Source organism: Xenopus laevis, chromosome 8L (genome assembly GCF_017654675.1).
Source record: "Xenopus laevis strain J_2021 chromosome 8L, Xenopus_laevis_v10.1, whole genome shotgun sequence".
NCBI classification, from domain to species: domain Eukaryota; kingdom Metazoa; phylum Chordata; class Amphibia; order Anura; family Pipidae; genus Xenopus; species Xenopus laevis.
The window spans coordinates 88,238,014-88,359,909 of record NC_054385.1 but is presented as its reverse complement, the minus strand read 5'-3'; the positions used below and the strand labels follow the sequence as shown (position 1 = coordinate 88,359,909).

Sequence of the window (121,896 nt, the reverse complement as noted above, 5' to 3'; positions counted from 1 at the left end):
GCAAAGGCTGTCTTGTTCTTGGGGTCACTGAGCCCAGCAGACAAAACTCAGCTTTATTGCCATACTTATTTTTAATATGTATCTTTCTATTTAGGACTTCTGCTAGTCACCTGTTATTCAAACTTCTGCTTGGTTGCTAGGGCAATTAAAGGACAAGGAAACTGTAATACACAGGGAAGAGACAGAAGATACACTACTGTGGTCCTAGATAACTAAAGGGGCCACTGAGAACTGAATCTCCGTTAATACAAATCCAAATTCCGTGGATATACATTAGTGGTGCTCTATCTGGGAACTATACTGCTCCACAGTTCCTTATACATCTCAATGAGAACTGACAGAAGCAGTGATGTAACTAGAGAGGAAGCAGACCCTGCGACGGTGGGGGGTACTAATGCTTCCTTTGCAGGGGGGCTTGCTTGTTGAATTGAATGATTTTTTGCATGTTGTGGGTCACCTACAATTTCTGCTGGGGTGGGGGGTAGGGGCATCCATAGTTGCTTCACTGGACAGAAGTTTAGAGTGCGGCACTATTACATTCCCCCACAGCAGAATGATTTTTTAGCCAATAGAAGAACTGTCCTGCAGTGAAAGTTTAGTTGTTATTATTATTGTATTGTTAATTACTATAATTATATTAACAGTGGTTGCCTAACAGACTGGTACCCTTCAGTTAAATTACAGTTTCATTGTCTTTTACAGCGTAACAGTTTAAATTCCATGCCTGAAAAATGGAAATATATTTAAAACCACTAAAAAGAAAAATGATGGCTAATTGCAATTGCATTAAACCCTAATATTTTGTGTACCATACAAAAATGTTAATTTTAATGTGTATTGCCCCTTTAGATAGTACACAGAGGCAGATATATACCCCTGTTTTGGAGTTTTCAGTATATTGGATACCCAGATATTAGACCCCACACCTGCATTGCAACGTACACGGGGATAAACTCTTTTTAGTGTAATAATGGAAGGGAGCCAGTCACTAACAAGCCTGGAGAAGTGAACGAGCTGGAGGTTTTGGCAGTTGAAGTGGGAAGGCGGCTTGAAACAATGCAGTTTTTCTACTGTAATGAAGGAACTTTCTGCTTGTGGAAGTCACCAGAGGACAGATAAAAGGAAGGTGTGTGGGGTACATGTGCACAATCATGCAGAAGGAGTGGTTCAACTGTCTCAGCACAAAGCAGACATCCTCCATAGCCTTGCCTCCCTTCCCTCCCCAGACAATTCCATTGATCCCTGTCATTCACCAGCAGTTTGGATAGAGACCCAGATTCATTATATTTACATTGGATTAGAACGCTCTCATAAAAAGTTATCTGGTTCTGATGAACCTAAGTATGTATTACATAATAATTATGTCTTCCCTACAGCTCATGTCAATTATATATATATTTAAATATTACCTTGCTAAATGTAACCCAGAAGCCACCAAGCCTGCCCACATTGCCCACCATTACCCAGAATTTCATTTCTGTGTCCCCCACAAGGAGTAAGCAGAGCCCTTTCCCACATCCCCATCAATATTTGGCTGTAGCCAGAGCCAGAACCTTTGCTGCGTTCTGACGCGCCCCCTATTGGACACACGGAGCAGTGGCAGCGACAGAAGTTGGAGCAAGGAGAGAAGCGCACACAAGTTATCAGGGCAATCAGTGCAACACACAGACAGTCGCCTTTATGTGGTCATGTTTTTAATCGTAAAAAATCCTTTATATAAAAGTCTGCTTACAAAAATCACATAAATAAATCTACTGGACTGGAGGAGCCCGACACCGGAGCCTGCAGGTAGTTTGAGGAAGGGGGTTGATGTCGGACACGAGTTTTTGGCCGTGAGACCATTTCAAAATCGGTCGTCATTTGCAAACACCTGCAGAGTCGGAGTGGGTGGCTCCAGTCACACGCACCTTGTACTCCCGCCCCACTTCACACAGCGGCTTAGTCGCACACACAGCTGGGGACAGACAGACAGCCACTGTAGCTTATTATTCTCGCAATGACATCTGAGCCGCGACCCTCCGGCATTTGTTCAATGGCAACTCCCTGATGAGTCGGGGGGACTGAACGTGTTGGAAGTTGCGATTGAGCCCGAGGTGCGCAGATGGGATGCCTTTGCCTTGTTGCAGTTTACTACTATTTGTCGCACTGGGATTTATAGAAAGGAGTCGTTTGGTCGCACTTTTTGTGCACTTTCAGTCACTTCACCTAACAGGTTCCACCTGCCTCTATAATAATGACAATAATAATAACAATAGTAATAATACTGCTGCTGCTGCTGCTGGTGGTGGTTATTGTGTCCCGTTGCCTCGGTGCTGCTGCTGCTGCTGATGACAATTACACTTGAATGACCACTTGGCCGCTGCCCTTGGTCCCCATCAAGCCCTGCTGGTACTGCTCCAGCCACATCCTCAGTTCAGAGATCTTGTAGCCCTCCGGCCCCCGACCCCCCTGGTACACCACTTTGCCCTCCAGGACGATGTAAAGTCTCTCAAAGTAGGCACCGTAGGCGGCGTTGGAGGAGTTGTCCATGGTGTCCACCACCACCCGGCAGCCGGGCGCCCCTTGGAGCATGAGCTGAGCCGCGGCCAGGCGGTCCTGCAGGCACTGGTGCTGGGGGATTTGGTAGGAGGCGTCGGTGCTGAGCCAGCCGTCTGACGGGTGCGCTTCTTCTATGTACACCAGCAGGAAATCCGCGATGCCAACGTGCTGGGCTGCCAGGCGGCGATAGGCTTGCAGGCGAGCCATGAACGGGGGTCAGGTGCAGCTGCCGAAATTGACAACCAGCGGTCTCTTGCCCTGGGAGAAGTCCAGGATCTTGCACAGCCTGCGCCCTTCCAGCATCACCACCTCCGTGTTGGGCGCCGAGCAGCCCAGGTGCGCCGACTTGAAGTAGTCCAGCTTCTGCCCGTGCCACACGGCTCGCAGCGACTCCACGGTGCACATTCGGTTGGAGTCGGACACGCACAGCGGGGGGTCTTCGTGCTCGGCGGTGCTCTCCTCCCTGGCGGTCAGCAGGACCCTCCTCCTGATACACTGGAAATCCAGCAGCCACAGCATCAGCGCCGTGAGCAGGAAGCGGGGCAGCAGCAGGCAGCAGGCGGCCACCTGTTTCACAAGTTTACCGGTGTGGGGTCCCGCGCAGTGCAACATGGTGCTCAGCCCTCACCCCCTCCGGCCCGACTATTGTGCACCGATTTAGGGGGCTCCCGGGCTCATCTGAGATCCTGCTTCTCCCTTTCCCCCCATTTTATAGGCACACATTTAAATGAAAAAGATGACTCCACCTCCGGACTGTACCGCCTCTCTGTACTACAGCCCCGGGATTACCTAGCGCTGACCTACAGCCACATCACGGCAAGCGCAATTCATGGGCAAATCCCACTGTCCCTCTGCCCTTCCTCCTCTCGGCTGTCTGCTGGGCATCTGCCAGGTGCTGCCACCCTCTGCAATCAACTCACCCACCGCACCCACTGCTTCTACCCACTGGCTCCCACCTACCTGCCCTATGTACTGACACACACTGACACACACACTGACACACACACACACACTGACACACAGGTAGATGTGCAACAGCGACAGACAGACAACGGACAGACAAACTCATACTATACCTGCGGATACATTGATGACACATAGCTGACAGATAGAGAGACACATGAAGGATTTAGGACAGACAGCAATGAGCCCCAGACAGATGAGCTGTGACATTATAGAGATGTGTCATTATAAAGATGTGACGTTATAGAGCTGTGACATTAGATATGTGACACCCAGGGGCTTATTACAAGGGGCTCTGTCCCCTCCAGCTGAACCGGCACTTACACTTGTACAACTGGAGACAACTCCGATTATTCCTTGCGATCATGTAACACTGCAGTTCTCTCTCTCCCATTTTTATTCATTCTATCACTCTCTCCTTAAACCCCACCAGTCCCTTCCGTCGCTCATTAGCGCTAAATTCGTTTAATAAACCAATACCGGCTGATTATTTGGAAGGAAACGGGCAACTTTTATTTGGTGGCGACAGAAAGACGCTGCGCCGCGTTTGCTTTTTCTTCTTCAGTCGCCGATAGCAACAGACAGCGCTGCGCCCGAATCCCTGCTGCAATCACAGGTTACATAACGTGCGATAAAAGCTGGCGCTACTACAACTTGTCCCGCTCGTTATCTCTGCATTTCTTTTGCACAAGTGCTGCCAAGCACGTCTGCCAGTGCGTCCTTATCGGCCGGCCTTGGGGTGTTTGGGAAGGAAATAATATGTTGCACAAGGATCGATACACAGTTCCGTGCTCGGTGCCATGGATTTCTGGCAGCTGCGAAGCCCTTGGTACTACTGACCGCAGGGCGCGTCCCCTGGAAGTGTCACTCGCTATGCGAATATTACCTGTTGCACTAAACATTGGCTTCGGTGTAATAGCCGCTATGGCCGCTAGAGGTGGCTGTTGGCCGGTTTTATTGCACAGCTCCCTGTTACTAGGCTAACCTATACTAATACTGGGGAGAAGCAGCAGCAGGGTTAAACCCCATCCCCCTTAACTTATAATGACGTGGATTTGTCCTGCTGTGGATAGCTTTTGTATATTGCAGAAAGCATAAAAATATTTTCCACTCCTTATCAGTACTAAGGTTTAATATTTATTTAGATTGTAAGCTCCATGGGACAGAAACCTCCCTCCTCTTGGCTCCTAACACTCAGAACTTAATCTTGAATGTATTCATTTATAGTTTGTCATTGAATTGTCTCTCTTCTGTTCTAGTAAAGCATTGTTTTAATGTACAGTATTGGTGGATGGGTTGGCCAATGCAAGACACATGCGGGCGGCAGGCTGAAGGTTTTAAAAGTATTATACCTCTTGGCAGCATCGGACTGGCCCATTGGTACTTCTAACCATTTGGTCTATTTCATGGTTATTACCTATTTCTGTCTGGGAACAAAGAGGCTAAACAGATAGAATACTAGATAATAGTACAAGTATGGGATCCATTATCCTTAAACCCGTTATCCAGAAAGCTCCAATTACAAAAAGGCCGTCTCCCATAGACTCTGTTATAATCAAATAATCCAAATTTTAAAAAACTATTCCCCTTTTCTACGTAATAATAAAACAGTAGCCTGTCCTTGATCCAAACAAAGATATAATTAATCCTTATTGAAAGCAAAACAATCGTATTGGTTCAATTTAGTGTTGAAATGATTTTCTAGTAGACTTAAGGTTTGAAGACCCAAATTACAGAAAGAAACGTTTTTCTGTAAAACCCCAGGCCCTGAGCATTCTGGACAACAGATCCCATACCTGTATATAAAGAAAAGAGACTTGGGGAATAAAGAGGTTCAGTGAGAAGAGGAAAAATAGTTTGGAGATTGGGCCCCTGGTGTCCCAGTCCTACACTGCCTCTTGGTGACATCACTGCACATATCCCATTCCTTTCAGTGATGTCACCAGGCGTATTTCCCCCCCCCCCGGATGTTTCCACCTAATTTCAATCTTTGGCATCACCTATGCAAACTTGGTTAGAATTGGGGATTGGTCATGATGTGCAGGTCAGGAAATTACCAGGCTGAGATCACTAATGTATAATTCTATACTATACTATATAAGTAAAAATATACACATATATACATCTGCTTTTTAACATTTTTTACAGCAGTTGAGAGCAGAATATGTTCTTTTCCCTTTCTGTTACTAATTGGACTAGCAATACCCCATCTTTCTCTATAATTGTACACATGAGAGGCGGCAGTGATCCCTCTTCCAGTAAGATTCATTTAACCTGTCTCCTTAGCCAAAATGATTTGAGGACTGCCCCCCCCCTCTCTTGCCACCCGGCTGCCAAACCCCTAACATTTTTAGGTTGTATTGTTGGAGAGCTGGCATCATTTTCAACTTAGCAGCAATCAATATTGTTCAAATCTCAGTGCTGTGTTCAGAAGCTGGATGCAGGCAGTCAAATTCTTGGGCAATTAAGGCAGCAGATTGCCATCTGTCAGAAGGACGGGAGGCGGTCAGTACTCTGCTGTAACCCTATTAGGCTTGGACTCAGTACAAGGGTAAAGGTTCACTGCCCATGAAATGCTGGTGCAGTGCACATTGATATAGGGCAGCTAACACTATACATGAAAATATCTGCAGCCTCCTGGCCAAATCTATTGTTAATGAGGCTCTTTCCTATAAAGAAACATTTCTTCATTCTTTATACTTTTTATAATATTCCGTAATAGCCTTCTCTGTAAGAAGCCAGTCACCTTTGTGTTTGGAAAAGCTGAATTTCTTCTATGTACTCTATGCCTACCATGACGCACTGTTTGTTTAAAGTGCTGCAGAATATATCAGCACTATATAAACAAAGGGTAATAAATAAAACAAGGGCACTGGTTATTAGTTTACTGTTTTATTAACGTTCAGACACCTAAAAGAAACATCCAGCATATAAACAAGGGTTTTGCCTTAAACAATGCAAGGGCACAAAAAAAGTGGAGCAAACTGGCAGCGACATAAAACTATAAATTACCCATTCCAACTTGTACTTTCTTCATTTGCTGCTCACAATCAGATGCCTCAGCAGGTGGTGTCTAATTTATTCCAACATAATATTTTACATAAAGCTGTGATTTCTCAGGCACAGTGAGAGTTCACAATATCATTTCCATCCCAGAGGCAAGTAAAACTAATACAGGTGTCAGACATGGTTCTCAGCTGTACAGGCAAGATGTTTGTCAGAAATGCTGTCTCCCTTCTTAGCCTTTAGTCCAATGCACTATGAATGTTTAGTCTCTGAAATATCTGGGTATCTTGGTATATATATATATATATATATATATATATATATATATATATATATATGATCATTTACAAAAACACTTGACTCTTTATGTAGTAACCCATGTAGTATACGGTATATATGCCTTTTGGAGTAACAAGAGGCACTCCTCCTCCAAAAGAACCCTCAAAGGGGCCAAGAGTGCCAGAACTGCAACCCCCTTCCTAAGAACAACCCCCTCCCCTGCCAGGTAATTGTGCTGCAATTTAAAGAAGAAGAGTAGTGCCCCCACAAGTAGTAGTGCAGCACAATTACAGCATAATTACAGCATAAATTACACAATACTATAAAGGAAGCAGACTCAGCAGTCCAGGCCCCCCACAACCCTGGGGTCTGCTTCATCTATAGTTATGCCACTGCATACAGGCAGGTAAATTGACTCCTGAAAAACCCAAGTAAACTTAAAAAAAGGGGAGAACTCACCGGATTTGAAACCACCATAGGAAACACACACTCCGTGCTGCAACGTGTGACATGCTTCTTCAATCAATAGAGAATATAAATCACAGAGCACTGGAGACATTGTTTTCAGTCTAAAATATTCCTTTTATTACAAAAGTTAAAATTATATCTGACACAGAAACTTTAAAGAGCACCATTTGCTTTACGTGTTTCATGGCTTCCTCAGAAGCTTGTGTGAATGTGACAGGGGACTTAGACTAAGCTCCACTGGGTTAGACATTAGACTGGAAGCTCCACTGTGGCAGGACTGAAATTAATGAGGTATAGTTTTCTGTAAAGTGCTATGTAAACATGCCATCACTACATAAATAGACAATAATAATTGCTTGCTATAGGTTATTATTATGGAATAAAATCACACAATTTTTCTGAATTATGCCTACAGACTTGAGAAAGAGGGCAGAGACAATATAAAAAGGCTCTCATATGAGAATAAAAGCACATAAACTAGGTATTTCCTATGTAAACCATCCAGCTTGTATTGAATGACTGCACATAATATTTGGTTGTTGATGTCATTTTGGGAGTTGCCGTTTAACAACATCATGAAGGTTAGGCTGTATTAAGGGCTTCATGGACCTGGAACTGAAGATTATAGTGGTCCTATTCTCCAGAAGCTTTTACTGAAATATGATCTCTGTGGCAGGGATACGAAGCCTAATGTAACTGTAGAGGAAGCAGCACCTTATTAATTAATATAGGTGCTAAACTGCACCAATGCAGTTACCCATAGCAACCAATCTTTCCTTTATTTTTGTAACTTGTAGAAGACTCATCCCATAGTGTAATCTGGGGGCTCAGTATGAGCAAGAGTGGCCCCATACTGCTCTAGGTCAGCTGATGACCTCTTTCAAGTGTAAGATGGGAAAGGCTGGTTGGTTCTTTATTGTGTCTGATCATTGCTGTCGCAATTTCACCAGACTGCATACGTCCTGAAAAACAAACACAAACACAGACTTAATGATAAAGCAGCAGAAAGTATTTAACAAGATGTGAGGAGCCAGGGGCCCAGGCTCCCCATCTGGGACACAGGCAGGCCAATAACTTGACAAATAGGAACATGTTATTAAAGCACAAGCAGGGTTAACAAGACAGGGTTAACAAGGCAGGGTAGGTACTTTCAAAGAGTTAACAGGCAGGCAAATGGCAGGTAAAAGTCCAAGGAAAGGCACCAGAAGGGTCAAACAGGTAAAGTGACCAGCAGCAGGATGACCAAGCGAAATGGCAGTGCCATTAGCATAAGTGGGCCTTTAAATTAATGATTTTCATGGCACAAGATAAGGACACTGTCATAACTCACACCCAGAGCTGGACTGGCTTTCGGGTCTGGGCACAAAGGTACTGACATCACTCAACTGATGTGACATCACTGGATAATCACAGTGTGAACATGTTAGGGATGCACCAAATCCACTATTTTAGGTTTCGGCCGAATCCCGAATCCTTTGTGAAAGATTCGGCAATCGGCAGAATAACGAACCAAACCAAAATTCAAGTTTGCATATGTAAATACGGTAAAGAAAGAGGGAAAGAGAACCGCAACGCGCGGTTAAAACTTTTTTTGACTGTCTTGTTTGTGTGATGAAAAGTCGTAGAATTTTTTGGATTTGGTTCAGCCAGGCACTAGGATTCAGTGAATCTAAATCCTGCTAAAAAAGGCTGAATCCCGAACCGAATCTAGGATTCGGTGCATCCCTAGAATATGTCAATAACATATAACATATGTGTGAATATGCACTTTAAAATCTGCTCCATGTGCTTGTGCCCGGGCTGATGCATTGGTTCCAGGTGCAGATACAGTAGTGCCCTGGTTTGATGATTCTTGGCCTGCATTTATCTGCTAGCTGAGATCAGCCCAGTGTGGCTATAGCCTAAGCCAAAGCTGCCGACCAATCAGAACTGCAGGTCTATGGCTCCAAGTGCAGATCATAAAATAAACATAGATACGGGAAACAGTGTTAGCTTCAGAGATCCGGATGTTGCATGGTACAACCAGCGCAGCTATATGATTAGAAGCATTGTAGTAACATGGAGACAATTCATGTTATTGTTATTTTCTTTCATATACATTTCTTTCAGGTTGTAGCAATTTGTAGGCCCTGGTCACACAGAGTGTTTTGTAGGCAGGCAGAGAGAAGTGCATCCGTATAGCTGCACTGGCAGGCACAGCTTTGGTCTGAGTGCAGGTACACGGAGAGGAGCAGAGATCAGTCCAATAAATGCAAAAGCAGGCAGTTTGTTGCTTATTTCCCTTCTGTGTAGCTGCACTCAGGTCGAAGCTTTGCCTTCCAGTGCAGCTATACCAGGGGTGTCCAACCTGCGGCCCAAGGGATGGATTTGAATGCGGCCCAGCTTGAAATGCTCAGTTCCTGAGAAAAAGTCATAATAATATAATAATAAGTCTATTTATTATCCAGGTGTCCCATATTCCAGCATATAGCTCCATCTGGTTATCCAACTGGTATTGTAGTTCTTTGCTGTTTATTTTCTTTACTTTTACAAATCAAAAGTGTTTGTGTATCTCATGTGTGGTCCCAGACAATTATTCTTTTTCCAATGTGGCCCAGGGAAGCCAAAAGGTTAGACAGCCCTGAGCTATACAGAGCTTTGGAAAAGAGCAGATGTACTTCTCTCTGCCTGCCTACAAAACGCAGGTCAAGAGAAGCAAAGCCAATGCACAATGCAGTGTGATCAGGGCCTTATTGTTGCCGGTCTTTGAAATGGGTATTTGTTGTAGTCATAATCCCCTTTAAATCTTGCTGGTCTAGCAGTAAAAACCTTGAACTGAACATGCCGTGGGATAAGTTGCTTGCATTTGTTAATGTGATCAGTCAAATAACAAGTAAATTATAGAGAAGTACAGTTTGTGCTTATGACACTTATTTAGCCAATCAATAAATGTGTCTGACGTTTCCATTGCGTTGAAGGCACACTCACTCTGGATAAAATGATCATTGTTCTGAAGGAGCCGTGACATTGTGGTTGTTAAGAGAAACCTCAATAGAAGAATGTTTTGTTTCCCATAATCTACTTCCTAAGAGAGGCCATATTCTTGCATTCACAAATAAACTTTCATGCCCTAAATTAGACAGGCTATAAAAGGGTATTCATATTGTTTTGCTTTTATGTGCAACTCTAAAATATATATGTCGTAATCTTGCCTACATTTCTGTTATTATACTCCAAAGTTTACAGTTGCCAACTGCGCAGCTACTGTCATGGCATCCAGAGTATTCCGAAGAGATTGAGGGTCCTGGAGCAATCGATCTATATTGATGAAAACGTCAATCAATTCCAATTTCCTTATTTTAACTATAAAGTACAAATTGTCTTTTTTTAACCTTTATTAGCTCCCCTTCCCCCTCTTGTAATCAGGAGAGTTTGATAAGATAATGCAGATAATGAACTTTGTATAAGGAAGCTCCTCCTCTCAGTTCTCTCACTATTGCTTGGAATAACTAAGAAATTTGGAAAATTCTGCAGTACATAAACTGTACATATTTCTTAATTAAAACAATATCCAGAAAATATATTTAACATGCCTTATTTATTGAACTATAGGGGTATTTTATTCCCTTTTAACTTCACTGTCCCCTCCAGCAAACAGAATGGAATATTATGGTAGAACTGCATTCCCCTGGCTTAAATATTATTTTCATAGTATGACTAATAGTTCCTGGTAGATACATGTACTGTGCATTCTTCACAATCACCTGGAAAATGAACAGCAACAGTATATGAAGCACTGCAAATACAGAGGAGTGCAAAACTGAACTAAACTCTATAAGCTTAGATCCCAAATAGAAATGGAAGTAGTACACCTGTGATTTTCCAGGGTTTACATTTATTTAATTGGAATATATAATTATATCATTTAAAAGGAAAAAAACCCGAAAACCATTGGACTAAGTGCCTTTCTGTGCCATTATAGTGTAGAAGCATAGAACTTATCTCAAAAGTTCAATATTTTGTTATTTTATTTTTAAGAATAACCCTCCTTCTGGACAGACATTGCCTCCACTGCAGCAGGCAGCTTCTGGAATCACATTCATGTACATTTACAGCTTTTTCTTATTTACAGAAAACCCTACAGCTCGGTAGATTGCTTTCTACACGTCAGCAAAATGTTCTGTTTCATTTCCAAAGACTGGAGTCTGCACCATCTTTCTTTGGTCTGCTGGGGTCCCTCAAAGCGTATATTTAAACATTGCTTCCCAGCATCATTTCTATAGCTCACATACCATTAAATGCTTCTGCAAATGAGTTTGGAGCTTGTACTTATTTTTGAGCTCTATGAAGCAGAGCGTCCAGATATATAACAAGGCTTTTATGAGCTTCTGCTAGCTCCGAGGGCATTAAAGCTTTAGTATTTGCATTTTAATAGTGCTCTTTTATTGACATATTCAGTGATGTTCTATAGTTTAAGTCTATTTTCTTTACATTTGCTCTTCAATCATTCCTTTAATCTGACCATGTGCAGACTGATTTCTCTGCAATCCAATTGCCTGGCCCATGGCTTGATAATTTGGTTAATGATTTGGCCAAACAATCCGGCCATATGTATCTCAGTGTCAGCTGATGAACTCCACATAAAGGTGCAGGTAGACTGCACTTTCACTTCTGACAGATGGACTTTGAGATGGGACTGCAAAATGGCCTATCACAACTGTCTGTCTAGGGCCCAAATCAGTGAGTGATGGTTGGGCAATCTGACCACTAATTTCAAAACTGTCAGCTATATTGCTCTCAATACAGATAGCTTAAGTTTCCAATCTCTGCTTTTTAATACTCCTGTTGTATTAAAGGCAAATGAGGTTGGCGGTGGTCTGTACAATTCAAGTTAAATATAGTGTTCAGCTTCCATATAGTTGCTCTGTGCTTGCAACTCCACTGTGTCAGTAAACGAAAACAAAAAATGGAAGGAGAAGACTTTTTATTCCAGGTTCTGTTAACCACAACCCTTTGTCAGCTGTGAAGGCAAAACAATCCTATTGGGTTAATTTAATGTTTAAAAGAGAACTTAAGCCTAACTAAATAAATAGGCTAAGAATATTGCACATTGTATTTTGGGCTTTTGTACCAGCCCAAGGCAACCACAGCTCTTTAGCAGGGAAGATATGTACCTCCAAAGATTCCATAGTAACTGCAATCTTCTTTTCTGCCTATTCACTGCACATGCTCTGTGTGGATGTCAGTTACTGAGCTTAGGGATTGACTCACAATATACTGTATAAATAGGATAGAAATGTCACAATATAAGGCTGATTAGTAATTAATACAGATACTTGCGAGTTAACTCAGAAACTAGTGCAATTAGCATCATAGTTTAATAATCAGCCCTGTAGCATCAGCTTATATTATAGAAAAACCTAATTTGCTTGTAAAAGATTAGTTTCTCAACAGCTACTCAGAGCCCACTAAGCAAGATGGTGACCCCCTGTGACAAGTTTGAATTCCTGGATCATTACTGTATTGAGAAGCTGAAACTTTAGGCTGGCACAATAAACTCAGTATATAAAATATGGCATTTCTAACTATATTCCTTTTTAGGGTTTAGTTCTCCTTTAAATAATTTTTTAGTAGCCGTAAGGTATGGAAATCAAATTTACCAACAAGAAGAGAAATATAAATAAATAAAAAGAACTTAAGAGAAGTCACAGTAAGAAAAAGAGAAAGAAAAGGGGTAAAAGAGTGTAAGAAGACAGTAGGTAAGGGGAGAAAATGATTTCCTTGCCAGATATTAGCTATTTGGAAAGTATGTGTTACCTTTCTTAGTCGACTGGCTTTTATGTTTGAAAATGACTATATACTTGTTTAATAAGACAATTTGCCTTTCCAGGTCTGCTATATTTGGTGGGTGATTTTCTGTACTTTATTTGAAAGAGAATGTGGAAGCACTGTTTTCTCATAGGATACGTTTGAATTTGTTCACTTCTTGCCGACAACATCACCTCCTGGATCGCTATATCTAGGAGTCCGGTATCTTTAATAACTCTTAATAACAGCTTTATTCAGGCAAGTGTGCAATTCTAACGCGTTTTGTGCCTACATGCTTGGCATTTCATCAGAGATCTTGATTATGTGCCTGAATAAAGCCAAGTTGTTATTAAATATACCAGACACCTAGATATAATTTGATCAGCACATCGAAGCGATCCAGGAGGCGATGCAGTTTTGCCACCAATTAGGATTAATTATATCTTGTTTTGGATCAAGTACTAGTACTGTTTCATTATTACATAGAATAAAATAGAGTCTATGGGAGACACCATTCCGTAATTCAGAGCTTCTTGATAGCGGGTTTCCGCATAACTGATCCCATACCCGTACTATGATACTATCCATACAAACTTGGATGCAGCATTTCTTGAACACAAATGCAGCTTGTAAAGTTATCAGAGTTTTTACAGACAGTAACAATGGTTAGTGCTTGATAAGTTGGTACCAGTAGCTTCCAAATGCAAGTAATACAGAAAATGAATTTAGCGAACTTCTTAAAAATGAGGATCTTTGTTTACAAATTATATTAAATGACTATAAACACCATAAAGTCAATATATATATACCAATGTATATATTTTTAATTCTAAAGTTTGTATCTATTTTGATCAAGCAACTTCAAGTAAACCATTTTATTTGCAATAAATGTCTATTTTTTTATGAGAGTTTTCATTCTGTAGTTCTGTAGATAGTCATGAGTAGCATTTGACCCTTAGTTGTTGGCATGGTTAAATACTAAAACCACTGTATTCTGCACATCATATTAGTTTTCAGCCATGTAAGAGCCATTGCTGACCAGGAAAATTGTCACCTGGAAATACTTTCCTCTAACATTTGGATTGGTGCATGTAAAACACCTTACTTGCGGTGATCTGGTTTAACTGCAGGAAAATGCGAAACAAGGCATTTTCCCACAATTTAGTCTGATTGCCCTTTCTAATATGTTTTAAATGCAGTGGTCTGAATTTCCAGATTTGTTGCCCTTGTCCACCATTACTTTTATTTCAAACATTATTTTATTACTTTTATTGAAACAAATATTTCACCTTTCAATTGTTAAATATATTTTTTTTTAAGAGTTGGGGCAACACATTTGTTTCTTGGTAGCCAATAGTGAAATTTGGCCAACCATTGTGGGTTAGGGTTGGGTGCAGGTCAGACTGGTACACTCCTCCACTGCTCCTGAAGATTCCATCTTGGAACCAAAGGCGCGCGCAAAAGTAGAGCACAGAGCGAGATCAGACGGGTACTCGTTGTGTGTGGGTCCTACAATGACAATATTTTGCAGGTTAGGGTCAGATGCGAGGTTAAGGTTTTTCAGTTTGGGGTCGGGTGAAGGTTGAGTTTTTCCTGATCCACATATCACTAGTAGCTATGAATTTTGTTTCAGTAGGCCAGAAGCAATAATCTTATACTTGTTCTTAATAATGACAAAATGTACAAACAATTTCTTAGAACTAGCTGAAGAAGTCAGATTGAGGCAACTGCTCCCTCTTGCCCCCTTTTGTGGACATTATTGACAGCTACAATTTTTGTGATGAGTTTATAACAGGTATAAATTAACAGGTTTTAATAAAAAAGAGAATTTGGGTTTCATATTTCATTTGAAAAGGACTTTCATCATACATCTTTTTATGTCTGGGGGACAGGTCCACTTTAATGTGGGTACAAACACTTTGCTATTCAAAAAATGACTTGGTTCTCTGCATCAAATACATCAAGAGAAGACAGGTTACATCAAACGTGCTGAAACATTAAGATCTATATTTGTTATTGCACTGAATGCAATAAAATAGGTGCCCTAAACTGTCGTTTAAATTGCTGACGGGTAAGTTGAGGAAAACCACAATAATAAAGAGGTTTGAGGCTCTTGGTTACTGTTCTGGATAAATATCCAGAGGAAGTGGTCTTCATGGTTTTACTAAGTAGCAGATATCCTAGGGCAGAACCATATAAGTGTTTCCACATAGTGGTCTGATTTTCCAAATTACCACATGTACATGGCTTAGAGTTTCATACAAAGAATTTAATGTAGCCTTAGAGTAGTTTGGGGTGGGGGGCATAGAAATTCTTTGTGAGCTGTATCTGGTCCCAGAAGGCAGCAGACCTCAGACTGCCCTCTTCTCTTGCATGCAAATATGAAAGGCCGATCCCATTCCCCCTCAATTTTTTTCAAGCGTTTCTTTTTTTCTATATAGACACCTGAGTCTTGCCCTTAATTGCCTATATGGAAATATGGCTTTGTTAAGGAGTTGAGAGGTAACATACTTTTTCTTCCCTACACAGGGTTTCATAACTTTATCCCCAAGGACCCTACTTCAAAACCCAGAGAGACTGAGCATGTGCTTGTGCGTGTATGTGAATGCATTCGATTATTATTGACTCAAACACATGAGAGATGGACAAAATAGAGATTATTATATTGAAACATACATTGCTGCCAGGCAGGCTATAACGCTGAAATCCTTAAAGTTCCAGAATGGTCTGTTCTATCATCAGGCAGTCTCTGGCTACTGTGGATTTTCAACACGAATGGTGTGTCAGCTTTCAGAAGCAAGCATTTTTTTGTACTGATAGTCAAACTGAGTGTGACGTTTTGTAAGGTTTGGAGAGTCTTTCCAGATTAGTGTGCGGCATCTGGATTAACTCTAAAGTCTATACATTCACTCAATGGTTTTCTTGGCAACTTGATTCAAAATACATTATTTTAATGAATGTAGACTGACATTTTGGAACACCGAAAATGTGTTTCCTTCAGGATTTAATAATTTATAAACCTTAATTTCCCGGGAAGCCCATTGAAGCGGTTTTTCCTCCTTGACCTCAGAACTCCCATCTCGTATCTCTTGTGTGTTATATTTGGTTCATTGTCAAGGTTCATTGCATATAAAAATAGACTTCTTTGGCTTTTGTTACAGAAATTTTTTTTTTACAGTGCTAAGTTATACAAGTAAGGATACGCATGTAAGTTGTTTCTGGCTCCAAAACCTGACTATTTTTTTTTAAAGACTGTAATAAATTGTTTTGGCATGCCAAATAATAATGTAGGCTCTTAATCTTGGGCAACTGTAGATGGAAGTAATGGTCTTTAAAAATAGTTTTCATATTTCAATTAGAAGGAATGCAACAGCAGCTCACCAGTCTGCTCTGAATATTAACATTATACTTTTAACATAGTAGATATGATGAGATGGGTAAACATATTTAAAAAAAATGATGGTACAGGAGGAATCACCATTTGGTCCCCTTGCAAAGATTCCTTTTCTTATAACATCCCAAGAAGGTTTTATTGTCTTCTTCTCTCTTTGGCCATGGTCTTCTATACGATCTCTGGTGGATGTGAGCCTTCTTTGTAGACTCCTTTTGATAAGTAAGAGAAATAGACTGTGGGTTTCTTGAGAATAGCCAAGCTAAGGGTGTGCACTTTGATACCTTCTCAGACCCCATAGTTGTGCTATGCAGCCCATCCTGTCTCCAAGGTTCAGTGAAGAATATAAAGCTAATTCCATCGAATACCTGGGGAATCTTAAACTGCTGAAAAGTACAGACAACATAGACAGACAATGGATGCAATAGACAATGATTATGGAATAGGCTTTACTTCTCATTTAAATTGTGGTACAATTTAGGATTGACAGTTATAGATTCTAAATATATTACTTGTTTTTTTGGTTTAAAAGTTGACTGAAGGAATATGTAATTGCTTATTGGATACCAACAAATAGATTAAATGCTACACAAAAAGATAATTTTCATGTTCCACGCAGAGAACAGACTCATCATTAAAGCGATACCGACATGTTCCTATAAAAATTATTGGAATGTGTCAGTATCAAGTAGTTGCTGCACCCGGAATATTTTCCCTGAAAGCCACCCCCAACCACGCGAACCTGCTTTGACCAGACCCTCCGACACTGCTAAAAGACCTTTTGTGCAGTTTCAGTGACTAATGAAAACAGTACTTCAGCCTATGGAAGGATTGCTCCACCCCCAGGCCAGCGTCACGGAAGCAATGCAGAAGATCCGTTAGTAGTGTGAGTGGGTCGGCTGCGCAAAGGTTCGCAAGGCTGGGGGTGGCTTTAAGGGAAAATATTCCAAGTGCTGCAACTACTTGATACTGACACAGTCCTATGATTTTTATAGGAATGTATCAGTATCGCTTTAAATTACATTTTGCTTAGCCAACTGGATACTGTTGTATTGTGATGATTGTCTTTTTCTGCAGGTCATTATTTGATGATGCCAGTCAGTTCTGGGAATAAGTATGATGACTGTTACATTGGCTGTTTGGACATAGAAACTGTTGTCTTATTGTAGTTCATATTTAAGAGGTGAAACTCAGTATATAGGTGAATGGGCCAGACAAAATAAAGGAATAGCTGTAGGAAACGTGCATGTATGAGTAGTATGTGTGATCTTGTAAGGACTGCATCTCGGCACTACTTGCTTCTTCAGCGCCGCCGGCAAGATGGTGGTGCCCAGAGGATGCACATGGCACGTCGTTATGTTCTGACGACAATGCGTCAAAACATGCAGCTTCAACACGCAACATCAGCTCGTAACGCGTGATGTAATCACTCTCATTTTGTCGTGAAAATGTGATGGCGAAGCATAGTTGTGCACAATCATAAATACTATTCCTTGGATTGACATTTTTACAGTGGGTTAATATCGCTACTCCTTTGGCCTATTGTTATAAAACAGTTGGATTGGTATTGGTAATGGAGGACAGGCTTAGAGTTTGTTTAAAAGTCTGTTTAAAGGCTTAGTGTGACATTTGCATGTGGTTTATGTAGTGAATACAAAACTTTTGTACTGGTTGTTCAAGCCCAAGGCATTGAAAAAGCAGAATGTGTCGGATATTGTACAATAGGTTATGAATATTAATATACTCTGGGTGAGATCTCATGAGGAAGAAATGAAAAAATATTTTAAGCTAATTTGATTTTAATTTGAGATTTGATTTTGAGTTTTATTTTTTTACTGGAGTAGCAAAAAAAAGCTTTAGTTGATTGACTGATGGACAGTGTCTTTTTCCTCTAGTGTCTTCTATTGTGGGGACCCTTAAGACTTTAGTTTCTTTATGTATAGATGGACGAATGTTTTGTTACCCTTGACAGTCAACATTCTTATCTCTTTAAATTGTTCATTTACATTTACTTAGTTATGTATGAGTGCCTTGGAGCATGTGTAGTCATCGGTTGTAGTTTCCCTAATAGGTATTAAACGTTGGAATTCTGTATTTGGTCATCGTTTGGTCCATTACTATTGTGGCCTATGTGGCCTGTTTTGTAAGATCCAACATTTTTCTACAGATTCTGATAAATGAGGTATTTCTTGAAGCCTTATCATCCACATATTGCAGTTCCTTGTAGTAGTGTTGCAAGAAATATATCAGACCTGCAGATTTAAGATCAGCTGGTTTGTCATCTTTGGATGTAATGAGGGCTAATGGAAAGCCCACTGTGCATAGACCTATGTATATGTGTCAGTAGTCCAGATATTATGTGCAGCACTCTTTCTTTTATATCTATTTGCCACATCTAACATTTGTTGTTGCATTTTATAACATTCCTGCGCTTGTGCCGTCCTGGTTTGCTTCAAATACCAGTACTAAGTCTGCTGAACTCATCTGAGGACCAGCTAAAAACTTTGTTTTACCCTATCAAGATTGTATTTGCTTGGGACTTCTAATGTATGTTTTCTGATTTAGCAGCAAAAATGTTTTGTGAGATGGGATCCTAACACATTAGGGTTGAGACCTTGGGGACCTCCAATCTATGGACTTATGGTATTGCATTGTGAGTTGCTAGTGCCTGGTTATTTGTGTTGGATACCTGCCCCCTTGCTGTCTTTGCTTCCCAGAGCTACAATAGATAATTTTGCCCAGTTACATTTTTTGAATAATTTGGCCAACCACGTTGCATAAGGACAAGTTTAATCTTCAATCTCAGATCCCCATGGCTCATTCTTACTGTTTCATTGACAAACATCAGATCCATCTGAGATGGGGGTCTGCTCTGGGATTGTCCAATATAACCCCTCTCTCAAGAAGGGAAACTTGTGTGAATTGGCATCATGCTTTATATAACATTATACATTGTTTTCTGGTACAATAAACACATTTTATTCTATCAGCGTTATAATGCATTAGGTACAGTTTTATGTGCAATTTGCCATGTTTGTATTACCCACAGTGTCTCCTATTTTTCAGCTAGGATAAGTATTTCAGCTACACAATGCAACATGGAGAGGGCTTTCTGTTGGCAATCAGGGGCATATAATCTTGCATGTCATTTCACAGGAAGGTTAATTTACAATTGAAGCACATAGTAGAAAGTGCAATTTCGTTCACATTAAGTTATGTTTGAAGCAATTTAGGCATGACGTGGCAATACATGGGCATTCCCAGAAACATGTACAAGTTGCAGCTTGCAACAAATATTTTGAGTGGGGATAACGTCTCATCTGAAATGCAAATGCATATGGAGTTAATTACGCCATTAGTGTTGGATTCACCTAGTACAAGTCAGGAGCACCTAATGATGCAACTCACAGTTGGAACACAGGAATGACCGGCAAAATCCAAGCTGGTGATAATTTCAGGTCCTGTTGTACTGTATACACAGAAACAGGTCTGGACTGGGAGTCAAAATAGGCCCTGGCATTCCAAGTACACAGAGGCCCAAACAGCCCCCAAACAGTCCACTAAATATCTATCTAATCTATGGCAATTTACAGCAGCCCTTTTGGCATTTGCCAGAACCCACAGATTGCCAGTCCGGGCCTGCACAGAAAAACCCACACATATGAATGGGGGTGGTGTGAAAGGGATGATGTAAATCTATATAAAATCAACAGGTGAAGTTGCATACAGTTTGCAAAAGGAGGCGGGACAAGCAAAAAACATTGTCTTATTATTTTGTTAGGGAAATATGAATGGAAGTTAAATCCTATGTCTATAAACGGTAGGTAGGGTGTGCAAAGGAGGCATCAACAAAGCTGGATCAAATAACATTAAGAAAAGAAAAATATTGTATGTTCTGTGTCTCAGCATCACTGGGCAGAATAGTCATTAACATTAATACATGGCCATTTTTGCCATACAGTACAACTCCCGTTTTATGTTTTTCAGGGGACCAGAAAAAAATTATGTAAAATCCAGGAAAATGTAAAATCAGCGAAATGTATTATGCATAATATATAGGTGGGACCACACAACAACAATTTAAAATGAGGGAAAACTTAAAATCAGGGGATGTAAAATGGGGTTCTACTGTATATTACAGTTCTGCAACATTGAGCTATAAGCGTATTGTGAGTTAATGAGTACCAATCTGTATCTACTGCCAAATGCTCAGTCTTTGGTAATATGCTGCAGGGCTGCTTTTTGCAGTGGTGGACCAACAGGGTCTAACTATTTATATTTGAAATTTCCAAACATTGGCCCTTGAGTTATTGTTGATGTACAGTTCCCAGCACCCAGTGACAGTTTCAGGTTGAACTATATTAATACTGACTATGCTGTCACTGAGATACCCCTCAGCCACGGTCTTTACCATGAAATTATTCTCCACCTGATAGAGATGTAGCTGGCTAGTCAGGAGATGAATATATGGCACATTGTGATCCTACCACATTTGCTCCCCACTGCAGGCCCCTAAAGACATCTGATGATAATCAGAGAAAACATCTCTGGAATACACTCAACAATCAATAAACGTTTTACTTTTTTTCAGATACTTTCTGAGAGTCAAATTTGATGAGGGCACTGAACCTTCCAAACCTTGTGGTACTTACAGAAAGAGCATACTTTTCCTTTAATAGAGTTATTATTTTGCTTCCCTTTCTCGCAAATAAATCATGCTACTCACAATCTTAATCTTTTTATTGATATATAAAACCATATAATACATCACAGATTTTACTAATTGCACTTCTTGCAGTGATGGTAACAAGAGTAGTTCTTCTGCAAGTCTCCTTTTTGGGTTGCCTTCTCCTGGCACACACATTTCCTCCATTAGGATACTGTATAAAGCTGGCCACAGTGAGTAAGCACACAAGCCTGTATGCAATTTACTGCAGTTTAAAGTTGGCATCTCAATAGTTGTCAGTACAGAATGTCCTTAACTTAGTTTCAACCCTCTTGTCCTGCTCACCACCCAAATCTGCCCCGCCTCCAAGCCTGAGCATGTCTCTCTTCTAAGTGTCTCATCAGTAGTGTGCTGTACAATTGCAGAAACAGTCTAACGTCTCTGCACATTTCCTATCTCTTTGGCAAGGCTTTGTTGGAATAGAATTATTAAAGCTTTACTGGAACAGAGCGATTGTCCAAGCTGGATAAAGATCTGGCAGAAGGAGAAAAATGTGACCTTCTCAAAGTAAAATGCATTTGGACAGTGAGTGGCTTATCACTGAATATTTTATTTAAGCTAATAAAAGAATATTTCTGCGCTAGAACATTATTTTTCATTTTGGTCACATCATATAAACAGTGAGATACAACCGGCTGGGGTCGAATTAAAGGTAAACAAGCCCTCAAACACAACAAGATGGTTCTATTATTATTTATTATTCTGCAATTTTTTCAGCCATGTTGGTCCGGTAATTACGGTCTCTTAATAATTGATGCTCATCGTTAAATTTTACACAGTATCAACAGAATGAATCGTATTGTTCATCTGTAGTTGAGTAACTCACTTTATTAGCGCAGAATGAAACTGTAAGGGGAATGTACATATGTTTTGAAAGGAGATGACACAGGGATACCCAACAAGAGGAAGAGTGAAAAGGTCACAGTAAATGTATATGTGCTTAGATTCCCTGGTGTATACAAAGAATCTTATACAGTATACAGGGAAAAGTGCAGGCAGACCCAAAGATTCTGTACTCCAGCTCTATATATGCAACACAACTGCAGAGCAAGAGGACACTAACCAGTCATCCAGTCAGGGGGACATACCAGATTGCAGCATGTGTCTGCTTTGTTTTCAGTTACAGTAACAATTATAAGATGCTCATTTTATATAACGGTGCTGCTTTCAAATATGTAGCTATACCATGTGACCGACCAATATCAGCAGAATACTTGGATATCGATCAGCTCGTTGATCGCGCTGGATGGAAAATTCTGATCAGGTGCCTTTAAAGGCACCCAAACATTGGCCATTGTTAGTGCTGAAACCTTTTCCAAGAAACATCGTAATAGTTACGTTTATGGTAACCTTTACTCACATGGCATGGCAGTGACCTGGGGAGAGTGATCAACTAGTGGTGGTAGCAGTAGTGGCAGTCCATGGGGATGGGGGGGAGCAAGATGGCTCTCTATAGTAAATAATGAGTTCCATGACCATATAAAACCACAAGGCTGAAGGTTGAATGCTTTTTTACAGGTTATGGATCTCCTACGTAACTTTTAATATCCTCATATAATCTAAGCACCTGATATAATTACCTTAGCATTAACTTCTCACAACAGAAAGGCAATGACATCCGGGCTACCTGAACAGAAATGTGTATGTTTTATTCACAATGGAGTTTACCAGAAAACATGTAATAATGTGTAACAGAAGAAACAGCAACCTACAGTTCTTGTTTGTTAATCAGCCTGTTCAATTGGCCCAGTGGCTGCAAACGTCTTGCCCTTTACAGCAAGGTTTTAGCCCCACTTAGGTGGGTAGTCTGTTGGAGACATACCTAAGGGAGGAACTCCACAGGCGATTTCAGTGCGATCAGACGTGCTGTGCAAAAATGCAGGTGTCAAGTCGGATGTGACGGAAATAAAGTAACAGCTGGAAATGTCGGTTGAAGTCGCAGCATTCATCCGACGTGACACTACTGACGGATGCAGATAGTCGTGTCGCGATGGATGAACGCTGCGACTTCATCTGAAATTTCCAGCGCTTACCCCCAGGTGGTGACATCACCTCCACACCTACATATACTGTATATACAAATATATATATATATAAAAATTATATATATATATATACCGTATATATATATATATATATATATATACAGTATATATATATGGAATGCTTTCTCCCATAGGCTCCATTTTATTCAAATAATATATAAATAAGACTCATTTCTGGATAAATATCTTCTTTCTGATGAATTTTGACTTTTTTTAAAATTTTTAAACAACAAATAACATTTTTACATTTCAAAGATTGCAGAGGAAATTAAAAAAAAAGAAAATTATGCATGTAAAATCCCTTGCCAACTTGGATACTCTGTGCAGCCTTGTGTTTGGAACTTGAGAAGTGGCGGTCATTGCTTGATGCTATCGTGCCGAGTAAACTTGGTGCTTGACTTGTGTCCAATAGGGATGTAGCGAACGTCGGAAAAAAAGTTCGCGAACATATTCGCGAACTTGCGCAAAAATGCGAGCGGTTCGCGAACGGTTCGCGAACCCCATAGACTTCAATGGGAAGGCGAACTTTAACATCTAGAAAAGACATTTCTGGCCAGAAAAATGATTTTAAAGTTGTTTAAAGGGTGCAACGACCTGGACAGTGGCATGCCAGAGGGGGATCATGGGCAAAAATGTTTCTAAAAAATCCATTGTTGACACAGCGCTGCGTTTTGTGCTGTAAAGGGCAGAAATCACACTACATTTCTAAACCTGTGTAATAAAATGCTTTAAAACGTCCGGCGTCTACATGCCAATCAAGTCGTGTAAAAGTTACAGCCTGTTCACACGCAAAGACGAAACGCGGTGCTTACTGCAACGCAAAAAGACGCAAAGAGCTTTAATGAATGATACCGTCAAGTGAGCAAATAATAGTTTTTAATTACTAGTTGCTTGTCACCTCCAGGATGTTCGTCCTGTTGGTGGCAATATTTCTGTAGTGGTGTGTTTAGCAGTCACCGTGCTTGTGCGCACGTGCACGGTCAGGCAGAGGTAATTCAATGTACAGTGAAGTGAACCAAAAAACACAGATTCTGCAGTGTGGGCCCAGTTTTGGTCTACTTTATTGATCACCTGCGGTGACCATAAAAGATGCGATTTTGCCACTGTTGCAGAACCCTGAAAAATTAGGCATGTGTACTTTCCTGAAAAATTATGTTTTTTTTGTCGCAGCCACTGAACCAGAAGTCCAGAAACAATATGCCATATAAATGCTGAAAATATTAATTTTTTTTTGTGGCAGCCACTGCAGCACAGAGGCCAGAAAAAATATGCCATATAAATGCAAACAATATTAATTTTTTTTTGTCGCAGCCACTGCAGCACAGAGGCCAGAAAAAATATGCCATATAAATGCAAACAATATTATTTTTTTTTGTCGCAGCCACTGCAGCACAGAGGCCAGGAAAAATATGCCATATAAATGCTAACAATATACATTTTTTTTGTCGCAGACACTGAAGCACAGAGGCCATAAAAAATATGCCATATAAATGCAGAAAATATGCATTTTTTTGGTCGCAGCCACTGAAGCACAGAGGCCAGAAAAATTATGCCATATAAATGCAGAAAATATGCATTTTTTTGGACGCAGCCACTGAAGCACAGTTGCCAGAAAAAATATGCCATATAAATGCTGAAAATAGTCATTTTTCGCCATACGTTGACCTTGTAGACATTGTTTGCCCAGTTTTTTTTGGTTGCAGCCACTGAAGCACAGAGGCCAGAAAAAATTAAACCAGTAGGGTTTGCACCCTAGTTTGTAACGGTGGCGGAGGAGGAGGACGCTAAAGGACAGCTGTGTGTGGAGTCATGAGGCTTGAAGAGAAGGACAGCTGCATAGAAGTCAGAACAAGTCTTCCGGCGTGCAGTAACCCTCCGAGATCCACCCCTCATTCATTTTAATAAAGGTCAGGTAATCGACACTTTTGTGACCTAGGCGAGTTCTCTTCTCAGTTACAATCCCTCCTGCTGCACTGAAGGTCCTTTCTGAGAGCACACTTGAGGCTGGGCAAGACAAGAGGTTCATGGCAAATTGTGACAGCTCTGGCCACAGATCAAGCCTGCGCACCCAGTAGTCCAGGGGTTCATCGCTCCTCAGAGTGTCGATATCTGCAGTTAATGCCAGGTAGTCCGCTACCTGCCGGTCGAGGCGTTCTTTGAGGGTGGATCCAGAAGGGTTGTGGCGCTGCCTTGGACAGAAAAACATTTGCATGTCTGACGTTACAGACTGGCCAAAGGGCTTTGTCCTTGCAGGTGTGCTCGTGCAGGATTACTGGCACCTCTGCCCCTGGAATGTTGATGAGTTCCTGAAGTGACATCACCCTTAAAAGCATTGTACAACATGTTTTGCAGGCTGGTTTGTAAATGCCGCATCTTTTCGGACTTGTGGTATGTTGGTAACATTTCTGACACTTTATGCTTGTACCGAGGGTCTAGTAGCGTTGCGACCCAGTACAGGTCCTTCTCCTTAAGCCTCTTGATACGGGGGTCCTTCAACAGGCATGACAGCATGAAAGACCCCATTCTCACAAGGTTGGATGCAGAGCTATCCATCTCCGCTTCCTCATTATCAAGGACTGCATCATCCACGGTCTCCTCCCCCCAGCCACGTACAAGACCAGGGGTCCCCAAAAGGTCACCACTAGCCCCCTGGGAAGCCTGCTCCTGTTGGTCCTCCTCCTCCTCCTCCACAAAGCCACCTTCCTCCTCTGACTCCACTTCTGGCACCTCTCCCTGCGTTGCAGCAGGTGCCTGGGTTCGTTCTGGTGATTCCGACCAGAAATCGTGCGCTTCCAGCTCCTCGTCACGCTGGTCTACAGCCTCATCTGTCACTCGTCGCACGGCACGCTCCAGGAATAAAGCGAAGGGTATTAGGTCGCTGATGGTGCCTTCGGTGCGACTGACCATATTTGTCACCTCTTCAAAAGGTCGCATGAGCCTGCAGGCATCGCGCATAAGCACCCAGTAACGGGGGAAAAAAATCCCCAGCTGTGCAGATCCAGTCCTACCACCCAGTTTCAAAAAGGTACTCGTTGACGGCCCTTTGTTGTTGCAGCAGACGTTCCAACATAAGGAGCGTTGAATTCCAGCGAGTCTGGCTGTCAGAAATCAAACGCCTGACTCGCATGTTGTAGCGCTGCTGAATGTCAGCAAGGCGTGCCATGGCTGTGTAGGAACGCCTGAAATGGGCCGACACCTTTCTGGACTGGGTGAGAACGTCCTGGAATCCTGGGTACTTGGAGACAAAACGTTGGACTATTAAATTTAACACATGTGCCATGCAGGGCACATGTGTTAAATTGCCTAGTCTCAACGCTGCCAACAGATTGCTTCCATTGTCACACACCACTTTTCCGATCTGCAGTTGGTGTGGGGTCAGCCACCGATCGGCCTGTGACTGCAGAGATGACAGGAGTACAGATCCGGTATGGTTTTTGCTTTCCAGGCACGTCATCCCCAAGACAGCGTGACAACGGCGTACCTGGCACGTCGAATAGCCTAGGGGGAGCTGGGGGTGCACAGGTGTGGAGGAGGAGAAGGAGGACCCAGCAGCAGAGTAAGAAGAAGAAGAAGAAGACGAGGTAGAGAGCGATGGAGGAGTAGAGGTGGTGGCAGAACCGCGTGCAATCCGTGGCGGTGACACCAACTCCACTGTTGTTGTTGAGCTACCCATTCCCTGCTTCCCAGCCATTACCAAGTTCACCCAGTGGGCAGTGTAGGTGACATACCTGCCCTGACCATGCTTGGAGGACCATGCGTCAGTAGTCATATGGACCTTTGGCCCAACACTAAGTGACAGAGATGCGGTAACTTGGCTCTGCACATGTTGGTACAGGTGTGGTATTCCCCTTTTTAGAAAAAAAATTGCGGCTGGGTACCTTCCACTGCGGTGTCCCAATTGCTACAAATTTGCGGAAGGCCTCAGAGTCCACCAGCTGGTATGGTAAAAGCTGGCGGGCTAAGAGTGCAGACAAGCCAGCTGTCAGACGCCGCGCAAGGGGGTGACAGTCAGACATTGGCTTCTTACGCTCAAACATGGCCTTCACAGAAACTTGGCTGGTGGCAGATGACTGGGAATGGGAACAGGTGGTCAAGGTGGAAGGCGGAGTGGAGGGTGGTTCAGACGGGTCAAGGAGAGCAGAGGTAGAGCAGTAAGATGCTGGACCAGAAGGAGTGTGGCTTTTAGTTTGCCTGTTGCCTTTGAGGTGTTGCTCCCAAAGTGCTTTGTGCTTGCCGCTCATGTGCCTTCGCATAGAAGTTGTACCTATGTGGCTGTTGGGCTTACCAAGGCTCAGTTTCTGACTGCACTCATTGCAAATTACAATGCTTTTGTCAGAGGCACACACATTAAAAAAATCCCACACTGCTGACTTTTTGGAAGTGTGCGATCTGGCGGTAACAGTAGAAGTTGGCGGAGTTGGCGGTATTGGCGGCAATGGCGGGTGCGTTGGCCGGCTGAACACAGGTGCCGATACATGTTGTTGCCCTACTGATCCCTGCGGGCTGTCCTCCCTGCTTCTTCTAGGTCTTATTCTCCTACTGCCTCTCTGACTCTCCGTCTCTCCATCTGAACTACCCTCCTCTTGCTCTCTTCTACTAGGCACCCACAAAACATCAATCTCCTCATCATCATTCTCCTCAGATGCATCAATTTCTTCTGACACATCACAGAAGGAAGCAGCAGCGGGGACCTCCTCCTCATCACTCATTATGTCCATCTCTATCGTGTTCTCTGCCAGAATTAAATCTGGTGTAAGGTCCTCATCTCCTTCATCTTCTTCTGGCAATAATGGTTGCGCATTACTCAGTTCAAGAAACTCATGGGAAAATAACTCCTCTGACCCCAGTGAAGAAGGGGCACCGGTGGTGGAGGAAGTGTTACGTGGGGTGGCCATAGCAGTGGAGGATGAGGAGGATGTTGTGTAAAGTTAGAAACGGTAGAGGATGGGGTGTGCTGTGTAAGCCAGTCAACTACCTCTTCAGCATTTTGGGAGTTCAGGGTCATTGGCTTTTTAAAACTGGGCAATTTGCTAGGGCCACAGGATTGCATAGCAGCACGGCCCCTAGCACGGCCTCTGCGTGGCGGCCTGCCTTTGCCTGGCATTATTTTTAAAAAAACAACAACAACAAAAACTCAGTTGGTTTTTCTGGAAACGATAATACACACAGCTAGATGGCAGTTTGAAGAAAACAGTGTGCAAATAATGCCTACAAGGTCAACGTATACACAGCGGTGGATACGGATTACGTAAAATATATGAATGCTGCTTGAAAAAAAGTAACTCAAGTGGTTTTTCTAGAGACGATAATATTATCAATATTTAGACAAAATGTGAACAAGCTCACACAGCTAGATGGCGGTTTGAAGAAAACACTGTGCAAATAATGCCTACAAGGTCAACGTATACACAGCGGTGGATACGGATTACGTAAAATATAAGAATGCTGCTTGAAAAAAAGTCACTCCGGTGTTTTTTCTGGAGACGGTAATATTATGGATATTTAGACAGAATGTGAACACGGGCACACAGCTAGATAGCAGTTGGTTGAATAACACACTGGGCAAAAAATGCCTACAGGGCAAATAATGCCTAAAAGGTCAACGTATACACAGCGGTGGATACGGATTACGTAAATATAAGAATGCTGCTTGAAAAAAAGTCACTCCGGTGTTTTTTCTGGAGACGGTAATATTATGGATATTTAGACAGAATGTGAACACGGGCACACAGCTAGATAGCAGTTGGTTGAATAACACACTGGGCAAAAATGCCTACAGGGCAAATAATGCCTACAAGGTCAACGTATACACAGCGGTGGATACGGATTACGTAAAATATAAGAATGCTGCTTGAAAAAAAGTCACTCCGGTGTTTTTTCTGGAGACGGTAATATTATGGATATTTAGACAGAATGTGAACACGGGCACACAGCTAGATAGCAGTTGGTTGAATAACACACTGGGCAAAAAATGCCTACAGGGCAAATAATGCCTACAAGGTCAACGTATACACAGCGGTGGATACGGATTACGTAAAATATAAGAATGCTGCTTGAAAAAAAGTCACTCCGGTGTTTTTTCTGGAGACGGTAATATTATGGATATTTAGACAGAATGTGAACACGGGCACACAGCTAGATAGCAGTTGGTTGAATAACACACTGGGCAAAAAATGCCTACAGGGCAAATAATGCCTACAAGGTCAACGTATACACAGCGGTGGATACGGATTACGTAAAATATAAGAATGCTGCTTGAAAAAAAGTCACTCCGGTGTTTTTTCTGGAGACGGTAATATTATGGATATTTAGACAGAATGTGAACACGGGCACACAGCTAGATAGCAGTTGGTTGAATAACACACTGGGCAAAAAATGCCTACAGGGCAAATAATGCCTACAAGGTCAACGTATACACAGCGGTGGATACGGATTACGTAAAATATAAGAATGCTGCTTGAAAAAAAGTCACTCCGGTGTTTTTTCTGGAGACGGTAATATTATGGATATTTAGACAGAATGTGAACACGGTCACACAGCTAGATAACAGTTGGTTGAATAACACACTGGGCAAAAAATGCCTACAGGGCAAATAATGCCTAAAAGGTCAACTTATACACTACTACAGCGATGGATACGGATTACGTAAAATTTATTATGGCTGCTTGAAAAAAGTCACTCCGGTGTTTTTTTCTGGAGACGGTAATATTATGGATATTTAGACAGAATGTGAACACGGTCACACAGCTAGATAACAGTTGGTTGAATAACACACTGGGCAAAAAATGCCTACAGGGCAAATAATGCCTAAAAGGTCAAACTTATACACTACTACAGCGATGGATACGGATTACGTAAAATTTATTATGGCTGCTTGAAAAAAGTCACTCCGGTGTTTTTTCTGGAGACGGTAATATTATGGATATTTAGACAGAATGTGAACACGGGCACACAGCTAGATAGCAGTTGGTTGAATAACACACTGGGCAAAAAATGCCTACAGGGCAAATAATGCCTAAAAGGTCAACTTATACACTACTACAGCGATGGATACGGATTACGTAAAATTTATTATGGCTGCTTGAAAAAAGTCACTCCGGTGTTTTTTCTGGAGACGGTAATATTATGGATATTTAGACAGAATGTGAACACGGGCACACAGCTAGATAGCAGTTGGTTGAATAACACACTGGGCAAAAAATGCCTACAGGGCAAATAATGCCTAAAAGGTCAACTTATACACTACTACAGCGATAGTAAAATAAAAAAAAGTTAAATAAAAAAAGAATGAATATTAAAAAAAAAAAATTAAAGTTGGTGCTGCTGAACTACTAGGAGCAGCAGATTAGCACACCAGTCCCACTCCCCAACACTGCTAGACTAATAGCACTGGGCTCTTATAGTAGTAGTAGTAGTAGTAGTAGTAGTAGTAGTAGTAAAACAACAAAAAAATAAATAAAAGCAGTCCTTACAAGGACTATTGCTATTGCAGCAGTCAGCAGATGAGATCAGAAGCAGGACAGCTGCCCACTGCAGCTACATACAGAGCACTGCAGTAGAAGGTAGATTACTAGCCAGCAAAGCTACCTAAGCTTAAATGTCCCTCAAACCCCTGCAGACTTCTGTCCCTCCAATAACAGAGCAGTATCAAAACGATTACTAGCCAGCAAACTTTCAACTGTCCCTGAAATCACTAACAGGCAGCAGCTCTCTCCCTACACTATCTCTTCAGCACACACAGGCAGAGTGAAAAAACGCTGCAGGGCTTCGGTTTTTATAGGGAAGGGGAGTGGTCCAGGGGAGAGCTTCCTGATTGGCTGCCATGTACCTGCTGGTCTGGGGTGAGAGGGCAAAAAAAAGCGCCAACAATGGCGAACCCAAAATGGCGAACGTCGCGCGACGTTCGCGAACTTCCGGCGAGCGCGAACACCCGATGTTCGCGCGAACAAGTTCGCCGGCGAACAGTTCGCGACATCTCTAGTGTCCAATGAGAACACTGAATTGGATAAAGATGCTTGGGAAGTAATTGCAATTTAAACTGAGTAAGACAAACATCAGGGTGTTGTGTGCAAATTTTAAAAACTTATTGTTCAAGAGGGGTATCTATATTTGGATTCAAAGAGGAAACCAATGGAAAGTTTTCCAGCCCAAGGTTTTTAGCCATTTTGCTGTTAGCAATAAAACTGCCATTAAATGATTTTTTTTTGTACTGTTATTATTCAGTTTCTCCTCCTGTGTCACTCCACTGGTCTTATTTAGGGATTTTACATGGGACTGGTACATTCTTTTGTTTCCTGATTAAAAAATAGCAGCAGTTGCCCTAGTCTCCCCTCTTCATTACTTTTTTTAGGAAGTACCTATGGGTACTGAAAATACAGACCTGGACTTAGGTACTATATACAATAACTCGCCACATTTTAAAAAGAGCTAACATGAATGGAAACAAGAATCCCACAAAATATATATATATATATCAGTACTTCAGTTTAGGGATTTCTACATGGGTATTTTCACCACAGAGGCCATTGAAGAATAGGGCAGTAGGGGGTGCACAGCTCTTGCTGTTCTGTTCAAAAGTCATGTCCACCATGCAGCTGGTGCACTCATGGGCAAGGGGGTGGGGGTATTGCCATATTATTTATATGCCACTGGAGGGGGACACAATATGCTGAAAGGGTCAGCTTTAATACTTCCCCACCCACACACGGCTTTAAATCACAACCTGTAATAGTTGGCAGTTAGTATTGCGTTCGTGCATTGTATATCATCAGTTAAGCATCACAGGTTATTCTAATACTATCTGTTCTCTACTATCTGTCAGAAGGTTATGTAAGATCACGAGAAAACAGACAGACTGTATTCCAGTTTAATCCATGCCCCATCTGGCCTTCAGGGGTAAACTGGGGGCACTTAGATCAACAGTAATTATCTTCAAAGTGGTGAGTTTGGTCTTCTTACGCTTGCTAATTTGTAGCCCTTGAAATTCTTGTCTTAGGACGAAGGCCAGAATTGTTGGTAGGATCACAGAACCTCATTTCACCTGCTGCTAAAAGCAATCTCTGAAACATTATAATTAGCCGTTCTCGCAATATAGTCACTGCTGTTTTCGACTGTTTAATTCTGCAATGTCAAGTGGCCCCATGTCTTTAAAAATATCAATTGATAAACATATTTTTATACTCTTAGCTTCCATATAGCAAGGGCAAGTAGAATTTTTCATTCATCCAATTTTTATAGATTTAAAACCATAAATTGACTTTTAAAGTAACTTTTAGTATGGTCTAAAGCAGTTCTGTCCAACTTTTGTGGTGCCGAGGGACAGAATTTTCTGGCCTTCATTGTGGAGGGCCAATAACGGAAATATGGAAGTGTTAACCACTCCCTGTTTTAATCTACACCCTCTATAAACCACACCCATGTTACCACAAGACCATGTCCACATTAATTGTGGTAGCAAAAAACCAAATCGTTGGTGCTCACTGCAGGAATATCCATCATCATTAATTTGTGAAATATATGTCATACATCATATATATTAAGACATATGCTTAAATCCATATGCCTAATCCTCCTCTGTGGATAACACAGCACATAATTAAACACCTTAGGGGCCCCTAACAACAATTTTCAAATGCTAACAAACCCCCAGAACAAACCCCTAACAGGCTTATGTTCCACAGGCAGAGTATGGCACACACAGAGAGCATAGGAAGGCAGGGTATGGCACACCCAGGGAGCATAGGGCAGACAGAGTATGGTTCACCCAGGGAGCATAGGACAGGCAAAGTATGGCACACACAGGTAGAGTATGGAAGGGAGAATACCCTTTAAATGTTTTTAAAAAGTCTGGGTTTTATACTTGCTTACAGAACAGCAGTAAGTAGGGATGCACCAAATCCAGAATCCAACATGTGATTTCAAGCCTTATGGCACAGTGGGTATTTTCTGTATTGAAAGATGCATATTTGGGTTAAAATTCATCATTACTTACTTTTCAGGGGCTTTCAAGTAAAAGGGAGGCTGCAGGGACGGCAACAAAATGATATTCATAGAATAAAGTGTTGTCAATTGTGTCCAGGTTTGTATATGTAGATTAGTTTAGTTTATTTTACTATTTATCCTAAACTTTATGAAAACAAAGGTTCACCCCCAGCAGAAAGTGCTTGTACATTTTGTTATTTACTTTTGTACGAATTAAAAGACCAATGGTATTATGTTTTTTTTTTGTACCTTGCCAAGTTTTTATATTCTTCACAATCTGCTGCGTCTCAGTGAAGAATAGCTGCTTGATTAGCTGTCTGAAAGTAAGAAGTGTGGAAGAAAGCTGCACATTGCTTCAGAGCTACTGTCTTACTTTCTAAAATTCCATCATAGTTTAACTTTGACTCCTGTCAGAAAGTGCAATTCATAATGCAACTACTCATCTCAACTTTTCATTATACATGTACCCATGTCATCTTTAAAAAAATCCAAGAATATGCTCAATACGAGATAGGAAGGGGATGTATGCCGCCGTGATAAGACTCCAAGTCAGAAATACTTCCATCCATTGCAGCAATTTTATTGAAATTTGCCAGTAGATTACAAAGGTTGGATAAATATAAAAAAAAGAAAATAAGCTAACATAAGGCGTGGATCATTTATTAAAGTGAAGCAATTGTCTTCAACGTTTTTGCAAACACGTGACAAAATAATTTCGGCATCTAGCTTTCAGTGATTTCAGGTGGGTTTTGTAGGCCCCAGCTGTCCTTGAGGCTGCCTTGCCTTCAAAATTGTGTACAGGTTTAATGAGACAGAACAGTAGGTTAAATTGAGCTAAGTTGCTTTAGATTGGTTGTCCAAGTATTATGAACTAAATGGGGCATGAGATCAGCTATATACAACTGGGTCTACATGTGATTAGCTAACACAGTCACATACGGAACCTAAGGGCCCTATTTTATCAAACAGTGTAAAATAATGGCACACCACTATCTAATCACCAGGTATGGCCATATTTATCAAGCGGAATATTCATTTTCAGCACAAAAGGTTTTAGAATACAATAAGTAGTGCCCACTCAACCATCAACACTTTTTTTTACAACCAGAATTTAATTTCTGCCTGAATGTTTCCTATTGACTTAAATGATTTACTTCATCAATATAAGATGGTAAATGAGGACATAAAATGCAGCCATCAGACAAACAGTGCTTTAAATGCAACATTCCTTTTGAGTGTTTTTTTTCTTTTCAAAGAAACTGCGGCGCTGTATTGTTTAAATTGTAAATGACTGTACAACTAGATTTATATGTAAAATCAGCTGCCTTGTAGATATATAATACGTTAAAGGGATTTTGTCATTTATTATCAGAATCCTTAATCAAGCTGGTCCCTTTTCCTGCAGTGTCCTTGACTGGACTCTGACAGATGATGCTTAGCGTGTGACCTGACACCTTGTGACATGACACAGATTTCCTCCCAGTCCTCATGTAACCAGAGGAAGAAATTCTAAATAAGTCAGCAACCATTCACCTTTCTCAGAGAGGAATTAAACCTTCAAATGTTGCTTGTGAAATGTTACTGTGTTAATCAAATAAATATTACAATTATCTTGCTAACATGTATTTTCACTTCTGCAATGTAGAAGCACATATGAGTTCACTAAGGAAATAAATAGATTTTTCAATTGGCCATACATAGATCTATATTGGTTACTTACTAAACCACCCCTCACTAATCTGGCAGATTAATGCTGCCTCGGCTAGTTGCGATTGTTATAAATAGAGTAATGTTTCAACATACCTTAAATAGGGCAAGGTTACAGTTTAAGGGGCATATTTACTAAGCCTCAGGTGAATATTTGAATTTCAAAAAGTTCGAGGTAAATTTTTGGATACTTCGACCATCGAATAGGCTACTTCGACCATCAGATTGGACTTCAACTTTGATTCGAACGATTCAAATAAAACATCGTTTGACTATTCGACCATTCGATATTCGAAGTACTGTCTCTTTAAAAATCTTTCGAATTCAATACTTTGCCAAAGTTAAACCTACCGAATTGCATTATAAGCCTATGGGGACCTTCTGCAAGCATTTTCTATGTTTTTGGCATCGAATAAAAATCCTCAGATCAATCGCTGAAAATAGATCGAATCATTCGATTCGAACGATTTAATTGTTCGATTCGAACAATTTAATCGTTCGATCGAACGATTTTTGTTCGATCGATCGAATGCTTATTTTAGCGCTAAATCCTTCAAATTCGACCCTTGATAAATACCCCCTCAAATGTTGTTGGTATAAAACAGTAAGCAAAATTTACAACTTATATATTTTTTTCTTTTTTGACAGTGCCCATCAATCATAAAGAAGATGAATTTACAAATAATTTTCTGTGTTGCTAGTGCAATGAAAATGGTCTTTACCAGTTTGGTAATTCCTGAGCAGATAAATAAAATATACACAATGTCCTGTGGAGCATGGCTTTGCTGAGATGGGAGTAAAAGAGTCCTGACCTCAACCTATGGGATGAACTGGATCATCGGTTGTAAGCCGGGCCTGATCTCCAACATCAGTGCCCAATCTCAGTTAAACTTTTGTGACTGAATGGAAGCAAATTGTACTGCTCTAGGTTTTGTTAGTTGCATTGTCAGGTGTTATCCAAGGGGATTTTCTCCCTTTTAAATCCTGTTCCAACTGCAACTGTATACTGGGTCAACTATCCCAACAAATATCTTTGTGCCATGCAAATTATAGGTTGGTAAATGTATTGGGCAGATGCGAAATTTGAATCCGTTGATGCACCATGTCTGTCAGTGAATAGGCAGAAGAAGACATAAAGAGGAGCCAAAACATCTCACTTCCTGGTGTCTGGAACAAATGGTATAACAGAAGGGTGGCCATACTGTGTTTGGCCAGTTGTACCTTATCTGTCCATTCGGCCTGAGGGACGATCGGTCAGACACTATACAAGAATGTCCTGTGTAGGCTTACCTTAAAGGAGAAGGAAAGTCTTCTTCCACTTGGGGGTGCCAAATGTTAGGCATCCCAAGTGATTGTATTGACTTACCTGAAACCCCGGGCTGGTGCTCCTATCAGCAGAAAACTGCACTGGCCCGGGGTTCTTCCAACGAGCAACAATTTTCTGTCTTCAAATTTCCTGGGGCAGACGCATGTGCAGTTGAACGAAATAGCTGACATTTTAGTTAAAGTTCAACTTTCGTTCTACTGCGCATGCAAAGCCGTGAGAAGAAAGAAGAAGTCGGAAGAGGATCCCTTTGTAGTGCTCGTTGGAATAACCCCGGGCCAGTGCAGTTTTCTGCTGATAGGAGCACCGGCCGGGGGTTTAAGGTAAGTCAATACAATCACTTAAGGGTGCCTAACATTTGAAACACTCAAATGGAAGAAGACTTTCCTTCTCCTTTAAGTGGCTGAATATGACACCACGAGTCTGTGTTTTGCAATGTACTCTAACAAACAGCACAGTCGAGTAGTTTGCACTAGAAAAGATATTTTAGCTTGAAGAAGCACGTTATTTCTCAAAAAACAAAAATGTGAAATCACCAAAATGTATATATATACCATTTTTTCTTATGACATATTTATATAAACAGGGATTCATATAAAATAATTTGAGCATACTACCATAGGAAATATTTATTAAAAACATTGAAAGTTCACATTCCCTAGTCAGTACCACTGGGTAGCATAGATCTTTGGAGAAAACAACCCTTCTTTTTTAATGCAGCAGGTTGTGTCAGCCAGAGGTGTAGTTAAACCAATCAGTGCATTAAGGGGGAAGTGCATAATAAATATGCTCAAGACCTAGTACAATAAAATCTAATCGGATGCAACCAGCTCATTGATGGCTATAGGATATTTTCAACTAACTACAAATTGATTGCGGCCAATAAAATATATAACTCCTAGATGTACTGGAATTATTTTGAAAGCATGCTGCCTTTCTTTGACTTTTGCACCTAGAGATGAAGGAGTTAACACTTTCCTTTTATCTCCAAACACAAGGAAAACTCTCTTGCCCCCAAATTCATCTGTTATGTGTCATGTTGGTTGTCGATATGACACTGTACAGATACAACAGGACACAGAACTGTTTATGTGTTCTGCCCTCACAGGAATGTGCTTGGCACAGCAGGGTCCACTGCCTCGCTCTTATGTTAGTAAGAAATGACTCCAGCTGGGGTCACAGCAGTTACACTATCCCAGTAGTAACACCAGCCCAGCTTGTACGCTGGAAAATCAAGGACATCAAACACTTATTTTGGCTCAGTAGTGACACCATCCCAGTGCTTACAGCCACTTATATTGGCACCACAATAATATCTGGCAAGCATTTATTTTGGCTCAGCAATGACACCAGTCAGTACAGACAGGTAAGATTAGCCTGACACTTTGCTGACATCCCAGTATCAGCAGTCACTACTCATACATTTATTTTGAAGCAACTATTTCAATCCACAACTTTCTTGGATTAGCAATGACACAAGCATCTACTTATTGAAGTACAGCAGAGAACAAACCTGGCACTTGTTTAGTACAGCAATGACAACAGTGTGACACTTATTTGTTCAAAAGGATTCACATATACATTTGTTCTACAGTACATCTGTATCTATATATATATATATATATATATATATATATATATATATATATATATATATATATATATATATATATATATATATATATATATAAAAATATATATATATATTCTAGTGGAGCAGCGACACCAGTCTATACATTTAGCACATATGATATCAATGCAACACTGGGCAAGGTGGCAAAGCAATAATTAGAACTGAAGTAACTTCAATCCAGCTATTATTCTGATGCTGCTGTAAACCCAGCCTGGCAGTTATTTTTGTACAATATAGACCACAGCTTCGTACATATTTGGAACAACAGAAATGCAGGTTGAGGTTAATGCTGTTAAATGCCAATAAGGTTTTACTGCTGTACCAGAAAAAATGCTGAATTCATTGCTTTATAGAATAAATGTGACTGCAGCTGCTACTACAATACACTAATACATCCGCACAGCCGTGAAACCCTCATGGTATTTATTTGGGTACAGTAGAGACACTAAGATGACATAGTGACATCAGGCTAGAATTTAGCTTTAACTTTAAAACTTCTGCTATTTAATAGGGTGAGATGTGAAATTAAGCAGGAAAGAGAGTTTTTACAGGACACAGACAAGAGATGCCATAAGTAGACTACACATAGTAGGGGCAGAGTGATGAGTATGATGTTACATGCACACACTGCTCACCTGATCTCAGCAGACGGGTGAGTGGAAAAATCAAGGAGAATAGTTCAATGGGGGCAGTGGGAATCTAAAAAACTATCATGCTAAGGATGCTGATATTATAACCCCAGCCCTTTCTCTTTCCTTTTAATATTGCTCCGTTACATGCACTTTCTTTTAGTAGGCACTGTGGCAATGATAGACGGTTTTTGTGTTTATATTTTAGAAGTCCCAAAACAAACAAATATAGCTTTGCTTCCAGTAATAAAGCAGTCAGCTGGTGTGCTGCAGGTACTGATTCATTTTTAGGTAACATTTTGGCTCAGTGTGTTGCAGGGGAATCTGTCTGAGTACACATGTACACATGTAAAAGGTATAGGACATTCCGGGCACGTTTTAGGGTAGGTCTGCCCTGGGTGCATAGTATCTCCGGACTCCTTTCTGGGGTAAAATGTACAAAGTACTTATTTTGTGTGAGAATTGGTAGTTTCAGTATATCTATCAAATGGTGTCAGAAGATGATGCTGCAGATTGGACATCCCTGATCTATGTTATTACTCCACCAGAAGAATGTTGTAGTTCCCACTCAAATGAGGGTCCCATCCTTCCATTTGCTGTCACTTTAGCCCTAGAGACATCCCTAGAACTTCCTCAAGATCAGAACTGCAGAAAGATTATTGAGCAAACAATTGAAATCTGCCCTGGACCATTTACTCAGGATGTCCTTCAGTACAGTATGTCCTAAAAGATTCTACTATCCATTAATAATAGATTAGAAATAATTCCACCTTCAGAGAGGCACAGTGGATATTTCTTGTGTTAGACTGATTTGGGTTGCCATTTGAGCAACATCTTATGTGACTGTAACAGAATATTGCACTCATTCTCCAAGATCGTTTCCAAAATGTCTGTTACTTATGCCAACAAATAAGAGAAGTTCTCCACCAATCATGTTCCTTAAATAGTGCTTGGATCCTGTTCAGCCACAAGAACAAGAAGTCTTGACTGCAGAGACTTGACTTTCAGCACACCACTGGTTTCTCAATCACTGCAGAGAGTTGCAGAACGAACGGTAAACAAGAAGTTTGGAATATCCATGATTGGGCGGTTGTGTTTTTGTTTATGACAGGATCAATAATCAGAGGTATAAGAAAATAAAACTTTATCAAATAACATTTTTCTATTTAAATGGTGTCCTTTGGTTTGCTTTGTTTAACCTCTCCAATACCAGTCCATTTTGTCTTCCCCCAGTGCTTTATTTGCAGCTGGTGTCCTGTTTGTCCAAGCCAATTCTCTATCTGCTCTTGACTTTTCCCAGCATTTATTCCTCTTGAACATCTAATAGCTGGTTCTCAGCTGAAAGGATATCTGATCTCTCCCCTGGCCGTGTTTGCTCTGAAAATAAAAAATAAATCTGCCCTTTCATTCTTCCCTTCCTATCATAAATATGCACGATTAATTGTCTGATAAGAGAAAATCAGCGCTTTGCCAGAGCACAGAGTGTTAAGTTTTCTGAAGAACGAGGGAAAATCATTTGCTGAATTTAAAAAAAAAAAGAAAAAAGAAATTTTGTTGTGTTAACGGCTGCATGGGTCATCTGAGGTGAACTTCTCAAATCCACACTCCTCACTTCAGATCCGGCTTTTAAAATCGAGTTGACATTTATGGGAGAAGAGAAAGATTTTAATACAAAAAAGCGTTGCAAAGATTTTAATACAAAATAGCGTCGCAAACATGTATTTAGATGTGCCAGTATAAGACAAATCTTCATCACACGGGACACAGATTTTCACTGGATGTATGACAGCCCTAAATGTAAAGATGCCGTAACCGATCAAGAAGAATAACGCTCGTCAGTGAAGTGGTACTGGGTGACAGGACTGCATCATTAGTATACTGCCTGTGTAGCGCTGCAGCTACTTATAAATAATTAGCATAGTATTAACATCAGTTTTCACACACATTTGACTTGCAAAAAAGTGTTAAATCTTTAAGATCTGATGTCCTCCCCCAGGATGTTCATTCAGTTCCTCTGCCACCAATTTAAAATAACCTGCAGTGTTGCAGCACATTATATATATATATTTTAGAAGACCGTACTCTTTGTAGCCAATTCACTGATGATGTGCATTAAATATTGAAATACGTTGTACTGAAATCATAACCAGCATATAATAAGAAAATTAACCCCCTTCCATTATCAGCATGCAACAAAAATCAACATATTTCTCTATCTGTAGATTTCACTTTTTCACTTTTTTTAAAGTATAAAATAATGCAAGCACTTACAGTCTGACCAAACTTTTTTTTTTTACAGGTATATATTGTTTATAAGACTGCTCACTAATAAACATTATTTAGAATAACAATTTATATATTGGAAGCCGTGTTTCTTCATACACCATGGGAATAATTTCCTAATATAGCTGCAAATTTGCATCAGTGCAGGAACCCATAGCAACCATTTCTTTTTCTTTTTCTTAGTCTGACTGCTCTAGATAAAATAAAGCCAGCTGCTGACAGTTGCTTTAGGTTACTGCACTGGGAAATGGAGTGCAGCCATGCCAGCTATTTTATATGGATATGTTGTTGTCTGTTAATATAAAAATGAATGCAGAGAAGAAGCAAATTGTTCTGCACACATTCCATTCTATTATCTTTTTATTTGCAATGTGCCCAGTGCATATAACCACATCCGGAGGACCGACCGTTCCAGAAAGCTTTTTTAATTTGCTGTTTGTAGAACATGTTTCTTTGCTTTGGTGCTCCAAGGGATAGAACACAGTACAGAGGCTAAGGGGGCATGTGATGTTCAGCCAGTCGAGTGATCTGATTGGCTTAAAGCCCTCTTGTGCTTCATAACGATAAATAGCTACTCTGGACAAAATGTTCAAACAAAAACGTCTTTGGAGTTTTTGACATATAAAGTAATTATCCAGTGGTGGTCAGCTATAATTTAAGCAGTCAGAAGATATTTCCAAATTATTCAAAATAAACAGATTGGTCAGAACAAGAATGTCATGTTTCTTCACCATGGTTTACACCACAACCACGAGGTCGGATATACCACACATTCTGTTATGCTAACTTGCTGGTAAACTACTTGTGAAGTTAAAAAATGTTCCATTTAACAACACCCAATGCACTTAAGACCGCTTTTGATTTGCTAAGTGATATGTGTTTGGTTTTGCATAAACACTGGTACACATATATTCTCAGTCAACATCTGCGTCACTGCCTATGTAACAATTCCATGTTACCTTTGGAGGATATTTTCAAGGGACCTTGTATAACAATATTCGGGATAAGCTTACCATGAATCGGCCTAGTGTTGAAGTGTGCTCTTCATTATGTTCTCACTAAAATACAAAACCTTTTATTTCGCTGAAACCTTCCACATTAAACAAACTTAAAGCAATACCGACAAGTAAATTGTATTTGTATTAATTTTAATATTATATTATAATATGACCAATATCATATTATAATAAAATAATAGGACCCAATAACCTGGTGATGGAAATTCATTTTTTCAAAGCACCATGGCTTCAGGGCAGCCTCAATGTACAGACCTGACTACCTAAGGAATTTATTTTATAGGGTTGTATTAAAAATGTGTATTAATAATATTAACATAGCAAAATGAGCTCTGTGTGTGTATACTTACAATGAGATCCTGTGCCTCTCAATGCACACAAATAGAGGTGGTGGAAGGCAGAGTATACACCAGAGGTGAAAACAACATGTGTGTCTTTAGCCTCATTGTATTTCCTGACTCCTGCAGCCCAAAAATACATTGTTTTGCAAAAAAGGGATATTGGGTCATAGTGATAGTACTACCCCTCTGTTGTTTTATCACTCTCTTCTCAAAATGACTATCCAGTGATCAATGCAAGACTGGTTTTCCAACTTCACTCATTTATGAACCTTTTGCTTTGACTGAACTTCAATGTTGACTTAAACCGAAAATATCAATGAAATGTCTATGCCAGCACTAACGGTCAAGAATTTCAATTAAGTGCTCTGTACTGGAATAATAGTATTTCACTAGCATCTTGAGGATGACATTTTCCTTATTACATCAACCACTAATTTGACATTCCGCCATTCAGGTTATGCCAACATTAATGGGCATTGTCCAAATTAATCAAAGTGATAAATGTAGCTTCATTGCTTTATAGACAGAGCTCTAATTCATGTGCCTTTTAATTTCATTCTCATATATATATATATATATATATATATATATATATATATATATATATATATATATATATATATATATATAATCAACTTCTTAATTATTATGTTTGGGGGTGCATGCATCATACTGGGAGGATGAAGCACAATGTTACTACTTTTTGCACTAATCAATGTTAGTTTAGGGTCAAGAAGTCTATGGGGGAAATCCACTAACGGGCCAAAATTCGGCAGCCACACTTTACCAGGTGCAACTTTGCACAGACAACGCTTATTCACTAAGTTGCGAAGTTTCTGCGCCGGCGGCGACCGCTTGCGTAGTTGCGCTAGCATTACTATGGCAGGCATAGTAAAGTTGCGCTAGCGTTAGATAATTTGCATACGGCGGGAAGTTAAATTTCAATGGACGTACATGTTGCAGCAAATACAGTACATTACACATGCCCAGGGAACCATAATAAAAGAAAATAGAGTTGTTATATTGCCCTACACATGAGCCCACAGTATGGTTTATGTGCCATATGTAAGGAAATGTATGGGGGAAGGAGGATACCCCAAAAAAAATTTACAATCTTTTTCAGCCTATCACCCTGTAAAAAGGAAAAGACGCCAGAGATTTTTTGGACCAAGTCCTATCTACTCTATTGCACTTTGCCTGGTATAAGGTGGCGAAGGCAAGTCTGGCGATAGAGGTAATGCTCAGTAAAAACAAAAACTTTTCGCCAGTGCAAAAATACACCTGGCGTTAGAGTGTGAAGTTTCGCTAGAGTCTATCTCCTTCGCTAGCGTAATTACGCCAGTGCCTGTTAGTAAATTGGCGAAGTGACGAAATTTCGTCACTCTGGCGAATTTTCACCAGCGTTAGCCACTTCGCTCTTTAGTAAATTTAAGTATATAGCACGTTAGGTTGTTTGACTTCCAGTCCAGACATTGGTCAAAAATTCCTTCAGAACAAATGGGTAACTTTAGAGTTTATATTAAGCACCCAAAGCTAAGAGAGAATGGTTGACACAGACACAGATATGAACAGACAGCTTGAGCATTATGTGGCCATCAACGTATCTGTGGGTATCTTGGCAGACAGAGTGGTCAGACTGTCCTGCATTCTTATTGACTCACAGTCAGTCTGGTGAGTCCTTTTTCTTGAGACATTAGGAGATATCTTTCTACTTCCGTCTCTCTTCCATTTAGCTATCAGGATGGACAAACTTTACAACTTTCAATGATATAACGGGACTTGAATTTAAATATGGCTTGCTGTAGAATGTGGAAAGAAGCGTTCCTGAGAGATACTTGCTAAATGAATATGCAGAGTGCTACATGAAGCTACATGCTTCATTTCCCATTCAACAGAAATGGCAATGAGAAAGTCAGAAAAAATATTACATTTCTAATCTGTACTTGGAGCTTTCTGTGATGCATGCCCATTTGGATCCACCTCCCACTCTAATTAGAACAGGAAGCATTTTCTGGAAACCTAACCCACTCATCCCATAGATGAACCTGGAGGTGTAAATCTGTGTTTTATTGGGTTTTACATAAACAAGCAAGATATAACATTGGTCCATTGAAGGAATATAAGACAAACTTATACAGCTTAGAGAGTTAGGTGTCCTAGAAGAATGGTAACGAGCCATTTGATGATGGAGAATACATCTAAAATGTTGGATTAAATCTGTGTATCCCTACTTTGGTTCTCCAAGAGAAGATTGCAGTAGTCTCCAACCTGTAATCCTATGCGCCATGTGCTTTAGAGAACACTACATTTCTTTTCCAATTTACAACATGGAACCTGTGCCTGGGTTGAAAGGCTATTGCTTGGTATAGTTATCAAAGCTTTATGCCTGTTTTATGATCATTTTGATGTCATACCTTTTTATTCTATGTTTATAAAGGAAACCAAACCTGCAACATCATAAAAAGCAATTGCCTCCCAATTTGTGTACCGTTTTAAAGGAATGCACACAAACCCAATAACATTAGGGTCTCATGTAGATTTGCAAAGAGCTGCTTGCCACTCAACATTAGAAACCCCATTTAGTGCTTATACAAGCACAGACCTGCATGTGAGCATTATGTTCCTTTTACAGGTTTAAATCTCTGCGTGCTAAACGAATGTGCTATTCTACAATCTGATTGCCATAGTCTCATTTTATACTTTTTTTTAATGTGCCGTTGAAATGAAGATAAAGTCAAATACTGCTTCAAGTGCAATCAGAGAAAACAGCCATATTGTACTTGTAGGAAACAATGACATTATTTTGGCCCGTGAGTGTTAGCCTTGGACAGAAGCTGTTGCATCTATCCAAAAAAACAGGAAGAACACAGCACATAATAAGTAAACATCTCAGGAGCAATGCGGTCACCAAAAGTAAACATTGTTCAGTTCTGTTTCAGAGGTTACTGATAATGATTCTTAAAAATAACCGAGAAATACATCAACAAAAAGGTTTGCACACGTCTGGAAAAAAATACCAGCCTTTCTGTGACCACAACCTTTCCTGGCATTAAGCATTGTTTTTTACCAACTCAGCCAGTATATATGTATATTTTATATATGGTCCCAAAGGAGGAGCACTCATAAAAAATGTATCATCTGCCCGGGTGCTAGTAACAAATAATGTAATATTCCTGCAAAGTACATAACGCAACAGGTCTTGTGCAAACAAAAATGGTTTGTAAGTTAAATTTAACCTTATTTTTGTTTACACAAGACCTGTTAATTGCAGGACTGTTGTATATACAGTATACACTCATACAAAAGACATAACTAACTTATAAAATATATCCCACAAATCATTCTTAGTGATGTCATCCATCATAATTATTGCCTAGTGATATCACTTGTGTCTCTTCATTTACTGAAATATGTATTCTGAGAAAAAAAATGGTTCTTCACATTTCCTCTAAACAGTCAGTCCTGCAGCAGGTTCTCTAGACTAACCCATAAGCTATTATGCCAAGGGTTTCTCCTCTTGGCACATGCCTGTGTGATACCTTAATTTGTTTATCTACCATAACACATATCACTGAATCAGTCAACACGTCATAGTTCTTAAGTGCCCCTAGGCAACTGGACAGCTATGACTAAAAAAGGTGAAGGAAACAATGGTAAAGGTGGCCAAGCAAAGACCAGGCAGTGGAAGCCACAGTGCATAGTGCAGGTGTCAATTCTTATTTCCTAACAGGTGGAAGTTATCATTTCCCAAGTCGAGACCAAGGGTCAGAACCAGAAGTCAAAGATTTTAGTAAAAAGCTATCTGTAAAGGGCTTAGCAAAAAAGGTGGTATCAGATGCTAGGAAAATCTCTGTTAAAAGTGATTAGGCTTGAAAGGCTGCTTCAAAAAGTAATGTAGTGTGTAGGCATATGTGCCAAATAGTGTTTGTGCCAACATCTGGCAACTACATAGAGGTGGTAGAGCACTCGCAGCTTCTCACTGTACCACCTTCAACATTTAAGAGGAAACCAGGAGTGGAAACATTTGATAATGTGAAAATCATGTACTTCTTTAAGCCCCAAGATCTTTCTTTAGGACCTTTACAAGCAACGGTACTGAATCTTGCCTCTAAGGGTCCCAATAATTCTGAAACATGGCTACATAAATTCTGGTAATAAAGTGAAAATCACATGCTGATTCATATTATGCCTATGTTTCATTCTTTGTCTTACATTTTACATAATGCGTATTAATAATCAGCACTGTGTTTTCATTGTCCATTGGATATTTGCAGGTGTATAGCTATATGCTAAAATGCATATGATAAAACATACAAATAGTGGATTTACATTGTAATTGTATAGTTTGCTGTCAATACTTCTGTTGCACCTATCACTTGTAAATCATGAGCAGCTGGCAGCACTATAAGATGCAAGGGAACCCTAAAAAAGGCATTTTTGAGGTCATGTTTTATCAATTTTTGCAGCTTGCAGAAAAAATTTGCTTTTAACTGTATTGGTTTAATATAGGAAAACACAACAAAATTGTGAGAGCTGTATACTTTATATTTGCAGATACAAGATGCATTGTTTGGCGTTTACTGTTGGACAGGGCCAGAGCTCCAGCATCTGCCATGACATTCTCCTATCATAGTCCCCAGGTCTGTTTCGGAGGGGGGGGGGCTATATAGATTATTCCAATACCATTTTGCAAAGAATTTTGCAGAAAATGCCCTCTGCTTAATATATTCTACCCAGTGGCAGAACGCTCGATTGATATTGTTTCCAATTTATGGCTCTGGTTACAAAGATATAAATGAAGAGATGTATATGAAATAATAAATAATGAAACAATGAAACAAAAGAGACGGAATAACAACACGAGTTTTCATTGTTGGGGTCACTGAATCTATTGTCTAGATAACACTGCAAATTGCACACTGGAGACCTTAAAATTAAAACTATAATTTAAATGTGAACTTCCTCTTTAAAAACGACATGTGGATTTTATATATATATATATATATATATATATATATATATATATATATATATATATATATATATATATATATATATATATATATATATATATATATATATATATATACACTTCATTCTACAGAGACCTGAAAGATTTTAAATAAATATTTATGATGTTACAAAATACTCTTTGAAATAAGCGCAACGTGTACTTTAGCTATAGTTTTACTAAGCCATCTAATCATCACGTTGAGGTCAAATTCCCAGAATCTTTCCTGCCTAAATGCTGTGATCTAATGTTTTCTACTGAAGGAGGGGGGCACGAAAAGCTGATGGATCAGCCTTTAAATTGATTATTCCGCACCGTGCGTTAGGTAAGCAGGACAAATAGATCTGCCTGCTCCCAAAACAATGACCTTCTGTTTTGGGGGTGAATAAATGCCGAATAAAGACATCACAAAAGGCAAGTTTCTTAAAAGAGTAAATAGTGCAGAAAATTTAGTACTGACAAACAAATTCTTTCTGGCAACAAAACGGTTAACGTGATAACGCCAATACAGAAATCTTCTAGATTTATTGCCCCTGTCTGCAAATCACAAAGCTTTTCCATCTTGCCTATATTTTCACATTTATTTTTACCCCTTTTCTTCTACATGTCCCCCCACATTTGTTTATCCAAAGCAACAATCTGATTAAACGTTTCTTAAGACTAATTAAAACAAAACCCCTCTAAATCAGAATTTAGTGCAGTCCTTCCTAGCCTGCAGTCCTCCTCTCACTAGAGATTTGTGGTTTGGCTTTTATTAAGTTGGACATTTCCAGGCATTCCCGTACTGCAGGCTTTTTAGAACACAGCTCCAGCCTACCAATTTCCTGTTTTTCTGCATATTATTTAAAACCATCCAAAAAACAAAGTGGCATTGGTGTGGTGAGAGGGGCAAAGTTCTAGCTGAAAAGGAAAACAATCCTTTGTATGTACACAAGAAGATACCCTACCCAGTAGAAGACCTGCTTCTTATTGTAAATTATTTAGGAAAGGGAGTGAACCTTGTGCTGCTCTTGCTGCTGTGAACTACAGATCCCAACATCCACTGTTTTATGGAGCTGTCATTAGAAAAAAGCTATGCAGAATCTATTTAATCTAAAAGAAGCCATAACATTACTTACATTGTTTCCACAAAAGAGCAACGTTTAAAATGTGTAAGTATTTTTGGCAAAATGAATCTCTAAAATTATTAATTTCATTCTATTTTGCCTCTGACAGCATGAGATAAAATCTCACTGCAAGATGCAACTAAAACATGTACATGTACAGAACTTTAAGAATAATTCATTGCTGTTGTGCTGTTTGAAAAGTTCCCACTTACATATATGACTGTTTAAAGGGACAAGCCACCAAAAAAACAAAAAAGGAACTTTTACTACATACATTCATTTAAACGTTATTTGTAAATGTAATTAAAATAGAAATCAGTATTTCTTATTCCCTTACTTTTCTCTGCTTCTGACTTTTAAAACAATGTAGCAGAACTCAAGAAGGGTTATTTACTTAACCTTTTAGTGCTCATTCAGAAGGTCCCCAGTCTGGCTGTGGTTTGCGCCTCATGGCAGATAAAAAAATCTGGTACGAGGTGCAGAGAGCATGTTGGGGTAGGCCAAACCTGTCCTTTCCACCTGCCATTGGTGCAAAGTATAGGGCCCTATGCAGCCTATATCTGTCAAGTCTCCTTAAATTTCATGTCATTTTGATTTTTTGAATAAAATCCATTATGATTAGATTGACTACCATCCCTATATACCAGACGGTGATGTCATGAACCATATAGATGGGGTCAGTGGCCTCCATTTGAAAGATGAAAAAAACAAGAAGGCAAATAATAAAAAAAGAAAAAATGCAACCAATTGAAAAGTTTGGAATTAGGCATTCTATAACATACTAAAAGTTAGCTTAAAGGTAAACCTCTTCTTTAAATACCAATATCAAAGCAGAATTAAAGCTACTTTTTACCAAATGGGGCCCTGCAGAGATTCACCCTCCCCAACCTCTCCATCCGTACTCCTCAAGATGGCCATGCTCCCCCACAATCAATAAAAAAACAGAGCACAGCATTGGGGTTGGCAACTGTTCAAAAGATTCAGTTTGTATCTAAATCACTGTTTTATGGCAAGCAGATGAGAGAATTATTGAGTGTATTAATCTGATTTTTATTTTTCTATTTATATGATGATATTTATTTATGGCAGTTATATGGCTTTTCAGCTTTCCCAGGGGTGCTTCGCCAATGAGGCGAGTTGAGGCTGTCGCCTCAGGCGGCAGCACCCCACTAGGTACCAGGGGTGGCAAAAATGCTGCTCCTGGTACTTTAAGAGCGAATTTCCAGAGGAGGGGAGGCAGCAGCAACTGCTGCTGCCTCAGGCGGCGGAGGGGCCAGGATCGCCCCTGAGCTTCCCTGATACACAGATAGCAGGGTGTTACACTAAAGTCTAGGGATGCACCGAATCCACTATTTTGGATTCGGCCGAACCCCCGAATCCTTCTCGAAAGATTCGGCCAAATACCGAACCGAATCCGAATCTTAATTTGCATATGCAAATTAGGGGTGAGAAGGGGAAAACATGTTTTACTTCCTTGTTTTATGACAAAAGTCACGAGATTTCCCTCCCCACCCGTAATTTGCATATGCAAATTCGAATTCGGATTTGGTTCGGACGGGCAGAAGGATTCGGCTGAATCGGAATCCTGCTGAAAAAGGCCAAATCCTGGCTGAATCCCGAACCGAATCCTGGATTCAGTGCATCCCTACTAAAGTCACAGCAACATCACTGATCCTATATATTCAAAATACACAAGTTTCCATTGACACCAATGTACAGGCCCGGATTTGCGGCAAGGCCGCATAGGCCCGGGCCTAGGGCGGAAAAAAAATAGGGGCGGCATGCCGCCCAGCCGCATTATGGGGACGTGTGCGTCCCCATTAAATTACAGCATCTGCGCCGGCGTTTTTTCGCCTGCGCGCTGGGAAGGGGAGGTGGACGCTAGGACCGCGCAGCCGCCTGGTCGGACCGCGCGGCCTAGGGGCGCCGGTCATTGAAATCCGGCACTGCCAATGTACCATAGAGCTGCCTCTGGATAATGGTACTCAGGGAGGTTATAATAACAGTTTATTCAGATACAACAATGTCAACCAAAGGGACATTCCCTGCTGCTAGCTGTTTTGAATTAAACTGAATGTGCCAGTAATTAGTTATTATAAGGAATGGAAAGTTCCACTTTCTTGAGTGGTATCATCCTACTACACAGACAGCGGCATAACTAGATGTTACTGGGACCCAAAGCAAATTCAATTTAGGGCCCCAAAACATTGGTAAGCTGACCTATTTTAACAAGATATATTAAAGTTTATTATTTAGGTCATTACTGGGCCCTCTACACCCTTGGGCCTCCCTGCAACTGCAGGGTCTGTAGTTACCTCCGTGTACACAGGTGTGTGTCATAAATGTGACTCTTATTCAAGTGAAAGGGAAGTAGTTGGCAATGAGGAAGAACATTTTGATTACTGTGGGAGATTACTACTTTGATGCCTTTGATGCTTATGAAATGTTCCAGGTTTTAACAGGAATGTTACACTATGCCTATAAAAACGTCTCTGTGCTAAAGGAAATTGGGTAACATTTTGTCACAAGCCTTTGTCATGAGGAATTCCCCATGATTTCTGATGGTGGCCCTGCTCAGGATACAAAATGATAGCACATCCAAATGCAACAATAAACCAGCAAATGAATCCATAAGGCAAAATAAAACTAATTGTAGTATCTAGTGAATAAGAGGCACACAATATGGAATTAGCTACACAGTGGTGACCTAAGGGGCACTGGTGAGCAGTGGGTTAATAGCCCTTGGGGGGGGAGAATGCACATTATTTAACTCAAGCTATATTGTGCCCCATGATTGATATCATATGGAAAGGATATGATAGCCGCTCACAAAATTATAGCCAGTAACGTAACTAGAGGGGGGGCGGGCCCTGGCGCGGGACGTGCAGCCGGCCCCCCGCCCCCTCCGTACGCCCGGAAAAAGCCGCAATTACTTAAGAAGTCAGTGGCGCGCGAGCTGCCTGGGGGCCCAGAAGGGGTGAGGGCCCTGGCCCAATCGCACCCCCTGCTCCCCACTGATTATAGCACACTCAAATGCATTATACACCTGCAAAAGAATCCATAGTACAAACTTAACATAGCAAACTAAATTATGATAAGCATAGCTGCTCCTTAAAGGAGAACTATCACAAAAAGGAAAATTTAATATAAGTGTTACTATACAGAAATAAGACACACTCAGTTAATAATCAGTTAAAAATTCTGTACTGCTTCTGAAATAATTACCTTCACTAGCATCTGTTTCGCTTTATTCTCTCTTCAAGTAGGAGTTGGATGTCAGATTTTGACTGACATATAGGGGCACATTTACAAAGCTCGAGTGAAGGATTCGAATTAAAAAAACTTCTAATTTCGAAGTGTTTTTTGGGCTACTTCGACCATCGAATGGGCTAGTTCGACCTTCGACTACGACTTTGACTACGAATCGAATGATTCGAACTAAAAATCGTTCGACTATTCGACCATTCGATAATCGAAGTACTGTCTCTTTAAGAAAAACTTCGACCCCCTAGTTCGGCAGCTAAAAGCTACCGAACTCAATGTTAGCCTATGGGGAAGGTCCACATAGGCTTGCCTGTGTTTTTTTGATCGAAGGATATTCCTTCGATCGTTGTATTAAAATCCTTCGAATCGTTCGATTCGAAGGATTTAATCGTTCGATCGAACGAATAATCCTTCGATCGTTCGATCGTAGGATTATCGCTAAATTGTTCGACTTCGATATTCGAAGTCGAACGATTTTAGTTCCTAGTCGAATATCGAGGGTTAATTAACCCTCGATATTCGACCCTTAGTAAATCTGCCCCTTAGATCTAATATCTAATAAGGGGGGCTCCCTTTTCTAGCAAAGGCATTAAAGCTTGCACAAATAACAGATTCCAGCACAAACAAAATAACTTTTTGGCCTTTTTTACACATATTGTGATACTGTCCAGTGGCGGTGCGTTTCTGGATCAGGATCTATTCTTTAATAGCCAGCATAACAGGTCTCTCACCCAGCCGAAGCACTCTTAAATAAGCATGTGCCAGGAGGCAACAAATATCTTAGACGTTTGGTTACTTATATTTTTTCCGTAGCAAAACAGACAATAGCTAAAGCCTGGAAAACGACTACATTGGATAATAAAATTAGTGAAAACCAGGCTTGACAACCTACTAATTATGGAAAGCCTTACTAGCATCGAAACTGGTCAGACCAAAGTCTACAATAGAATTGGTTAAGCTATCGTAATATCTCTCAGGGACTGCTTACTTGAACTTACCTGTATTTACATGATGTTGCCAAAGACCTAACCAATCTTACAGCTTGAAGCTCGATAAGCATTACCAAACTCCTGATCAGTGTATATACACACCCATGCTGTGTTCATCTTTTTATTTTTTATTTTCATTTACTTTTTATTTTAATTTAGTTGAGTTATTTGCTTAAAAATGATGTTGTATTGTTTATTGTTATTTGTGTAATGACACCTAGGGGCCCATTTACTAAGGGTCGAAGTGAAATCTAAGTGCATTTTCGAATTCAAAAACCTTCGAATTTCAAAGTAATTTTTGGGTACTTCGACCATCGAATAGGCCAAAATTTGTTTCGTATTGAAAAAACTTTGAATATTCGACCATTTGAAAATCAAAGCACTGTCTTTTTGAAAAACTTCGACTTCGCCACCTTAAACCTGCTGAATCGCTATGTTAGCCTATGGGTTTTTAGAAGTCAAAGTTTTTTTTTGAAAATCGTTCGATCGATTAAATCGTTCGAATCGTTCTACGTTCGATCAACTATTTGAATTCGATCGAACACTGCTAAATTAAATTTAAAAAAAATCTTTGACTATCGAATTTATACAATTCGATGGTCGAATTTCGAAGTTTTACCACTTCGAAATTCGACCTGTAGTAAATGTGCCCCCTACTGTACCAACAATAGCTCATACCCCGGGAACTCCCAGAAGGTATATTTAAATATTGCCACATGTTTTAAATGACAAAAACATACAATATATAAAAAAAAGATTCATCTCTAATACATTTTATAGGCATAAGGAGACCCCCCCCCAAAAGCTTCATTAGACCTGTCAATTAAAATCAGACTCCCGACTTCTGCATTAATTGAGAATGAAGACACATGCTGAGAGGGGAACAGTGAAGACTAACCTGATTATTTCAAGAACAGGTCAGAATTTTTAATTGATTATATTTAGAAAACTTCTTATTTCAGTATGATGAAGCTTATATTACATTTTTATTTTGACGATAGTTCCCTTTTAAGGGTTGTAGCACATGCAGCTTTTTGATTACTATTACTACTAGGGTGGTGATAAATATTGTTCCCACATTGAAGTTGAAGTGCTGAGAGTTTCCCAGAACCTGCTGTTACCTTCTTTTCCTGACTTCTGAATGTTGAGTTCAAATAATTGTTTCTAGAAAGTAAATGATGCCTGTAACAATTAACTGTCATTGGCTGAAAAATGTTCTGGAATGTAATACTCTTGGCAACTTTCCAACTGGTCTTCATTTTTTATTGTTTTTTTAATTATTAGCCTTTTAATTCTGCCTCTCTACAGCTTTCAAATGGGGTCACTGACTAGGACAGCAAAAAAAAAAATTGCTCTGTGAAGCTATCATTTTACTTTAAATGTTACTTTTTATTATTTATCTTTCTATTTGGGCCCTCTCATATTCATATTCCAGTCTCTCATTCAAACCATTGCCTGGTTGCTAGGGTAAATTGAACACTAGTGACTAGATAGCTGCTGAAATTACTACAGTGGAGCTGCTAAACTAAAAGCTAAATAAACAAAAAATACACACAAATAATAAAAAGTCCAAGTATAATATCAAATTATTTTGGAATATTGCAATCTATATCACAATAAAAGTTAATTTGGAGGTTGAACTTCCCATTTAAGAATTGACTGCAAAAATTATCCGACAGATGGAGCCCATCCTGTGAATGAAATCTATATATTTTGAAAGAAAACATAACCAATATAAAATGTATACCCTACTATGTGAATTATCAAAGAATCTTGTCAAACTGGCTTATGCAAATGAATATTTTAATTTTACACTTACCTATAGGTTCTGTGTGCTCTCACAAAAAATAGCAAAAACAAAGCAGAACACATGTTCTAACTGTAACAAGGAGATATGAGGATATTTCTGTCCCTTCATTGGCCAAAAAACGTAGCCTTGTCCTTGTCATGGAAGTTCATACTGTATACCGGAGACCACTGGAGGTAAAAAAAAAAATTGATTTAACACAAGCTCCGTGGATTCAGAACTCGCAAAGAGTCAGAAACCCAAACAAAGAAATCACAGAGTGTTTATAAACTTGGAAATATATGACACAAGAGGCATAAAAGGGTGTTACCATTGTGAGAGCATAGAGATATGTCTTCACAGCGCAGAAAAACAAAGAACTGCTCTGGTAACCAATAAGGTGATTCTTCCTCAAGGTCAAGGTGATATAACCAAGCTAGCTTGAGAACAGAACCCATCCAAGTCATGGGGGCTCCTGGGGTAATCTGCATACACATAATTGTAATCTTTCTCACCCTCTTATCTCCCATGGCGTCCACCTTGCTCTCAAATGAACTGCTAGCAAATAATTCCATACAGCCAAAACTAGACTCTGTGCTAGCCCAATAAATGAACCCTAAATTCAATTAATTATATTACCAAGAAGCCTATTCCACTGTAAGATAAAAATAAGAAAAGAAGGGAGAGAAAGAACCTAACGCATTGATACAGTGCTACGTGTTACAAACTTTGTGACATCTGATAAGAAATACAGGAGGAAGGAAATCTCTGCTATATAGAGAAGGTCCAAAACAGTCACACATTTGTTATTTTAAGTAATACAAGAATCTGGGTTTTTTTGTGAAGATGTTCTACCAGTGTAGAATATAAATACACTAACAATACAATACACTACACTAACAATATTTAGGGGCAGATCTAAGGTTCAAATTGTAAATTCGAATTTTTGAGTTGGATTTTTGGTCAAAACTCACAAATTCGAGTTGGAAATAATCTAAACTCGATTTTGAATTAAATTTGAGATTTATCATACCTCGACACAGGGAACAACTCAAATTCGATAGTACGCCACCTAAAACCTGCCGAGTTCATGTAGAAGTCAATGGTAGAGGTCCAATGACCCATTTGAAGAGGGTTAATAGCCTTCCTGACATTCGAGTTTTTTTCAGAGGAAAAAACTTGATTCAAATTTAGTTGAATTAGATTCAAATCAAGTTTTCGGGTCAGTTATATTCGTTTGAGTTTTAGACATTCGAGTTTTTTCTTAGATAAGATACTATTCAATTTTCGAGGTAAAAAAAACTCTATAACTCAACCTTTGATAAACATGCCCCTAAATGTATGTGATAGAGAATTATTTTTGTGTGGCCTACACAATATGGCAATCATATACATACAAATTATATAGTTTTAAAGGGGTTGTAAATTCAAAGCAGTTATTCCTTAATTTAAACATTTTTGAAGCAGGTACATTTGTGAGATGTTTACTATAGTTTGGAGAATATTCAAAATTGATGCAGAAGACATTTTCACTTTTGCATTTTTACAGATGTTGCTGCTAGCTTCATAACTGGTGTTTTGATCTCTATCAAAGAAATGGTGAGATCAAAACAACTCATATTCTGTGGCCAGAAATCGACTTTTCTTTAAACTCTATTCACACAAGAACATTTTTGGACAGTCATTTATATTTATTTCATAGCTTTTATGCCCTTGCAGAGATATCTTATATCTGTTGAATAGGCTTTTTATCAGTAGCTAGCATCTTAATCTTAAGACATTACATATTTGTGTATTGTTCCAACCAACTAGATTAATTACAGTATATTGTTTTTGAATATTATCTAGAAAAGTCTTAGGGGCAGATTTACTAAGGGTCGAATATCGAGGGTTAATTAACCCTCGATATTCGACTAGGAACTAAAATCGTTCGACTTCGAATATCGAAGTCGAACGATTTAGCGCTAATCCTACGATCGAACGATCGAAGGATTATTCGTTCGATCGAACGATTAAATCCTTCGAATCTAACGATTCGAAGGATTTTAATCCAATGATCGAAGGAATATCCTTCGATCAAAAAAACACAGGCAAGCCTATGGGGACCTTCCCCATAGGCTAACATTGAGTTCGGTAGCTTTTAGCTGCCGAACTAGGGGGTCGAAGTTTTTTTTAAAGAGACAGTACTTCGACTATCGAATGGTCGAATAGTCGAACGATTTTTAGTTCGAATCGTTCGATTCGTAGTCGAAGTCGTAGTTGAAGGTCGAACTAGCCCATTCGATGGTCGAAGTAGCCCAAAAAACACTTCGAAATTCGAAGTTTTTTTAATTCGAATCCTTCACTCGAGCTTTGTAAATGTGCCCCTTAATGTGTCTTACAGTAGCCTTATAGTAAGAACACAGTGGCAGTTCCCTGTTAACAGCAAACAGAATCAAAATAAATATAAGTTTACACATTTTACATTTTTTTTTTAAAATACCATTTTGGTACTCAATTAGAAAGTGGGGTGGTCTTTGGTATTTTATGCTTTCAAATTGAATGTAATTCGTATGATGCAAAAATGGCTGTATAAGAACATCTAATAGTAAGTGTCAGAGACACAGTGCAATCTTTGATAGCAGTACACACTGTCTGAGCAGATGAAGAGAAGCATTTGGGCTCTTGTTCAATTCCTATCATTGAAAGATCTCTTGATGTGAGCAGATCAGTGACTTATCCCGCTGCAGAAGGAGAGTTTTATTGATCGAATAAAACTTTATTTTATGGTACAGAGCGTGCTTTCCACTTTTCTAATTCAGCATTTAAGAGTGACTGAAGTTTATCAGAGCACAAGGCACATGACTGGGGGCAGCTGGGAAACTGATAATATGTCTAGCCCCATGTCAGATTTCATAATTATATGTAAAAAAAAACCTATTTGCTCTTTTGAGAAACGGATTTCAGTGCAGAATTCTGCTGCAGCAGCACTATTAACTGATGTGTTTTGAACATTTTTTCTTCCCATGACAGCATCCCTTTTAAATATAAAATTTAATAAGCTGTAACTGTAAACTGGTGAAAGCTGTTCTGAATGTTTATACTGCTGTTCAGTGCAACCATATGCCTTAGTCTTAGCAGTCACTCAGCTACTCCTTTGTCTTTTGGGGTTCCCTCCATGCTCAACCTTTACTCCTTCTTTTTCTGATTCCCTGTGGATCTGGCTCTCTGATCCTGCAATGGGAACTGCTTGTTTACCTAAGTTCATTTAGCAGAGTTCTGTACAGGTATGGGACCTGTTATCCAGAACGCTCGGGACCTGGGTTTTTCCGGATATTGGATCTTTCTGTAATTTGGATCTTCACACATACTACCCAATAGGCTGGGTTTTTATAAAAATGATTAATAATATCTTAGTTTGGATTAAGTACAAGCTACTGTTTTATTATAAGAAATTAAAAAGAAATCATTTTTAAAAATATGGATTATTTGAATAAGATGGAGTCTAAGGGAGATAGGCTTCCGGAAATTCTGAGCTTTCTGGATAACAGGTTTCTGGATAATGGATCTCATACCTGTTAGGCATCCACGCTTTACCAGTCAGTCTTTGGACCTCCCTTATAGCCAGCAATTGATTGATCTAGTATTCAGCTATCACGTGTCTGGTTGCCACCACCAGTTACTCCAGCAACCCTTTTAGAAGTATGCCAATGGTAAGCCAACCAAAACAGAAAAGTGGGACAGTCAAATACCATATTTAGAGCACTGACCAACTTAAATCCGCACTAGCTCTGACTTCTCATAGCAGATTAATCAAGTGTGCTCCTGTGTGGCCCGTGTTAAGATAAATAGGTGGAGCACCAGAGAACTATGGGTTTCTTTATTTATTGGCTCAAATAAAAGTATCTACAAATGTTTTTAGAACTAAGAAAAAAAAATACATCTTGTTTATTTTACATACAAAAAGCACAAAATGTGTCCAAAGCTCCATCCCATTTCATTCTGCAGAAGAGTACTCCTGAGAAGGAATGCCATGTTTACTCCAGCTTCAAGAAAACACTATTGGTGCCAACCCAGAAGGTTTCTGAAACAAAACTCCAACAAGAGTGAGACTGGTCAGTATATGCAATCTGATCAGCACATACACCAAATGTGGTACTTTCTGGTTTGGCAGATTTTTACTTAGTGAATATGGAAAATAAGATAAGTAAAAGAGCATGTGTGTGGGTGTTTGTACACCAATCAGTACAATTTTCATCATTATGGAACTTTAGAGTTTAAAAAATCCTTGTGTTTTTTTCAGCTACTTTAGCAGAGTATTTTTTTCATACTTTTACTTCTCTTAGTCTACATAAGCTACTTAAACATTTTTAATATCCCGTTAAGAAATGTTCTACGATAAAGAATGATTATGCAAACAATTGCCTTTTGCATTCATTTCACTTCCCATTAACTTACTAGTGTATATGCAACGAATCAATGCATTTCATGATTTTTTTTCCTTAAAGGAAAACTATACCCCCCAAACAATGTAGGTCTCTATTAAAAGATACTGAGTAAAACAGCTCATGTGTAAAACCCTGCTTCATGTAAATGAACCATTATCATAATAATATACTTTTTTAGTAGTATGTGCCATTGGGTAATCATAAATAGAAAATTGCCATTTTAAAAAATAAGGGCCGCCCCCTGAGATCGAACGATTCACTGTGCACACATACAAACCACATGTAAGGTCACATGAGCCAATTAACAGACAGAGTTGTGTCTTTTGCTTCCTCACTTCTTCCTGTTACAGTTAGTGTTGTAGTATTTCTGGTCAGGTGATCTCGGAGGCAGCACAGATAGAGTCACGAAATGGTGGTTCAAGGCAAGAGATGTAAAAGGGCAATATTTATGTAAATATATATTCCAGTTTGGTAAGATTCTTTAATATGTCATTCAATTTGATATAAACTATCTGTTTCTTAAGTATTCATTTTGGGGGTATAGTTTTCCTTTAAGAGCAGAGTTTCCAAAATTCCAGCACAATTGTATCTCCTGCAAATCAGCACAACTGTAAATTCTACTTCATTTCTAGTTGACCCTAGAGAACGTGAAAGAGCCCATCTGTAGCTGTCTCCACTTTGCTTCAGAAAGTTACATTTTCTTCTGACTCCAGAACAACAATCTGTTGTGAATTAGGCATGATGATCTGACGACAGGTTCAAAGTATATGGTGGTATGTAAATTACGCTAAAATAATTGGCTTGCCTAGAGTTGTGGTTCAGTGTGGGGTGAAATTTATAAAATGCCTGTAGAATGGGAACATTGACCAAATGATTAGGATATAATCATTGTAGTCTAGTTTGCAGGGGGTGTGATCTAGATAGAAATTTTCTTTTAAGTTTTCCAATAGAAGATTAATTCATTGCAAACCAATTTCCAACACTGGGCTGTATCAGTTTTTTTTTTAAATTCTTTATTTTAATTTGTTCAATACAAATAAAATATACTTGCGGTTCATGTTTATACATGGTTTGACATCTTATGTAACATATCGGGGCACATTTACTAAGGGTCGAATATCGAGGGTTAATTAACCCTCGATATTCAACCATTGAAGTAAAATCCTTCGACTTCGAATATCGACCGAACGATCGAAGTAAAAATTATAATCCGACGATCTAACGATTTTCCTTCGATCAGAAATTGCTAGGAAAGCTTAGGTCCCCATAGGCTAACATTGGTGCTCGGTAGGTTTTAGGTGGCGAAGTAGGTGGTCGAAGTTTTTTTTAAAGAGACAGTACTTCGACTATCGAATGTTTGAATAGTCGAACGATTTTTAGTTCGAATCTTTCGATTCGAAGTCGTAGTCGATGGTCGAAGTAGCCAAAAAAAAACCTTCGAAATTCGAAGTTTTTTTTCATTCATTCATTTCATTCTAATCCTTCACTCGAGCTAAGTAAATGTATATGGCCAAACACTTTTTGGGATTTCCCGTCAGTGTTATTTTTTTTTGAACCTAGGAAATGTTGAAATGTATTTTTCTGGACGGTGCTAACAACAATATGCATATATTTACATGGCTGATGTTAACTTGGCTTTGTTATGAGAAAGGGACATGTAATAAGAGCATGCCAGTCCTCTTGCATGGCTTACTAGTTAATGCCTCTTTATGTTTACTTCTGACTGAAAGCATATGTTGGGAGAACACTTCACTTCTGTCATCGGTCTGGCAATTTGTACAGGGAAAGTGTGCCAAGTTGGCATGACCAGCTGTAGATCTTGATTAAGCGTATGCTGCTCCTGGAATAATTATCTCTTCTTATTCAGTGAAAACCGTGTCAGTGAACAAAGCACCCTCATAATAACTGTTACATTATTGGTATTTAATTAATACCATACATATGTAGGTTACCTAACAAAAATCTGTTCAGAATTTGTATGTGTGTGTGTGTGTGTGTGTGTGTCATTTACACTCTCAGTGTGGTCTGGGTAGGTGTTGAGAAGCTAATCTCAGGGGTCATCACAAATTATCATGCAGAAAAAATAGCTTTACGTGTCATAGAAGCTGATGGTCCAGGGCTGATTATTAAACTATGGTACAAATTCCTCTGGTTTCTGAGGGTGCAATGTAATGAGAGTTGGAATCAATTACTCAGCCTTGTATTTTGACTTTTATATTCTAAACTACTTAATTCTGCTCATCTGTGTATCCCTCTGCTGTATACAATAATAAATTAAAGCCTCTATAAGCTGCTTCATTCTGGTATTTGCATTTCAGATTCTGTATCTGTTAAGCCAATACCTTTTGTCTGTTAGGCCTGCATTGATTTAGAATTTGTGATAGCTATCTCAAACTTACATCTGTGTCCACTTCTTAGTGAACAAGAGCCCCTAAACTTGGTTCTGGTGTTTGTAAAATTCTTTCCTACATAGCCTGCTTACTTTGATCACTGACTGACTGATTAATTAGTCAATTCTGGCCCAGCACAGGGGATGGCACTAGTGTCCTATTTGCACTCTAATGCTTCTTGAAATATTTCTTGCCACATCCTTCAGTCAGAAAGGTATAGAAATTTCAGCCGCTCCAACACCATACCTCTCCACACATAAAGACTATAAAGCACTAGCTTCAGTTAATTCTTTATCATATAAGCTAAGAACTTACAAATCACATTCTCGCGTAGCTTTTCTCTCCTTCCTATTGCTGACAGCTGGGGATATTTCCCCCTGCCCTAGCCCATACTCAATCCTAGTTATATCACAGTCACGTTCCCCTACCCTTCAGTGTAAATTTGAACATTACAGAAATCTTATTCCTATACGCAAATAGGAATGCTCCTTAATTTGCTCACACTCCCAGAGCTGGAAACACGGGATGGGGCAGTTTTCCTTCAATTTCCCTGCTTTACATTTAACGTTATTCTGCCTGCACCTGCCCTTTCTTTTTCCTCATTCGAGGTGTACTCTGTGAAACTCTTTTTGCCTATGTAATTTCGCATAACTGTTACCAACATCCTGAACCAACCTCTCAATTCCTCTGCAAATTTGCTTCTTGTTTTTCTCAATTTCTTTCCTTTGACACTACATTCATCATTCTATGTGACTTTAACATACCAGTCAACAATTCTAATGCCCCTGCTGTCTCTAAACCCCTTTTGCTAACATCCTCCTTTGGCTTATCTCTGTACTCAAATTCCCCACTGGATGCATGAGATTTCAGTGGTTTTGCTATGCTTTTACTAAGACTCCCCAAAAAATATAAATGGTACCTAAGGGCCATATTACTCCTAAACTGTAACACCTGGCTATTCTACACACAAAACCAAATTAGATGGTACTGTAACTTTAAATAGCAAACCTAATGTGCTTAATGGAAGAAAGACATATTTTAGGCCATCTTTCCATAGAAAAAACGGTCCTTTATTTACTGCTAAAATAGCTTTTACCTTCTAATCTTCAATAAAGGTTTTCCACAAGATGTTGGTGGGACTTGATTCCATTTAAACATTGGGAAATGATGTTGGGTGATCAGCATTCCAATTCATCCCACAGATGTTCAGTTGGAAAGAGGTCAAGGCTCAGTGCAGGCCAGTCAAGTTTTCAGCTAACTCCTTCTGTATGAACATAATTTTGTGCAATGTACCATTATTGTACAGAAGCAGGGAAGAGCCTTTCCCAAACCCCAAAGGTATTACAGAAACGGCAAGAATGTCATTGAATGATGTAGTGGCACCTGTATCAGCAATGATGGCAGTGCTTCCAGTATTTATATGGGGTGTCTGAGTGTTCCGGGCAGCAGAAAAACAGTGTGCATTTTTTCTTTCTAAGGCTGCTGTCTCAAAAAGAATCAAACATGCACACTATTTTTCTGCTGTCCAGAACTCAGAGCAACACTGATGAGTTCCAGGTAGTTCATATGGTGGCTGCTTGTACAAAATCAGAGCAAGCAGGGAGATTGCAGAATAAAGTGTAAAACGTATTTTTAAAAATAAAACCAGTAAAAATAAAATCAGAGCAAGAAGTGAGATGGCAGAATGCAGTGTAAACATTTCATTTTTTTGGTAAAAAGTTAATGCCTCTTAATGTATGGTGCACTGAATTTAATGGCCACAGCCCATCTATTTACCTGCCTACTAGCTATGTCCACCTCAGACTCTAAAACAAAGCTCCCTGTCTTTTCACACAAATCTTGCCTTTCTCTTCCTTTTACCATTACTACTGATGGCATGCTCATTAAACCAGATTCGGTAGGTTGCTTGGGGATAATCCTTCAAATCATATTAATACCACTACCAAAACAAGCCACTTTTTTTTCCTTGGTAATATTGCCAAGAAACACACCTTTCTTTTTCAAGCAACTACTAATAGAAGTTTGGATAAACACGAATCCATGTCCTGGGGGTAATCTTTGACCAAACCCCATCCTTCTCAAATCATATTAATACTACTCCCAACAAGCTACTTTTTTTTCCTTGGTAATATTGCCAAGATACACACCTTTCTTGCTCAAGCAACTACGGATACAACTTTGCATAAACACTACTCCACGTCCTCATCCTGCCCTAACAATTATTGCAACCTATGCTCCCAGACTATCATCTCTCTCCTTTGCAATAAATATAAAACAACACACCTAAAATCCTCCTGCTCTCTCTTAAGAGGGAACCTGTTTTTCCCTTGGTAAAATTCTTAACATGGCTCCCTACCTCTGGAATTCAATCCCTAAATTTCTCTGTAGGGAACATTCTCAGACTCACTGGAACATTATCTGTTCCAGTTTTGACACTTTATAGGTAATATCCAAACTTTGGTGCACTTATGCCCAGTGATGTATTTAGGTCCAGTGCCACCATAGGCATCGGATCTAACAACGTCTCCAACTTACGGTATGTCATTTCCGGCTATAGGTGCAGTGGATCCTATACTCCTCACTTCCCCACCACATTTATGCAAAAAGTCTCCCACAGTGGCTGGTGGGGGGGGGGTATTTTTCTTAAAAAATGCATTCAATTATATAGGCACCCAAGGGCCATACCCCCAAAAGCTGCTGCCCTAGGCACATTTGCTCTGGTTCTTAAATATAAATACAGCTCTGGTTTTGCCCTTCTATTTGTGTCTAAAGTATAGAGTACTATTCAACCAGCCATATGCCTTTTTATTTCATCAATAGATCACTGCTCAATTACGTGCCAGTAATAATATATCAGTAGGAAGCATAATGAGGCACCCTGGGCACTTTTTGCAGTCCTTACAATATTCAGAGAACCAAGACATCCGCAACATTTGGATCATACAATAGTGAGAACTTCTTATACAACATTCCTCTCACTGATTGCTCCCTCAATATAGTGTTTAGTGATTTTTTCCCTTCCTGTGTGTCTTCTTTACACACACTATATAGCAACTGTTTGCCTCAGTTGAATACAAGTTAATAACCATAAAGTATTGTAAACAGTTATTTGAGTCACTGACCTAGCGGTTCTGCTTGCAAAAAATAGACAGTTAGTCAAATGCCCAACACATGCAGATATTTTAAACATGATATAGTGCTTGAACCAGAGAGCAGTGCCTTATTCCCTCTCTGTGTGGTTAATTATTAGTTACAGGTGACATGATATAGAACTCTACATATCAATGTATGTAAAGAAGCTGTTTTTGATCCAGTGTTGAAACTGTTTAAACACAGAAAATGTTTGGCTATTTGACCTGTCTGGTGCTTTTCAAATTAGAAATACCTTTCGGTCAAATAACAGTCAAGGCTAGTGCTCATCAACTGCTCATTGCACTCATTATACCAAAGTAAATATTTCTGGAAACTGGCCTTAGTTGCACGTGTCTTTGGAATGGCACGCCCTCTTACAGATCAGTGTTTTAAAGACCTGTAATTTACATTTTTGTTGAGAATTCATCTCAAGTCTGTGTTACTTTTAGTGGCACACCATTATGTAATTTCTAGCAACTATGGTGTTATTCTTTAGCTTTCACCTATGATCACTGTTTTCCCTTCCTGATGTATTTCTTGGTGAATGGATTTTCCACACTGTGTACCTTGTACTAGAAGCAATGCAGGAACCATTTAAATCCATTTCATTTTTATTTAGAGCTCTGATGTTTCTAAATTCCTAATGTTTTTTTATATTACCATTTCAGTTCTACTAAAGGGACCTGTCTCAAGACATACGTGGACAATATAGTGGATAATGTACCCTCTACTCAGTGTATATACTATAGATATTAGAAGTCACAGAAGAGTTACGTGAACATATAAAAGCAAGAGGCTGCAGTTAGTTCACATATAATTTTTGTGAAAAAGTGTGTGTGCTTAATCGGTTAAAAATGCCTAGGATCCTGTTAATGAACAGGGTTAAATCAAACTTGAGTGCAACATAATGACGAACTTAGAATCTACTAAATAAATTGTTTATTTTTCACTTTTATGGATGCCAGTTCTAGTTTAGTTGGAATTGAGGACCTTGTCATTATTTATAGTTTCAGTCTGCTGTTTGTCAAAGCTTGCACAGGGGACTCTGGGAGGAAAGGCAATAAATCAATGCTTTGGTTTCTAACTTTTTAGCAGAACTTGGTCCATGGCACATCCTATAATTCTCCACCTCCCAACTGCTGAGGCACAAAGCAAAAAGGACAAAATGAGCTTAAATTTCTCTGCAACCTTTTCCATGCAGTGATAATGAAAAACTCAAAATTAAGTCAACAGTTTCAAAAAAGGATGTTGGAACATTCTGCCAATTAAGTTAACTGATTGGCTGGAGGTCTTTGTCTCCTTTTTAAGGTATTAAAGAGTGCAATAGATAACAAAGCACAGCTGCTGTTATGTTTTGCATCATCCAATAAAAAGAAGTCAATTATTAAACAAAGTTAAAAATGAAGCAGAAGCAGCCAACAAATGTTTTAAAAATGGGAGTAATGCACTGAACAAACAATGCTGTTGGGAAGAGCCTTGGACATGGAAATAAGCCACAACAACTACAAAAACAAGAGTAAAATTAGACAGATGGTATAATAATTTTACCTTTTCATCAAGTCTTAAGCTATGGAACTACTGTATATTTATGTATCTAGCATTCCATCCGCAAGCTTTTACAGGAAAAATATTCTGGTTTGAATCTATATCTAATCTCATTAAAAGCTACTTCTACTATTTGATTCTCTTTCCAGTACTTTCCAATACTGTAGGTATTCTACTAAATACTACTATTTGTAATACTACAAAATGATCAATTCCCTTTTCCCCCTAAATGATTATTTAAACACAATTTTATCCACCTTATAAAGGACCCTAAACTAGATTAAGTTAATGGAAAAATATGCAGTAGACCTTATAGTTCAACCTGTCTAAGCAGTAATGTTATAGTGTTTTAATATAGTGGAGTAAAGGTGCTCCCAATGAACCTGACATTTCCCTTTTTTACCTCTTTTTCTTATGTGCAGGGCCTTGTGATTAATCCTGCATGGATGGAATTGCCCACATACAGTATCTTTCAGGAACAATATCACATCTCCAAATACATTCAATAAAAGTCCTCTGCCCCAGCATCTCTTTATATATAGACAGTTTGTTTGGCTTCATTTTATATATTCAAACTTTGTGACATTGAGTTTTTTTGGAGGATCAGCATCTGTTCTTCATTGTTGACCCAAATGCCAGGATTTTCTCCAAAAAGGTGGCAGTGTAGAAGATGCGTCAGGCTTTATATGTCCTACCAATAAAACAAGAACAGTGGTTGCTTGTTGATGGGTCAGTCTTGTGTGCTTATTTATATACTTCACAAATGGCGTCTACTTTCTTATATCATACTATGTGATATAATGCTGCCAGTAATATCCATAAAACATTAAACAATTTATAATCTGCCTTATACTACTCTCAAAACATTTCTATCCATTGCACATACTCACTCAAACTCTTCTTGGTGATTTTAAAATTCACCACTGAGCTGCTCTGTCCCTTTACTCTCGAGACTGAAAGGATTATGGAGCTATAGAAATGACATGCCCTGTCAAACTGAAAACAGGAGTACTGAAGAGCAACACTATTCGCTAAGTGTGGAAAAGCTTAGTCAGGCAACACCTTTAACCCATGACTATGCAAATATCCCAACAGTGTCTGCAGCACTGTGGAGAACAGTTTCTTGGAAGGCGGCCATGGGTTACTGTTCATATTGTGGAAATGCGTTGACACTATTACTTCATATGGATAACGGAGACCTACACAGCTTGATTTTTCACAGAACCTGCTACCACTATTTTTCTGTTCAAACAATCTGAAATAGCAAATGTTGTTGGGGTTAAACCACATTAAACAGCTGATCTCATAAAGCCAAGTATATGGACACCATAAAATGTTTCATATCTGGTTTGCCAGTCACACAGTTGGACAGCCCAGAACTAGAACATTTTTTCTTCATAAAGGTCAATTACCAAACCATGTTCAATCTGTTTCACAACCTGTTAACCCTGTGCAGTAAGTTTTATAGGCAGATACCTTTCATGTGTTTAAAGGAAAACTATACCCCCAAAATGAACACTTAAGCAACAGATAGTTCATATTATATTAAGTGGCATATTAAAGAATCTTACCAAACTGCAATATATATTTAAGTTAATATTGCCCTTTAACATCTCTTGCCTTGAGCCACCATTTTGTGATGGTCTGTGTGCTGCCTCAGAGATCACCTGACCAGAAATACTACAGCTCTAACTGTAACAGGAAGACGTGTGGAAGCACGTGTGTCTGTTAATTGGCTCATGTGACCTAAAATGTATGGTTTGTTGGTATGTTTGTGAGTACAGTGAATCCTACGATCCCAGGGGGCGGCCCTTATTTTTTAAAATGGCAATTTTCTATTTATGATTACCCAATGGCACATACTACTAGAAAAGTATATTTTTAGGAAAATGGTTTATTTACATGAAGCAGGGTTTTACATATGAGCTGTTTTATGCAATATCTTTTTATAGAGACCAACATTGTTCGGGGGGTATAGTTTTCCTTTAAGCAGAAGTACTTTACAAATAAAATTTAATCATGAAACAAAGAGAAATTGTGTGTTCGATCGAACCCACTCTGTACCGTTGACCAGCAATCTTGCACCCCTCATTTTACACAAGTTTTTGTGGTCGCACCTATATATAGCCCATATCACATTTCCTTGGTCTTACATTTTCCCCAATTTTACACCATTCTTTTCTGGTATCGTGAAAAACATAAAATAAGGGTTCTACTGTATTGTAATCAATTGTTATATGTTATCATTTTTAAATAAACTTCACTAGATGCTAAAAATATGTATTAAATGTACAATAAAAAGTCACAGATTCCCATGCATAAACATGATAATGCCTGCTGAGCAATAATTAGCACTTGTGATTCACATTGCTGAGAAGTTACTGGTTGTGGTGATTAACACTCATTATATAAATGATCAATATTTTCATTCTCTGCCTCATTATTTTAGCACATTTTGCTCTTCTTTAGAATTGTTTCAACAACAATGTTAAACAGCAATGGAATGCGAAATTCCGTTACATCAGCTGTGTTCGGAGCTGAGGCAGGACAGGAGTTCAAATCACATAGCAGCTGTCTGCTGACTTGACAAGCAGAATAGATTGCTAGTGGATCTTAACCAGTCTGACCATTGCAGTCACTCCCACAGTGTGCTATATATTGCTCAGTCAGATATCAATGGGATGAAGCAAAAATACGCTTTGTCTGTGTAGTGTAGTTAACTATGGACAGTATACATAGGCTGATAAAGTTCTTAGCCAGCTGGTTTTCTGCCAGACCCAATCAATACCTGAACAAGATTGCTTAGATATTGATTTTGGTATAACAAATTGGGTTTATGGTCTACCAGAGTGCTAAAGAGAGGCTGAATAAGCAGTCAACATGTACCTGTGTTTTGAGCACCCACAAAAAAAACCTGCTCCTTAACTCATGTGATGTTTCCTTCATGATTGCTCGAGCAGAAAGGTTCAAGCAGTCATAAATAGGCCCCTAAGGTTACTTCTTTTATATACAATGGATCCCAGGTATATGTCTCTATGCCAAATAGTTGCTGTGATCCCTTATCCAAAAACCTGTTATCCAGAAAGCTCCTAGTAAGGGGGAGGACATCTTCCACCATTCTGTTTTACTTTGTATATTCTTTGAAATGCCTTCATTTTTTTGAACCTTCACTAGGCAAACTACAATGTGAATGTCACACAGTATCATTATCTGTTTTTGGTTCCTGATTCACACTTACACACCTATTACTACCTAATGTTTTCTATTTCTTTGGTGTCACTGGTGTAGGGCCAATGCTGAGTATGAACCAATCAGATGCTGTATTATGCTGTCTCCAATGTACTGTAGGAAGAAACACGTGATGGGAAAAGAATTTGCTAGTACTAAATGCATCAGCTTACACTGGAATGCACAGCAACGTTACAGTTTTGGTTCAGTGATGAAAATGGGAATACCACAAAAACGATTAAAACGAAGAGAATAATACCCTTCACTTTTCTCGGGTTATTCAAGTAAGTAAGGCATCGGAATTCACTCACAGAATGTCTCTAAAGGCTAGTTAAGACAAAGGTTACTGCACAGGCATTTGGACAAGGGCCACTGCAAACAACTTGTCCTCATTCCAGTTGAGCAACTGTAAGCAGGGACATTTTCCACTCAGGCTATCTAGGGACAGTACAAACGACTGGATAGAACTGAAAGAAATGACATAAACATGGGTTATGGGACGAAGGGTGTATAATACATGCTGTTTATTAAGGAGAGAATGTGTTTTACCACCCACAATGCAAATATAGTAACACCTATATCACACACAACACATGGTACAATGCATGCATACGAAACTGGCACTAAGTACACTTTCTTTTACCCATGAATAGGCATTGTTCAAAAATTTGGTAAGCTGTCAGCTTCCCGATGCCATATATTTTACACAACTAAATTGTCTCACTGAAAAAAAAAGCTTTATAAACAGCAGCTGTAAACTGTGCTCTGCAAAATCCCATATTCATTTGTAATTTAAGTCCAATAAAACAGGCATGCCCAGCCAGATAGCATACTACAACTTCTAGCATTCATCCATAGCCTTTAGCTGCCAAGAACTGCAGCAAATTGCAGCTGGTGGGCAGCAGGCTGAAATCCTGCATTAAATGCTAATTGAATGTAAGTTTTACATGCACAGACAAATTCCTAGGGTCATGGTTTTGTAGAAATGTGGAGATTTTAATGGTATAACTAAGAAAGTGAATGCATGGATAGTCTCAAATACTAACTTACAAAGGCAAAAATACAGAAGTAAAATAAGCCAGCTATTTCTTCGGTACTAGCAGGTAGAAAGTTCCCAATCAACCCTAGAGTTTTTAGGGAAACCACATATATTAATGTACATACAAAGGAAGAAAAGAACCAAGAATTCTGATAAAGAAAGGCAGTTTACATATGAACACTGTACAAATCGCAATACAAATGTGACTGTTCAGACTCCATCACTGATTTCCTGCTCCATTTCAGAGACCTGGGTTTTCTGGTAAGGCATAGCAATTCTATCAATATCTGGCTGAATCACTATCATGTATTCTCTATTGCAGGGCTTCTTACCCTATGGGTGAGGTCCCAAAAATAGGTCCCCAAGCAGATCAGGGTCAGTCTTTATAAATACCTTTAATACAATAAATGTTCTTACCCAACAGAAAAGAGTTATCAAAAATTGCATGACATATTCCAGGCCTTAAACTGAGATAATGATTACGAATCCCTCCTTTATTACTTCTATGGACACACAAAGTAGTTTGCATATCTGCCAACCCTTTCAATTACTTTGTTTTACTAGATATCATTAAAAAAGTTAAGGGATAGCATGCAGGGGCATTTCTTGCTATTATGCGCCGGAGAGGGCAGGTGCGGTCCGCGACGCTTAGTGCAGAGAGCGCAATAGCGCTCTCTGCACTAGAAGAGCCGAATTTCCGGTTTGAAAACCGGAAATTCGGCTCTTAGTTACCAGGAGCGAAATTTTTGCCGCCCCTGGCAACCAGGGGGCGCTGCCCCCTGAGGCGAGTGTCTCAACTCGCCTCATTGGTGGAGCGCCCCTGATAGCATGCATTTTTCATTTACAATGATAACCACCAACTGGATACTTATGATCCAATATTTGTAAGACATGCTTAAGAAATCTTAATAAAAACAAGTTAAAAAAAAAAAAAGTTAAGGGATATGTTGGATTTGGCATAGCATGTCGAGACCAGGGGTATAGCCAACATTCTTATTTAAAATGTTTGCAGCTATGTGTTTGGTTCCCTACAAAACCGTGTTGCCTGGCAAAAAAAGATTCTTTCCTAAATAAATGAGGTACACTGTGAAGCACTGTATACGTATAATTACCACAGACATGTGCATGACTCAAACACCCTTAAAATTTAATTCTATGCCATAAACATCGAAACATTAAAAGTACAGAAACAATAAAAAAGGTGCATAGTGTGTGTGTTAAACAAGGGGAATAATGGAGCACTCACAGGCTTCATTTCAAATTATATATTACTGTATATTTATTCAGAAATATGGGAAGCACTCCAATATATCACCCCAGATCAGGCTTGTAAAACAAAAAGCAGTTTATAGTTGAAAATACAGCATTAGTATGAGTATCTTTCAGCCTGCATCTGAACAAGTGCTAGGTAGAGCAGATATCATATTATAAACAAAAAATTGCTTTTGCTTTTACAAGCCTGGTCTGGGGTTTTCCATGAAAAGAGTTTTTGAGGTTATTTTTTGGTCAAAATTTTTTTTTCAGGTTTAAAAAACAAACAAACACATTTTTTGAGTTATTATATGAGTCAATGGCAGAGGTCCCCTTACATAGTTACATAGGTACATAGTTAAATTGAGTTGAAAAAAGACAAAGTCCATCTCTACTTTTAATTAAACTTGAACCCTTTGAAGATGTTAATAGCCTTCATTATATTCGAGTTTTATTCAGAGGGTTTTGCCAGAAAACTCGATCAATTCGAGTGATTCTGTTTTTTTTTCCATTCAAGTTATTTCTTAAATAAGAAACCATTTGAGTTGTAAGTTTATTCGAGGTATAAATAACCTCCAAAGTCTATCATTAGCCTAAAGGGTTCAGCTAGACTTTAAGACCATTGCAACATTCTGAACACCTTTTTGTTTGGCTTTGCAGTTTCAGACTTTTGAATTCTATAGAAAGACTACTAATACTCTAAATATAAAAATATCTGGTAGATAAAAGGCAGGAGAAATTCTTAAACTGAAATACAATGGTGTTGGGGTTCCAGGCCTGTGTGGGGGGTTGAAAGAAACAAAAAAAACAGCACAATGCACATTTCAAGACATAAGAGATATGCTGAATGTAGAAATGGAGAAAGAAACTGCGTGGGAGGTACAGGAGGGGGGTTAAAAGGTCAGGAAAATGCCTTCAGTAACTGTAATTCTGTTCCAAAAGATTGTGCCACCACTGTCATTTGCTAGGTAAACACAGTAAAGAAATAAGTGCACTCTGTAGCTATGAAAAACATAACCCTGTAAGAAATATTTATTTATATGCTGTTTTTGGGTAAAAAGAAACTACAACATTTATTTTAGCAAAATCAATCGACCATTAACATAACGGGGAATGTAATGCCATAGGAAAAATAGAAACAAACAATGTTACTAATTGTGTGTACATGAAGTGGAACTAATTTTGTTGGTTTAGCTTTAGTTAACCTTTTATTCATTACTGGGCAAGAATGTTCCTCTTGTCACCACTTGTAACACTGGTTGCTAATTGCTGGGGAGGAAGTGTGACTTTAAGGGGGGAGTTCCCAAAAGCGATGATCATTTTGTCTTTTGCACAACATTTAAACAATATTTTTGTCTCTGAATTTGTCATTAGCCTTGTCTAAGCCTTTCAGTCAGCCATCAGATGAGACTGTACATGTGCCTTGTTATAATGATTGTGGGTTGGTTTCAAAGAAGAGATGCCCTGCCTCTTTTAAATACCATTATGGTAGAACACATGCTTTGTAACCTAAAATGTCTCATCTCTCAATTGATGAATGCAAGTGAGTAAAACCTCCTGGCAAATCTTTAATTTTAGGGTGTATACACATCCCTCCACCCCAACCAAATCAGTTACATTTGCACCAACTTGGCCGACAGCACGTCCGGAGTCACACCACCATTTTTGGCTATGTGACTTACATTCCCATCATGGATTTAAACTAGGAACGTGAGCAGTAGCCCAAGAACAAAGATGGATATTGGGAACAAAAAGGACAAATCTTAAAGCGGTGGTTAACATTGCTGAGCGGCTCTGTAGTTCTGCTATCATGCTATTGCTTGGGCTATATATTGGTGACAAAACTAAACTTTTGCCAGGGAGGCTTATCATGTGGCCACTATCAAAAAATACTTTTGCCCCTTTGTTTTTAAAGATATCACCCCCTTAGCACCCCTATTGTTTAAGTGCTAACTACAGAGGGCAGAGGATTTGTACAAAAAAAGTAATAGTGACAAGATCCCATGAATGATAGATTTGAACTAATACTTTAATTAGCCAACTAGCCAAGTGGAAGGATGAAAAGAGAGAAAACGAGAAACATTAAAATAAGATGTCTCTGTTAATAAACAGACAAGTTTACTGTGTACGAGTACACTATAGGTAGGCAGGATAAAAAAAAACTCTCTGGGAATGGTTACATTGCACAGAGTCATCTCTTAAGTGTGCGAAATGTAGATTTAACCTCCAGTAGATGGAATTGTTAGTCAAAGCATCATGCAAACTTCCATACCAATAAAAACCCAACAACGAAATTTGGACAATTACAAGTATACTTAAACAAGATGTAGTAAACTACTTAAACAAGATGTAGATTTAGCAAAGTAACAAACTTCCGGAGTTTGGTGTATTTTTACTCTGGATGTAGAAATGAACATCTTATGAGATAGGAATAACTCTGGGATCCTTTATCCGGAAACCTTTTGTCCATAAAGCTCAAAATTATGGGAACACCATTTTCATAGATTTCATTGTAATCAGATCGTTCAGCTTGTAATGTATGCTGTGCTGAACATACTTCTGTTGTTGTGGTAAACTAATTCTACCTACAATGAGTAGCTTTATTTTTCTTGTTTAGCTCAAAATAACAAAAACCATAGATTCATATAAAACAACAGACAAAAAGTATGTTCAGCACAAGCTCTGCTCATTTAACTTATTGAACAAGGTGGTCTACTGTTTCTTCAAGGTTTTGTCTAGCTACAGTTACACTTGTTGATACCTGTGGGCTACATTTGCTTGTTGTTTGTGTTCTTTATGTGATAACTAATGGGATCACTGCTTTAAGATGTTTAATTTGCTATTGCTTTCCTTATTTTCCTTTTATATTGTTTTTACACATTCAATGCGTTTTTCTTTTTATATAAATGCATTGTAAATGCAGAGTGCTGAACTATTTTAATTATCTATTTGTGTCCCTACCTATCCATATCTCTAGGGCCAAGTGGTGTTACACTGCCTAGTCTTCTTTCAAATTGTCCTTAAAACACAAAAGTAAACACTGCTTTACATCATTAAATGTGTAAAGAGACTTCTTTTCAGAACTCATAGCTTCCTTTGGATGTATTATTTAAATAGTCTGATACAAAATGAAATATAAAAAATACACAACAACCTTTCCATTGAAAAACTCAATAAGCAGCAGTGTTTGATCTTTTACTTCTGTGACATATCACAAACAGCTCTCAAAATGTAATTTTCCTTGAAATAAGTAATTTTAAGGATATAATACTGCATTTCGATTATTGTTTTCCATGCAGATATGTGTATTACACAAAATGTGTTAAGAGTGTTAAGAGTTCAATTACAGAGTATATAGATTTGCAGCATTCAACCTAACATTAGAACACATTGCTTGTTAATGAAAGAAGAGAGCCTTTCATGCTTAAATTGCTTTCTCCTTTCAAGCTGATCTCAGGCACGTGTTCTTTTCCTGCACTGACAAAAGTCTTCCATCCATTTCCTACGAACCTCGGCAGCATTTAAAATGAATACATTTTGTCTTGAGTTTAGAAAGGGTTATTTGTCAAATCAATCTGCTCATACGACAATCATCCAGAATTATAAAAAAAACTATTATTTATAGCAAACTAAATAAATAAAATTTTTCCTATTAATACTGAAACTAAAAAACTAAAACTAAAAACTATTAAAATGTCTTTTTTCTACATTTGTTGTTTGAAACCATACATAAATGCCTTGTTTACTGTTACATCAGTATTTGTAAATGTTTAATGCTTCACAGAGTAAAAGAAAATTTATTTAACACAACAACAAAAAATCAATATTTTATCTGAATATTTACTGTATATGAAAAAGTTAGTTTTTAGACATTTGCTTTTGAAAATATGAATATCTGTCATTTGGCTAATAATTAGAACAAATTTAAATAACGGAATTCTTAAATTGCACCACTCATATCTTTTATTGTATTTTTAGGATAATTTGTTTAAAGTTGTTACATTACAGTCAACCAAAAATAAACATGAGAGCAAGTATTATAATTCTCCAAATTACAGGACTGGCAGTTTTGATTTATTTCGTTAAAGAGACCTGGCAATCATTACCGTGCCTGAACTGGTTTCTTTATCGCTGCCAGTGACATATACTTTTTCTGCATTCCCTAAAGTCTCAACTCATTTTATTTTTTTGAATGTAAGCAATATTTTAAGTAGTCCTAAAACAATCCAAACGAAAAAAGTAACATGAATAAGAATAAGTCCCAAAGGGAATTAAATATTAACATATCCATAATGCTTTCCTTCTAGTCCTTTACAAAATAAAAAGATTCCTCAGCTAAAGACGGCTTTTTTTCTTAGAAAATACAGATAAAACACTGAATGAAATGCTATAGTATTTTTCAAATGCACTATTTAAAATGGTAAACATATTATTTTGCTATCCCTTAAACTGGCATTTGTAAGTGAATAATCTTGCATACAATTCTGCTGGCATAAAACTAGAAATATAATTTAAATATGCCTGTAAAAGTGCAATTTGTATTTATGTATTTGTATTACATGACAAAGTGGGATAGAAGGATAGTAAAACGAATGATAATAATGAATATATTTGTTTAGTTGTCCTGGTGTATTATAAAATCATTTTCAATCAAGGGCTTCATAGATTGTAAATGTATTTGTATTAAATTTTGTAACCTTTTGCTTATTTCAGAAGAGACATGACAATCTCTTCTGAAATAAGAATTAATTAACAGGAAATCTCATAACAAGGTTCTTATTTAGACAGACTTGACAGAGCAGTAAATTTTGTTGTTTCAATTGCTATTTCCTTTAAAACTGTTTTCAAATATTTATATTTACACTGCATTTTCTAAACAACATTTTTCAACAATATCAAAATAACTCTAAACCATTGAAAATGTTTTATTGTATGCAAGCTAAGTTCAACAAGTACCTGACTAAAAATACAGCCAATCTATAAAATAATTCCAATGTATACATTTACAGAAAACTAGAAATGCCCTCATTTATTATTTTGTTTACCTTCAACTAATGTAAAATTAAAAAGTGGAAAAGTGACATTAATTAATAAATATTTGTAACATTCTTTTGTAACATTCTTTTACAGGAGGATTTGACTAATTAATTTGATTAATTATAATTATTTGTTTAAAGTTTAACTAATCTCCTGGTTAAAATTGAATAAATAAGGGCATACTTTCAAGGTCTACAAGTTGCAAGGCAGGCAGTTCTATTTCTTTGGGGTTAATCAGACATGATTCCGTCTCTCTCTTAAGGAAAGAGTAGCATGGATTTTTTTCTTGTGAAGAGATCTTGTTCAAAGCCATTTATAGCCGGCTATCTACAGGAGACAAAAACTTTTATGGAAACATATTTGCTGAAAAGATTATTTATTCCAGGAAGGTTTCTGTAGTCAGTTGGATGAGCATGACTTGGCCAGAATGATTTTAGTTTTCATACTCAAAATAAATACATTATTTCAAGTATATGGCACATTAGCAAATAGATCCCCACCCAAAATTTTAATGTGTCCCAAAGAATAAACATTATATGTAGGGGTCTATTTATTAAACCTCCATTCTTTTCTGGTCAAGTTTTTAAAGGGGAAAACTCAAAAAAAAAAAAACACTTGAATTTTTACAGATTTATTATACCAAAAAGCTGCTAAAAATCTGAATCCAAAAATACTCCAGCTAAAACCTGTCAAGGTCATGTAGAAGTCAATGAAAGTAGATGTTTCTTGACATCGTGATCTGCATTAGCTTTTATTCGATAATTTGATAAACTCGACTATTCAATAAAGTCACGTTTTTGAAGCATCAAAGTTCCACTATTCAAATTAATGCACGATTTTGTTGCGTCGTTTTTTCATCCCGACTTTTTCAATTATTGGCTAATTAAGGGAATTCAGGTTTAGGAGTTTGGTTGATTTTTTTTTTTGTGAGAAAAAGTTGAGTTTTAGTAAATATCCCACCTAATGTATAGAACTCAACAGTATTAGATAGATATCTATATACATATATATAATATAAGTATTAGCAATGCTTCAAAGTATAGCTGTAGTTATTTAAAGCTATATATGTACATTGTAATAAAGAAAAAAATGTTTTCTCTCTTTATCATTGATCCATCTCTCTACAGTGCCAGTAGGTTATATCCTGATTACATAGGAATACATGACAGCTCTGATGATCAGTCTTGATGGACAATCTGTCTGTAGTTGATCAGTTATCTACTGATGCACATTGGTGGTAGTAAGGGAAGATTTGCAGTCCTTCTTCACATTCTTCATTTAACCCTCGCTGTGTATGGCCATTTGTCTAGTATCCATATGTTTGGCCAATATCTGGCCAACTTAACCTTTCCTGTTTGTCCTTTAATCAACTTTCTTTGCTTCTCTATCAAGTTATCTATCCATCTACCTCTCTAATGCTACATCACTCATTCACCTGCATTCATCTTGTAAATGTATTATAATGTTATAATTGAGTTTATATAAAAGTAGACCTATATGTAGATATAAATTGAATCAGTACTTTGTAGCTGTATACAATTTATGTTTTAATAGACAGAAAACTCAAGGAAATGAAAAGAAATAGAATTGAGTATCTGAATGTCCAGTATGTACAAATTCATCATCTGGACTTTCTATTGCTAGAGGGACCCTAGAGGTTTTCTATTTAATTTATCTTTGATGAAATTTTGACTGAATCAAGCAAATTAGTATATCGATCTAATCGAGTAACAAAAAATTATATTTTACATTGTCCATAGTGTTTTTGGATTCTACATCACAGTCTCCTAAAAGGTCAGCTAGTCTAACATTTGGGAGCCTGCGATGTAGAATCCCAGAACAAATGGGAAATGTTTAAAAAATATATTCTGTTTATTGAAAAGTAAAAAGGAACATAAAAACAGTAGTATTAAACATGCTTTCAAGGAAGATAGATACAATGTGAACTACCCATAACGAATCAATCCGATGTAAAGCTTCAGGCATATAAATAATAAATACTGTATACCTGGCATACAATCAATTGTGCAATACAAATTAGGCAATTTCTCCTCTCTACATTTTTCTGCCACTAAAACATACCTTGAATTGTTTGTGGCATCTCAGAAGCGAATGGGACTACTGCACATGCTATCTGACCAGAGAACAAAACAATCAGATCCCCTGGTAATAAAGGAGTATATAATGGAGACTCTATTTCAGCATTAGTCAATAATCTTTCACATGTGCAGTCCAGTGACTGACAATGTATTTAATAAATCTACACTGATTGTTCTAAATGGTCATAAGGGGTTTTCTAAACACAGAATGATGGCAAGCCATCTATTCCATAAAAATAAAATGGCTTACAAAATGTCTGTGCTTAAGCATAACGAAGGAGTCAATTTGAGCTTAACCCGGCCAACACCAGAAGAAAGTAACCTCTAGGGGCAGTTTTTTTTTTATAAATTATCGAATTGTGTATACCAAAGCCTTTTTCCTTAAAGGGGAACTCCACACAAACATAACTTAAGCTTTTTGAAAAGTGAACATAATTTCAAGCAACTTTGCAATATACATCAATTAATATATGCAGACTTTTGAAGATTTTTAATGGTTTGGAACAGTTCTCTAAGCCTAGCCCCCTTCTCTCCTGCTCATCTTTCTGACTACTTTGCTGAACTGGCTGACTACTGTTACTTTGTATAAACAGCCATCTGTTCTCAGCCTGCATCCTCCAAACCCCACAATTCCCTGCACACGTGATTTCAATAAGGAACGGAACATCACAGTGCAATGCATTGTGGGTTATGTAGTGCCTGCATGTTGTATGTAAGCTGTGGAGAAGTTGTTACAATTTGCAACATCAGTGTTACAGGTAACTGTGATGGGTTTATTAGGGGTTTCTGTGTTTTGTGGGCCTGTTTATCAAATTTTGGTTTGGAAGCCTGAGTTCTCCTTTAATTTGTTAAACCTTTGGTGGGTGTGAGTGCCCCGTGGATCACAATGTATGCCACTGGCCAGTTTTAAGACAGTACCCTTCTGAATTTAATTCACAATGCAATTTACAAGCAGGGTTTAAGTATTTTAACAATAATTTATTAAGTATGAAATGCCCAATTCTTTTTCCAGCAGTAATCCTTGTAACATTTCTTAATACTAAAATAGATAACAGGGTTAAAAGCAAACATATCTGTGGATTAGGCAGTAGTATTCACTTTTACACACAGGTTTCTGCCTGCATTCCCCTACAGTGAATCTTTCATATATTCCACTTAGGTTTGCTACCCTGCTGGTATTTGAGCAGCCTAGCTGGAAATTCACCAATTAGGTCTAGAGCAGGTATTACAAATATAAATGCAATGTACTTCTGTCCCATCGCTGATCTTCTTTACTGCCCAATTACCCTTTATAATTAGAGGCCTGCCTCTACTCCACCCATTTCCCCACTCTGTGATGTCATTGACCTTCCCCCAAGTGTCATCACCACCAGCCCTGAACTCGAGGGCCTGTATTCTGCATAAAAAAAGTGGCAACCCTAGTTCCACTGCAGGAAGAAACACAGTCCTTTCTTTGTACTCACTGAGGTAAGGTTCTACCTGCATTTAGTGCAAGGGAATGTGGACAGAAACACCTGTGTGTTAGAGCCCTTAAAGGAGAAGAAAAGCTACCAAGGCAGTTTATTGCCAATAGATTAGCCACAACAGTGCAAGCTAGAACACCATTTGTATTCTTTAGAATGCTTTTTCATACCTGAGTAAACAACTCTTGACACGGTGTCTGTTTATTTCGGATAACAGCTGTCATATTAGTTTGCTGTGGCATCACTTCCTGTCCATAGTTCTGAGCTCAGATTACAGCAGGGAGGGGAAGAGGAGCAAACTGAGCATGCTCAAGCCCAAGCCCTGGCGGTTTAAGTTGAAAACAGGAAGTCTGATACAAAAGCCCATGTGTATCCAACAGAAGGAAAGAACTGACCATTTATCAGAAAGACCTTTCTGATAAAGCTTACTTAGTTTTAACCTTTCCTTCCCCTTTAAGAAACAGCCAACCCCATAATATACAAGTAGGCAGCTATAATGATAAATGGGAGAGAGTAAAAGATGAATTTCAATATTCTGTGCTGCTGATGTTTTAAGTTTATTATGTCACTGTTTAATAGTTAATTACTTTTCTGCCATTCACAATGCATTATCAACAATTGCCCTAAAATATTAATTTAAGATACTTTACTACTTGCTGTTTAAAGACCCACATGATGAAAATCTCATACTATAAACTGCACTGTGAGCTTCATACATGACTGTGCGTGCCCTTTATTTATTGGCAACACAAGGCAAGATCAAAGTACGTGGGCACTGAGACAGTAAAACCTTTACCCTTTCAGTGCCAAAATACTTTGATCTTGCCTTGTGTTACCAATAAAGACAGGGCGGAGCACAGATTGGTGTGTAATCTGAAACCATAAAATCAACAGTGATCCATGGTAGTTTCGCCAACCGCATAGATTCAACAGATCCTGACACATCAAAGGTAAAATAAACAATAAAGAATAATGCTTTTTGGTTTATTAGAATCAGAGTTCTGTTATTTACTATTCATTTTAGGAATATTACCTGTTATGTTTCCTGACTTCAATAAAAGACCACTTCACTCATGACTGTGATTTAACATAACAGGTATAGGCCAAGAGTTGATGGGGGATGACTAAAAAGTCTTAAAGGGATCCTGTCATCGGCAAACATGTTTTTTTCAAAACACATCAGTTAATAGTGCTACCCCAACAGAATTCTGCACTGAAATCCATTTCTCAAAAGTGCAAACAGATTTTTTTATATTCAATATTGAAATATGACATGGGGCTAGACATTTTGTCAATTTCCCAGCTGCCCCTGGTCATGTAACTTGTGCCTGCACTTTAGGAGAGAAATGCTTTCTGGCAGGCTGCTGTTTTTCCTTCTGAATGTAACTGAATGTGTCTCAGTGGGACATGGGTTTTTACTATTGAGTGCTGTTCTTAGATCTACCATGCAGCTGTTATCTTGTGTTAGGGAGCTGCTATCTGGTTACCTTCCCATTGTTCTTTTGTTTGGCTGCTGGGGGGAAAAAGGGAGGGGGGTGATATCACTCTAACTTGCAGAACAGCAGTAAAGAGTGATTGAAGTTTATCAGAGCATAAGTCACATGACTTGGGGCAGCTGGCAAATTGACAATATGCCTAGCCCCATGTCAGATTTCAAAATTTAATATAAAAACATCTGTTTGCTCTTTTGAGAAATGGATTTCAGTGCAGAATTCTGCTGGAGCAGCACTATTAAATGATTCATTTTGAAAAGTTTCCCATGATAGTATCCCTTTAAAGGTTTTAAAACTCAGACTATTTTCTTAAAATTTAAGAAAAAAAAAGTGGCGCCCAGAATTACAATTTCATGCCAAAGCATGAAAGCTAACATACTCACAAAAAGGAGTACTTCTTTTAAATGCCCCCAGCAACCTTGCCAGCCACCCCACACCCCCACGCGCCAGACCTGTCGCGACGGAGGGGTGAGCCATGGAGAGGAGGAATGGAGGGGAGGAAGGAAGGGAGGGAGGGGAGGAAGGGAGAGTGACGGAGGGGACAGCAACAGAGGGGAGGGTGTCAGGAGGGAGGGGAGAGTGACAGAGGGAAGGAAGGGAGTAAGACTGAGGGGTGCATACTAGGGGTACTAGGGGTAGGCAAAAGACATTTTAGAGGTAGCTGCCCAGTGCCCCCCTATCATTGCGCCCTAGGCATCTGCCTCTTCTTTTAATGTTTTCAGGCCAGACCTGTCGCGATGGAGGGGAAGGAGGGGTGAGCGATGGAGAGGAGGAAGGGAGGGGAGGCAGGGAGAGTGACGGAGGAGAGGGGACAGCAACAGAGGGGAGGGTGACAGGAGGGAGGGGAGAGCGACAGAGGGGGTGAGTGACAGAGGGAAGGAAGTAGTAAGACTGAGGGTGTGTACTAGGGGTACTAGGGGTAGGCAGAAGATGGAATTTTAGAGGTAGCTGCCCAGTGTCCCCCTAGCATTGCGCCCTAGGCAGCTGCCTCTTCTTTTAATGTTTTCATATGCTTCATATCCCACAAACATTATTTCTTAATAATCCATGCAATTTTAAATTTTACATTATTTTATTTTACTTTTTAATCTAGAAAAAAAAGAACTGTGTGAATTGTATTAACATAACCATGATGCCTATATTATCCTGAAGGTAATATTGCCTTTTAGCCACGGCTCTCCGCCATCAAACACCAGCATGAGATAATGCCAATGTGCTCTGATCCTCACATGGGGCAGAAATCAGACCCAAAAACTCCCACATTAGTATTTTCATTGCCAATGAGGCAAGTTGAGAAACGGCAGCATGAAAGCTGCCTCAGGGCGGCAGAGGGGTAAGAATCGCCCCTGGTGTGCACAATGACAGGCAGGTAACCAGTGTCGGACTGGCCCACCGGGTAAGCAGGAAAACTCCCGGTGGGTCCAGGTGTCAGTGGGCCCTTTTGCTTCTAACTATGTGGCCAATTTCATGGTCATTCCTTATTTCTTTATGGGAAAAAATGCTTAATAATGGAAGAATACAATAAGTATATATAAAAGACTAGGAAAATAAAGAGGTTGAGTGAGGAGGAATAATAGTTTGGAAAGTGGGCCCATGGTGTAAGGTGTTCTGGTGGACCCCTGGCATCCCAGTCCGACACTGCAGACACATTGATGGCACCATCTGAGTAATATGCTTTTCTTATCTGTGCTGTTTTGATAACATCACACCAGGTATATTCTATGCATATAAGAGATTCTATGATGTATAGCACTTAAAGGGTTAAAGCATTTTCAAATCTCTAATTTATTCTTACTACAATATATACAAATCTTTTACAATTCTATGCAATTTTTTTTATTAAGAATTACATTTAAATTCTGTTTAAACACAAGACCATCCTCCTGCTGCTGTTGCCAGTCACAAACTGAGTGTATATGGTTCTATCCAATCGGTGTTTGCAGTGTTTCATCATGCCAAAACACATTTATTGACAGCTAATGGAGGAGAAAAATCCACGATGTGTATGGCACCAAAGCGGCTAACGAAGGGTGCCCGTGACTGTGGGGAGGTGCTGGGAACAGAGGGAACTATGGGACTGGCTACGTGGGGGGAGGGGGAATGATTAAGGACACTAGAGAGGGCTGGTATAAAAGGGGAAGTTGCTGAGCCTCCTCATCTTGCCACGGTCATGTTATCTGTAATGTTAGAAGAAGTGTTTTGTCACAGCTGCTGGCGGGTAATTGTTTTAGTCCTTGCCATTTGAGTCTGGTCCATGGGGTTCTCTTTACATGCCCCCCGTGGCTGTGATGGCAGGCATCTGGGGTAACCTATGTGTGGTGTAACATGGCAAGGACAGGTTATTGGTTTTTGTCAATGGTTTCAATAAAGCTGTGGCCGACCTCCACCCATTAAAAGGGAAAACTGTGTGTTTTATTGCTAATGTTATTTAAATCTGCTGCAATGGTAATGTTTTATGACACACAAGTGACTGTCTCTCCACAGTCCCGGCACAAAGGGATATTATAACTAGTGCAGCATTATGTGCAGCATTATGAGAGTTATGATCTACTGCACCCAGTCCAGTGGATTGTGCACAATGCAAAGGTTGTTTATTTCTGTAGTAAAAATACTGTCTATCGATCATGCATCACTACATCATTAATAAATACATCTATCTATTCACTGGTCTGCCTTCAATAAAGTGAAAGCAACACAGTCCAATGTCATTTGAGGATAGATGGCTCCTGTAAGGACTATTTTGCTAGCTGGGACAATCATATTCTGGGCTGGGGGCTGCATTCAGTGTGCCGCTAGGGATGGGTGCTGCTCGGTGGGTAACAAGGGGTGAATGAGGTTGGCCTATTAAGCACTAAGTACCAGTTAACAAATATATCCATTTGACTGATGTAATCTAAAAATGCAAGGCAGAGCTTTAAAACAGGTTTGCTGGATAAAGAGCAGCCCTGGGGGGTTGTCAGCAATCTCAGCTTCTAATTTGTGGGTACAAATTACATGGCTCGCTATTTTAAACTGTCCTTTAGAGAAATGTGCTTGTTTCATTTCAGCAGCTTGTTCCGAGCTCTGTTAGTGAGATCTCAGTTCCTTAGCGTGGGAGTATTCTGTACTTCACCTCAAATGTCCCCGCTGAAAGCGAGAGCACAGAATGAGGGAAGGCAACAGCATAGCAGCAAGCAGCACCTGTCTTTCTCTCTATTTCATACACTCTTTCTCACATACTCGTTGTCCCTCTCAAACTTATATTCGAGCAGGCTCACTTCTGTTACACAAATATTTCTTATAAAATGCACATAAACACTCCCTTATATTTACTCTTCATCTGAATAACGCCCTCTCTAAACTTTAAGAGGGACAGCCTCACACAATCTCCCATAGATACATGCTTTATATTTAAACACACAAGATAATTTACTAATGTGTGTGCAAAATTGCACCAATACAGTTTACCCATAGTAACCAATGAGATTTTTTTTTATTTTTTAACTGTTAGTATTCTGATCAAAACGAATTGCCCATCGGTTGCTATTGTTTATGGAATTTCTGTTCTATCTACTTTGTGAAAAAGCCTTCCACAAAGATAAATACTTTTGCAGATTTCACAGGAATCAATTGTATTTATATTCCATACTGAGGCAGAATTTGGGGGGCATGGTTGGGCCTTAATGGGGTGTGGCCATAAAAAATCACGAAACTCGTGATTGCCATCTCTGCTTTGATCTCACTTAGATACACTGTAATACATCTTACACACTTGCTAAAACATAATCACTAGTACTTTACAGCATGCCCACTTGTATTCTCTTCCCCTACATGCAGCTCCATTCTAGTCATATACAACACCCTGTCTTTACCCTCTATCCTGAACCATTCTTCAGTTCCAAGAATATCTAGGGGAGAAAACAAGAGTTAAATCTAACTGATACTGACTTTCTAGCTGGACGTTTAAAGGTATATAGAAAAGCTAATAGGCAGTCTACTCAAATCTCACTCTAAATTACCTTCAGACTGTGTGCCCCCCAACCCCGCTACAGCTCCAGACCCCAGGGAGCCCCACAGTTTGAGACTCACTGATTTAGGGCAATCATTTTTCTGCAATTTGTTAATTGCTGTACATATACATATAAAATCCACAACTGCAAAAGACAAAAGTTAATTTTTCTCCAATAAACGTGTTATAACTCTGTCTGTAATTGAGCCAAGCTTAGTAAATCACTTTTTTTTGGCTGAACACCTCTATGGGGCCATGTTCCTTGAATACCTCCCAAGTTGCAAACAGTTAATGATTAAGCCAATGAATCTGGGATCGTTTTTTCGGCCATTTCCTAAGCACGTTATGTGTTAATAATTCATTGGGATTCAGGCAGGACCTTCCACCCCCAGCCTGTTCATTCACAGTAAAAGTACTGGAAGTATCCAGTAGATTTCCTGTCTGTGGGATTTGAGTAATTTAGGGTTTTCCCTGAAATATGTTTCCAGCATCTCATTGAAGTCAGATGCCTCATCTCACCCACAGTGATCGCTTTATGGGATTGTGAAGCTATGGGAGTAATACATCAACAATTCACTCCCATTTTGTGTTAGATAAGAGGGTTGTTATAGAGCCAAGAGCTTTCCACTGGGAGTTCTACTTGATAAATCATGGCTTGATTCACATCACCTCGATTATTGCTTAATTCCTTCACAAGAAACATGGGGTTGCTTATATATCTTCTTCATAGTTCTCTTTCTATTTCTACTCCATGTCTGTTTTGATAACTAGATTACCAATAAACAAATACCCCCCACCTACATAATGGACTCCTACTTACAAAAGAGTCACAACAAGGGGTCAAGGGAGGGTGGATTTATAATGATACTCTAAGTATCTACCTCGTAAGGATCAAACAAGGAGTAGCTTCAGTACCCCCGTTTAACTAGAGAAATAACAACAACCATGGATGCTTTGTAATTAAAATAATAGGCAAAAAGAATGTTCAGCATGTTGAGCTCATGTTGAACAAGAGGGTATATAGCCCCATTTAAGCTATATGCTTTAACCCCAACTGGAACATGCTTAGCTTGTGTTCATATATTAAAACCATCAAATATGAAAAGCTATACAATAACAAACACAATAAAGTGCTTTATTATATGAATTGGCCTTATATACAAACTATTCTTAAGCAAAATATTGCTAAAATAGAGAATTTATGTCGAGCAACTGGGCCTGTTTTTAGGTAACTTTCCTACCCAATGGGGCCCTTTGTAAAGTTTCAACCATTATGCAATACTATAGGGTTATGGTGTTTGTTCAGACTAAGAATAGAATCTGCTGAAAGCCTCCAATGATGAGAAAAGAGCCAGCACTTCACCATGAACACTTCACAATCGCAGATGAAAAAGGGGTTTTGGTGCAATCTTCGTAATCGTATGTGTGCAAATCTCCTGTCTGCCCCATAAAACAAATGACAGGATACCTGGAAGTTTTCCCATGTTATTATGTCAGTTTAAAAACAGCTATAATTCACTTCAATTCAATGTATGTTATATTGATTTCACATTCATCCTGACAACCCCAACAAAACCAACTACATGTTTTAGATGCAAAAATACATACATACAATATACTTTAGAGTAGGTCTATATATGCACGAACGTTGCAAATAAACCTGTCTAATTGACCCCAAAATGTATTTTTGTATACAGCATAAAAGCAGAAAACATTTGTAAGAAGTTCAGAAGTGCTACATTTAATAGGAAGTGCAGAAAAACCTGGAAAACAGGAACTTTTTTTTTTTCTTTTGAACTTTTTAAACTTCAACAGTTGATGGATCAACTGGCAGATAGGCAGGTTAAAAAAAGTAAAAAGGTTGGACTTTATGGACGTGTGTCTTTTTTCAACCTAACTTACTATGTTACTATGATTGGCAGATCCTTTTTCTTGAAAGTACTGCGGTGGACAAGCAGCCTCCTGGGGCAGACCAAAATATGTTACCATTAATCATCCTTGGCTGTTACTTATTCCAACCCTTACTGTTTCCATATAATTATTATGGTAGAAGAAATCAAATATCACCATTACATGGAAATGCTGGCTCTCTCCATTGACCCTCTGCTGCCAGTGAACAACATTTTTTGGAATTTATGATTTACTGCAGTATAACTTGGGCTACTTCAGTAAAGGAAAATGGTTGACCCTAAGGTACCATGATTATAACAATATCCTAGGCTACATATTGTACCAGTGCACTTTATAAGAAATGAAAAAAGTCACAGGAAGCTTAGTTACATAAGCAGTGAACTTTATCAATTCACACGCAGGAGTGGAAGTTAAGTATATAATAATGATTTTAAAAGCAGTCCTGTGCATCAGTATAAAAGGTACATGGACAGATGTGTGTGACCAGGAGAAAATTCATTTTAGTGACCCTGCAAACACAAATAAATACATGCCATATTTTCCAAGTCAAATCAGGTGCATAGGAGAATAAACATGAAAGAGCAAAATGGAACACCTACATTATATCACAGTTTAACTGTTTTTTAAACTTTATTACATAGGCATAACATAGGCAAAAGTTATGGTCAAAGTTTAGACACAAACATGTTGAGTCAAAATACAGCCAGGGAGACTTTACTCCTTAGAAGACATGTACAGCAAATTATGTCACACAGAACCAATAAGCAAAATGGCGACTGACAATTCTGCCTCCTGCAAAGTTCTGAGGCAGGTCATCTGACATCAAATCAAGTAATTCCCATTTGTAAACAAGCTGCACCATAATCACTGCTAGTGCTGGGGCCAGAGTTTTATGGGCAAGATGATGCCATAGAGATGTCCAGTCACCTCTGAGCAGTTGTTCAATTGTAATTCCCCCAATATTATATGGGGTTTGACAGATTTGGTACTTTAATACAGCTGGGAGCACATACACATTGTTTTCCACATTTTGCCCCAAGAACAATCTTCTTCAGCAACCTGCAAGCTGAGAGTAAGAGCTTATTAAATATAGGGATGAAACCATTTAGGAGACGAGGAGGTAATTTCTTATCATCAGGTTGCATTCTATTGATTGTACGTTACATAAGATCAACTAGGGGCATTTCCTCATCCCCCACCCCCCTTTTTTGTGCTTGGCTTGGGTCATTCAGAGACGTTTCCATCTCACCCCTCCCCTGGCTCCAGCGTCCGCAGCTGTAGAACTGTTCGTCCTTTCACCCTCACCCCCCGCCCCCTTAGAGGACAGTCACTTTATTCTGGGCAGTTGGCTTGAACGTTTTTGCTTACCTTTCCGTCTGTGGTGCGCCAGGATATTGCGCCCTGCCCGCACCTGTACTTAATGCATGTATGTATGTAACGATTTGATTGTGTGTGTGGGTCTGCCTCACATCACTCCCCCCATCTCATCCAAGCTCGTCTCCTGAAGCCGCTGCCTTTGCTGTGGGAGGCCTCTTACCTCCTGTAGCCCGCGCACTGAACTCTGGCAGCTTCTCAGGGTTCATATGAGGACAGTGCTAGCTGCAGAGATCCGAGGCTGCCAGCCAAAGTCTCCGGAAAAAGCAGCTGATGACTGTGCAAGCTCTTGAGGATGGGGCTGAGAGGAGGGGCACGTCGTAGCTGCAGTGCAGCTCTACCCTAGCACGACTGAGGCAGGCCCGCGGGCCACGTTTTAGCCACCTCTAGTCTAGAAGCCTGTGAAAACGCACGTCATTCCATTTTTCAATCTTTTTTTTTTCTAAAGAGATCCACTATTCAGTTCCTTAAAAAAGTATATTGAGTACTGCAAAGAACACAACACCGCAGGGAATCTCTTACCCCCTTTATCTTAAAATGAAGAATGAGAGGAAACGATAGGTTTAATCAGTTTTAGAAATGGAAGACGGAAAATATTTCCTGTCAGCATCATTAACACTTACAGAATTTTCCAGGCGAGTAGAGAATGATTGCTTTTGGGCGGCATCAATTCACCCACTGCCTCTCTTATAGGTATATGGTCGGAGTCTCTTTAGGATTATGTTGCTCTTTCATCATACAGAGAAAGATACAAACCGAAAAATATACTGAAACACGTTTTTGGACTATCCAGGCCAACTGGGTTAACAACCAGCTAGTATACTAGAGCATGGGTTACACTGGACTCTAACACTTAAGGCAGGGCCTTCGAAAAGTGGAAATAATAAAGGTGTGGTGTAGTGCAACTACAACTCCCACAGGTTACTATGCTTTAACCAATAAAGAAATGGTCACCGGGAGTTTCTTGTAAATCAAACAGAACAAAATAACTTTATTTGTCAGAGACAAATGATCCACAGGGTACTTACATCAGAAGTTTGCAGAAGATATAGGCACACAGCTCAGATAGTATATCAGAGGTAGATGCAGGTTCATTTCCTGAGGATGTAGTCAAGGCAGTACAGCATACCTTCAGGCAGAAATACCTCACACGTGGTCTGGATCTCACCCAGTGGAGTGGTCAGGGAGGAGAACCTAAAGCCTGACACCCTATCCACTATGTCCCTTCACTGTAGGCAAATCTTATAGCCTGGGAAGCTACTCCCTGCTACACCTCCTTGATGAAGCACAAAGATGCTCTTTCTCTCTTCCCTCAGTCTGCCTTACTCTCCCAGAGAGTCAATAACACTTATATTCCTACCACTCACTAGCCTCATTCACGGGGTTCAGGTCCCTCTAGGGTAATCTGGCTTTACTGGGCCTTGTTGTACCCATGCTCCCTGGAAAAATTCAGATGCTCCCTGGAAAGATCCACCCTTTCCCACTCACTATCAGAAGGATGTGACAGGATGTGGTCACAGCAACTCTTGACCAATAACTGTGATATGTAAATTACAACTAGCTACATGGGTATCTGCCCAGCAACTAGAGAGATCTAGAAGTGTAGGGTTTTAAAGCCATAGGGGCACATTAACCCTATGTGTCCCTTCAATATTGTTAAAGCATGGAGTACGTATATAATGAAATTTATGGTGCTTCAGTGTACAACTCTTTTTTTTTGTTATCAATATGGAGATCTCTAAAGTCATTACTGAAATTTAGTAGGCCACTGCTAACAAAAAAAAGGTCTGCAAGCCTGTAATGAGGCTACGGTTGCCGGTATTTTAAAGGAAAACTATACCCCCCAAACAATGTAGGTCTCTATAAAAATATATCGCATAAAACAGCTCATATGTAAAACCCTGCTTCATGTATGTGTCCCTGGGTAATCATAAATAGAAAATTGCCATTTAAAAAAATAAGGGCTGCCCTCTGGGGTCGTACGATTCACTGTGCACACAAACATACCAAACAAACTATACTTCTTATGTCACATGAGCCAATTTACAGACAGTGTTCTGTCTTATTCTTCATCACTTCTTCATGTTACAGTTAGAGCTGTAGTATTTCTGGTCAGGTGATCTCTGAGGCAGTACACAGACCATCACAAAATGGGGGTTCAAGGCAAGAGATGTAAAAGGACAATATTTATTAAATATATATTCCAGTTTGGTAAGATTCTTTAATATGCCACTTAAGATGATATAAACTATCTGTTGTGTAACGATTTCTTGGGCTATTCAGCACATAGATAGTTAAAGGTGTCCAGCTAGTGTATGAGCATGGGTTACACTGCGAAACTACACTCAGGGCAGAGCCTTCGCCAAATGGAAGCTTCCCCTTTAAGATGTTGTATAACTACAACCCACAGGCTAATTAGTGTAAAAGTAGATGAATTGGACGCCAGGAGATTCTTTATGCAAACAAAAGAGTGGTATTTATTGAACAAATATGCAAATGCGAATTAACCACAGGTTTACTCACGCAGGAGTTGTAGCAGGTATAGCATATCAGAGGAGGAAGGATAGCAGGATGATGATGCAGCATGATAGAGACTGTAGCTCCCATAGTCAAATAGTCAAGGAGAATACCTCTGTCCCAAAGACCGATATACCAGTGAGGGGATCGGGATCAATCAGGTAGGGTACAGGCAGTCCACTGCTAACCTAGATTTGCTATCACTGAGTTCCCTGCTCTAAAGGCAAACAAGAAGCCTTTGGGAAGCTACTCCCTGCTACTATCCTTGATGGAGCACTTAGCTGCTCATGCTACACAACGCTGACTATATCTCTCTTTTCTAGAAAGACTATTACAGGTCTGCCCTAATGATATCTAACCTCATTCACGGGATTGCCTGGTTCCCGACTTCAGCACCAAAGGTACAGGTCCCTTTGGGGTAAATGGCTTTGGTGATCCCAGGCTCAATGGGAAACACCTTGCAGCACAGACACCAGGAGCCAAAGAGGAAGAGGCCACTCCCTGCACAACACTATATAGCAGTGTGGCAGGGGAGTGTCATTACACTGTTTGTCCAATAGGTGAGGATGTTACACTTAACCAGTTGCAAGGGCTTTGCCCAATAAAAAGGGATAAGAGAAACTACAAGGAAAGGTAGGGGATTAATTCTATAGGGATAGGATATCCTATAGGTCCCTACATACACCCGGGGGAAAAATCCATTTTGTCCCGACAATGGTGAAATGATATAAACACAATAGTAACAAAGTGAATATAGTAGTGCAAAAAGACAGTACCATTGAACATCACTCTTCTGGTATCGTCTCCTGAGGAATACCTGGGTGACAATGGACACTGTGGAAAAAGGATTTACAGAGTACAGTTGCTTAAGTACTCATTTGGGGGTATAGTTTTCCTACAGCATGTCTGGAATAAATGATCTCAGATGAGAATGTTATTAATAGGGAAGATTAAAACTATAGGAAAAACCAGTAACAATAAAGGAGTAATGTAATAATATATGTGGTGGCATATAAACTACAGTTAAAGGGTTTTCTGGATAATGGATTATCAATAATTTGGATTACCATACCTTAAATCTACTTAAACAATTTAGGATTGCTTTGCCACCTTTAAAGACTAATGTCGTTTAGTTAGGATCAAGTACAGGTACTTGTTATTATTACACAGAAAATAAAAGTAATTGCTTAAAATTGAGTCTTTTGAGTCTTTTGAGCTTTAGCTATATCTGGTTTCCAGATAAGAAATCCCATACCTGTTTTATCAAGACAGTGTAGATAAGGACATCATTTGTAAATGTGAGTGGGTATCATGAAAGAAGACAATTGAGAGAAATGAATAGAGTTGAACAGGAACAGGGAATAATTAGGAAGGGGAGTGGGTTACAAATGGGGGGAGTAGAGGACCATGAGGGAATGGAGCAGTATGAAAGAAGAGGGAGACAGTGTTTTGTGAGGAGTCGTAATAGAAGGAATAGGGATGAAAGGACTATAAATGGAATAGCCAGAAGAGGGCATGGAACAAAAGAAAATATACAGGATCAAGATGAAAATAAGAAAGTGAAGATGAGTTAATATAACTTAAAAGGGTTGTTCACCTTTGAGTTAACTTTTAGGGGCAGATTTACTAAGTTCGAGTGAATAATTTGAATTGAAAAATATTCGAATTTCGAAGTAATTTTTTGGGTACTTCGACCATCGAATTGGTCAAATTCGATTTGAATCGAATGATTTGAACGATTCCAAGTAAAGTGTTCGACTATTCGATAATCGAAGTACTGTCTCTTAAAAAATACTTTGACTTCATACTTCACCACTTTAAACCTACCGAGGTGCAATGTTAGCCTATAAGGGACCTTCCCCGGCACTTTTGTAAGTTTTTTTTTATTGAATAAAAATCCTTCGATCGATCTCTTAAAATCGTTCGATTCGAACGATTTTTAGTAGATCGTTTGCTCAAAGCTTTTGTGCTAAAATCCTTCGAATTCGACCCTTGATAAATCTGCCCCTTAGTATGATGTAGAGAGTGATATTCTGAAACAATTTGCAATTGGTTTTCATTTTTCATTATTTGTGTTTTTTGCGTTATTTAGCTTTTTATTCAACAGTGCCACACTTTGCAGTTTCAGCAATCTGGTTGCTAGGGTCCAAATTACCCTAGCAACCATGCATTGATTTGAATAAGAGACTGGAATCTGAATGTGAGAGGACCTAAATAGAAATTTGAGTAATAAGAAGTAACAATAACAATACATTCGAAGCCTTACAGAGCATTTGCTTTGTGCATATGAAAGTACAGGTATGAGATCTCCAGAAAGATCCAAATGACAGGAATGTCATCTTCCATAGACTCTATTTTAATCAAATAATTAAAAATACATTTCCTTTTTCTATGAAATTATATAACAGTGCTTTGTACTTTATACCAGCTAAGATAAAATAAAACCTTATTGTACGCAAAACAATCCATCTGGGTTTACTTAACGTTTAAATGATTTTTTTTAGTAGACTATGACTATTCATGAAAGTTTGAGTTGTGTTTTCACAAATTTGAATTCAAGTTTTCACTAAAAACTCTAATTTTTCAGGATTAAAAAAACCAAAATTTTTTCTGAAAGCCCAAATCTGAGAATACTCCAGCTAGAAACCTGTCAAGGTCATGTAGAAGTCAATGGCAGAGGTCTCTTTAAAGGAACAGTTCACTGTACAAATAAAAACTGGGTAAATAGATAGGCTGTGCAAAAAAAAAATGTTTCTAATATAATTAGTTAGCCAAAAATGTAATGTATAAAGGCTGGAGTGACTGGATGTCTAAAATAATAGCCAGAACACTACCTGCTTTTCATTTCTATAACTCTGAACTAGTTAGCGACTTGAAGGGGGGCCACATGGGACATAACTGTCAATGAGTTTGCAATTGATCCTCAGCATTCAGCTCAGATTCAATAGTAAACAATTATGACTCATGTGGCCCCCTCTCAAGTTTCTGATTGGTTACAGCCTAGTAACCAATCAGTAGAAACCGAGAGAGCTGAAAAGCAGGAAGTAGTGTTCTGGCTATTATATTACATATCCAGCCACTCCAGCCTTTATACATTACATTTTTGGCTAACTAATTATATCAAAAACATTTTTTTATTTTGCACAGTCTATCTATTTTCCTAGTTTTATTTTTACACTGATCAATTACTTTAACCATTTGAAGATGTTTTTTGCCTTTATGATTTTCGGGTTTTTACAGTGGTTTGCACTCAAAAACTTGATAAATTCAAGATTTTTTAGACTATAACTCGATAAATTCGAAGGTATTCAAGTTTTTTCCAAAGATTGTATTTAATCGAGTTTTTTACATTCAGGTTTTATCATAAATAAGCAAACATTTGAGTTGTGAGTTTATTCAAGGTAGAAACCTCACAAACTCAACATCTAATAAATATCCCCCTTAATGTGGGGAGATCCAAATTACAGATAGGCCACTTATCAGTAAAACCCCAGGTCTCAATTATTCTGCATAATGGGTCCCATGCCTGTAGTAAAAGGAATAACAGTGATATGTTTTTAAAAATGGTGCTGTGATCTGCATATGCAGACAGAAGAGAGGAGACTGAAGCCATTGATAAATAGGCAAGGTATTTTAAGGCTTTTGGGTTGGACTGTCCAATGCTTGGGTCTATGGGGTGCCGTTTGTCCCAAATACATTCTGTATACAAAACTATCCCTAATACACAGAATGAATGTCTCTCATGTTATATTAGTATTTGTGACCATACACAGAGAAAAAAATATACAAAAGACTTATTTCTATTAAAGAATGTAAACAAAATCTGCTTAGTGCACAAAAGGATGTCATTATATCACAAACTCCATTCTGTACAGTTTAACAAGCAATCTGTCGCACAAATGTATAACCTCCATGTAACAGACGCACTTATGTGCAAAGTTACTTACAGAATGAATTATGTAAAAACAAAGTTGGACATAATATATAATAGTGTAACTAACTAGTGCTTGTCAAGCTAGATTTGAATGACAAAATAGATATCTGTGACAGAAAGCAAGATTTTATAGTACAGGATTCATTCTTTCCACAAAATGACAGTTTTGTTCCACCATTCTGTGAAGCAACACTGTCAGTCACATTCCTGAACCAATAAGAGCAAAGCTTATTGCCATATACAAACAAGATGAGAAGTGGCCAGCTCTGCTCCACATGGCTAAGGCAAAGTATCTGACCTGCTATAGAGGGCGCCCTCTAATGTCCCCAGTGCTGCATAGTAATAAACATGAACAAACCTTTCCTAAAAGAGCTGCTGTTAAACACTACAGGTTCATAAATGGAAGTTTTTACAAATGGCTGAGAAATATAATGCTGCACTGATTGTAGAGAAAGAAAAGTATGCAAAACTTATATAAATATGATCATTTTAGGTGATATGGCTATTCTTATTGTAGTAACCTGCTTGTGTGGCCATTTTGGTTAAGGGCATTCCTGCTGTTTTGCCATTATCTTATGACTCACTCCTGTTCCTCTTCCTGTCTAAACTGAGAGTAATTATGGGACAGGCCACACCCACCTGCGATGTTGTATTAAATGTACCAGAAGTTAAGGTGGCCATACACGGGCCGATAAAAGCTGCCGACAGACCGTGTCGGCGGCTTATTGGCCCGTGTATGGGGCCCCCCCGACGGGCTTCACCGATCGAGATCTGGCCGAAAGATCTCGATCGGATGGGACAAAAAATCCCGTCGGATCGCGGCCGCATCTATTTGTTGATGCGGTCCTGCGATCCGACCGCCCGTTTAGGCACCGTTAGGATCCGATCGTTGGGCCCTAGGGCACACAATCGGATCAGCCCTATATTGCCCACCTCAAGGTGGGCATATCGTAGGGAGATCCGCTCGTTTGGAGACATTGCCAAACGAGCGGATCTCTCAGTGTATGGGCACCTTTACTGTGCTTGTCTGGCTGCTTTGCCTGACTCTCAGAGTCAGTTATAAGTTTTGTATATGATAGTTAGACTCCAATGTCTCCTCCTAGCTGTAATCTTGCACCAATTAGCTTGTAGTAGTCTCTCTTAATAATGTGCTTAGCTATAGTTCAACTACTACAGAATAGCTTTAGCCAGAGACTTGGGACTGATTATGTGCACACATACCTCCCAACTGTCCCTTTTTCAGAGGGACAGTCCCTCTTTTGACAGCTCAACCTGAGGTCCCTCATTTGTACCGGAAAGTGCTACGCAATATGTTGGCGCTATATAAATACATGTTAATAATAATAATAATAATAATAATAAAAAGTCCCTCTTTTCTCTGCACTGAACAGCCAGAAAAAAAAAAAGTTTCTAACTTAATTGGCTTTTGGCAGAGAGGCCAGTACAGCTAACAGGTGCAACTAAAATGCTTTATAACAATTTTGAGATAAGAAAATAAGTAATTTTAATAGTTTAGATAAGGAGAAATATTTTCACATTTTTATAACCTGCTAAACTTTGTAAAATGAACATAATTAGGGGGTGTGGTCACAAAATGGGTGTAGTCAAAAAAATTGCTGCACTACATGCAAAATAATTTTTTGTCTCTCTTTTTATTTCCAAAATGTTGGGAGGTATGGTTCAACTACTACATAATAGCTTTAGCCAGAGACTTGGGACTGATCATGTGCACAGTCGCATTCTCTATAGTATGATGTGTAGGTTATATGAGCAGCCACTCCTGAGTACTGTGTGTAAACAAAAGGGGGTCATTTAGGCAGGGGCAATTTTAGGGGATCATCTATTTATATAGAAGCAACAAGCTATACAATGCTTTATATTTATTTATAACAAAATACTCTAATGATGCCGTCCCCCTACCTGCCCAGTGCTTAACCCTTTCACATCAGAGTGGGTCGAGGGGGCACAACACTAGAGCAGAGAGCACAACTGTGCCCATGTCACATGCATGTCCAGGGCTGCCAGCAGGGGGGGACAAGTGTTCCAGGCCTGAAGGGGGGCCCAGAAGTGTTGCATTTTTCAAAGAGCTGGGTGCCCTTTACGAGCACCCGAGCCATGCGGCCATTTCGCATATTACAGAATGCGGAAGTGACGAAAAGACGAAGCTGAAGTCCCGAAGCGGCAAAAAGACCCGAATTCATAATAGGAGGTGAAGTTGAAGTCCTGAAGACTTTTGTTTACACACAGTACTCAGGAGTGGCTGCTCATATATCTTACACATCATACTAAACACAATGTGTGAGCACATGATCAGTCCCAAGTAGGGTTGCCACCTTTTTTAAAATGTTTTACCGGCTGCTGGGCGGCGGGGACACAAAGGGGCGGGCCGTGACGTCAAAAGGGGCGGGCCGTGATGTCAACGTGGGTGGGGCCATGCCACGGACGCCACGGACGCTAGAAGAAGTAAAAGAAAAGGTAAGTTCCAGGGGATTGCGGGCAGGCCGAGGGCTCCTTTTAATCGTATTACAAATTTACCGGCAGCTACATTGCAACCCTAGTCCCAAGTCTCTGGTTAAAGCTATTATGTAGTAGTTGAACTATAGCTAAGCACATTATTAAGAGACTACTACAAGCTAATTGGTGCAAGATTACAGCTAGGAGGAGACATTGGAGTCTAACTATCATATACAAAACTTGTAACTGACTCTGAGAGTCAGGCAAACAGGGTCGGACTGGCCCGGCGGGAAACCGGGAAAAAACCCGGTGGGCCCCGACCCGTCATGGGCCCCCGCCGGGCCAGACCCCCAATCGTGTTATTTAAAATAAAAAAAAAGCCGGAGCGCCGTGCCGTCTGCGCATGCGCGCCAGCACCGCACCGTCTGCGCATGCGCGCCAGCACCGCACCGTCTGCGCATGCGCACCAGCACCGCACAGAAGGAAAGGAGCGCACTGCACGGTAAAGTGCGGCTCAGCAAGGGGCGCCCTTGACAAAAGTCCCGGTGGGCCCCGGGCCCCCCAGTCCGACACTGCAGGCAAAGCAGCCAGACAAGCACAGTAACTTCTGGTACATTTAATACAACATCGCAGGTGGGTGTGGCCTGTCCCATAATTACTCTCATCTTAGACAGGAAGAGGAACAGGAGTGAGTCATAAGATAATGGCAAAGCAGCAGGAATGCCCTTAACTAAAATGGCCACACAAGCTGGTTACTACAATAAGAATAGCCATATCACCTAAAATGATTATATTTATATGTTTTGCATACTTTTCTTTCTCTACAATCAGTGCAGCATTATATTTCTCAGCCATTTGTAAAAACTTCCATTTATGAACCTGTAGTGTTTAACAGCAGCTCTTTTAGGAAATGTTTGTTCATGTTTATTACTATGCAGCACAGGGGACATTAGAGGGCGCCCTCTATAGCAGGCCAGATACTTTGCCTTAGCCATGTGGAGCAGAGCTGGCCACTTCTCATCTTGTTTGTATATGGCAATAAGCTTTGTTCTTATTGGTTCACGAATGTCACTGACAGTGTTGCTTCACAGAATGGTTATTTTATCTGTTTTCTGAAACAAAACTGTCATTTTGTGGAAAGAATGAATCCTGTGCTATAAAATCTTGCTTTCTGTCACAGATATCTATTTTATCAATCAAATCTAGCTTGACAAGCACTAGTTAGTTACACTATTATATATTATGTCCAACTTTGATTTTACATAATTCATTCTGTAAGTAACTTTGCACATAAGTGCGTCTGTTACATGGAGGTTATACATTTGTGCGACAGATTGCTTGTTAAACTGTACAGAATGGAGTTTGTGATATAATGACATCCTTTTGTGCACTAACCAGATTTTGTTTTCATTCTTTAATAGAAATAAGTCTTTTGTATATTTTTTTTCTCTGTGTATGGTCACAAATACTTATATAACATGAGAGACATTCATTCTGTGTATTAGGGATAGTTTTGTATACAGAATGTATTTGGGACAAACGGCACCCCATATGGGTCTGAATCAAAAAAGTCATTTAACCTGAGTTAAACATGAGCCCAATTATAAAATGAATCAGGCCTGGACTGGGATTCAGAATAGATCTGGCTTTTCAAGACCCAAACAGACCCCCCCCACACACACCAGCCCTAAAGTCGGTGGTATCTTACAGCAGCCCCTCTGGCATTTGCCAGAATCTACAGATTGCCGGGCTGGTCCTGAACATAATTATATCTTGTCATAATTAACACCTTCCTTGTTTCTTTGCAATTTACTGCTTAATGATTGTAAAAGTAGAACAGGAGCCAGGAAAAACAAAATATATCTACAAATCTGTCCCCACATATTTAGAAATTTGCAAAAACCCACATTATTACAGTAACACTATAGTTTAAAGGAATGGCTGCAGAAAACCGCAGTATGTTATTTTGTTTACTTTACCCCAAAAACCTAAGTGACTAACCTTCCTCATACAGTTCTTTCCTCAAATTTAAGTTGATTTTTCATGGGAAAACTTAACAGTGGGGGGATCTATTGTAAAGATAAATGACACAGGTTACATTGATAACACATACACGGGGCCCATTCATTAAGTTCGAGTGAAGGAATAGAAGAAAAAATACTTTGAATTTCGAAGTTTTTTTTTGGCTAATTCGACCTTCGACTTCGACTTCGAATCAAACGATTCGAACTAAAAATCGTTCGACTATTCGACCATTCAATAGTCGAAGTACTGTCTCTTTAAGAAAAAACTTCGACCCCCTAGTTCGCCACCTAAAAGCTACCGAAGTCAATGTTAGCCTATGGGGAAGGTCCCCATAGGCTTGGCAAACTTTTTTTGGTCGAAGGATAATCCTTCGATCGTTGGATTAAAATCCTTCGAACTGTTTGATTCAAAGGATTTAACCGTTCGATCGAACGATTATTCCTTCGATCGTTCGATCTAACTATTTGCGCAAAATCCTTCGACTTCGATATTCGAAATCGAAGGATTTTCATTCCCCAGTCGAATATCGAGGGTTAATTAACCCTCGATATTCGACTCTTGATACATTTGCCCCTTAGTAAAACACCATTGTATTCTACAGATCCTATTTGTTATCTGCAGGGCAGCAGTACATTATATTTTATTTAATTTGAAACACTTATTTTTTGCTATTACTGTTACTTTAAGTCAACCTCTCACAAGGATAAAATGTTTAAAGTTTCAGGACTGTGTCAGTGAATACTTCATAATAACATTTTCCTGTAACTTGAAAGTATAATTAAAATGAGCTGGTTGAAAATGTCCATACACAATAAATATATATAAACGCGAAAAGTCCAGTATTTTATGTATGATGCTTCTCTTACTTATACAGTCAAAGGAGAAAACATGGTCTAGATAAAGGTGAAATAGCAACAGATAGTAGTGAGAAATACATAAAAAAATGGACAATGTATAGTTTTGAGAAATCAGAGATAGAGCAACAGAGCTGAGTGGGAGGTAAAGTATAAACAAATCTTCAAATGAAAACTATCAAAGTACAGGTATGGGATCCATTATCCAGAAAGCTCCTAATTACAGAAAGGCTGTCTCCCACAGACTCCATTTTATCCAAATAATTTGTAGTAATAATAGTTCTCTGTAATAATACAGTTACACTAAGGCATACAATGCTTAAGCTTGAATTGCACAGATATTGCCTCATGTTATCACTAAGGGGCAGATTTATTACGGGTCAAATTGAATATTCGGATTTTTGATTTTTTTTTCGATCAAAACTCCTAAATTGGAATTGTGAATTGTACAAACTCGATTTGAGTTTTAATTCAAATTCGAATTTCAAGATTTATCACACTCAGGCTCTTTAAGAAGTTGAATTTGACTATTCGCCACCTATAACCTGCTGAGTTAATTTGTAAGTCAATGGGAGAGGTCGGGGACCAACTTGGACGTTCTAGTAGCTTTCCTGACATTTAAGTTTTTTTCAGAGAAAAAACTCGAACCGAGTTTAGTCGAATTCTACTTGAACTGGTAAAATCTGTGTGAGTTTAAAGGACAAGGAAAGGCAAAACAATAAAATCCCATTTTTACTTTCTTTAATGAAAAAGAAACCTATCTCCAATATACTTTAAAAATGTGTACCTGAAACCTGACTGTATGCAGTGAAATTCTCCCTTCATTTACTGCTGTGGATAGGAATTGTCAGATGGTCCCTAACTGCTGAGCAGGGAAACAATCATACTTATGAACAGCAGGGGGAGCCCCCATCTTACTTACCAGCCATGCAGAATTCAAGCAGCTTTGTTTATAACGATCCCTAAGCAGCCCAGACCACACTGAGCATGTGCAGGGTCAGGCAAAGATGTTTAACAAAGTTACAAGATGACAGCCCCCTGTGGCCAACTTTGAAAGCATAAATCATTTGTTTGATTAGGCTTTGTGGTGCAGTAAGTTCATATTTATGTTTAGTATACAAAATACAGCATTTCTAGCCTTATTCTATTTTAAACTTTTCTTGTCCTTTAAGATGTTCTATTTTTTTATTAAATAACACCAATTGAATTTCGAGTCTATTCGAATTTAATAGAATTAAAAAACTCACATAAATTAGAAATTCGACCTTTAATAAATGTGCCTCTTAGTGTGCCTGAATAAAGCCAAATTTTGAAGTACTCAGAGATCTCTGTGAAGTTTCTGGGCTAACACAACATCGGAGGTTTATAATTAAGAAATAATAATACAGTACCTGGTACTTAATCCCAACTAAGATATAATTCATCCTTATTGGCTGCAAAAACAGCCTATTGGGTTTATTAAATGTTTACACGATTTTCTAGTAGACTTAAGTTATGGAGATCTAAATTACAGAATGATCCCTTATCCAGAGACAAAGGTTGTAATTCTGTGTAAATACAAAAGTAGAGAGAAAGTGCATGGATTAGAAGAAAGTGTATAGAAAACTGAATTAGGAAATTAGAAAAAAGGATGGATGGAATATAGAGTAAAAACTTGTTAGCAAAGTATTCTCTGCTACTTGTGCAAGATATATGTCAATGTAAGTATGTGTATCCCTAACATTATATTGCAGAACTGTGGGAAATGCTTTATCAATAAAACATAGAATGTAAAGATAATAGAACTAAACAGTCATCTTTTATTATTAAGTAGCATGTCCCATACATCTCAATATTGTATCCATTATATTCATGTGAAGGTCTGAGCTGATGTAATTGTAAAGTCTCTTGTAATCAGTTGGTATCACTTTCCTTTAATGCAGTGTTTAATAGCTGATGACAGCATATTCCTGTCCACTGAGAACTTACATAAATAACTTGCCTTTATTAAATGCTCAAAGATACAGGACATACAAATATATAATCTGGTTTCACTAAACTCAATATACTTCTGTATTCGTCTGCTTATGACTAAGTCTAACTGGTGTTAATTTATTGGGAATGCAATTTTTTTTAATAACATCCATTTGAAACTGCCCATTTGAAACTACAGATCCTGTTGATTTTTACAGGGCAGCTTTTGCATCTAATTAACTTATCTGGGACCAGTGCCTTTGCACTTAGAAATAAGACAGAGTTCAAATGTGTACTGCCCAGAGAACCCAATACATTACTCATGCTGTAAGTATTATAGATGGTGGTGCAGAGTGTTGTGTGTTTTTATTGTACAAAAAACAAAAAAAATTCAAAACAATTTTACTTTACAGACAAGTCTTTGAGAAGTAGATGTAGTGGCAAATAATACCCGGAACAAATTAAAAAATTCTATGGAATTATTGAATGTTTCATTGGTCATGGTGACCAGTACTTTGGGAAACAGTGCTGTAAAGTAAATGCCATCATCCCTGTGCACAATAGAATGTGGATCTTCAGTGGGTGGTTTTGAGATTTGAGATCTTGGCGTTCAAAGCAATGACTGCTCTATGGAATTTCTTGGCACCGGAAGGACAGAATTTGTGGGTGCCTCGTCTTGTCACTGCTTTAGAAACAAATCAGATTGCTGTATTGAGGTTTGAACATGTGATATCATTTGTTTCATCAGTGTGGGACTTGGTATTCAACACAGCTATTCATCACATAAAAAATGTTGAAAAGATCCCTTGTTTTGTGTCCACTTTCTTCCTTTGTGAGGGAAATAATTCAAGACGCTCTTGGATCAGACTGTGGATTATTTCCAAAGAATGATGCTATGTATACCCAACTGAAAACATTGACTCAATGATACATGAAAAGTGGATCAGAAGTATTGGCAGTTGACTCTTTCAGCACCTATTTTTGAGTCACAGAGGACCGTGACTAACAGGGTCCAAATGTTTCTAACGCGGACATCTGTTAAGAAAACTGAACATTTGAATATAATTTTAAAGGTAAATCTGGGATATACACTGCTAAGCACTGGTAATTAAATAATTTGTTTTTTTGTACTCTTTTAATGCCTGTATTTTATTTTTAAAGTGGCAGGTTGTTTATAGTCTTGTTTGTAACAATTGATAATTGTTTCATTTTCTATTTTTTGACAAATTGTAATCAAATCTACCAGCTAGCAAGTTGCATAATTCCAAAACCTAAAATAAAATATCCAGTTGTAATAAATTCATAGAACTTCTGCACTTAAAGGGAAAGTTCATTATCAAATTAACTTTTAGTTGCATATTTATGATAGTGTAAATGTCATTTTAAAGTAATCTTTTAGTAATATAGGTATATTAAAAGGTAGACAACACAACCGGCAATATGACGAGGAAAGGTTTTTTTTGAGAGGCTGCCACGACAAGCCTCGAGTACGTGTCAAAAGAATGAATGAGAATGCAACATGCAGCTCACTGATTCTTGAACACAAGAATAACAAATTCTGTTTAGACAGGATCTTGCTGGATGAGGCTGGAACTCTAAGACGATTGAAACTTGAATTCTCTTGTTTTTTTTGGAAAATTCTTTGAATTATTGGAAAGGGGCAAGCAGCCAAGCTAAGAATGAAGTACCAAAACTTGACATGACATCCAGGTGAACAGTGTTTTTAATCTGCTCAGGGATCAGACACAGAGAAGTTTCTTGTTGTTGCCATCAGGTCTAAAGCTAACAACGCAAAGATCTATAACTTTACTTTCTACTCCTACTAGTGATTTATTTAGCATTTGTTGAGAAAGTCTCCCAGAACATTCTCTGACCTCTGTTGAAGAATTCATGTACTGATTTAAGAACTCATGCTCATACAAGAGTCTCTGAAAATACAAAATAACCTTATGAACTATCTAAACAGTTCTTTGAAAACTGAATCCGTTCCAGTGATGACTCTCTCTCTCTCAGGCCATTGAGCACCACTAACCAAAGACTGATACAAACATGTTATTAACATAACTTTTGGGGTTATAAGGATTTCCCTTAAGAAAGAAGGATTTGATACTATTCATGTATTATCCAAATTTGGAATGTCATATCCAAAACACTGAATTCTCTGTTCTGTTCTTGAAGCTCTTTATAAATAGAAGCCCTCATCCAAGGAACAGCCTGCAGATAATCCCAGAATGTAAGGATCTATTGGAGTAAGAACTAGGCATATCTGCGGTGCAGACTGCATTATGGAGGCCATTGAGATATGATCTGTCTCTCTTTCTGCTTGCTTGGCAGAAGAGATTCGTATTGATTCGACCTCCATTCTCTTGTTCCAGGGTCAACTCCATTGCATCCTGCTGTGACTCCTGAGGGAACCCATCAGATCAATAATCCTGCCTGTACCAGATCCTAGAGGTTGAGACTCTAGAGGATGTTGCTTTGTCTGAAACTGGTGGTTACAGCCCTTTGATGTCTGGGCACTTCACTTGTTGCTCTGCCCAAGATACAGACCATGGTCTATGGCCTTGGAGGGTGACCTGTTCCTTAAAAAAATCAAAGTCATGTTTTTTTTAGTCTTTTCTGTGTTACCTTGCCTGTTCCTGATTTGCTCTACTGTATTTTGTTACAGGTATGGGATCTGTTATCCAGAACGCTTGGGATCTGGTGTTTTTCCAGATAATGGATCTTTCCATAATTTGGATCTTCATACTTTGTCTACTAGAAAATCATTTAAACATTAAATAAACTGAATAGGCTGGTTTTGCTTCCAATAAGGATTAACTATATTTTTCTTTTCCTTTTTTCTTTTCTATATCCCGTTTATTGTGAAAATTAAAATAAAGAATTATAAAAAAAAGGATTAACTATATATTTGTTTGGATCAAGTACAAGGTACTGTTTAATTGTTACAGAGAGTAAGGAAATACATTTTAATAATTTGGATAAAATGGAGTCTATGGGAGACGGCCTACCTGTAACAATACCTGTTGGTCTAGTGGGGTGCGAGGATGCACATGTTCTTTAGTTTAGTGGTGCTTGTGTTTTGACTTGCACGTAATTTTATTTGGCGCACTGCATCGAACGTCATTGCGCTTGGCACAAAATTCAAATATTTTAAGGCACCATGTCCGTTTTTCATTGTCCAAAGTAAGTCTATTTTTAGATAGTTCCTGGGTGTGCTTATTGTCTGTTTCCCTTTGCCTGTCCCTGACCTCTGCTGAATCGCTGCCTGTACAACCTTTGCCTGTTACTGACTATTCTTACAGATCCTGACTCTGTACTGCCCTGACTGATTAATTTTGACCCTGGCCTGTTCCACGACTATAATTAGCTCTTTTGCAGTTAGTTCTGTCACACGTTCCGGGTTCTCTTGCCTGCCCAGAATTCTCTCTCACTTTAAGATCTGGCAGCATTGGAATAGAGTAGCGAAGGGCCTTTTCATGGAAGGCGGCTGTTACAGGCTGTGATCAAAACCTTGGTGTTTGTTATGGGTTGGGATACCGAATGTGACACTTCCTGTAATGCAGGGTGTTCTGGATAACTAGTTTCCGGATAATGAATCCCATACCTGTATATGCTTTTTTACCAACTCAGTCCTGTTCCAGTCCTAATCTTTTCCTGCCCTGTGCTGTTGCCCCCCACAATTTTGTTTCTGCCTCTTCAGTTCTTCAACCACTCTACTAGATATTGCACTCACTTTTTGAAGACCTGTAGAACTGAGGATATCCCAATAGGAGAAGCAGATGAAGATTGGGTCCCATTATCAGTGAGTGTGGCTGCTTAAAATGCTGATCATAGGGGTATTCCATTTGCCTAGCAAAGAATATCAAGGACTAGTGATGAGTGAAATTTTTCACCAAGTTTTTCAGCGAAAATGACGCCCATAGACTCCAATGGGTGAAAAAATTTGTTGTGCGTCAAAAATAATTTGTTGTGCGTCAAAAAAATGTCACCCGTAGACTTCAATGCATTTCAGTGAATTTTCGGCAACGCAAAATGGGTCAGGTTCGCCCATCATTACAAGCAAGCTGATACTACAGAACAACCAAAGCTGCTGCTGTCCACCAAATTCTATCACATGCTCTGAATGTGGGTATTTGAGCCAGTTGGTCCCTTGATCTTCTCTTCTATCTGTGGAGAATAAAAAATGGGTGGTGGGGGAATAGTGGATTCTTCTAGCAAGCAATGGCTATTAGACTAATACTTCTGTCCTACAATGGTATATGTACAGCTTGGAGGATGCCTAGAAATCTCCCAAGTTAAGTTTAACTAGACGTTACACATTGTTTCAAGGCTGCAGTTCAAATATTATATAAAGACATTTCATCTCTTTAGACATATAAAAAGTATTCCATCTGTCAATAAATAATGAAGACAAATTGCCTTAGAATATCATTGTCTATATTAAACTAAGAGTTAGTTTTAATTTGAACTTTTTTTAAATTTAATCATAGCCATATCATAACCCTGACCCAACTTTCTGGCAGTGAAACTTCCAGGTCCAACATATTTTAGTTGAAGACTGTGGGCCTGGAAGTTCAGGTGACTGAAAATAGAAATGTCAATATTATTATCTGTTAGTGCCAATGCATTTATGCAGTGCTTTAATGAAATTATACTTCATTTAAATCAGTCCCTGCCCCAGTGCAGCTTACAGTCTAATCACTATCCAGTTTTGTCAGGAGCCAATGAACCTGCCTGTATATATTTGGAAATGTGGGCAAAAACTGAAGTACCCAGAAGAAACCCACTAAGATATTGGAAAAGAATACAAACCTCTTTGCAGTGAAATGCTTACTTAAGGGATTTTGTCATGGTTTTATGGTGTACAATTACTAAATGACACTGTTTACATTGAAAATAATTCATTCTACCATTTAAAATTGTATTCTTGAACCCATAAATGTATATTGTTTTTGTTGTAATAATGGTGTGCAGGCAACCATCTCAGTTTATTGTGCCTCCTCTTGTGCTTTCAGAAAAAGCCATCACTTCACAATGGAGCTTTCAAGCTATTTTTCTCCTACGACTTGGGTTTTTATTTTACTTTTGAGTGCTAGTCTCATATCTACCACTAGGTGAGGCATGGGATAATTTTTAGCAAAAAGGGTTTTAGGGAGCAGTTATCGTGTTACCTGCACCTGCCCATTGTTATGTGGATAGTCGGGAGGGGGCGGGGGGAGAAAATCAGGGCACCGGGGAAACTAAGAACCTGTATAGCCCCACGTCATATTTCAAAAACAGGATTCTGCTGAAGAAGTGCTATTAACAGGTGCATTTTGTAAAAAATATGTTTTCCTGTGACAGAATCTCTTTACATTATATCAGTTTCTTTCAGCGCCGATTCTTATGAGGAAGCCCCTGAGGCAGCTCCTCAAATGCCGCCCCGCTCTCTGGCAGGAACACTAGTGCGAAGAGCGCAATTGCGCTCTATCGCTCTAGTAAAGCCGAATTTCCGGTTTCAAAACTGGAAATTCGGCTCTTAAAGGTACCAGGAGCGGCTTTTTTGCTGCCCCTGGAAACCTACCTGGCGCTGCCGCCTGAGGCGAGTTGCTCAACTCGCCTCACTGGCGGAGTGCCTCTGGCTTCCTTTAACATAAAAAGGAGGTTTTATAAAATGTTGTATTGCTAAAATTATAAATGTAATCCCCGTATTCTTTACTAAGGATTCTTTACTAGATGTAGGAACTGTTTGAGGTTGCCAAAAATTCATCAACAGTAAGGGAGCCATGGCAAATCTCAAATTTATAGCAAAAGGATTTTGAACTTCAACTGTCAGTAGTAGAAATGGTAATTATGGAGAACCAATAAAACTGATATAGCATCAAATTGTGTAGCTGAGCATATGTTCAGTTTTCTCCTCCTCAGTTTTATGCTACCATCTCACAAAAGAACAATAATTGTGTTAATGATATCCCTTGTGCACAGCTGGTAATTCTGTCCTTACTTAAGAAATTAAATTAGGTTAAATGTGTTACATAACATTTTTAAAGCCAGCTTATGCTTTCTGAGGTACAGGCAGAAGAGTAGATATCAATACAAAAATTATGATTTGAGACTGCTGGGTGGTAAGAGGGTGGGGCGAATCGACTCAGAACAGGCTCTTCATGTTTAAATGAAAGGATCTCAGCCTTTTCACATAGCAATCAAAGTAAAGACAGCGGCTATACTTGTAGCTTTCAGATTTTTAAAAAATTGTGAAGAAAATAGCCCATGGATAAAATTATTTATTTATTTATTTTATTTTGTATAACTTGAGATTGCAGCTGACAAACAAAATGAACTGCAATCTATTTTCCCAAGTTCAAATTACATTGACTGATGCACAGCAACATCTAGAGAGTCAAATTTGTCAGTGTAACTCACATGGGGCATAATTAGCTACTTACTAGCCTGTGAGTGGGCCGTTTCTGAAATGACTAGGAAGTGTGATGTCTGCTGAGAAAACAAACGTCATTATTGATTATTACTAAGGTATTGTGACTTGCTTGCGAATACTATTTTGCCAGGTAACCTACTAGGGGCCAATATACAAGCAGTGACTATGTAATCTTTGTTTAGGATTAATGCAAAAATTATAAAGACTGTTTAGTTTTGTTCAAGATACCTCTGACCCATGCCACTCAAAATATATACAATTATTTACTGATACAGTATGTATATGCAGAGAAGGATTACAGTAAATATCAAGCAAAAAGAGTTACAGGTATGGGACCTGTTATCCAGAATGCTTGGGACCATAATTTGGATCTTCATACCTTAAGTCTACTAGAAAACAATGTAAACATTAAATTAACCCAATAGACTGGTTTTGCCTCCAATAAGGATTAATTACATCTTAGTTTGAATCAAGTACAAGGTACTGTTTTATTATTACAGAGAAAAAGGGAACACTTTTAAGAAATTTGGATTACTTTATTATAAAGGAGTCTATGGGAGACGGCCCGTAATTCTGAACTTTCTGGATAACAGGTTTCCAGATAAAGGATCCCATACCTGCATTTGAAGAGGCACCATGGATCAGTAATCAGATCAGTAAGCAGATTTCTGTTCTGATATAGTCGTATTTACCATTGATTTCCTTATTTATGTTTATACAGTAATTGGATGTTTTCCTGATTTTGCAATTTCAGGCCAAGTTGCATACAGTATATGAGTAAGTTGGATGTTCTTATTGTTGTCCATGCAGTCTTTGGATGTTAAATGTGTAGTCCCACCATTTAGTATGATGTAGACAGTGATATTCTGGGATGATTTGCAATTGGTCTTTATTCTTTATTATTAATACTTTTTTTTAATTATGTTGCTTGTTCAGCAGTTATCTGGTTTCTAGGTTCCAGTTTACCATAGCAACCAGACAGTAATTGGATGAAAGACTGGAATATGAATAGGAGAGACCTAAATAGAAAGATAAGTAATGAAATGTAACAATAAAATTGTTTGGCTGTTATGGGTGTGTGACCCCCCCCCCCCATTTGAAAGCTTGAAAGAGGAAGATATATAATTTAAAAACTATAAAAATTGGACAATTAAAAAGTTAGTAAGAATAGCAGGTCTTATAACATACTAAAAGTTAACTTCAAGGTGAACTTTAAAACTGCAGCTTTCTTGATGTTGCTTAACTGTTCCTGTTTTAGAGGGGTACTATATAGCTGGTCATACATGGTTCCGTTTAAGTAAAATTTTTGTGTAAAACGTCTGTACTTAAGCCTATTGTGAACTTAATCTTGAATTAGTTTATCTTTTTTTTTTAACATTTCTGATAAACAGAAGATTATGGGCTAGATTATCAATGGTTTTAGTTGAAAAATGTTGTGCCATGTCTAAGAACAATTACGTTGCTCCTACATATCTGCCTCGATGCATTCAGACCAATCGACACATCAGCATTTATTTTAATGGAAATATTTCTAGACAGCAAGCTTAATCAAAGCTTGGAATATGGATTTTAATGGTTGTTTTTTTTTTAAAGTGGAAAGCCAGGTGAATGCAGCCTATTGCAAAGTACAGGTATAGGACCTGTTATCCAGAATACTTGGGGCCTGGGAATTTTTCTATAATTTGGATTTGTACCTTAAATCTACTAGAAAATTGTGTAAACATAAAATAAACTCATTAGGCTGGTTTCACTTCCAATAAGGATTAATTATATCTTAGTTGGGATCAAGTACAAGGTAGTGTTTTATTATTACAGAGAAAAGGGAAATCATTTGGATTATTTGGATAAAAGGGAGTCTATGGTTTCCAGATAACTGATCCCATATATATAAATAGGAAGCTTTGAAGGAAGCTGCACATTTCAACCAGACTGATATATTAGTTTGCTCTATTTACAGGAAGGGACCAGCGTTCGTTTTATAGCATGAGTTACTTAGCTTGCTTAGCAAGCTGTATGCAAATCACATGGAACCTGGAGGTCTCAGTGAATTAAGGTGGCCATACACGGGCCGATAAAAGCTGCTGACAGACCAAGTCGGCAGCTTATTGGCCCTTGTATGGGGCCTCCGACGGGCTTCCCCGATTGATATCTGGCTGAAAGTCGGCCAGATGTCGATAGGACGGGACTAAAAATCCCGTTGGATCGTGGCCGCATCTGTTTGTTGATGCGGTCCTGCGATCTGACCACCCGTTACCCATTGTTAGGATCCAATTGTTGGGCCCTAGGGCCCATGATCTGATCAGCCCGATATTGCCCACCTCAAGGTGGGCATATCAGGGAGAGATCTGCTCATTTGGTGACATCGCCAAATGAGCAGATCTCTCCGTGTATGGCCACCTTTAGTTTAAAACCCCGGACCAAATACATTAAAATATGGGTGTATAAGGACTCGGATAACCCTTCTTAACATACATTGGATTGGCACAGGTGTGTGGGTCTATGTGTTGTACTAATAGTTCACTACTTTGTACTGGCAAAATGATCTGTAGGTAGTGAGCTTGAGATATAGCCACAGATATTGGGGTAAATTCACTAACAGGCGAATTGTTGCCAGCAACAGCTTCACCATACCTCGCACAACTTTGCCAGGCGAAAATTCGTTACCACTATGCTAATTCACTAAAATGCAAAATTGGGTTCTGGGTGCCAAACGCTGGCTACTTTTCGCTAGTGTGAGCGTTCCAAAGCAAAATGATGCTAGCGATCGCTTCTTCCTAGAAACACTTCGTTAGACCTCTTATGCTTAGATCAATTTGAATATGGTGGGTACTAAAGTCGTATAGACGTCTTTATTAGAAATGTTGGTGCAAATGCTTGAAGTGGCCACTTTTTAACACAAATGTCCAAAGAACCTGAATAAAGAGATCCTCTAATGCCTTACACATGAGCCCATCCTAAAAAGAATGTTTCATGCCCCAAAAATGTCTTGGGAAAAATGTTTTTACAACTTTAATGCATTTCCGGCAGACAGGATATGATGTCACTAGGAAGATTTAGCTTCAATTTAGCAGTTTGCCTGGACTGACGTGGCAAAGTTGACTCTGGCGAAAGAGATAACGTTCTGTAAAATTCACACTTTAATGAATTTGCGGAGTAAAGGCCGTTCTCTAGAGCGAAAAGTCGCCTGGCGATAGAGTGCGAACGATCCCGTTCGCTAGCGAATTGACTGGAGACTAGCAAGAACAGCAAGCCATATATGCCTCAAAATATATAAAGATAATAAACCCATTTCATTGTTTTTAGAATCCCCTTCTGTGAGACTGTAGATAGGAGCATAAATGCTAGACAGAGCAGTGTTGTGCAGGTGCTGAAGTGATATTGCTACTGGTCATTTAACCATATGTATAAGCTATAGCTAACATTTTTTTTTTATGAAAACATATTTGCTGTCCTAAATAATTAAAGTGGTAGTAGTTGTCTGATAGGAGAATTTGCTTGTTGACCAATATAGGAAGTAGGGGGAACAGGTTGAAAAATATTACTCTACAGTCTGATAGGGGATTCTTAGTGGTAGAGGGGGAATAGTTTTTGTCTGTTTGCTGAAGGTGTTCACTTATATCACGGTGGGAGTAGCCTAATGTTAGTGCCAAATGGACTTGAATGATGAATAACTCATGATTCAAGTCCTAAGTACTGGTTAAACCTCAGGTTGTACCTGAGCCATTATAATTCCCATAAGAAAATAGGGAATGACCATGAAATCGGCCAAATGGTTAGAAGGAAGAGGCTCATTGACACCTGGGCCCACCAGGAGTTTTCCTGGTATCCCGGTGGGCCAGTCCGACACTGAGGGGCTGATTCACTAAGGGTCGAATATCGAGGGTTAATTAACCCTCGATATTCGACTGGGAATTGAAATCCTTCGAAGGATTTAAATCCAACGATCGAAGGAATATCCTTCGATCAAAAAAAGTTATGCAAGGCTATGGGGACCTTCCCCATAGGCTAACATTGACTTCGGTAGCTTTTAGATGACGAACTAGGGGGTCGAAGATTTTTTTAAAGAGACAGTACTTCGACTATCGAATGGTCGAATAGTCGAACGATTTTTAGTTCGAATCCTTCGATGGTCGAAGTAGCCCAAAAAAACCTTCGAAATTCGAAGTTTTTTTACTTCAAATCCTTCACTCGAAGTTAGTGAATCGGCCCCTGAGAGACATCTCACTTTTTGCTTCTACCTATAAGGATGATTTTTGCATGTGTGCTATATGTACTATATTTTATAGTGGGGGTCCTCATACTTTTTTACCCATGAGCCACATTCAAATGTAAAAAGAGTTGGGGAGCAAAATAAGCATGCAAAATGTTCTTTGGAGGTAGCATTAAGTGATTGGCTATTTGGTAGCCCCATGGGGACTGACGGCCTACAGGAGGCTCTTTTTGGCAGTACACCTGGTTTTTGTGCAACAAAACTTGCCTCCAAGCCAGGAATTCAAAAATAAACACCTGCTTTGAGGCCCCTGGAAGCAACATCCAAGGGGTTGGTGAGCAACATGTTGCTCCCGAGCCACTGGATGTGAAACATTACAATATAGTGTAGTGACTTGCCATTTGTTATTTCTAAAATTGTAAAAGAATATTATCTATTCTATGTATGCATCTTTAATTGTCATTGCAACCCCTCTAAACTGAGTTGTTGAGTGCAAAATACGTCACGTGATTGGTGCTTCTGGTGGCATGTAAATTTGTATGATGCTGTTCTCACAATTTTTGAGAGCCCCACTTGTTTGTGTCTTTCTTTATGGTCTTCCTTGGTGTGCATACCCTTCATTCAGGTTATTATGTTTTGCTTAGTCCTTGAGCTTCAAATTATTACTGTTGGCCAGAACTTACTGCTTACTGTTTGCATTTTCTCACTAGATGGATCGACCAATATGGAAGTGGACAGTGCTGAACACAAAGACCATTAAATACTATTTTTGCAATAAGTATTGTTGTGTGTAGCCTCGGTTACCGTGTCCTAGGCCAAATAAAAAACAACACGTTGGTGGAAAAAACTTCATAAAACAACTCTATATATAAAACTTTTGTTAGTCACTGTTTTCTTGATGGTCCTCACTGCAGCCTTTACAATAGAGGATACATATATTGTTAAGGACAATATATGTTTTTTTGGAAGTAAAAGGCTATTTGTTTACTAGCAATTTGGCATAGTAGTACTAAGGCCCCCAAAATATCATATTTTGTTTAGATCAGGCATTTTGTTTTATCTGCTTAACTACATGTAATCATATGATGTGATATCCTGAGCATGTGAGGGGGTGGTCTCAGGCTATGTGAACAGTGTCAACATACTAATTAATCCATCATTAATTGCACTAATTGGCACTGTAGGTGGTAATCTCAGCAGTAAGACAAATAATTGAATGGATTTATTAAATTGCTATGGAAACTAAACTCCAAACTTACATGTTGTCTGCATCAAACATCATTAAAGCAGAATTAGGACGTGAATAGAGGCTTAACTGATTTTTCCTGTGTATTATTTATTTTAAAACAAAACCGTAAACAAAAAAAGTAGTGTTTTTCTGCTTCATTTAATATGTGTATACATTACTATTGACAGCAGCAACAATTGAATCATATCACACTCTTTTGTTTTTTTTTCCAATTAAATCCTACATTGTTCTATAAGCAAATAGACTGTCTTATAATAAAAAGGTTATGACCACAAAATAAATGTTCATCGCTTGAAGCAATCATATTTATGTTAATAAAATGGCAAACAAGAGGGAATTGTTTTGAAGAAAAGCTCCCTAAAGTGTTGCCGATCGTCCTTAACTGGTAAAATGAATATCCTTTTTCAAACTAAATTTAATTTTGAAATGTTTTCATGCATAATAACTCATATGCCACGACTTTAAGTAAACAAATGCAATAAACAAGGCATGCCACAATATACAATACACTTAAGGCTTACAAAGTATAGTAGTAGGCAGGAGTTTCCATAGGTGATTCATGCCTAAACATATGTGTTCCAAAAATGTCTGCAAACATTTTACAAAAGGTTACCATTGCTTTATTAGTATTTCTTAAGCAGGGCAGGCTTTTCATAATTCTTGCTTAATGGCAATGAAATTAGGACTGCTGTTTTCAATGAAATTCATATTTCTTATGTTGTTATTAATGCCTAGCAGCAAAAGTTGAAGAATTTTTTTGGGGTTTTAATATACCCCAAACTTCCTGTGAAATTATTGAAGCTCTCAGTCTCAGCATCTTAACCATTACTCCATTCTTCTCTGAGCTTCTTAAGGTGGCCATACACGGGTGGACAACGTATGGCATCCAATCGATCTTCCTGTCAGTTGAATGGACAGATATTGTACTAAGGGACATGCAAATACACGGCCACCTTTAGATTGTTTCGTTTGTTTGGGCTGACATGAAAAACAATTGAAACATCAGGAAGTGAAGAGGAGCTGCAGAGATGACTCTTCTTAAGAGAAGACTCCTCTTAATTTCCTTTCACTTGTCTGGAGGAAATTTTTAATTTAGGCTAGTAATCTTCAGTCCATTAGGATCTTTTTCTTAGGCCTCTCTCTGCCTCAGTTCCTGCTAGCTCTGCTTGTTTGATCCTGGACTTATCCTTATCTCCTGTCTCCTGACCTTCTAATTACAGCTCATAAATTATCCATATTCACCACTGCTGCTGCTACTTTGTTTCTTATGTCCTCCTCATTTGTCTCCAGCCTTTAGATTCCTTATTCAGCACCTTATTCAGTGACACCAACAAGCACATTAATACCAGATGCTTTATAATTTACCACAAATACACAGCTTGGTTATTACCTTGGATAATGAATTTTTATTGTTTTAGATGCCTTTGGTTTTAACACACGTTAATAGGTACCTAGTAGCACTTTTTACATTCTGAGCCAATTCAGGGAGATCAATTGCAGCATTATCTGTGGATAAAAAAGTACCTGGGTGCATTGAGACTGGCACAAGCCAAGTTAAATTTGGCTTCTGTGCGTTAGCTTAGAACCAGTTGTCAACTTACTTTCTAATTATTGCCCTTTTAAAAACCAGCGATGGGGGACAGGCTACCCACTCAGTTTTGTCATAGACTGGTAGCATGGTGGCTGAGTGGGCACTCTATGCAAGGAGTTTGTATATTTTCCATGTGTCTGTGTTGGTTAATTCCAGGTATTCTGGTTTCCTCCTGCACTCAGGTGCAACGTTCACTACAGGTTTATTTACTTTGCCTATTGTAACCACTCTGCCAGAAGCATTTGCTGGTCACCTGTTTAAAAGCAAATGGTTCTTATGAATTAACAGGGCAACCTTTTTGCTTTTTGTGTATAGATTTAAAACATTTAGGATACACAAGAAAGAGTTAATGTGCAACTGCAGTTTCTATTGCTGATTTAAGTACTTTGTTTGGTAATGCTTACTTCCCTCATTGCAGGTATATTAGCAATTTCACACAATTCAATTTAAAATGAATGCATTGAGAGCTTTGATATAAAACTGCAGAGATCATTTCTTGTTTGAAGAATTTCTAAACAAAACTAGCAGTAACCTAGGTCATTTGCAACATGCAGATGTTAGGGATGGAGTTAAGAAGGAATATGTTCACACCTGAGAATCATTTGATTCCACTCTAAGGCGCTGAACTCCATGGCACGCTTACATCCGACTAGTTGCCATGTGACGACACGCATGTGACATGTTGGATGTACAGAAGAGAATGGAACTTGATGTTAAATTGCGGGTAAAAAACTACATATATCCGATTGTCAGATGAAAAGGCAGCGTGCGGTATCTTCATCCGATAGTCGGATACATGTAGTTTGTATCCGTGATTTCACATTAAGTTGCATTGTCTTCTGCACATCCGACATGTCGCATGCGTGTCATAGCATGGCAACACGTCAGATGTAAGTGCGCCGTGGAGTTCAGCCCTACTAGTAGATTCCTCTCAAGTGATTCTATGATTCTAATTCTATAATTCTACTATCTGGTTTAGGGACAAGCACTGTTGGGCTGGACCAATCACTAGATGCTTCTTCAGTCACCCCTAAATCTAGCATATTTTTTACTTCATCTGCTATAGCCTTTCTTCTGGGCCTCTGGAATTCTGTAGGGCTTAAGATGAACTCGAACTCCAGGTTCGGTGAAGATATCATGCTCTACAATGTTAGTTTGCCCTGTTAAATTAGAGAAAACATCCCTGTTCCTCATGAGGAATTCTTTTACTTTCTGTTTTTGCACAGCTGACAATTCTTCACCTATTTTGATTTCAGGAATTAAAGGCTCCCTTGTGGACATTAGCCTTTTTGGACACACAACAGATTTCCCTTAAGTGCAAAATAGGGAAAATAGACTCTATCATTGGGTTCAACAGGGTTACCATTATACCATTTTCCCAAGCCCTAACAAGTTTGGGGTCTTTCAGCTGTTCAGAACCAACGTTTTCTCTATGAGACTCTATGAGGAATAGTTCAGTGTGAAAATAAAAACTGTGTAAATAGTTAGGCTGTGCAAAATACAAAATGTTTCTAATATAGTTAGTTAGCCAAAAATGTAATATATAAAGGCTGGAGTCAACAGATGTCTAATAAAACAGCCAGAATCCAACTTCCTGCTTTTCAGCTCTATCAAAAGCAACAGATATGACCTATGTGGCCCCCTCTCAAGTCTCTGATTGGTTACTGCCTGGTAACCAGGGTAACCAGTCAGTGTAAACCAAGAGAGCTGAAAAGTAGTGTTCTGACTGACATGTTATACATCAAATCACTCCAGCCTTTATACATTACATTTTTGGCTAACTAACTATATTTGAAACATTTTTTTATTTTGCACAGCCTATCTATTTACCCAGTTTTTATTTTTACACTGAACAATTCCTTTAAATCAGGGAACTCAACAAAGGAATCTCTAGGGGGTCTTGGCCCCCACTACCCTGACTAGGCCCTAGATTTTCCTCAGTAACTGTCCCCTAAGCTCCTGACAACCAAGAGAAGGGGAATACCAAGGTCTCTGTGGTCAAGTCCCTGTAAGTATTACTCTCAGGGCTTGCAAGTTTAGTCAGATCATCAACCATGGCAGCAACCTTTGTTGGCTTTTCCCACAGTTGCCAAAACTGAAGGAAATCTCTCCCTATTATTGCATCATAAAAGAGCTTGGGTACAGCCCCAGCAGGATAAGCTGCTGCCACCGCGGGAGTCTGGAAGTGCATTGTAACCAAGGAATACTCCCTGGAGTCCCCATATATACATAACACAGTAACTTTTCCTTCCTGACCACTCACATCAGAAGTGATCAGATCAGATTTCACTATGGTAACTAAACTTTCAGAATCCAATAAAGCCTTAATTTGTTTACCATCAAGATGCAGCATACATATTGGTTTCTCCTTCGTTAGCTCAGACTGAGTAGTAGACGCAGTACAAGCAAACAATGACTGTCTTCTGTCCCTGTGGGAAAAACCACACTGCATTGGCTCATCAACAAAGGGCAATTTGCAGCAATATGTCCCACATTTTGACAGCGAAAACATTTAATAGCCCCCAGGTTGTCTTTTAACCGGTACCTAACTCCCAAGCTTTGTCTGAGTCACCTCAGATGCTGTACCCCTTCTTTTTGCTGAATCTAGCAACAGTTTATTCCTCCCAACACCCCTCTCCCCTAAGACAGTCTTACTTGGGGGTCACAGGAGTCTTTGCTGTTGGGGTGTGTAGCGACAACCTTGCAAAATAAAGAAGTTATTTATTCCACTCAACGTTTCAATCCCTCACAGGGATCCTTATCAGGAGCTAACAAACAAACATTTAATAGCCCCCAGGTTGTCTTTTTAACGGGTACCTGACCCCATATTTGTACAAAGAGAAAAGGCTAGAGTGCTAGCCGAAACATTAGCAGTTTTTTGCTGAATAAACACAGTTTTTCACCTTGGATAAGACTTGTGAGTGCATGCTTTATTTGGGACACTTGTCTTATTGTTTGCATATTGTACCAGGCGCATTGAACCCACAGATGTGCTGTGCCGGCTACAAGCAAGCTTTTATATATATATATATATATATATATATATATATATATATATATATATATATATATATATATATATATATATATATATATATATATATATATATATATATATATTTTTTTTTTTTTTTTTAACAAGTATTTTTTTTACACTACACAATGAAGGTGTTGAGGCAGTGGAATGCCTATTGGGTGATGATGTGGTGGGCAGATCTCATGATTGTGTTTTGTGAATGTGTGTGTGTGTATATGTATGTGTAAGTATACAAGAATAATGAACAAACTGACCAAGAATGAATTATTGTCTATGCTTTAGTTAGATATTTGGCCCTAGCCTATTTTCACACAAAAGTAGTTATAGTTGGAGATGGAACTGCTGGATTGTCATTGCTATGCATAGTTATTTCAAGTTAAGGGTAGTGATGGACGAATAAATTCGGCAGACACAAATTCACAGAGAATTTCTGCATTTCACCGCAGTGAATTAACTCGGCGGCAATTTGCGTCTATAAAAATTATCACTCATGACTTCAATATGTTTTGTGAATTTTGTGGTAAATTAGCACATTTTTTGGTGAATCAAAACGGCACAGATTTGCCCATCACTAGTTAAGGGAGCATGTCCAAATGTATCTAGCTGTAATTTGGCTACAGTGCTCGAAAATCTAAACATTTACACACAGCAAGGAATTGGCAGACTGCAGGAGCAAGTTGATCATGAGCCATCAAATTGCATATTTCCAACTTATCACATTTAAAGAGTAATGAGGGCAAAGCATTTATCTACAGACAGGTTATCAAAAAACTGTTTGCTGTGAACAAGCAAATGGAAGTGTCACTTTTGTATGTGTGCTTGGAACCAATAAAGATTGATTAGGCAAACTTGTTTGTTCTCCTAGATTTTTTTTTTTGTGAAAGTCATTTGTTTCCCTTTTCTTCTAAACAGAATGGATTGAAGTTTTAGAGGAAGAGTCTCTGCTTGTTTTGCTGCATTTTGCACCTGCACAGTAAGCAGATGTTTTCTAGCAGTAAATTGATTTTTTCAAAATGTCCCTTGTTTAACTAGGCAATTTGCAGACCTCAGTTTGGGGTGTTTTTTCAAAGCAGATTAGGTTTATTTAAAAATAATTTTGTATTAAATACATTGTAATTTCTAGTAGAAAACAAGGTTGCATGATTCTGAATTATAGGTTTTGTTTTTAGAAACTAGGACAGAATATGTTGCTGGCCTCACTGATTACACAGCAGCATGAAATTACCTTCTTTTCATGTCATGTGGAAGGTTTCCTTGCATCCACAGGGACACGGGGGGGGGGTGCATTCGATACATCAAGATGATTGACAAGATGCAACAACTGTATATTTGCTGGCACTTTCATTTCTGTACATTACAGTACCCATAAAGTGACAGTGTATACATAAAAACCCATTTGCTAAACAATATATAAGACTTACCACAATAAATAGATGTTAAAATTATATTGTGCCTATTGTTTTAACTTCATATTTTTCTATGTTTTGCCATTATGAAGCAGTCATTTGAATATCGGGCCATCTATTTTCACTGAACCCCCCCCCCCTTTATTAACAGGGCATTTTGTTCCGAGCTCCCTATCTACCTTTGAACAAACAAAGCCCTCCCTTTACTGAGCAGTAGTCCTAGAGCAGCTCATTACCAGGGGCTTCTTGGTGGACTGGTAAAGTGGGATAGCTTTAAATCCCTACCCTTCCTTCTTTTTCCCTAGGTACTGGGCAAAATCCCATGTATCTAGTTATATTTGCATAACCAGTGTTATTGGCCAAGAGGTGTAATGACCACTTCCTTCCACACTTCCATATAGTGTTTGGAAAGGGGTGGATCTTCCTCTTTGGCTGCTGGTGTCTTATCCATCTGGATGTGCCCATTGAGCCTGGGTACACCAAGGCCCAGTAAAGCCATTGCCCTAAAGGACAGCACCTTTAGTGAATAAGTCGGGGACCAGGGAACGAGGTTAGCTAGAATATGTTATATCTGTTATAGACTCTCTAGGAGAGTTAGATAGAGAGCTCATACAGCAAGAGCAGCTTTGTGCTCCATCGAGGATCTGTAGCAGGGAATAGCTTCCCAAGGCTTCTAGATTGCCTTCAGTGATAACGGCAGGAAGAATTTCACTGGCACACAGGAGTTGCGGTAGCATAGCAAACCCTTGCAATTTCAGTGATAACGGGTTTCCAGATAACAGGCCCCATACCTGTATAATGGAACATGGAAGAGCACTCACCAAACAAAAACACAGCATGCCCGGGTGCAGATGAAATGTGCACAAAATAACAAAAAATTATTGCACTCAACAGGCTCAGTAAGAGTAACTGATTTTAATAGACAAAGATGGTTATCCTTGAGAAAGAGCACAGTTGGTATTTGAAACGCAAGATTTTTTCAATAAATCTTGATTTTTTCACAAGTATTCCCGTTAAGTGTGGTACTATGTCACATATATATATATATATATATATATATATATATATATATATATATATATATATATATATATAGTCCATGAGCGTTCAGCACACCATTTAGGAGATAATGACCCAGGAGCTACTCTCGATAGCAGTATGCAAAAAACAAAAAAGTGAGGTGCACACCAGGAATGTTTTTTAAATAGTTAAAAAAGTTCAATTTTATTTAATGCATTTAAAAAAAACAGGTCAACGTTTCGGTCTGTGTCTGAGACCTTTCTCAAGACCACGTTTCGGTTCCTTCTTGGAACCTTCGTCAGGGAAAGAAAACAGAACACAACAGTACAGTGCAGGGTTTAAATTGTATCAAAATGGCGCCAAATTATGGTTGCTAGGGTGCCTAGCAACCCGTGCACAGGGAAAAGGTGTGCGTGCAAGTTTAAATACAGTATTATGGGCATAAGGCTAGACGAGTATACCTTTAGGTAGAGGCTAAACCGATGAACCATCCAGCAATACAACCGCCGCATTTAATTAATAGAAAGCCGAAGTGCCGGCTGAATTACCCGTCCTTCAGTCTGTAAGCGGTGAACCAG

General features: G+C 38.9%; 1 protein-coding gene and 1 long non-coding RNA gene across 2 annotated transcripts; both read right to left on the bottom strand.

Annotated features, from left to right (window-relative positions):
• Nucleotides 1–1,642: 1,642 nt before the first annotated feature.
• Nucleotides 1,643–3,210, bottom strand: dio3.L (deiodinase, iodothyronine, type 3 L homeolog). Its single transcript, NM_001087863.2, has one exon. The coding sequence runs from the start codon at nt 3,148–3,150 to the stop codon at nt 2,335–2,337; it is 816 nt and encodes a 271-aa protein (NP_001081332.2). The 5' UTR covers nt 3,151–3,210; the 3' UTR covers nt 1,643–2,334.
• A 4,092-nt stretch (nt 3,211–7,302) lies between these two features.
• Nucleotides 7,303–88,892, bottom strand: LOC121397090. The gene is made up of 3 exons (XR_005963440.1): nt 88,645–88,892; nt 54,307–54,464; nt 7,303–8,216 (listed from the first exon to the last, which is right to left on the bottom strand). It is a non-coding gene; the product is annotated as an uncharacterized LOC121397090 (long non-coding RNA).
• Nucleotides 88,893–121,896: the final 33,004 nt, after the last annotated feature.